Source organism: Pipra filicauda, unplaced genomic scaffold, assembly GCF_003945595.2.
Source record: "Pipra filicauda isolate LSUMZ 115617 unplaced genomic scaffold, ASM394559v2 scaffold29_size4552773_pilon, whole genome shotgun sequence".
Classification (NCBI taxonomy): domain Eukaryota; kingdom Metazoa; phylum Chordata; class Aves; order Passeriformes; family Pipridae; genus Pipra; species Pipra filicauda.
The window spans coordinates 797879-942057 of NW_024104420.1; the positions used below are offsets into that span (position 1 = coordinate 797879).

At 38.5% G+C, this 144179-nt stretch overlaps 2 protein-coding genes and 1 pseudogene across 3 annotated transcripts; 2 read left to right on the forward strand and 1 right to left on the reverse strand.

The window, feature by feature from the left end:
• Positions 1-3190: 3190 nt before the first annotated feature.
• Positions 3191-23209, forward strand: TNFAIP8 (TNF alpha induced protein 8). Of its 2 annotated transcripts, none has more exons than XM_027729632.2 (2): positions 3191-3297; positions 21308-23209. In XM_027729632.2, exons 1-2 carry the CDS (start codon positions 3267-3269, stop codon positions 21871-21873), a joined length of 597 nt encoding a protein of 198 aa, XP_027585433.1. In that variant the 5' UTR covers positions 3191-3266; the 3' UTR covers positions 21874-23209. The 2 variants fall into 2 exon arrangements, with proteins under 2 accessions (XP_027585433.1, XP_027585436.1); XM_027729635.2 differs by lacking the exon at positions 3191-3297 and adding an exon at positions 18419-18644.
• Positions 23210-34539: 11330 nt separating this feature from the next.
• HSD17B4 (hydroxysteroid 17-beta dehydrogenase 4) lies at positions 34540-95835 on the forward strand. The gene is made up of 24 exons (XM_027729627.2): positions 34540-34645; positions 37485-37538; positions 41675-41782; positions 42146-42205; positions 43209-43230; positions 43336-43382; positions 44049-44133; positions 44716-44903; positions 48834-48925; positions 49500-49524; positions 51110-51238; positions 57985-58091; positions 58781-59014; positions 59443-59494; positions 60807-60878; positions 62157-62260; positions 64548-64613; positions 74550-74619; positions 78519-78625; positions 78936-79022; positions 81391-81480; positions 84028-84166; positions 93646-93773; positions 95403-95835. Exons 1-24 carry the CDS (start codon positions 34585-34587, stop codon positions 95490-95492), a joined length of 2217 nt encoding a protein of 738 aa, XP_027585428.2. The 5' UTR covers positions 34540-34584; the 3' UTR covers positions 95493-95835.
• A 25171-nt stretch (positions 95836-121006) lies between these two features.
• On the reverse strand, positions 121007-123276 carry LOC113992397 (annotated as a pseudogene).
• Between the last annotated feature and the right edge of the window lie 20903 nt (positions 123277-144179).

Sequence of the window (144179 nt, forward strand, 5' to 3'; positions counted from 1 at the left end):
TTGCTACTAAAGTATTTATTATTTTTGTTATGTATTTATTTATAATAGGATTTGTCACCTCTATATCTAATAAGCAAATCCTGCTCTAAACAGAGCTGTCTCAGCATGCATCAAGACACAGAACATAGGCAGGGTTTTGAGCTGAACTGGTGACGTGCTGACACACAGCTACCCATCCCTTCACAATTCCCCATGTATTGCTGTAGTAAGCCAAGGCCTGGCTCTAGTCAGCTCTTTCTGTGGTAGCCCTCCCTCAGTCCCTAGGAGAAGTTAGGGCAATTTACAAATGATGAGTTAAAAACCAAGCCAACCAAAACCTGCTAAATATTTTTTTCAAAGTAAAACCAGAAGTTTTTTTCTTTCAGCAGAGAAGAGTGTAAAGGACCATACTGCTTGTCTTACCCAGCTTTGTAGCTTTTAGACTTCCAGCCACTGAAGTGTGTAAACCCATTTTTTTTGTATGTTACACACAAACAATATAATTTTCCTCTGGGAATTCTGGCCTTCCCTCCACGACAGTATCTGTCCAAATGTGTGGTGTGTTTTAAGCCCTTCATTTTAGGAAGTTACTTTTCTTTTCTGTAATAGAATCTGCTGTGTGAAATTTAGCTGTATCTACTGATTCTGTTTTTAGAGTTTTTGTCATTCTTTGTTTTGTCCTTCCTATTCCATATCACATGCACAATTTACAATTAAAGAGGGTTTTTTTGAACTTCCAGGCTTTTTACTCACCATGGGATCCAGAAATCAGTCTGGATGCTTTGATAAGTGCCACTTCCCTGCAGATGTGGTGTCATCCGTTACCTGAGCTCCAGTGTTGTCCACAGACTCTGTTTAATTTTACCAGCCTTATTCTATTACTTTTGCTAGCTCTCTAAGAAAAGTAATTAAAGTTGGCTGCAGACTCTGAAGAAGATGATGATGTCCTCAATATCAAATACCATTACAAGTCCCTGCTTAACCTAATATCAGAAAATTACATACGTAAACAGTCTTCAGTCAGGTTGGTGTCTTTTCAGCCAATGCGTGTGTTTTTAAAAAGCGTAACAACCAAAATGAAGCATAAAAAAAATTTCCTGAGTCTGAAATATATTTCCTCTGTATACAGGAGGAAAAGGACTGGGTGAGGAGATGTGATTTTGATTCTGTAGGGAAGAAACAAGGCAAAATCTTTGTGTTTTTGTTATCTGTCCAGTGAGGTACAAAGTTTCTGAGGGATTTGAGAAATCTTAATTTGTAGAACTTGCTGACGTTTAACCACAAGGCTCATTATCTCTCTGTGTCTGTCATCTAAAATAACAAAAGGCATCCATCTATTGTGTAAATCTGATCATGCAGGGATCTTCATACCGTCTTGTATTTTTATTTCTCTACAACGCTCCCTTTGATTAAAGGACCCTAGAGGCTATTGCAGTTCATCTGGACTAACCCTATACTTCTTCTTGTTCCTTCTCTATTCTGTGTGATGTTTTTTGAGTGGTTTCAGTCCCCTAAACAATAATTACTCCAAACCAGTACTTTAATTTTTTTTCCTAATGTGTTTTTTTTTTTTTTTTTAAACTTGAAAATGTAGCTTCATTAGCTGCTCCAGTGTTGTAATTAGGGTAATACTCACTTTCATTCCCTGTGCTTTGAAGGATGCAGCTTCTCTGCTTTATACCCTACCGGAGATGATAAGACCTTTAGAAAAGAGAAATGTCTTTAGGAACCCGTGGAATTGTGTGTATTGCAAACCAAAAGAATTTTCAGTGTTACCCAGAACCTTTAACTAAAATGAAATCTGTCTTTCCTAGGTATGGGAGGAGTACATGGCAAAGGACAGTCCTTATCATTAATAAAATAACTCATAATGGGATAAAAGTTGCTTACAGTCTGAAGTATTATTTACTGCCGTCCCCAGAGAAAGTTTGCTGTGGCTAAAGAATTCATACTGCCCTTTGTGACATTGTATCTTACTGTTACTTACAAGACCATCCTACCTATGTCTAGTCTTCCCGTAAGCTTTAATTAATATAGGTGAATGTTACAATGTGAAATGTTTATTTTTTTTCTCCTCTGTGCCCCAGTTTTGTGCAGTTAACAGCTTTGGCTCTTTGTGACTTTGTCTTGAAATACACTTATTTCTATTTGACTCCACTGGGACACTTGCTAACTGTTAATAGTTCTTAATAGTGTTACTTCCAGAAGACCCTCTCAGCCCTTCAGATGGAACATTTAACCCTGTGAGGGAGAGGCAGGTGGGAATTTGGAGAGACCATACCTCTCCTCTTGTCAGAACAGTCACATTTCCAGTGACATTTTGTCCTATTCACTGTGCTAAAAATCTGTTAAATTAGTAAGTAGGGAAAGATGGTTCCTTACGACAGTGGCTTTACTGAAGACTGTGCTAATTGAGAATAGACTTCCAAGTAATTCCCCCTAATTTTGCACTGAAGGCATATGTAACGCATGGCAAATTGGGGGGCAGCTGCAGAAGACCCCAGTTATCTTGCTGTGCTTTAAAACTATGTTGTGTAGTAGTTAAAATTAATAATCTGTTCTAGGATGGCGGGGGTGGGGGGGGGACTGCAGCACAAAGAAATCAGATAGTTTTTCCAGGAAGGAGAAGTGAATTGCTGCTCTCAGGGTAGATGGCACCATGCTCTGAGCACGAGTGAAAGAAGATTATTTAGCTTAAACTACCTGAAAGTAAGCTGCTGCTTCTCATCCTTGAAGTATGTATTTAGTCATCCAGTATTAGTCAGTGTAATTACGGAGGCTACAGAAGTAATTCCAGATAACAGCCAGTGTTGAAATGTACAATTTAGGCTTCAAAAAAATTGATTTAAAATAGATATTCCAGCAAGTTAAGAGAGGCCCAATCTGATTGTCAGTTACCACGATCAGACACTGCTCTGCACTCAGGGCTTTTTTGGTCTCTCCTGCTTGCTTTCTCATACCGCGTTGGCAAGCTGCAACAAGTGAAACTCCACCCTTCCTACAGACTGGGGAGAATAAGATTCATAAACGGCAACAGCTGGCGAGTAAAATCAAGGTTTCTCTGAAGGTGCTGGATTTCCAGACAGTTGCTGGTGTGCAGCTGAGAAAGGGGCGGGATCTTTTTCCCCTTAAAACCTCAACCCTCTCTGTCTCTCTCTCTCTTTTTTTTTTTTTTTTTTTTGGAGAGACTGAGAAAGGGAGGGAGAGGGAAAGAGAAGTTGACTTGCTGCTGCATCTCAGCACGCACGTCAGCTGTAATCTGGTCCCCAGCGCCGTGAGCTGACACCATGAGTTCAGAAGCCGATGATCCCAAGGAAGGTACGTTTTTTAACTGTTTTCACGGGAGAGGAAACATGCACACTTGTGTTGCCCATGCCGCTTTTCTGAGCATGGAGGAGAGTTTTTGCTCGTTTTAGCTTTTGGGTATTCAACGGGGAGGGGCAAAGGCCTTCGCAAAAGCAAAGTCCTGCCGATTTTGCTGGATGTGAAATGACCGAAGTGTTGGAACCCAGGGATATCTGTCTTGGCAATGCTAATTTACTTGCACGTGGGGTACCGATAAGTGGAAGAAACAGTGTTTCAGAACACTGGTAGTCACATAACGAAAGAGGAATATTTCTTTAATTTGGAAGCACTGTATTTTTCAGCAAATGAGGAAGTTGCATGGGGGAGAAGTGAAAGGTCATAATTTTTGGGACTAAGCTTGATGCTGTCCATATGAGTGTGCATGTGAGTGTGAGAGTGTGTGTGTATGTGTGTGTGTGTGTGTGTGTGTGTGTGTTTTCAAACAGAGTGTGCCAAAGCTACAGTGTGCTGCTTCTGGAGTGGAACATGTGGAGGAGCTGGAAGTGCTCCAACAAAAATGCAATTATTCCCTAGTGTTGATCGGGAGGGGGGTGTGAGCTGGAGTCGGACAGTGGGGAGCAAGTGGGGGAGGAGGAGGGCAATTTCCTGAAAGTGCCTATATACAAAAGAGCGTTTATACAGATGAGGGAACAGGGCAGTGCTGGAGTTGTGCACCGGATTCTTAGAACAGAATTGATGTTTCATGGCTATGCATAGTCCTTAGGGAGACTCAAATATACAGGGTCCAGTATGGCTGAGAAAAACAACTAAAATAACCACAGCAGATAAGCAAGCAGTAAGGCAGCCTAAGCATTTAGTATTTGGTGAAAACAAGAACTTTTCAGAATGTTTCAGATGGTATTCCCCTCACAGTCTGTACAACTTCCTCCAGTTGAAGAATAACATTACCAGGGACATCTGTCTGCTTACTTGCATAAAAGAGTATTTGGTTCATTTGCAAAAAAGTCAGCTTGCACTGAATCAAACATAATGCTAATAATGCTGGTAAAACCTGCGTAGTAATGAAGCCTGATAGCCTGTGTTTTGATAAGAATAATTCTTATCTTATTTTGCTTGTTGAACAAGCAGATGAACAAAAAGGCAGCTCTTCCTTTTTTTTTATTTTCCTAAATCTGTAGGACAGATTTATTGAAAAGCAGAACTCTAAAAAATATTTCTCTATAGAAACTGTTTGAAAAAGAGAATATGTGAACATTCTCCCTCAGTTTTACAGCAGCAGAGATCTGCTTGCATGGTATAGCAGGAAAGATCCTCTGGTTTCATACAGGAAGTTCCAGACAGTTTTACTAAGTTGACTATATTTGAAATGTAGATTTCATTGTTTAAAGAAATGTCTTGCCTTCTTAGATGACTCAGATTCTTAAAATCCTATTTTTGCCTTTCTATGCATTTCTTTAGAAACTATTTGAGGTGGCAGGATTTTCATGCTGAAAAAAAGGCATTTGAAGCAGGTGTCTGAGACAGAAGAGAAAGGGTAGCTTTTTGATTAGTTATTTTTAGCTTGGGAAATACTTGGATTTTGCTGTCCTGTGTTCTTAATGTGTTAGAATGGAAAACAAAACAGTTTGCCATTGTGAGAAGATGAGGTACAGATGTCTGAGGAGGTTTTTTAGTCTGTCTAAAATGTATTCCTGGTAATATATTCACATCTTTAAAAGAACAATTTAGAAAAGGCATGAGAAAAGGGGAATTTATGTGTATGTGAATAAAGACTGGAATTAACAGATGAATATGTAGATTTGCAGCTTTTATGCTGCTTTGCCTAGTCTGATTGAACATGGCATGAAAGATCACTGATTAAAATACTGAAAAATACAGTCAAATACCTGTGGATTTGTAATGGTTCAGTGTATGTAGCATAAAATAGTCAGAGTCTTTCAACTAATTAGCTTTGTTTCATGAAGAAATGGTGCTTTTTGCATAAAAAAAATCGATGCTTCACAAATTCAAACTAAATGTGGGGCTCAGGCTTTTGACATTGAGGATATATAATTTTTTAAGCATTTAACAAAGGGAAGGTGGTTGATTTTTCCTTTAGGTGCAAGACTGAATGTCACTCTAAAAAAGAAATTCTGATTTACTCACAGATTATAAGGTCCAGCCAGGGAATTAGTAGGTAAAAGTCTGTGACTGATTGTGAAAGGAGGATACACTTGGACAGTTACAAAATAGTTATTTTACTCTATTCTGTACATTCAATGCCAAAGCTAGTGATCAAGGCATAGTGGAGAAAGCTACAGGAAAAATGTTTTAATGATGTTTGTAAGCATAGGCAGAATTTTTCTGTTTTGCTTAAAACAGAGTGTCCAGGGAAGCATCACTGGCTATAGGAGAAGCTCTGAAATTCAGTTGCAGCTTCCAGATGTGACTCTGAGACCATGTGTTGGAAGATCAGGCTGAATGAAAAAGAGAGTTGATGGCAAAGTAATAGCATTGAACATTGTGTATATTCTGCCAGTGATCTGGTACTGAAGTGAGCAATACTTCGCTTTCACCAACCTTGTACAGGTGAATTGCAATATTTGGAGAACATTGGGATGTCTATAAAAGCAGATTTAATAGGTTGATATGGATTATTTTTAAAAATCTGCATAACAAGATCAAAGACCATAGGCTTTACTACTGTAAAAATAAACTCTACCCATTGTTACAATGAAACCCAAAATCACGGTCAATTTCAAATGGCAAACTTCTGAAGATCTTCTTTTTGTAATTATTCGAATAATGATAGAGCCTTTGACTTCAAGTAAAGTCAAATATTTTATCAGGAATAGAGAATTAAAAGACATTGCTAGAAGACAATCATGACTTCACTATATATTATACTAATTGGTAGATATAGGGTATGCAGCAGTGTATGTGGGCTTTTTACCTTTTGCCTTAGATCTCTTCATGGTCCATATTAGAATGGTAACATGAAACAGGTTTTTTTTCCTCCTATCATGCTGCTTAGTAACTTCAGAACAATCTTTGTGTTCATCTGTGTACCACAATGCTGTGGTAAATATGTGCATGTGTCTGTACGGCATCAATCTGTATTGCATTTACAGATTCCAGCTACTATCGTAATATAAATAACCCTGGCACATTTTCTTGTAGTTACTTTTGCCCTGGATGAAACAAATTGTGTGTTAAAGTCCAGAAGAAGACTACAGCATTTAGCTGCATGGCATAATTTCAGTCTGGTGTTGATTGGTGACATGTCATGCACCGTGGAAGGTACCAAATGGTTTCAGGATGTTATTTGACTTAATTCCATTCTGAACATTTCTGAAGGAAATGTTCTTAATGCTGTTGTGCTACAACTGGGTATCATTTTATATACATACATTTTAGTATAACTTTCAAAATACATGCCGATATCAATTAAAATTACTGTGATGTGAATATGTTTCTTCAATAGATGGAAATAGTAATTTATGTAAAGCTCCAGGGAACTTCACCTTCATTCTGTGGGTTTTATGTTGTATATTTAAAAACTAGCAGGAGACAAATCTGTCTCAAAGGAAAAGTAAAATAATAGATATCAGAGTGAATGTAATACATAGCCTATGAAACAATGGCTATTGAATTACATTGAGAGCCTGCATTGCACCTTTATCATACTTAGTTTTAAGTACCACATTTCATAGGAGAGAGAGATCACTGCATTCCTACAAGTGCTCAGAGATTTTTTTTTAGACATGATTAGCATTTTTTAATCCAAATGAGATTACTGAAGAATGAGCTCACCTGTTTTGTTCCTTTTAGAGCTGAGAAAAACACAGGATTATAAAATCACAGAGTACTCACTGTTTTGAGAATTCAGTACTCCCTCCTGTAAGTAGTCATGGATTTGTTTTGACATTTAGCAGTCACCTCTGACTGTGTGAATATTTTCCAGGGTAGAATTGTGTTCATTTAGATAACAAATAGTTTGCTCTTGTGCTCCTGCAGGCCACTGCAGTCCCATCCACAGCATTGATGGGACTCTATAATGTGTGATTCTCCATCCCACTAACTCCAAACATTTGTTAGAACCTTTTTTGCTTTTATGACAGTGAACAGGGAGATCCAAATTGTACAAGTAGAGCACACAATTAGTACTTGCCCACAGACTCACCTTCTGCTCTCACCATGAAGACTACAAAATGTGGGTTTCCTTTGTTTCACCTGCTCTTTGCCCTCCCTTGTCAAAATAATAATCTCCATAAAACATTAAGGCCGGTGAAACAGGGACCCTTTGTTGAAAGTGGTCTGAAAATTTCAGTTCAGGAGCAGGAAGAATCATCCAGCCCCAAAATGGATATGTTAGAATCTAGATTAGTCAATTTGAGGATTTTTTTTTTGTTCCATATGTAACTCTCTTATTGCTGATGAAGAGAATGAAAAGATTACTGTGGTTATGTACACAGTAGCAATGATAGTCAATTTGGCATTTTGTGTAATCCCTCCTATGGATAATTAGAATTCAAGATTAATAGCAGAAGGTGATGGCCTAAGAAGTATCATTTTAGTACAGGAAAGAAGGGAAAAAGGAAGTAAGCTTATGAGAGGTTAGAAAGAATTACTAACTAGATACTGTAATACTATATCACATATGCATGAAGAAAGCATTGCCAGAGGTACAAATAACGGAGTGAAAGTAAAATCAAGAAACTAAAGCCTTAATGAAGAAGGAGCAATGGGAAATTTGGAGGAAATAAGACTACAGTACAGAGGCAAGTCAGAACTGCTAGATTTTTTTAAATGTGGTTTGGGGGATAGTACATTTTGATGAAGCAAGATGTGGGATATGGAGAAAGGGCTCTGAGAACAGGAATACAACTGCCATGGTTTGTATCACAGCTGCTGCAGCTTCACTGAGATGTGGGCTCTTGAATCTCTTGGTAAGAGCACTGACTACAGGCTGTTAAGCTATAAGACTCTGTAAGCAGCTCTGTATCTCTCCCCTTAAAAACTGAAAGAATGGTAGTTTTTATTTTCCGTGCCAAATTAGGGTCATCTTTAGGATAAGCTATCTGTGAGTGGATTAGATGGTCACTCTCATTGCTTCTTCTCCAGACTCAGAATTGAATAAATTGAACTGGTATTTTTTATTCTATACTACATTTGGAAGTCCATATGGAGTAGTTGTCTTCTGCAGAACACTTTGTACCCCATGTATTTAGCAATCTGAGCATCTGGATCAGATGAGGAAGCTAATTTGAGCACAGACCACAGGATAAGCACTGGCTGTAGCTGGTAGGTTACTTCAGAGAATCACTGAAACTTAACAGGTTAATCATTTAGCTGCAATTGTTGGGTTGAATGCTAGATTGCTTTGAGAAAATTCCATTAATATAATTATACTTATGCAATCAAATCTTTTAATTCATAGTGAACTGTGACTCACATACTTAATTTCAAATAAGATACAGTCCTTTGAGCTATCTGGTTGATAAGAGAGAATTGTAGATTAACTGAAGCTGCAGGGAATTTCTGGAGGTCATGGGACATAACCTTCCACTGGAGACAGAGCCAGCTTTAAAGTTGGATCCAAGGTTGCTTAGGCTTTTTCCAGTCATGCTGATAGTGTCTTCGAGAGTGGTGGTTCCACAACTTCTCTAGCAACATATTCAGTATTTGACCACCCTTGCTATGAAAGTGGTCATTCCTAATGAGACTTCTCCTTTTGGCCTTGTGTCTTTTGCCCTCTGTTCTTTTGCTGTCTATCCTCAAAAAGAGCCTGGCTCTGTCTATGCTGGAACTATTCAGTAAAAAGTTGCATGTATCCATAAGGTCCAGTCCTGATCATACCTAGCACTCTCAGCTCATCTTCTGTATTGTGTGCTTCACCTCCCTAGCCATGTTGGCGTCTGTCTGCTGGACCTGCTTCAGTTTCTCAGCTCCTTTTTTTGAGAGATATTGGGGAGCCCAAAACAGTGCACAGTACTTGAAAAGAGAAGATAGTACTTTGGTTTCAAATTCTACCAAGACGTCTTCCAAAATTGATTGTTATACTGGAGATTCAGTTTCCCAGTCTTCCTTTCATTTGTCTGTTGGTGACAGCATTTGCTGTATCATAGTACTTACACCTTTTGGTTGTTTTCTTTGGGGACTTTGCAAACTGTGTGCTGTTATAAATGAGATGGAAGTTAGAGATCAGGGAGCAACAGCCAGTGAATCTCTAGAGCATCAAAAGAAGTATCTGGGTAAGGGAAGGCCTTGCATCTACATTTGGAAAAACAATGTTCTATACCAGTACTATTTCCAAGTGCATCATCAGGCTAAATGAATTACTTCTAAGAATAATGAGTATTTTGTAATACATGTGCCAGGAGTAACATAAGGAAAGTGTAACACTGAAACATTAATTGTAATTTGCAGGTTTTATTCAAAACCACATATCATTTGGTCAAATCTTCTGTAAAATGTGATAGTTCATAAGGGTCCTTAAGCACTGCTTTTTGGGAAGCAAAATACATCCCCTCCCCCCTGAGGCATTTAGAGTATCTATAGTAATAACTAAAGCAAACAAAAACTGTATTGCAGGTGTTATTTCAACCTTCTGGACTGTTTTTTGTTACAATAAGATTACAAAATGTGGTAAGAGGAGAGCATTTCATAAAGAAGTGTGAAAGATTTTTATGCTACTTCATGAAACAACTTCTGGTTTTCTTTATTTTATGGATGCATTTCTATCCTGACTACAGAACAGGACACACGTTGGTACTAGTGATACTAATGCAACTGCTGAAAACTTGGTTCTTTTAACCATAATGCCAGCAAAAGTACAAGCCTTAAGCCTGCTATCACCTGGGCACAGTCTCACTTTGAGCGAGGAGGAGAGGAACTGAGAGACTTGTACCTTGAAATATTGATTCTACATTCATAACTTTGTGATATTTTCTCATAAATTTTGTTCTTATCCTAAGATTCCCTGCCTGGATTGGGATGTGATTTGATTGTTTCATCAGCTGATTCCCTGTCACAAGTCTGGTTAATGGTTCTAGTGCTCAACTGGCTAACTGTGAGAAGTACAGAGCTTGGATCTCTGCATGGCATGTTGGATTCAGTCCAGGGATCTTGGGATCAGAAATTTTCCCCACAGAACTGTTTCAGCAGAAGCAATATAGAGGATTGGATACACACTGTATAAACGAATTTATTTTTCCCTACCTTTTGCAGAACTCGGTATTGATATTTGTAACTATACAGATTAGTAATGAAAGATCAAAGAGTCTGTTTTGCAGAGCAATATGGAAAACCTACATTTTAGTTTTAACATATAATATATAAACCTTGGGGTGTCTGCAGAGAGTCCTGTTCCTGCTGACAGTTTAAAGCAATGACAATAAATTTCAGTAAAGTGGGAATAAACACTTCATTTATTTGAGTGCATTTATCCTTGAAAGGTTTGTAACCTCAAATTCCAGGGACATATTTTGAGATGATTTTACGTATCTCTGAAGGTCAGTACTTGCAAGTTTCTTTGAGGAATTGCTAGCTGACCTGTGATTTCAGTGGCTCTCTAGGAATGTGATACCCTCAAGTCTCTATCCCAAGGTGTTTACAATTAATAAATTGGAATCAATAAAGCACTGAATTAGTACATGCACAGAGAAGCTTCTACTTAATTAACTGCACTGTGGTGTGTACGAAACTTTGACCTTGAAAAATGCAGAAATTACATTATTTTAAAACTTTCATGAGATCTGGTTTTGCCTTTGCTATGTCTGATTTACCAAACTGTTCTACAAAGATAATTTTATTGATAGAAGGAAGAAAATTTTGGTTTAATATTAAGAGAAGTAAGCAGGTGACACTGGTGAATATTTCAGCTACTGATTCCAAGGGCTGTTTTTCACTACTTGCAAATGAGACAATGAATGAATGTTTCTGTTCACTTAAAAACATTTGTATTAAAAACATTCACTGAGAAATAGTGATGTAGAGTTTTCTTCCAATTCACTTGAAACAGTGAATCATAAGTTTGAGCATCTTTGAACAGAAATGGTGGATACTTCAGGAAGACTAGAGTTTTACTCTGGTATCTTGTGATGTCTTCATCAAACTCACAGCCTTGTCCTCAATGGTGGAAATCAGAGATTTAAATTCTGTGATGCAAGACATTTGTGTCCTAGTCGTATGTTTGAACTCACTTTTCTTTGCAACAAGCAGTTGGTCTCAAAATCAATTGAAAGAGCTGCAACTTCTAGTTAGATGTTGATTTGTTTGTTGTGGCTTTCTGTGTAATGCCATGCAGTTTGGGAGGAGAGGATATGGTGAGAAAAAGAGAAACTGTTGACATTTTTTTTTTGGTGCAAAAATATAATCTCATTTGGAATTGACATTGACGGTGTTCCTGTTTACTACTTGAGTGCTTTCCTTCTCCAGGTTCAAGTATGGATTTCCTTCTTCTTACTATTTGGGTAATAACCTTGAAAATCTCAAGGTACAACAACCTTTCCTGGTGGTGTATATCCCCTCATAGCTGATGAGTGTTGTCTATTGCCTAGTTAAAAATGCTATTTGATGCCAGTGCAAAGTAAGGAAGGTAGAAGTTTAAATTCTATGGTAGTCAACAGCTGTAAAAACCAGTATAGTCAGTTTCATACTCTTTGCCTCAAGAAGTGAATTACAATAGATTCAGATTTTACAGAATCACAGGACAGTTGAGGCTGAAAGGGACCTTTGGAAACTGTCCAGTTTTAGTCAGTAAATATATCTGCCACATTTAAAAATAAATAGGATTGCTGGTGCTTTGTTGGATACCGAAGTTCTGTACCCAAATAATATTGCTTCCTGATGTAAAAGAAAATGACAGTGTTGCACACATGATATTTAACCAGAAGATTAAATTTTACAGAAAAATAAGTTGCTAACTGTATTGAAGACCTAATTTTTCTCTTATGTTTTATATTCCACCAGAACTTAATGACATTAGTGAAAACAAAACTTTTGAGATGATGGGAAGGTGGACTGGTGTTTTGACAGTCATAAGTTTGAGAGTTTTGGTGTTGTTAAGTCAAAGATTTTAAAGGTAGTTTGGATTTTTTTTTTCAGTAACTGTTATGTGTATAAGTACTTTGCATACTTTTTCAGCTGTTTTGAGCATTTTGAGTTGGAGGTGCCAGGAATGGAGTAATCCAAGTGGAAACAAAGAGGAGTCAAAGCAAAACCTTCAAAAGATAAACTGTGTGTTTCAGTCTTGAGGAGCCTGTTCTGAGCTGACAGAAAGGGAGTAGAATGAAGAAGAGAAAATACTCCCAACTCATGATTTCATGGCTGGATGTTTGGATGAAGGTCATGGAGTTACAGTATGGATACAGAAGGAACAGTCTGTGGCTACTAAATATGGGGGGAAAGTTAAAACTGAGGGGTTGATTTATTTTGCTCATTGTGGAAAGGGAAAGCAAGTGAAATCCTTGTTAACTGTGCAGAGAAAATGACCACTGCAGCCAGCAAGTGTAGTCCTTCATAATCACAGGTACTATGAATGATTAGTATGGAAGGGTAGACAAAGCATTTATTCTCTGTACAGCCATGCATTAAATGCCAGAAGATTTATCCTTCATGCTATAAAACAGGAAAATGGGTAGTGGAAAATTAAAAACTAATTAAAAAGAGATGCAGGATGTCACTAGTGTCCCAGGCCTAAAGAACAGCCAGTATCTTGATATCTTAGATGACATATTTTGTTGTGCTTTATAGTCTGCATTTCAGTGTTGATATTCAGACACCTCAGAGGGAGGTGTCTCAGACACCTGAGAACTGAGAGCCCTGGGAATCACTACCAGTTTTTTATGTAGCTGGCAGTCTTCAGTCTCAGAAGTTTCTTTGGAAAGGACAAGACTGAAATCAAATGTTATGTGTGTGTGTGTGCCTTGTTTAGTTTCTCAGGGCAACAAGTGGAGGATAAAAGAGTAATTTTTATATATATGTGTATGTGTGTGTATATATACACACACAAAGTGAACAGTAGCAATCCAGCCTAATTTCAACATTATAATGAATAACAGATACCAAGGGACTCCTGTCCTGTCTGTTAGAAACAGAGTGTGTAGTTTACAGATCGACATGAAGAAGAACAGAGAACCAAAACTAGGAATACAGGAAAAAACATTTTTAACTACTTTCAAAGCCATTGTGAGAAGACTCTGCTATGACTTTCTTTACATGCGATTCAACATATATGCCCTTTGCATTTTGACAGCCAGGTTGCTACCTTGTCCTTGGGACTGAGTTCCCTGTTCCTCTCAGGCCAGGTTGCTATCTTGTGTCGATATTCCAATTCGTTGTAATTTTGCAACATGTATCTTAATCTTAACTTCCACCCCTGCGCTGATGTCAAATTTGAAATTTCTCCAACGAATTCCAAGTTTCCCATGGCTGTGGGCCTCAAGAGCTTTTCCTTCTGTATTCAAGCCAGAAATTCTTCCATTATATATATAGGTTCTGTGCCTACAGCCTAGTTTTTTGGGGCTTTTTATGAGAAGACATTCTTTTTGCCAGGATGTTGTAAAAAAGATACCTCTTTTTTAAACTTTAACTTTTGGTAAGACATTCAACTGTAATGACCAGGTTATTTTATTGGAAGTTCCACTTGGGTCAGGGAGCTTGGCACCATTGCCTTCCTGCAGTCTGATATGTGTTTCTGAGGCTAGACAAAATATAGAGTACCTGCATTGCATTCGATTGATTGGAAGGAATGACATAAGATATAATGTATTTCCTCTAGAAAGATTTGTGCAGTATTACTCTTCACTGTGCATGGACACCTGGTAGATACTGAGGAACTTGATGCAGCCCTGAAATGGCCAACAGCTGAAATATACAGGCTGCATATTTAATACCACAGCAACAGTTGTTACATTCCAACAAGGATAACACATGGTGGCAGACGATTGAAATACCAAATTAAGTTCATGACCCTGTTCCTTTTGACTGTCATTTTCTCTGTTTAATATCCAACATATTCTGTAGTACTCTTCTGTGAGAGCAGTCATAAGAAGTTAATCTGATTTTTTTTCTTCTTTTTAAAGCTACACTGTTAATTAAAATACATGCAGAGGCTCTAGGAAAGAGGGTTTTTAGAAGGCTTTTTTAAATGTGTAAATCAGCTGCAGTATATGTATCATGTGATGCACAGGCTGGCTGTGGGAAGCAAAAGCATGTAAAACCAGAATAACTTGTTGGCACTGGCTGCTCCCATGGGACTGCAAAACTCTGCACATACTTTCTTGTTGGAAATAGCATCATTCCTTTCCACTCTACCCAGCCTTAACTTTCAGGTACATTTTTTAGCAATTCTTCTCACTTCTTGGTCAAAAAAGTATTTTTTTTTTCTGTTTTTTTTTAATGTTTCGGTTCTGTTTTTACAGCAAGAATGTTGGTCAAAGTGTTTTGTTGTTTGGTCAAATTTTGGACATTTTAGTATGCCAAGGTTAGAATTAAATAGCAAAACTCAGAAGCAATATCATATGCATTTTGCAAACATCTTGACATTGACTTATTCAACACTTTATTGAGGAAGAAAAGGTCTTCCAAATGATGTGTTTTGGCTTTTCTTTTATCTTTTCCATGTTTCTACAGCTGAATATATGTTCTATATACTCATACAGTATGCGTATATAGATTAGACATACTGTGTATTTCCAAAAATGCTTCATTAGCTGTATTTTTTTCCAAAATTCCTTGATTAACCGTTGCTTCAGAGTGACTTGCAGCCTCACAGCTGACTTCCAAATCCAGTAAGACTGCTCAGGCAGTATTTGCCATGCATTAGGCTTGGCTTCAGATGGAGCGCTTTTTCTTTTGAAGGTCTTCCATGTGAATGCTAAAATTAGTGCACGTTGCTTGATTAGTTAACATTCTCATAGTATGCTCAGTTGGTAACAATTATGGCAAGTGAGAATTTACTACAATTTAGTGTACCTATTAAGAGAACTGTAGGCAAATTGTACTTGTGAAAGAATGCTTTGTATGCATTGAAAATTTTAAACTGTTTTCCAGTTAAAATTGATATTCATATATAAATCCCCCTTTTTAAAAACAAGGTGCCAAGTAAAATATTTGATCTTCCAATAAGGAGCTTGTGTACATGAATCAAAAAGTATGTGAAAGAAGTAAGTACTGTACGGGGCCCCTGTTTGAGGTTGTTTTTTTTATTCTGCACTTGGCCATTTGTTCTCTGGGTTTTCTGCTGCCTGATGGTGCTTCCCCAGGCTATCTGGACTGTTGCTGTCTTTCTCTCAATAAATTCTGTGGCTGTCCTGGTCTCTTCTCTCTCCTGCCCTCAGCCAGCTTAGAAGTTGCAGTGCCAGTGTCTGAGGTTGACGAGTGAAAGCTGTCAGAGTGCTTCTGGTCTTGCATGTCAGGTACAAGCTTCAGTTTTCATCAACTTTTGAAAAGCCAACAAGTGAACAAACCCTTGTGAATGTGGAGACTGGCCAGTATGCTGAAGTGGCCGTCTGGGAACTGCTGTATTTTTGGAAGGATTCCTACATTTTAAGGACTTTAACATACCTTTCACCCAGGAAACTTTGAAGCACTTAGATAAGAATGAAAACATTGACTCTTCTATTTAAAAAGAAAAAAACAGCACCTAAAAACCTTTTTGAAACTGTGACTCACTCACTCAGATGGTTATTGAGAAGAAGCTATATATCATGGTGGCAGCTAGAAAAATGAGCTTACCTTATTCATATCTGAAGAGTTCATAGTGAGTGTCCTACCACTCATGTTTTTTAATAATTTTGTCATGTAATAAGTATATTGTGAAAATTACAACATTATAACAGGTTTATGACTATTTCTATCTGTTCTGTACATCAGGATTGTTCACTGATGCTAACTCTTGCAGTTTACAACCATTGGGGCTTTCCTTTACACAAATCCATATATTTATATGCCCTGTATCTATTTTTTTAATGTTTCTGGACTTTATCATTCCTGAAAACAAGGGTAGGCCTGTAAAGACCCAGAAAGCAGAAGGCACAAGAAAGAGTAAAAATTCAGTAATTTTTTTTATCCCTTCACATCTAGGCAATCTCATGATTTTGGAGGTGCATGACTCATGGTCACGTACACTCAGAGAGCAAAACACTGTCAATTCCACTTGATTTCAAGTTGTCTCCTTCCAGGGGAATCATGCTCTCTCACTCTAGGAGTCTGAACATCCAATTTGTGTGCCATGTGCAGACTTTTAGCTGTAGCTCTCCCACACAGTGTATAGAGAGGCAAACACATCCACACAGGATGCCTGGCAGGAAATTGATTGCTGTAGTTCTCAGCGCTATTGTGATAGTCTTTTAAATGCTGCCTGGAGCCCTCAGTCAGTGCTGTCCCTTTCCTCCCAGTCCCATGTCAGTGTTCTTTGTGCCTTGCCCAAAACCCGTTGTCATTTTTGGGCCTTGCACTCACCAGGTACTGGTGCGGCACGTGGTATTCCAGTCACAAAAATGAGAACTGAGTCTCACGCAGCAGTGTTGTTATTAATGGCTTCACAGTCACATTTTCTCTTCCGTTGGGACTGTTGTATCAACATAGTGAGTATCAGAAAGCTCAGCTCTTGATTTGACCACAGAATTTAACATGGTTCACTGTCAGTTTTTACTGGATGCCTCTTTTATGGTCTTCCTTTGTTATTAGAAGTTTAAAAATACTCAGTGACTCAATATTCATTGTCAGTGTACATGACATTGCATACACTCAACTGCAAGTGATGTCGAATGTACTGTAGACTGTTATCTTGTGGCAAAAAAGGTGGGTTTTTTCCCCAATACTACCTTTCTTTTCTTTTTTCCTTTTAATGTAAATATAGTTGAGACATGGGGTATATGGTAGTAGTCATTTGCCACAGTATGAAGGGAGGTGTACTAGCTTCCATAGCTTCCGTGTGAGGGAGAAATCAGCATCACAGCAGCAAGCATTAGCCTGCTTGTACTTTTATAGGAGTCTCCTGAGAGTTTACTAAGCACAACTTTAAATTTTCACTGAAAGTTTATACTTCCATCACAGTTGTAAGGAAAACCTCTGCATGGCAAAATATTTTGGGAAAATTCTACATGTCCAATATTTATTCACTTTAACACAAAAATACTGTGTTAAACACACACATACTGTGTGTTTGGTTGTTAAAATGAAGAAGTTTCATGATTTCTAAGTTCACAACATTCACAGGAGGCAATCTCTAGAACACTTCCTCCTCTAAATCATAAATTAGATTTTGCATTATCCCTATGATTGACCCTGTCAATTTCAGAGTAATGGAGGCAGGATTTCCTTTGAGGGCCTTTCCCCTTTGACTGCTTTCCTCTGTGGAGGAGTGGCTTTACTGAACATAATCATTCATATTTGTATAGGTTTTGCAGAAAATGACATCCCGTTGATTGCAAAGGAGTATTTTTTGATGATACACTTCTAAAAAGTAAAGTGTAAAACTGCATAGGAAATAAATAGGAGCTATAAAGAGCAGCTGGGAAGAAAAACAAGCTGTGAGATTCTTAAAATTAGTGGGAATACCTGCCCAAGTTCTGGGTCTACTGCAGGTCACCAGAGAAATGACAGTATTTCACTTTAAAGGGCAAGGATAGGACCTGTCAATACAAAAGATGTGATAAGATATTTATATATCCAGGCCAGCTACGGTAATCTCTTTCAAAAGGTGGCTGCATACAACAATCCCTAAGAAAATGAGGCTGCTTTAAGTAGTTGTCTAAATGTGCAGTTTCAGATGCTTGCGTCTGAAATTGCAGTCAGAGGTTTGGCAGGGGATGCTTGGCTGCCCTCACACTGAGAAGGCATGCAGCTGGTGGCTGCCCCTCCACCGGCACCCTGTGAATCAGGCATCTCTGATACATGCGAGTGTCTCCATCCACAGCTACCTGGTTAATGTTCTAACCTCTTCTTGACGTGTCACCTGTCCTCTCGAGTCACAGGACCTTTCTTCTCCCTCCCTTTCTGCAAACTGTTCCAGTTGGCAGTTGGCAGTAACAGCCATCAGTGTTGCATTGCTTGCTCAGCGGTGCAATTTCCTTTCAGCTCTCTCTTCGAGGAAGTGAAACCACTGTGATGTATTTTTACATCTTGAGGTGCCAGAGCAAAATGGAGCACTGCAGGCAGGAGAGAAAGGTAGCTGAGAAGAGCCGCTGTTACGGCGAAGGGGAAAAACCCATATTCACTCTGTGATAGCTTCTGACAGTGTTTCAAAGCACATGATAAAGCGTGCAGTGGATTTACTGGAATAAATAAGCCATAGGCAAGTCTTCACCTTGGGTATTTTGCTTCTCTTTCTGCTGTCAGCATTAACAACTGCAATTACTTTAGATGAACAAGTAAGTTATAATTTTACTATTATTTAAGGAAGTATGTGTTTTTGTTCTGAAGAAGCTCTACAATCTTACTGCTTAAACTCAGTTTTATTTAAGCTGTGAAATACATTTTAAGGTTTTTTTATCATTGGTAATGAGGAAAAATTCTGACTGTAAAATACGAACAATTAGGAAGTTCCTTTTTTGATTGGTTGAAATACTGAAGTTTGGAATATACATATTTAGCAATTAAATTAGAACCCATGTAACAGCCCAGGGAAAATGAAGCTGACCTCTGATGTTTTTGTGGCAAAGTAGATAAAAGGTAATTGGCCATGCTAAGTAGTCCCAAAACTTGGACAGATTTTAGAGAAATACCATTAAGAGTTTAACAGCTTTTGTAAGGGAGCAATTCCTGTTTTGATTACTAAAGGTAACTGCGTGTTGAGCTCCACTTTGTCAAATGTAAAATTATGCAATATAAGGGGTTTTCTTGTTGAAAAATTGTAAAACTTTAAGGAAACTGTCTAGTTTTCAGTTTCTTGAAATTGATACTTTGCAGGTTATTGTGCTAAAACCATACCTGAGTGTTTGTGTGACTTTCTTGGGGCAGGTTATGTAGATTTAGAACTATAGAATTGTTCAGGTTGGAATTACCATGGAGCATTCCATGTGATATAGTTAGAATTTTATAAGAATGCCTACAGCATCCTGGTAAAGAATGCTTAAAAATATGGATATTTTGTATATGTGGGATTTTCTCTGCAGATTTCTGGAAGATATATTGAAACAGTTACTGCTATTAGTGTGAACATCTGTATATTTGTGAAGAATGTGAGCAATTAATAAGTAAGAAGACTAGGTAATAAAAGTTATTATAAATAAATTAGTATTCGTGGTTTGGAAAGGGAAAAAAAAGTTATTAACCTGTAGATCTTTGTACAGCATTGGCTGTTGTGTTCTAGTATTTGACCACTCTTTGAGATACTTGGATTAGTTTTATTTTAATAGTAACAGTTGGAAGTTTTACATTTAAAAACACAAAAAATAAATAAAATATTTTCAGTTCAGAATAACTGCTTAGCATCTTCAATGTCTTCCTGTATGTTTGTGGTTGAGAAGTGTGTCTGTCTTGTGATCTTGAGTGTTTTGCCCAAGATAGTTAACAAGGGGTTCTTTGGTTTTTGAGTGTCCTTGTGTAGCAGAGATTTTAAAAAATGCTCTCAAACACTTCACGCTTCAAAACAAAATACTGACATGCACTGAAAGTCTTAGGAAACAAACCTGCTTGAAAGTTTCTGGTATGACAAAAAAGAAGCTAGTTATTAAGTTTCTCAAAGATACTGTTGAGTTAAAAATACAGATCTGTGTTTCATGTCCTGAAGGACAAGTTTCTTGTATTTGCTGAAACCCCTGAGGCACCCTGCGTCTGAACACACCCAGCTGCCCACATACCAACAGTTAAGAGGAAACCTTTTCCAAATTCAGGGACTTACTGTCTGACATCTGCAGAGTTGATGTTTTCATTAAAAAAAAAAAAAAAAGAAAGGAAATATTTCCAGTCCCTGTGTTTGCTAAGCAAACCTTCCATATGTATAGTAAATGTAAACAGATGAAGCTTTCCTTCAGCCTGTCTGAGACTCCAGGAAAGCTGCAGCACAACGGCAGCCATCTCCCAGGCTGTTCAAACTGGAAATGTGAACTCACATGCACCTTAGTGGAGAAGGTACTGCAAAGGGAGCATGCTGTAAATAATTGTTGCTGGCAACAGAACAAAGAATAACATTTCACAAGTCAAGTTTGTGAAGGAACGTTTGGGGTCTTTTAAGTATCTGAACAAAATTACTGACTGATCATTGGGTATATTGGTGCAAGCAAGCATAGTTTGGGAATTGGAAATCTGTTCTAGTATCTACTTCATTGGTCACCAAAAGATTTCTTTAAAAGGTTATGCTTGCAAGTGTTATGACAATCCCTAGACTGTTAAATTCTGGCTTTTACTGCATTAAGTATAGGACACAGAAATGTTAATCTGTACTTGCTTTCCTGAAAACTAACTTCTTCAAATTGCATCTAGAGAATCTCAGTATTGTTTGCTGACAGAGGATTTTTGTCTTTGTTTTATATTCCTGTATGTCTTGTCTATATAGATATCTACATATATATAAAATATATATAAACAATAATAATAGATGTGTGGGTTCTGAATTCACTGATCATGTAAAAGGCTAAGCAGGAAAAGGTTTACAGTGGTAGATTCACTGAATTACTATCTCTATTTGAGTAGTAGTGGTTAATTGTCATGACATTTGGGGTAGTCACGGTTTCAGATTTCATTATGAATGTGAGAATCAGATGAGACTTAACGTCGCATCTGATGAAATAGGGCAGATTTATTGCCTCTATTTGAAATTCCATCAATCCATGTATAGAGAGATCTTTTAAACGGTTTCTGAGCAAGTTTATTTGGTATTTTCTCAAAAATAAAGCAGTCTAAAAGAAAGTAAACCTAAACAGAGCAGAGTTTTAGGGATTTAAAAGATGGAGTTTTCTGCAACTACATTGCATTATTTTTGTGGCAGTTACTAAGTCTATCATGAATGGCTAAACATGGAAATGTTCCTTAACTTGCTGTCCAGAGAATGTCCATGTGGAAGTACTGACTGCATACTTTTTTTTACCCCTAGTGGCCACAGATGTCTTCAACTCCAAAAGTCTGGCCATTCAGGCCCAGAAGAAGATCCTTGGAAAAATGGTGTCCAAATCAATCGCAACTACTTTGATCGATGATACAAGCAGTGATGTTTTAGATGAGCTTTACAGAGTAACAAAGGAATATACACAAAATAAAAAGGAAGCAGAGAAGATCATCAAAAACCTCATTAAAATAGTCCTCAAATTGGCAATTCTCTACAGGAACAACCAATTTAATCAGGATGAAATAGCATTGATGGAGAAATTCAAGAAGAAGGTTCATCAGCTGGCTAAGACCGTGGTCAGTTTCCATCAGGTGGATTATACCTTTGACAGGAACTTTTTGTCCAAACTGTTAAATGATTGCAGAGAGCTACTTCATGAAATCATTCAGCGTCACCTAACTGCAAAGTCACACGGACGTGTCAACAACGTGTTTGATCACTTCTCTGATTGTGAATTTTTGGCTGCCTTGTACAATCCCTTTGGACCTTATAAACACCATTTGCAGAAGCTTTGTGATGGGGTCAACAAAATGCTAGATGAGGGGAACATATAAGTACTTGTATTAGAGGTGACTGCCCATGAATTATTTGTAGATGGAACACTGTTGATTTATGAAGGAATAAGGGAGCATGCAAAGAGGGTTTTTTTACATATTGACAAATATTTCCAAATGTCTTTATTAATTGATTTCTTATTACGAACTATGTGTTGCTATTCACAGTCCATCTGGAAGAAAGACTGTACAGGACTATTTTTACTATGCTTTGCCTATGGAAACAGCTTGATAAAGACAATCAAACAGAATGATCCAAGTAGAGTAAGAGTCTTGCAAGATAGATACACAAACCAAAACAATATGCTGTCAGACAATCAGCATCTTTCATAGATTTACAGAATTAATTCTAAACTATCAGAGTCCAGTAATGTTGGTAACAGACTATCCTGGTGATGGTACACTCTGTAATTTTTTTCACTTGTAAAATAGATATATTTGATTCATTTATAGTCTTTTGTGCTCTCTGCACAGATCACAGCTTCCTAGTATTGCCATTATGAAGCACTGAATTTAAATAATATCAATGATGCTGTCACATAGAGTCTTAACAGCAGGCTTGTGCATTGCCAGCTCAGAGATGAAAAATTCCTGTCTGGAAAGAAGGATCTGCCAAATATAGATCCTTATAGACCTGCACAGATGCTTGCTTACTTTGATTATATGGGGATTATTTGAGGAATAAGCTACAGTAAAGTAGCCGAACTGGGGAAGAGTATTCCCTAGAAACCACCTGCAGTACCTAATTTTAACTCTGCCTATGATAAGGTAAAACACAGTGACTTCTCTGTGCAATTCCTTGAGATATTTAGAATTCTGCTACTAGAATCATAGAATCAATCATTTGGGTTGGAAGGGTCACAATTCTTTTTGGAAAGGTGTGAGTCAGTATATTTTATATGCTAGTCTGATGTGTATGATGATGTGAATTGACTAAGGTTGATCATCTGAAAATAAATTCCAGCCAATTTGCTTTCTGTACAATGAAACTAGAAACAGAAATTAGTTTTATCATTGTGTTATATACTATTTAACTAATGGAAAAATGGAATTTTGAATAATTTTTTTTCTTCTTTTCTGACTTCCTACTTTTTATCCTTCTTCTTCTTCTCCTTCATCTTCTCTCTGCCTTGACATTGGGGATAAAAAAATGTGACTTTCTAGACACTGTAATGTACTTTAGAGCATGAAGTTAATACATTTCAAACAGCTGAAGACTTTTTGTTAGGAAGCATATACAGAATTTGCTGTTTATTTAATTGCCAGTGTTTTTGCTGTTTGCTGTGTCCTTTTGTTTTAATGAGTAAACCAAAGAATATTTGCACTCCAAAATTTTCTTGCCTTTTTTTTCCCCTTGTTTCCTTTTAAATTGTAAAGAACAGACTTGGCCTATGCCATCAACAGAAACATCACAGCCTCTGACATATGGTTTCAGCATTACTTGTAATTTTTAAGAGAGAAAATTAAGTTTTATTCATGTTTGGTTTGTCATTAGGTTCTGAATATTCCTAGAAATGTGACAGAGAAATGTGTTCAAAATGTGAACTCATTTTATAGAAGCCACTAGCGTCCAGCAGAGAGAGAAGATTTATGTACTACTGAGCTGGAACAACAGGATAGTACGCCAGAATTTGCCAAGAAATAGATTATTAGGTAGATATCTGAAGGAATATCATGTAAGATCCCTTCCGTTAGTTTTACTTAAACAGTAAATACATTATACTGGTGTCCATCAGAAGTCATGTATAGGGATGCAACATCATGAGGAAAATCGTACAAATTGTAGAGTTTAGTTTCTGATCTAATTATTTTATTTTCCCACCTAGAAAGAGAAAGCTATTTGTTTTCTTTACCAGATTTTCTCTCGGGGGTGAAAACAAAAAGGAGCTTGAGTTCTAGAAATTGAAACAGTTACAAATCCTATTTCTAAATCATGTTCTGATTCTCCCAAAATAGCACAATTTATAAAAAATTGTAAGAGTTACTGAAAGGAGAGGACCATATGTAATATATGCGTGTGCTGTGTAAACCACAGAAGATTTTCTTCAGCCATGACCCAGAATATTTTGATTGCTCAGATTTTTATTTTCTCTGGGATAAAATTTGCTGAAATGGTCTCTATAGATTGTTAATGAACACCTACTTACATGTATATGAGGCATGTATATTTTCAGTACGCAGTACCTTCTTACTTAGCTTTATTATCTGGCTATTTATTGTTAGAATAAGTGAAAATTGCTCATGAAGATTTGATTATAAGCATAAAAGCTTGATAACTAGGAGAACTTTTATTTAGCTCACAATTGAGTTACATTCTTCTGAGATCCTGTAACGATGGTTCTTGTCTGACATTAATTTTGAATTACAAAGAAGAGACTTCCGTAACGATGAAAGAAACCAATTGTGTTGGGTTTCCAGCATCTACCATTGTAAATAGAATGACCTAGCATTCAAGCTGTATGCTTTTTCAGTTACTTTATTTCTACAGCAGCATACATAATTTGTAGCCTTAATTATAAAACTTCAGAAATAAGTTGATGGCATTTTTCCCCGTAGTAAGGCATTGACCCTCCTGCAGAAACTTGACATAGTCAGAATTTTAAAAAAGGTTAGAATGGTGCTGTTTAATTAGAGGTAGCATAATGCCATTATTCTGTGCTGCAAAATTGATACAATACTGTGTTTTAATAGGGTAATAATGTATTAAAATCCAATTGTCATAGATACATTTTACAATAGGCTTTTAAATCTCAGTACCTTAGGTACTGAAATGTAATGTCCTTTCAGTGCTTAGTTAATATGTCATGTCTAATGCCATTAAAATACATGTTGGTCTGGAAGTTAATACTAATTTTATAGCCTTTTAGAGGCACTGAAAAAGTGCCAAGTCGGACCTTGGGTATGTTTTGCACGACATAAAGAAGTGTTATCTCAACCATACAATGAAAAGAAGATATAGGGAGGTTATCATGGCCATTTTGTGTGGACCACCTTAGAAGGGATTCAGTAGAGCTTTTGGCCACCTCTTAATTATGTTTGTATGCATAGACAAACAAAAAGACTCAAATGGGTTAGTTACAAGCCTTATTCTTGTCCTTGAGCTCTCTTGAGATTTATCTCCATTTAGAAGGTACAGAGATTATCAGGAATCTGGAAGCTTTAGGCAACTGATGTAGGGTGATATATGTGGGATTTTTTTTCCTAAAAGGAAAATACCAAGTCATGTGTCTTCTAAAAAAAGATTCAACCCACCCATTAAGCAAATTCCTGTAAAATAAAGGAGTGAGATGGCCAACTGCTTTCTCATATCTCTCCCTGAGGAAATAAGGAACTGATTCTGATGGCAGTTGGCTTCAGTCACTTTCCAGCCCCATGTAGCTACAACAGCTATAATGTGATTATTTAAAGGTAAACTGGACTTCTGCCTGTAAATTTCCAAGGGATCAGAGAATGCTTGTTTTCAGGGCCTAGCTGAGAGGAATCCACACCACATCACTGTCAGAGGAGAGTGTTAAGGATGGATAAGTTGTACACTGTATGGGCTTGGATGATTTCTCTATGGATCAGCATTGGCTATCTGGTGACCTGCTACCACGGCTTTCCTTTGGCCTTACGTGCCTCTTCTGCCCTGTTGAACACCTGAACTACTCTTAAGACAGGTCAACTCCTTCCCTACTGTTTTTACCACAGAATTATATTACATTGTGTATGCATCTAAGGGGAACAGTAGGTAGGCTACATTACCCACTTCCCTTGATGAAAAAAAAACCAGTGGTAAACACCAATTTCCTGGGGTTTTTTTGCAATGTAATTTGATCTCTGAATAATCTACATTTTGATTTAGTTGCTAATACTGTTTTGGCTATAATCTATACCCTCATCAATGTAGTAAGCATTTAGCTAGGATTTCAGTACATATACTTCTGAGCTTTTTTTTTTTAAGTGCTTTTGAATGCATTACAGAGGGAGTACTTCAGCATGGACATGAAATGAAAATTCCTGTTTGCATAACCATTTGGAGAGAAACTTTGTTACAACTGTTTTTTATTGAGATTTGGGCAGGTCAGCCAACATTCATGGTTAAGTGGCAAACATCTGTGCTCTGGATAAAACAACTGTCAAAGGAGATCATATTTGTCCAGAAAAGTTCTGTAGTATCTTATTTTTATGTTTTTCACATAAATTAAACTTCTTTTGGGAGAGGAAAGTGTCCTACTTATCTCAAAACCAAAATTGCTACTCAAAATGATACTATGACTATTACTCAGAAAGTTTAGACTAAGTAATGTAGTTATTTCCAGTTTGTTACAAACAAAACAAAACAAAAACCAAACAACCCTACTCAAAAAAACCCCAAAACAAACAAACAGAAAAGAAGTTCTGAAAAACTAATCCATTCTAAATTACCAATCTTTTCATGCTGAATTTTGCATCCTGCAATTGAAATTATATCACAAATTTGTAATTCATATCTGTAGCATTAAATATGTTGGGTTACCATGTGATTTATTTTCCGTGTATAAAAATAAAGGCTATGTTGAAGAGCTTTCTCAGTTACAGTAATGCTCAGTCTATATAGCAAATCAAGATTTCTTAGTGTTTCAACTACAAATTGCTGAAGTGACCTCTCTTTTCTTAGTACTCAGTTTTATTATTTAGAGTTCTGTTTTCCAATTTTAAATTTGATATTTATGAGCAAAACTCTCCTGAATCAATACCCACTTTGCCTTGAAAGCTTGGGAAATACAGGTGCTGATATATAACTTCTAACAATCTGTAAATTTCTACTTGCTAGCACAACACCAGTTTCTGGAGAAATATCCCTTGCGGCATTTCTTTCTATTAGGGAGCAAATTGAAAAGAGGCAGCTTATACCTTTGGGATGTACCATAATTACACAGTATCAGGCAAAGAAGCAGTCTATAATGATTAAGAATAATGTAATTAAGAAGGTACTTTACTTACCCAGCTTTCCCAAGCAATCAAAACTTATTTGTTATTTGTTGTTCTCCCCTGTGGGAAAGTTTTGGTGTGGTAGGTGGAGGACAAAGGTGGAGCTTCCTACAGTTACTGTGATTTAGATATAAATTACCATCACATGTAAGACGTTCCACTACTCTAAAAATTGTAACACTAGATTTTACAATCATATTTTCCATTGGCTTAATGATAAATTAATTCCTATTTCAGTTTGTATTAAATATTTGAGTTTAAAATATGCTTTTATTATGCACTTAAATATGAGCTGAAACAAATTAGAACCTGGCCTTGTGCATCATATTACACTTCCTTGGTTTTTTTCCATTAGTAAGTTTTTTGTGTGCTATAAAGAAGCTTCTTATTGGATATAATTCTGAAGGTTTTCATAAATTCAGGTTGTTCTATGAGAAAATTGTTGGCTTTCCACCCACTTGTTCTCCAGTTCCTGCTGGCACCTTTTCAGAGTGTCAACCTACTGGTCTTTAAACATGGCAACATAAAGTTTCTAATTGGCAAGACATTTGTGAAACATTTTGAATTACATTTTTCAGATTTCATTTATTGTTGGTTGTTCTAGCCAAGCCACAGATCATGGTGGGTGAAAAATATTGTTCGAGGTAAATTGTGTGAGGGTTTTCTAATGCAGGGAGTATGGTGGTGTAGATGGAATAAATCAGCTCAAGTAGGGCCCATACACCACCAACCCTGCTTTTCTTGTGTGGGAATACAAATGCACCAGTTATACTCCACCAGTTATACTCCATTACAGAATAGTTTTGAAAAACTATTTGGCTTTCTTGAGCAGGATTTAGACATCTTTTATTTTGGGAATCTGTTTCAGTAGCTGGGCTTGGCTTGGGTTCTGAGAAGAAAGTCCCATGGCTGTTGATAGCCTGATGTTAATTAAAGGTTCGTGTGACATGGCAGGACAGCCTTTCCCCGTTCCAGCAGCACTCAGCTGATGCTTTCAGCTTACTTCACTGACCGGACTTGAGATACTATGGTTTTTTGCTTTGTTTGGGGTTCAGTTTTGTTTTTGTAAAGAGTCATGACCTAGAATTGTGTATTATCTGCTAGGCCTGCTAAGAGATTGCAGAAATAAAAGAGACTGAGGCTATCTGGTTAATTATCCTTCGAGGCTTTGAGCCAGAGGGGAGTAAGTGCGTCAGTCCCAGGACATGACATGAGATCAGCTGTTAATTTCAAGAGAGCTGGTTCTGTATCTCAAGGATCTTGATAATTCAGCAAATTATCTCATCCTTGGAACTAAAGTGAGTCTCTTTACCTAACTAAAAAGCTGTCTCAGTGACAGGCTGCCTAACTTGATTTCAGTGGTATGGACACTCCCAAAGGTACATTTGCTGTGCCATCAAATGAGAAAGTCTTAGGGAAAAGTGGAAAGGAAAGCTCAGCACTTTTCTGGGAGGAAGGGCTGTGATCAGGCAAAGGTCTCATTAAGTTTGCTTTGCCATCCACACTGTGATAAGGACTACTGCCTAGTGTAAGCACAGACATTTGACTTTGGCTAAATAAGACATTACGTTTAAGCCTACAGTTTCAGTATCCTATGACACTGCAATCTACAGTTTACCCCAAATCTAGAACTGAGAAGCTTGTGCTACAAAATACGGAAACAGGGAAGGAGGCCCTTTATTCAATACTATCAAAGAAAATGAGTCTTTGCTACTGCTTGGAGCTGGGAGAACTTTGGCTGGGGAATTCCTACTTCCCACCTCATTTCTGATTAGCAAAGCAAGTGTTGGAGAGGAGCACAAGCACACTACAGGAAAAGGTGTTTATGTTGTTACTTCATTAACTGGCTGTTAATGAAGTCATCTTGTTCCTACATAGAGGGCTATTCCATACTTCATGTATTCTTGAGTAAAACTGCTCTTTTCTGCAGGCTAGGGAGGAATTCTCATCACAGAATATAGTCAATTTGAAACCATGTTGTTTGGCTTTCATTTGCATTTTTAAGATGGTTAGAGTGGATGCTGGCAGAATGGGTATTCCTGAGAGATAACTGGAACTCTACTGAAATGAATATATATGTACTTTTGTGCACAGAGAAAGCTTCTGTAACATTGGGAGTAAGAACTGTTGAATGTCCTTGGTAGCAGCTTGAGAGAAGAGGCCATTTTAGAAGGCACAAAAGTACCTTATATATATATAAAGTACCTTATTTGTGCTTAGATAAGCACAAAAGTAGCTTATCGTTTGTGCTCACTTTGTTGTCATTAAAGGAGCTGCCTGGATTTATTCTACAAGCAGAACATCATGGAATTTTTGGCTGTTCTAAAGCTCAACATGGCTGTTAATTCAGAAGCAACTCCACCAAATCAGTTTTCTCAAGAGGCATTTCAAGTCTTCCATCTATTCGGTTCATCTGTAGAGTCTGTTTACTTGTAACTTGGTAGTAGTGCCAATATGCATCTGATTTCCACAGAATGCAACATATGGTTATTTGCTAGTCTTTTTACCTCTTGTTTTAGTTTTTGTTTTACCTCTTGTTTTAGTTTTTGTTTTAGTCCGTGTGGGGTTCTATTCTCTCTCTTTTCTCTGCTTTTTTTTTTTTTTTTCCAAGGGGACCAATGTAATGGAGTTTTCATGAAGAATTGCTTAGAGTCAAATAGAGCAGTTGTGTTATGGGAGTAACACCATAACCTTTTGCTGGCACCTCCCTAATATCTCTCCACAGGATGCATTTTCAAAGCTGTAGATGTGCACACATAACTAGTTTCTGCTTCACGAGTTTGTTCTACTACTGTGTTACTACATACCTGCTCAGCAGTCCCCCAAGCCCTGACTGACCCAGGGCTTCGGTCTCCCTTAAATCCTAAGTCTCTGATGGAATGAAATGGAGAGCTTCCATAGTGCTCTGCTTGTGCCCCCTGCATGGATTTTCCACTTGATTGAGTGGTATGTGCAACAAATGCCAAAATAATGTTTCTTGCCAAAACAGGGATATGAGACCTCCTGTGATGTGGGTTGTTGACAACAGCTATAAAAATGTTTGCATTTACATTTGCAGTTGGTGCATAAGAATATGTGCACTGTTAACTACACAGTAGGCTGTCCGTCATCATCAGGAAAGCTGCTTTTCAAGTATTGAGGGTGAGAAACAGCAAAAAACATGTGTCTCCAAAACTCAGGGACTTCTACAAACATTAGGGCTGTGGGGAGGTACGATCTGTTGGAGGCCATGCTTTTGCAGTGTTCAGTGGAGGGTGCTATGGTTTTTAACATCGATTCAATATCTAGTTCTTGGTCATGGCAACAAACATCTGGTAGCCCCCTTCACTCATGTTTGTAAAGAAATCTTTTTTCCCAGTGAATAGGCCTTTGCTAATCTCCATGAGCAAAACCATTTAGAAAGCAAATAAAGTACTTGAAAAGGAGCCTTATGATCCAAACAGCTCTTTTACCAATATTAAAAAATACAGAGTAAAAGCAAGCCAGATAGTTCTTTTATTCCCCTTGAATAAAAGTTTCCAAGGTGCTCACCATCTCCACTAGCAGACAGTAGAACACATTGTCAATGGAATTAAGACTCCTGCAGTATCCAAAACACATGCAACCCCTAGTTTATAAAAGACTCAAAGTAAAAAAGCACAACTGAATTATCTAACCTAGTCAAAAGAATGACGTTAGGACATACACCAAATTTGTTTCAGTGCACAACATGAAAATTCACTGTTAATAAAAGAACTTACTGCTCTAGGCATTAAAGCATATCAGAAAAAAAAAAACATGATCTCATTCAGTATTACAGGGTACTGCATGGGGGTTTTGGCAATTTTTTCCTGGTGTAAAATGTCTCATATGTTGATAAGAATGTTAGTGACAAATATATGTTAGTTCACACTGCTCACTAAGAGATAAAGTAAATTTGGCCCTCCTTTTTGAACTCACTTATTTCATTACCAGTTTCAACCACTTTAAACCCTCTGGCTGAGTTTGGACTGTGGATATCCTGCTATTCACCTCCCACTCACTGAAAACTCGGTATGACACCTGCTATTGATTTGTGGCTTGACACCTACTCTGTTCATGTTTCCACCTGCCATCCCCCCACTTTGGTCACCAGCAGTACCCTCATACCTTGTTTCAGGCTGATGCAGTTATTTTCTGATAGCTGTATGACTTCTGGAACAAAGCACTACTGACTGTTAAAGGGAACTTTTAGGTTCAAAACCCTTTGTATTCTGAGTGGTTCTTTGTATTTTGGATCTTTTTAATACAGACAAGTTTCACTTTAAAAACATAAAATATAGAAGAGACATACTATTACTCTTCTGCACTTTCTTTTGTGTTTTACAGGTAAAAAAATCTGCAATCTATTGAGGAAACTCTTTTTTTTCTGTTTTGTTTCTAGTGCGAGCTCTTTGTTCATTCTAATCCCAGTCTATGCACAAAAATGAGGAAACTATGAAAGATCATGACTTGTTAACAAAGCCTGTTTATTAGGTATCTAAAGAACAAATTCTGCTATAGAAGTACCTCAGGGACTGATTTTACCACTAGCTTCCAGGCAAATTCAAGAATAAATCCTGTCCTATTATCTATAGAAAAAGGGTATGGATAGAAGGGTATGGAATGTGAAAGGCTAGAGCTGAAAAGGCTTGTTCAAGGTGATGTAAGATGCAGTGCTGGACAGAAACAGCACTGAAAATGAACCAATTTGTCTTAAGATTTGTTTATAGAAGTGCCCACAGGACTATGCTGCTTTAGACTGATATGATTATTAGGGGATTATGCAAGTAAAATTGGTACTGTAAGGATGACCACTCAGTCCCTGTGGGTATTTCCAGTCTGAAGTAGGTGCTGCTCTCACAGCAGCCAGCACCACTCTCGTCCTGGAGACTTCCCTTTCTTCTTCCAGGTGGGAGCCCAGTCTCTCACTGTAGCAACAATAAACAAAATATTAAGTGTTGAGGCTGAACCAAAGCTCACAGATGATTGTGAGCTCAATCTGTTATTTCCTCAGGAAGAGCAATTGCAAACTGACTCACAGCCCTGCCCATCAGGGAAACAGCTTCCTCCTACTGTCAAGCATCCTACAGACAAACCGCAATCAGTGATGTTCTCTCTACAATACACAGCCAACTGCACCGGGCCTCTCACTGCTGGGAAATTGCTCTTCTGTTGAGCTGCATTCAAATGAAATAGACAAACTTTAGAAGTTTAATTAGTTGTGAGGGTATTTTGTGCTGTGACAGAATAATACAGTGCAATGGGTTGTTTCTGCACACATTCAACGATATTTCCCACAGTTAAAGCTTGTGATTTATTGTAAACTACTCATCTGATCCATGTTCCCTTGCCTGCCTCCAGAAATTTTTTTGGTCGTTTCCAGTAGTTTCCCTGTGGGCGGTACCTGTGATATGTGGGTTACGTGGGGCAGTTTTACTGTAGCACGATCTCCCTCCAGTGCCCAAAGTGTAAGTTGCAGCTGGAGTATTCAAACCTACGCAGCTTCCTCCTTCAAGCCGAACTGTGTCATAAAAATCACAAGCAACACGTCTCTGTTCCTGCTATTTCTGAAGAGCGAATGCTACATTTGAGGTCAGAAATGACAGTTTATTCTATTTTGGAAGTCACCAAACAGCTATTTGTACTCAGATACCTATCGCCTCTCTTTAATGTAGACAGTAAAGCATTAACAGCCAAGAAGATAACCACACAGCAAAACCAGTTTTTCTTTTTGTTAGCTCCAGAAGTAATTTTTCTTTCTGTTAGCTCCAGAAGTATTCCAAACTTTACAAGAAAGGTTAATCATGAATTAAAGTTCATCTGAGCAGAGGGAGTATGTAGGCGATTTCTCCAACAACGTAATTCTGTGTGTTCCTTACACAATCCTCTGTTCCCCGGGCACCCCTTAGATTTAAGGCAGACAATGCAAAGAGCAGGGAGTTTACAGCTCCCACAGGCTCATGTTGCTCTCATGAGTAGTCAGCCAGGAGAGGGAAAGAGTAAGAATTAATAGCTCCATAAGATCCCTCTCCTTAGTTCAGATAAAGTTTGTCATCGTCTGAATTGGTGGATTTCCATGGCTACGCTTTGCGAACGAAGGTTTGGGAAGGGCTCTACCCACATTTGTTACTAGTGTGCTGGTGGCTAAAAAAGGCCAATATGAGATAGACAAGTCCGGTTACAAAAGGCACAGCAGAAGGACTCCTTAGGTGGTGTCGGCAAGACACGATTCTTTCTGCATTGTCTTTTCTCCTCGAGAGTGATCCTGCGTGCATTCTCAAAGGAAGCAGCAGCGTTATAGATGGGGTGTCTCCAGACCTCCCGATTGGAGGCCAGAGTAGACCAGTGATGAAGATCAATATGGCCAAGGCTGAGATGTTGTTTCAGGGAGTCCTTATATTTTCTCATTGGGGCTCCTCTCTTGCGGCAGCCAGTGGCAAGTTCAGCATAAAGCAAGATCTTAGGGAGGCGGTGGTCCTTCATCCTTGAGATGTGTCCTGCCCATCACAGCTGTATTCTCAGCAACATGGCCTCAATACTTGTAACTGCTGGAATTGGTGGGTAATACTGGAAAATCCTCACTAGATCTACTGCTAAGGTATAGAGCAGTGGCCCTATGAAACTCCAGTACAATGACATTCTGAATGTCACACTACACCACACCTGCAATAATTAAGTGTGTTCATTCTACTTAACCCACTATCTGGTTCGACAAAATACAATGCATTCTGCTACTCGTGTTCCTTTGCTTCACCATGGGGTCACTGCTACGGGCCAGAGTTCTCCATGAACTGCTCCAGCGTGGGTTCCTCCCACAGGGTGCATTCCTTCGGGAGGTGGGGTCACAAGTCCTGCCAGCAAACCTGCTCCAGCGTGGACCTGCATGGGCTGCAGAGGGACAGGTGCTCCTGCACCTGGACCACCTGCTCTCACTCCTCCTTTGCTGACCTGGAGGTTGGCAGGGCTGCTTCTTCCTCAGCGTTCTCTCTTCTCTCCCACAGAAGAGAGGGTGGGAGAGAAAGTGGGTTTTATACTTTCTTAAACGCGTTCCCGCATAGGCACCAGCACCCGAGGGTCTGAGCCGTGCCCGGCGGGGGTCCATGGGAGCCGGCGGGAATGCTGTGCCTGGCCCGGGGCAGCCCGGGCCTCTCCTCACGGGGCCACCCTGCAGCTCCCCCCAGACAGCCGGACAGCCGCACCCAGCACCGCCTCCCGCACACGGGTTGCCAAAATACGGGACGGGAAAGGGCGGCGTATTTCACACTAATGGTTCGAAACAGAGTGTTCCCACAGACAGTGATTTGGATTGGGAAATTGTAAATAGAGCAAAAAATAGTTACACAACACAAACCCTAAGATTAACATACAAGAAGTAACTATAGATTAACTCTAAACGGAGGCGTGATGTCTTACACCAGAGCACCAGGGTCTCGCAATCCACTCGGCCTGGCTGTGGCCCCTTCAGACACACGTGGATATGCCTGCCGGAGGAGCAGGACCGGCGGGATCCTTCTCCGCCTTTCACAAGCGCCGTGAGAAAGCAGGACCGGGCGGGGCTGGGCCCGGGCACCACCGCCCATGCACCGCGGCCGCGCTCTCCCTCCCCCGCTCTCCCTTCCGTCCATCCCACACTACACTTCCCAGCGGGCGATGGGAGCCGACGCACGCGCGGTCCCTCCCCTCCGTGTCTCTCCTCGTCCCGCCCGCAGACGGGGCCGGGCCGGGCCGGCAGCGCAGTCGGGCCGGGGCAGCGGAGCGATGGCGGCGGCGGGGTTGCGCTTCGACGGGCGGGTGGTGCTGGTGACCGGCGCCGGAGGAGGTGAGCGGCGGCCCGGGGGTCCCGCACCCGCGGGAGGGGCTGTCCGGGGGGGCCGGCGCTGCAGGCTCCGCGCAGCCAGCGCTGCCCGCGGCCCTCGCAGGTGTCCCCGGGGCGGCCAGTCGGGCTTGGCCGGGGACAGGCGGGTTGTTTCCCTTAGAAAAGAGAAGCGAGGCTGCGGGCGAGGCGCTGTCAGCGCCAGTCCCGGCCGTGCCAAGGCTGCACAGGGGTCACAGCTGTGGCTCCTGCTGCCCTCCGTTCGAGCTGAGCCCCGGCACCGCCGAAACTTGTCCCGCCGGTGCTGCGCCCGAGCGCGTGATTTCTGCTCTTTAAACACACGGGGGGAGCAGCGCCCCGTCGGTCATGGATGTCCTCGTATCCTGGTCCCTTCCAGTTGTGCTTTGGCCCCGGTGACTTGACGCGTGTGCCCCGCGTGGTTTGGCACTGCGCTGTTGCAGCGGCGCTTCGCGGGTGCCAGCGGTGCTGCGGAAAGCAGCCGCCCACCTGTTGTGCCTTCCCTGCCCTCGTTGCTCCCGGGAGCCGGCCTGGAGGCACATGGGAGAGGGCAGGAGAGAGGGGAGAGGGTGGGGAGAGCCATCTATCACCGGCAGGGCGGGCCTGCGCTGTTGGTGGTCTACAGGCCTGGCCTCTCCAGGGAAGTGGATTTGCAGTAGAATGCTTGGTTTTGCCAGCGAAATGTTTTTTTTTATTTGTTGTTGTGGTGTGGGGCTGTTTGTTTGGGGTTTTGTTGTTCATTTTTTCCCCTTTTACTATTATTTTTCCTTCTTTCTCTGCACGCATGCTTGACCTTTACCTGCTGTGAGACTTGAGTAAATATACGAGCTGTCGGTGTAGCCACTGGGCGAGAGGCGAAGTTTGTGTTTGTGATGAGCTGGTAAAGGAGCTTATTCTACGATCCTCTAAGAAGGTTCCACCCTTCCCCCAGCAAAGTTTTGCTCTCATTTTGTGGAGCTGCACATAGCCAGAGTTGTCATTTTGGGGGCCTAATTAGGTGATGTGAAGATGATGTTGTGGAAAGCACTGAGCAGTCCATGCACCTGAAGGTGACTAGCGTGAGCATAATTCAGGCCAGATGTTTATGGTGTTTTCACACTTTTACCAGACCTATATTTATGTGCTTCTCCCTGTATAGCAACTCTCACTGAAAAAAACAGGTTAAACCCTTTGATAATAGCAAAACAAAGCCACTTTGATAATAACAAAGCTTCTGAAAAGCACTGCATTGAGTAAAAATTGCTTGTCATAAGTGTGGGTGTGCTTACCCTTGTACTTCTAGTATTAGACTGCTTGAAAGTTGTTTGTTAAGAGAAAAAATTCATCCTGTATGTTTTATTTCATAATAGGTTTTTAATAGTGGTTATTTAAATTTAGGGAAGCCCTATTAAATTCAGATTAGTTCTTGTTTTGCTCTTATTTAGTTCACAACACTGTAGTTAGACTTTACTGCTAGTAACATTATTTTTCAACATTCATTTTTGGATTGGATGCTGGTGCACAGATCAGAGCTAGGAATTTATTTAAACATCTGGAGCACTAATTTGTTTTAAAGTGAGACCTGTTTTCACATACACAGGCATCTAAAATACAGTAGTTTCTTTTCACTGTGGGCAAATCCCTTGTGAATTACTGTTCCTGCCTGTCATGCAACATTGTCATTGTTCATGCAATTCAACCTTTTTTTTTTTTTTAAATTAGTTTTGGTTCTTAAACATTCAGTTCTTGCTGACCAGTTGAGAATGCCAGCGCATATAACATGGCCTGGGTTTTGTGCACTTCTCACAGTTGTGTGGCTTTTCAAAACAACGAAAAAAGTTTTCTTGGAATTGAGTTGCGTGAGGCAGTGGAAGTATATGCACCTCACATGTGTTACTCTCCACTGCAGAGGCTCAAGACAGTCTTAAAGGAAATTTTGATTTCTTAGTGTAAGATTAGTGTGTTTCAAAACAGTCTAAACAGTTCTGATTTTTTTCTCCCATTTTTTATTTTTAGAATTGGCTTTGAATGTTCGGGTGAGGGCCAAGTAGACACTGCACTCTGAAAAACTTGTTTCTGACTGATCGTCACTTTATCATTCAAATTTCTTTTTCTTTTGAAATTAATAAAAAAAGGATCAGTGTCATTGATCTCAATAAGTTTGACTGGTACAGATATAATCTAGAAATGATTTATTGTAACAAATAACTAACATCTAACACAACTAGAATCTAGGCCAGAGTAAAGGTGGAAGACCCTTGTTTTGTATGTAATGCAGAATTGACAGTCTTCTGTTACCATAGGCAAAATGTGTATGTGTCTGGTTAATTGAGGTATTAGGCATTCCTTTGTATCCAGATGATTTTGTCAATACATCTTGAATCAGAGTTAAATTTTGTTCAATTTCTTTTTCAAATCTTAACTTTAACCAGGGAAGTAGCTTATTCACTTAGAGTGTAATTAATTAACTTGAACCACCCATTCCTTCTTCACTGTTAAATCAAGACATTAAACGTTCTTCCTTTCAAATGTATTTTTCTGTCACAAGCACAAACTCGACATCAGCTTTCCCAGATGGTTCTGTTGAATGCAGTAACAAGGAGTAAGCATGGTTTGTTTTTTTTCCTCTTGACTGGAGGTTTTGTCTACAGTTTACCTGTTTGTATACTTGCAAGTTTTGTACTTATGAAAAACTTTGAACTCCTGGGGGAAATAATGTTTTACTTTGAATCTTGAAGGTGTTTGTGTTGAATTGGTGCATTTTTCTTGATGCAATTAATTTTTGTTTAGCTTTTGTCTGAATTGTAATCCAGAAAACACTTGTTTTTAACTTTTTTTTTTAACCTAGGTTTGGGGAGAGCCTATGCTCTGGCTTTTGCTGAAAGAGGAGCTTCAGTAGTTGGTAAGTTTTATGCTAGCTAACTTGATCTAGACAATAACCTTTGCCTTTTCACATAGCTTGCATTCAACTGTCAATGGCCTTTTTGATGGTAACCTTTGTTATTTAATGGTTTTCTGTCTTATCTTTTGCTGTTTAACTTTTGCTTCTAAGCCGTACTTTCTTATGAAACAAGCTGCCCAAGTTTCTCCATGGGCTTATCTTTGCTGGAAAGCCAGTTTGAGTCAGATCATTTCCCAGATTTGACTTTCACCTATGCATACCAGTCTTTACCATGATTTGTGGCCAGAGAGTGTTGTCTTAGGTGAATATTGCTTAGAGTCTTCCAATATGACCATTTGAGTAGGTGAATTTGTTATAGTATCTTCTCCCAAGAGAGAATTTACCGGAGTGTAACTCAGTATCAGTAGCATTGTTTCTTTCTGCAGCTCCTGGGACAGAAGAGCCATCTGGTCCTGGTGACAGTGCCAAATAGCTCTCAGTAAAAGGATTTCTGATGGGTTTGTAGTACCTTGGTTGAACCTTCTCAGGGCATCTTTAGTTCTGAAAAATGCTGCATCACGTGGTGATTCTGAAGGTTAAGTTATATTCTTGGGCACTTGCTGGCAGTCAGCATTGCCATTTTTAGTTTGGCTATTAAAAAGTTATTCACTGAAAGGGTTGTCAGGCACTGGAACAGGCTGCCCAGGGAGGTGGTCGAGTGACCACCCCTGGACATATTTAAAGGATGTGTGGATGTGGCACTTAAGGACAGAGTTTAGTGCTGAACTTGGCATTTTAGGTTAATGGCTGGACTTGATCTTAAAATACTTTTCCAACCTAAATGATTCTATGATTTTATGATTTGGCTGCCTGTGAATGAATTTGTACAGGTATTGTTGATAAGTTCAAGGTTAAATGTTTAAAGAGATCATGGACAAGGATTTGCTGACTAGTGTTTAGCTTTCTAATGAAAATTGCAATTTCGGTTTACAAAATTTCATAAAAATTGTTTTGTTTCGCTTCATTGGTTTAATATCATATATGCATGTATATCAATATATGTGCATAGACAACTTTAAAAAAATCTAGGTAATTTTTTTTTGTGGTAGTTGCCATCTTTAATGCTTGTCTTATTTACTAGAGATGTGAGTACTTCACCTTGAGTTCTCTTATGTCACTAAAGCAGCCCAAATGTTTTGATTGACTCTGTGTAGGTAAGTGTTCTGACTTACCAGAAGGATCTGAAAGAAAATGTGTTGTATTGCCTAACCACAGCTAATAATCCTGTATCTCTTGGCCTTATTGCATAATAGCTATATCAGTAAGTTAAGAATTGACTGTAAGGGCAACTTCTTGTTTCCTTTTGGAAACTGCATTGCACTTCACCTCTTCTCACAGTGTGCAATTACCTCTAAATGCTTGCATTTGTCTCTTTTGTTCTCTTATGATTCTGACTTCATAGAGTTGAGAAGTGATTTGTGTAAATGTGATTTTGTTAAACTCAAGCAGATGTGAGACTCATGCCATGTCTCTTTAAACAAGTTCCATGTTCTAAGTTCTGGAAATGAAGGTATGTTGTAAGAACAGTGATCAAATGCCCTGGAAGAACACGGCAGCTTTTCTGCCCAGTCCCACGTCTCATCTCTGAGTGACTTGCTGTTGATGTGGTTAGATTGACAAGAGCAACCCAGGTGGAAAAACTCCTTTTCTCATCACCTAAAGGCTGCCTGCTGCCACCTTTTTTTGTCATGCTTTGTCTCCTTCATGCCTCTCATCAGAAAAAGTTGGAAGAGGGAGGAAGGGATGCTTTGCTTCTGTCTTGCAATCTGTGTTATGCCCCGACCTGTGGTTTCATCCAGTCTATCTGAGGGCTCTTCTGTGTTGCTGTTTTAGTTTAGTTTAGAGTAATGCTTTTGAAGCATCTCCCCTGATATGTATCTTATTTGTATTTTTGTTCGCGTTTTGGAATGATATTTGGTTGCACGAGTGGAGTTCCGTTAAAAACCAGACTGGAAGATGCAACTTAGCAGCACATCTGCAGCGTTCCATGTGTGTGTTAGATTTATGACACCAGAATACAGCAAGAAATGAGCTGACTTGTTTTGCAAAAAAACCATGAACTGTAGATGTCAGGTCCTCAGCACCAACTGTTTCACACTTCTGCTGCTCACACTCATAGCCTTAGAGGAATTCTTCTCTGAGATTCAGACTATTACCAAGCTCTGTCACAACTGCTGTGGTCTCCAACTCTTTTCTACTGGATGTTTTCAACCGGAAATTACATGATGGAAAATTTGAGCTTAAAATACTGTTATTGGTCTGTTTCAAAGCGTAGAATAGCTCAGTTCTTTCTTTCATACTCATTTTTGCTTCAACTCTGTTGATGCCTGCGCTCAGCCGAAGGTACTTTACTGCCTCTGAAAATTTTCTGAAATATTTAATTAAGTTTTTGTCAGCAAACTGCTAATGAAGTGAAGGGTAAACATATATAAGTTTTGTCTTAGGTTTTAACGTCTTAATAAGGCCGAATGTTTTGTGTAAATGTTTACCACAGAATTGTCCACTGTTATTTCCCAGGAGAAATTAGAAATTCAAGTGCTGTTCCTGACTCACTTTCCTTTAATATCACGTTAAAGGCTTGTTATGTTGCAGACTGAGCAGCCTGCCTGTGTTGCCTACCCTAAAGCTTCACTACTCTTGGAAATTTTCCCTAATGCCTCACCTGAATTGTGCTAGCTGCACGCTTGGATGGTTAGATATTGATCTATTTAACTGGGAGATTCTGTCTCCTTTCTTTTTTGCATCAATATGTTATTGTACTTGACCATAGCATGGTGTTCTGCCTTAATTCTTCCTACTTCAGGCTAGGTGTGTTTTGGGTTTGGTTTGTTGTTAATTGGTTGGGGTTTTTTGTTGTCGTGTCCGTCCCCTCTACAAAGCCTCTCGCTTCTTCTGGGCTTTGGCATTTTCATTTACTCATATAAATTTTCTACAGTGTTTCTGCATTTCTCTTGTGCTGCAGACAAAGACGAAGACAGGATTTCATATGAGACTTTCTTTGTCTGCCTAATAGAGAATGATTTTGTCATGTGTCCTGCAAGCCATATTCCTGCTTATATGGAGAGTTAAAAAAAAAGGCAAAAAATGGATTTATTTCATTTTGTGATGATACAGCAGACTTAAAATTGCTGTTTATCATCAAAATTAGCAAGAATATCTTGCATATTTTGTGGATTTCACTGTGTCTGGCTTCTTGAGGACTTCTAAGAAGTTAGAAGGCACAAAGCTGGAGTTTGCCATAGTGAAAGACCGTTTAGCAAAATACCATTTTTGCATGTAAATTCAGTCAAGTCTGGCTTTCTTACAATTTCATTTTGCACCCGTTTAAACTTACTTCTTAACATTTTTTGAAATTCTTTGTTCAAATATAATGTTTGGGGTTTTGGGGAGTGTTTTTGTCCCCTGCTGAATTCTGTGAGTCGGTGAGAAGTGCAAATACAGCAACAGTGCAGCAACGAGTGGTGATGGTACATTACAACTACCACCATTAATGATGTGTGCCCCAGTACTGAGAACAGCCTGGAAACAAAGCATCTCTGTGTGTCAGGTGGCCCTCTTATCCCACAGGAGCAGGATCTGAAGATCCAGAGCAGGCACTTCTCGCTTTGTTCAGACTGCTTGATCTCTTCTATAGTGAAGCTGACTAGTAACAATTTAGCTACTCTATTAAACAGGAACAAAGTCTTCCCAGTTTTGCTTACAGTTCATGCAATAGTTAGAGCAGGGTGACAAAAAACCAGAATAAAGCACCTATGATTGGTATGTATTCTAGATATTCATCTCAGAACTACAACACAAGTACACAGGTAGCCTGGGCTGGGCAGACAAGTTGAATGTGTGGTGCAGGGGGGGGGAAAAAAGTGCTCTGTTTTCCGTGTTATTAAAAAAAAAAAGGGTTAATATATATTACACTAGTTTTTTAAAAAATAATCATGTGTCCTACTATTCTTTTCTAGTCATCTGAGATTTTCAGTAATATCCAGGTACAGCAGGCTTTATTAATACTCCTTATAACTTCTGGCATGATAATGAGGTAAGGACAGAGCATGAAGTCTTGAGTTTTAACAATGAAAAATTCATTTCTTTGTCATACGTAGTGAATGATCTTGGAGGTGATTTCAAGGGATATGGCAAGAGCTCCTCAGCTGCTGACAAAGTTGTCAACGAAATCAGAGCAAAAGGAGGGAAAGCAGTACCCAATTATGGTATGTTATTTCTCCAGACAAGTATAATGCCTTAATGAAAAGTTGGCACTGCTTAGTAAAGGATTACTTCTAGCTTGCCAGTAACATAATTTAAATAGATGTAATATGATGTGGGTTGGAGATGGATGATTTTTACTTGCTTTGCTTCATGTTTTTCTTGCAATGGCAAATGTTGTGCCATTTAGACTTACTGTGTGGGTTTTGCTGTAGGACACATGCAAATAGTGGCTGAATTTGAATTTAGTTTGTATTGGGGTTGTACACAATTGATTTTTCTTAGCTCCATGGAGTTAGTTGTTAATATCTTGGAAGTGCAGTATATCCAGTTAATTTTATTTGAAAATGTGTACCTTTTCCTTACAGATTCGGTGGAAGATGGTGAAAAGCTTGTGAAGACAGCCCTTGAAGCTTTTGGGAGGATAGGTACAATTGCTTAATTCATATTGAAACTTGTTTGCAAGGCAAAGCCATTATAAACAGTGCAGTTGGCAACAAGTATATGAAGCACAGGATGACAACAATAATACTCACCAACTCTTGATGCCCTTGGTCAGTGAAATCTAATTAAGGGGCTTTCAACTTTTAATCTAAATGGACAACTTTTCTGATTTTTTTTTTTTCCGGTGTGTTTTTAGCAGAAGTTTAAGGCTTAATATATGATACTTGTTTTCCTGCCCTTCAGAATTTTGGAACTTCAATAATGGTTAACAGTTTCTGTCTCAAAGCGCAGAGTCCATCAAGTGTTATAACAAGCTGCATAAAATTAGCATAAGCAACTGTCATGCTTTGAAAACTCTCCTGCTTATGTAAAGTCAAAATGCTTTAACAGAAATAAAAAAAAAAAAAAGCTTGAGGTATTTTACCTAATAATTAATTGTTTGTTTTTTAGCATGTGCTTGCCACTGTTTAATTGTGATTTTAACTCAGGGCTAAATGGTTTAAAGTACACACAATAAAACCCAAGAGGAACCTCATTAAATATTTGACAAAAAATTGTTGTGATCCAGGTTGCTTTATTGGCTTTGTGTCTCTGTAGTTCCTCTGGTTATCATTTGGGCTTACTGCAGCAAAGGTGGTGGCACAAACTGCATAATCAGGAGCACTCTGAATTCAAAGCAAGCTTCAAACTGTACAGGATGGTGCATCCTGCAGGTATTGGATTCCCAGGTAGCTGGCACTTCACAGCTATACATCTCTGTCAGGCTTTGTCCTGTTGGCAGACTGAGACTTAACTGTCCTGAATCGTTGTGTCTTAATTACTGTCCAATGGTAGGATACGCTATTAGAGACAAGGAGCTATAGAATTGTAGTATGATGTATATATGCAGTGTTCTTGTCTAGATACATTTTTAGAAGTGGGAGAAAAGTAGAAACAAACTTGTACTTTATAAGTGCATTCACTTGGTTTCCGTTTTTTTTCCCCCAGATATTGTTATAAACAATGCTGGGTGAGTATACCTGAGGGTTTTGTCCTGTTTGAGTGTGGACTATCACTCTTGTTTCAACGACTGTTCATCTTCTGTTTGTTTTGTTTTCCTAATGTTGCCTTTTAGGATCCTAAGAGACCGTTCATTTGTTCGGATAAGTGATGAAGACTGGGGTGAGTTGATTTTAAAATGACTTTAAAATGTGCTTTCTGTGTGAAAGATGAAAGGTACATTCCTCCCTTTGGAGCAAGGAGGAAGAGAAGTCAGGGAAGACTTACCTTTTGCCCTGAAAGCTTAGTGGTAAGCTGCTGGTGTTTAATTTGCAAAACAGATCTGTGCTGCAATGCGTGGTAGGTATATGTAGTTCCAAAGGGGAAGAAAGGCTGTACTTACCACTCCTAGTTGCTGAGTGGAATACAAAAAAAACATGTGAATTATACACAATAGTTTTTGTGAGCAGAACACATTCCCAGCACTAACACTGAGTGGCTGAATACTATACAGGCTTAAAAGACCCAGAACTAACTAGAGAGGAAAGCATTCTGATGTGCCAAGGGACAGAAGAAAAGGTGAAACCTTCAGTGAGATAGTATTGATGGTGTTGATAAGCCAGTGGAGAAGACTCTTGCAAAGATGGTCTGTCTGCTGTTAGTCTTTGTCTAATTCTGCCTATTTGCAGGAATTTTGAAGTAAAAAACAAAAAGAAGAGTGCACCAGTCTTTTATTACCAGTGTCAATGTGAAGAGAGTGTATTTTTTGTCATGAAGAAGAAACATGGTTTATTTCAAGTTGGGAGAAAAAACCCTGGAAATATTGAACTGATATTAATTTGTTCCTAGATATAATCCATAGAATTCACTTGAGGGGATCGTTCCTTGTCACCCGAGCTGCATGGAATCACATGAAAAACCAGAAATTTGGCAGGTAAAAATTTGTCTTCTGTTTTGTTTTTTCAGTAGGGAATAACAGACCGATGCATGGCAGTGAAGGAGTTTTGCAGCCTTTTCTTTCACTGTCCCAGGGGTGAAGCAAAATCAGTTAAAATGTTAAACCTGTTCAGTTCTGATCCCCCCTCTCCACCTCCCCAGCCAAATGTTTAAAGGGTTTTTTTCCATGTATTTAAATGTATTTTTGTGAATATTTAAGACAGGAGCTGTAGAACTGTGAAAGTACTGTTTCTTTTCATGGAGACTGGTTAGAAGTGTTTGTTACTTGGATGTTACTGTAAATCCACGGGATTCTGATCCTGCTTCTTTTTACTCAAATGATTGGTACATGCAGTTCTGCTTGTAGGTTGTGGGTTCTTTTTGTTTTGGCTGGGTTTTCATGGGGCTTTTTGGTTGGTTTGTTAGTTTGAACCTTTTGGACAAATGTACTTGTCTGAGAAGTTATAGGAGTGTTCTTAGTCTGTCTTGGTATGTATTACTGTTAGTGCAAAGAGTGCAGTGAAATCAGATTTCTTAGTTTTTTTCAATTTAATATTTTTTTCCTCTCCTCCCCCCTAAGAATAATTATGACATCCTCAGCTGCTGGAATATATGGAAACTTTGGTCAGGCAAACTACAGTGCTGCAAAGCTTGGCCTTTTGGGTCTTTCAAACACAATTGCAGTTGAAGGCCGAAAATACAACATCCACTGCAACACAATTGCTCCAACTGCTGGATCCAGGCTGACTCAGACCGTCATGCCACAAGGTGAATCATTTAAGGTCTACCTGTGCTGATATTTTTCGGTGAATTGAAGCACAGTAAATTTTCTTATCTCTCAGAAAATGCAAATCGTTCACACTTCACACTCTGATAAGTCATTGTTCCCACTACCTTTTTGTCTCTGAACTGTCAACTTACTTGCTTTGCCTGTTGTGAGGAATTCTTATTTTCTGCCACAAGATAGAAGCAAGTTTTCTAATTTACAAAAGTGATCTCGTGTGGCAAGGCTCTTTAATTATAATCTCTTCCAAGATCCTCCTACAGTAGTGGAAAGGCTTGTTTGTTTCATCAGATGTGCAATCAGGTATGGGCATAAGGTGTCTGCGCTTGTTACTATATTGTCTGATTGCAAAATACTGAGTTTTTGCACAGTGTGTCATGTCTGTACTTAGTTGTTTCATGATCAGCAGGAGATAATAGTGAACTGAGTTGCCTAATTTTTCCATATTGCACAGTTACTAGTCTTAGAATGTCTGAACAGGTTTTAACAGAGCACTGCATTGGGAAGTCAATATAAGCAACATTTTAGGAGACAGCTGTGTGTAAAGTGTAAATTTAGGATAAATAGACTGACTAATTACTTTGGCAAATGACCAGAAAAAAAAAATAATTTGGAAAAAAGGGGCTATAAAAGGAAATTGCTCTCAGATAGTCTTCAGGCTAATAGATTAGCCTATTTCATTTCCCTTCTGCCCTCCTTTTCCCTGATGATAGGCAGATTTCAAAGCCAAGGAAATAATGACATTTTTCAGACTGATATACAAGGTATTGGAGAATAGTATATTTTGTACATTATACATAGTTTAAATGCTTGATTTTGTTTGATTAAAGTATGCTGGTTTAGGTCTAAATAATCCAGGTAGTCATGAAATCTAGCAGTTCTACAGGTTGTAGTTTTCAGGGATTTATTGCAAATATTTACAGAAGAGCCAAATACATTAAGCTTGCAGCCATGAGTTCCTGAAGTGTAACATGGGGTACAGTACTTGGAATTTTCTGAAGATATTTAAGTTACAAAGGATGATTAAAAACACCTCATAATTTTCTTTCTTAGTAATTTTAAGAAAAGTGAGATCCTTTGGTCTCTCTATAAGATACTTGGAGCTCTGATAATTGATTTGTTATCTCACTCCCTTCCTCCCTGTTCAGATTTTCAAATACTCTCAAAATATTTGAACATCTCCACAACTTCAAAAATGTTTTCAAATCTCACATCAAATTATCCTTGTTATCTTAGTCAGTACTTTCCTATTTGTTTTCAGCTGTCTGCAAGCATGTATGATTTTTCATTGCCACACTTACGTATGTTCAGCTTGACCTACGTGGTGGTGTTCTTGCTAGAACTCTTAATATAGTTTGCATCTCTTGTGTGGTTTTTGTTTGTTTGGGTTTTTTTAAACTTCTACCATAGCACTCTAGGCCTAATTTTTGAGACTAAATTGTGTGTGGCATAAAGTGGAATACTTTGGAAAAGCCTAAGGATTTTGTTATGCACTAACAACGTGCCATATTAAATGGAATTCATCTTCTTTTGGTTTTGTGGAACTTCTGAAAATGAACTTCTGTTTGCTTCTGTTTTACTATTAAAGAAGTACTCATGATAAACTTTCCCAGCTCTTCATCTGGGAAAATCTTGCTATAATTGAAAATCACAGAACCATAGAATCATAGAATCAGCTGGGTTGGAAGGGACCTCAGACATCATCAAGTCCAACCCTTGATCCACTACCGCCATGGTTGCTAGACCATGGCACTAAGTGCCACATCCAGTCTCTTCTTAAAAACTTCCAGGGACAGAGAATCCACCACTTCCCTGGGCAGCCCATTCCAATGCCTGATTACCCTTTCTGTGAAGAATTTCTTCCTAATATCCAACCTAAACCTCCCCTGGCACAGCTTAAGACCGTACCCTCTTGACTTACTGATAGTTGCCTGGGAAAAGAGACCAACCCCCACCTGGCTACAACCTCCTTTCAGGGAGTTGTAGAGAGTGAGGAAGTCTCCCCTGAACCTCCTCTTCTCCAGGCTGAACAGCCCCAGCTCCCTCAGCCTCTCCTCATAGGACTTGTGTTCAGGTCCCTTCACCAGCCTGTTGCTCTTCTCTGGACCCGCTCCAGCACCTCAATATCCTTCCTGAACTGAGGGGCCCAGAACTGGACCCAGTACTCCAGGTGTGGCCTCACCAGTGCTGAGTACAGGAGCAGAATCACTTCCCTGGTCCTACTGGCCACACTGTTCCTGATCCAGGCCAGGATGCCCTTGGCCTTCTTGGCCACCTGGGCACACTGCTGGCTCATGTTCAGCTTCCTGTCAATCCAAACTCCCAGGTCCATCTCTGCCTGGCTGCTCTCCAGCCACTCTGTCCCAGCCTGTGGTGCTGCAGGGGGTTGTTGTGGCCAAAGTGCAGGACCCAGCACTTGGCCTTGTTGAACCTCATCCCGTTGGGATCAGCCCAACTCTCCAACCTATCCAGGTCCCTCTGCAGAGCCCTCCTGCCTTCCAGCTGATCGACACTCCCCCCCAACTTAGTGTCATCTGCAAATTTGCTGATGATGGACTCAATCCCCTCATCTAAATCATCAGTAAAGATATTAAACAGAACTGGCCCCAACACTGATCCCTGGGGGACACCACTAGTGACTGGCTGCCAACTGGATGCAGCCCCGTTCACCACCACTCTCTGGGCCCGGCCCTCCAGCCAGTTCCTAACCCAGCACAGAGTGCTCCTGTCCAAGCCGTGGGCTGCCAGCTTTTCTAGGAGAATGCTGTGGGAGAGAATGGCAAAGGCTTTACTGAAGTCCAGGTACACTACATCCACAGCCTTCCCCTCATCCACCAGGTGGGTCACCTGATCATAAAAGGAGATCAGGTTGGTCAAACAGGACCTTCCCCTCCTAAACCCGTGCTGGCTGGGTCTGATCCCTTGTCCATCCTGTAGGTGCTCTGTGATTGCACTTAGGATGATCTGCTCCATAACCTTGCCAGGCACTGAGGTCAGGCTGATGGACCTGTAGTTTCCTGGGTCCTCATTCCAGCCCTTTTTGTGGATTGGTGTGACATTTGCCAACTTCCAATCATGTGGGACCTCCCCAGTGAGCTAGGACTGTTGGTAGATGATGGAGAGTGGCTTGGTGAGCTCTTTCACCAGCTCCATCATGCTTGATGACCTTTAACTGAGGAACAGCTATGTATCTCTTGCTGTTGAAAGAATAATATTCTAAAAGCTGCAACAGGAAATTAAACAAAGTTATTATTCAAACAGTGGATAAAATAGGTGATAAGAGCTGCCTGGACAACCATAGTCTGCTCCATGACAGTGTCTCAATTTTGAGATGGTTTTCTATTGTGCCAGATGCTGGTAGAAATCCCAAAATACAATTGCTATATAAATTCAGCAGGGCTGATATTCCCTATCTCTCGTTTGGAAAAATCAGTGTTTCCAGATGTTTCTTGAACGTTCAACAGGTCCAATTATTTTCATAATGCCTTGCCTTTCTAACTGACTAGCAGACTAAAAGGAAAATTGCTCAGGTACATCTCCATCAGGATTATGTCTAGCTGGCTTGTCCTTGTTTCAGGCTGCTTGTCAGATGGAAATTTAGGAAGGTCTCTGGCTTTGCAGTCTGCATGTAATTGTGTTCCCAACATTTAAACAGACTTTCATCTTTCTCTCTGAGAAGCAATGTCATGGGGTTTGGCAGCATATGTGTGTCTCACGAGTTGTTCGTATTTAGGGGATCTTCAAAGTTTCATGTTGTTTGTCCTTTTTTTTTCATGACAAAACACTGTTGGTTAAATTCTGGCTCTCCTGTTCATCAGAAGGTGTTAAAGTAAGAATAATTTGATGAACATGTAGAGGTTTTTTTATTTCTACTTTCTTTGTATTTTATAATTCCCCTTTCCAATCTGCTCTAGATCTGGTCGATGCTTTCAAACCAGAGTACGTTGCTCCCTTAGTTGTTTGGCTTTGCCATGAGAGCTGTGCAGAGAATGGCAGTCTGTTTGAGGTAATTTTTTTATTTTCCCTTTCTTCCCTCTCTTTCCCTCCCTGTATCCCTTTCCCCCAAATCAGTAGTTTTTTTAGCCTATCCAGTCTTAAACTTTTTGGAAGAAATGTTGACCATGTTGTGCAGTATTTGACAAGTACTTCAGATAGTAACAGCCTGGTCAAATTCTGGTGTGTGCTCAAAATACCACCAACTTGTTACAATTCTAATTATTCTCTTTTAAGGTTGAAAAGATACTAAAGAAACTACTTCAAAAGATATTTGTTTTCTAAATCATTCAGATACAGAAAATAACTTGCAGAATTGCACGATAAATTACTTAATTATGATATTCATTATAGGTATTGTCATCAAACTGCTGGTTCATAAGTTGGATGGAAGCTGTTATCTTGTACTTAGAGTTTTATGTTGATGACATTCTGGTGCTTAACTGAACTGTTAAATGCAACCAGCAGTAGTTCAGAAATTTTTATTGTGTTTGTATTTGTTCTGGAGTGTAGTTTTGTTTCCCTATACTACCAAAGCTTTGCTTTGTGGCATGTGCAAATTTGATGATTTTCTTTTTTCTTGGCAGGTGGGAGCTGGATGGATTGGAAAACGTAAGTACTTTTGTTGCAGGATTGATCTTGTTTTTTGAATTGACATTAAAAGTATGCAGATCTTCTGATCAGTTAACCTTTGCTCAAGACATATTTTTTTAACGGGGAGAAGATTAACAAAAACTGAGGCTCTGAGGAAACTGCTTGTTTTAAGTAAAAGTCACAAATTTAACTTCACATGGAGGAAATTGGTAACTTAGGTGTCTGCATTGTTATGGTTTTGAGCTGACTGATAATGACTGAAAATCTGCCTAAGTAACCTTAGGTCTTGAATCCCAGATGTAATTTGATGTCAAGAAGAATCTCTGTTTTTGGTATACATTGCTGCCTTTTCTTGATAACTTCAGTTTTTCTGTGATATAAAAGTAGCACATGCTGGTAAACAGACAGCTTTTTAGTTGCTTTCCGCATTTATTTATACCTCTAAACATGTTGAGGCAATTAGTCTTCTTAATAATCAATAGGTATGCTAGCTGTATTTTCCTTGAGTAACTGCAGTAACTAACTTAAATACGAATGTAAAGAAAACTCACAGACAATATTAAGGACTTCGGAGAAGAAAAAATTGTGTGAAATGTCTGAACTTTTTTCCTAAATGTGTTTAACCTAATACCAGCATTACTAAAGGTTTAACTTCTTAGTCTACATGAATGTCACCAGTGGATTGAAGTAGGGCCATTAATTGAAGAATGCATTCCCCCTTCTTTTAAAACTTTTTTTTTGCCTACTTGATAACCATTTTGTACACTTCTAACTAACTGTAAATGTACTGATGGCACTGGAATAGCTTTTCCAAGAAGTGAAGTAAGCAGCTTAAAAGAAGCAGGACAGCAGCATAAAACATCTTGCTGCCTTCCACAAGGAGTTGAGTTTCAATACAGCTGGAAATCTCTCTGATCAAAAGTATCACTTTTCATCATTATAATGGCTGTTGTTGAAGTTATTGAAATGAAATCGTGTTGTTAATGAGGTATCATTATGGCCTTATTCATTGTCTGTTGCTAATTAAGAGCAAAACCAACATGACAGGTTAAGTATTAGTTGCAATTCGGGAAGTCTATATCCTTACAGAACTGATTTCACATTGGCCTTACCAGTTTCTCTCAGGTTACAGTACTGAAATAAAACTTCAAAGACCATTTGGAGATGCTGGCTACTGGTATTAATGTTCTTTCCTAGATAGCAAGTGGTTTTCACATTTTTCCTGTAGTTTTCCATGGCTTTCAGGAGATTCCTAAGCATTAGTTGTCAAAATCCTGACAGAAGAGAAAGTCTGTGGATACATATTAGCTACGTCTTTTCACTAGACAGAGTCCTAAAATTGATGTAATATTTTTGGAGGGCAGCCAGTTTCTCGTGGCTTCAATGAAATTTAAAAGCAATGCTATTCCCTTTCTAAATGCTAGTTAAAAGCGGTGAACCCTTTTAGTCCAGCTTGAAGTAGTACTGGTGAGTTACATCAGAGTACTTAGAACCTTTCCCTTGTTTCAGAATCTTGAAAATAGTGACCTCAATGAAAGTTATCTAAAGAACTGAAAAGTTTCTTTGTTTGTTACTGAACTCTTTGGCTCATGTTTCCCATTAGTGCGCTGGGAGCGATCCTTGGGTGCTATTGTCAGAGGAAAGAATCAGCCAATGACCCCTGAAGCAGTGAGAGATAAATGGGAGAAGGTGTGTGACTTTGAAAACGCCAGCAAGCCCAGAACCATCCAAGGTAAAGGAGACTTCGAGAGTTGGGGTTGTTCAGCCTGGAGAAGAGAACGTTCTGGGGAGACCTTATTGCAGCCTTCCAGTACTTAAAGGGGGCCTATAAGAAGGGACAAACTTTTTAGCAGGGCCTGTTGAGATAGGACAAGAGGTAATGCATTTAACTAGAAGAGGGTCAAATTACATTTGTTGTAAGAGAGAAGTTTTTTACAGTGAGGGTTGTGAAACACTGACACACGTTGCCCAGTGAGATGTTGGATGCCCCATCTCGGGAAACATTCAAGGTCTAGTTGGACAGGGTGCTGAGAAACATGATTTACTTGAAGATGTTGCTGCTCAGGGGAGTTGTAAGGAGGTTGGAGTAGCTGACATTTAAAGATCCCTTCCAAACCAAACTATTCTTTGATTCTGTGTGGATAGTTTGGGTAATCAAAGCTTAGAAGAAAATGCTTTCCTTTCAAACATTTGCTGAAACTTCACTTCAAAATCTTCAGAACCAGTGCCTTCTTTTGTAAATGTGTAACATTAATAATTTACCATTTCAGTATGGTCAGATCTTTCTAAAGAGTCTTTTGTGTTCTTGCCTATAGAATTAAGACATAATTTTATCTTTTTTTAAGAGAGGAGCAACATCAGTGTTATTGTAAGTATTACAGTCAGACTAATGATAGTGTTTTATTGATTGCACTTACACACAGGCAGTAACAGTCTAGTAGAGAGATTGTGTTTTACTTTTGGTCCTGGAATCTTGGTTTTTGGTGAACATTTCTCTACCAAAAAGCTCTCTGGTTAAGTCATGGGATACATCACAGCAAAGAAGTTCTTACTGTGCCTTGTATTCCTGGGTCACATCACCCACTTGGCTGGTGACCACGATGATTTTCAATGCTGTTTACTCTCCTTATTCCTTACCAGCATTTAAGTGTGTGGGGTAGGAGGGAAAGAGGCATGCTTATGTACAATGTCAGTTGAATTTCAAAGATACTTAGCTACACAGTAGATGTTTAAGGTGTTGGTTCTGAAATCCATTAGGACATTTTGTTAAAACCTTAGGGATATGTTTTTAGGTGCCTAAAGTAAAACTAGAATAGGATACACTTTGTCCTTTCCCTTATACGTTGTCAATGGAATGTAACCATCCATACAGTAGTTGTAGATCACCTAACTGGTCTTTGACTTACAGATGTCCTGTTTTCAAATGTATGTGAGTTTATACATGTCCTCTGTCCTGCTATGGAATGGTATTTATATCAATATAATTCCGGCTTTATAGCTTCTGATCTGTTCTGCAACCTGTCACATGTGCTGTGTTATTTTTATGGCTTGCTAGCAGAAAAGTGTTGCAGAGAAACAGTTGTACGTAGGAATTTCTTTCCAAAATTGCTTCAACATTGTGTATGATATTCCTCATCTACCACTTGATACTATCAGGAGAAAAAAAATTGGATAAGATTTTGAACTTCTGAAGTTAATATGCTTACAATACAGCATAGTAGGTTTCTACAGTCAGGTAGTTACATTGGCATGAGTCTTCCACGCCGTCTACATGCCTTAGCTTCTGTTTTGTTATGAACTTAGCCAAAATATGGCATCAAGCCACAGATACTACCAGGCTGAATAAAAACTCTTGCAATTATTTATTGTGAGAATCAGCAGAAAGGTTGAGGGAAATTCTGAAGAAGTTAGCTGATTTAGTACTAGTAAAAGTTTTTTCTACTACCAAAGTTTCCACTTTCTTGCTTGAAGCTATTTGACTGTTAAATAAGGGAAACTAATTAGAGTACTTGCATTAAAAATTGAAAGTTACAATACCTAATATCTACAAGTTAAAAATCTTCCTGAAGATTTCATTGATTTAAGTAATTTGATGTTGTGAAGAGCATTCATGTACTAAACATTATGTCTAATAAAAAACCCCACCAAAACCAAAAGAGGAATTAGAAAGATCAAATTAAGTGTGATACAGAAGCTTCTCAATATGTAGTGCACAGTGCACTAGGTTACAGTTGCAGATTGCACTGCATGTTGGTGTGTTTTCTCCTTGCCTCCACAGTGTACTACTTGCTCTTGTGTCATTGTCTGATTCTTCCTCTTGTGGAAAAGGAATCAGAGTGTATTGTGATATAGGCAGAAGACAACCATCCATGTCCTGCAGACTGTATACTGTATACAGCATTCCATAGTATTTATTGCACTAGTTAGTATGTTTACTTGTTTCGTTATGTAGGGAAACAGTTCATTGTGTCTGCTACACATATGAGGCACTCTGTCTCAATTTTTCTCCTCAACTGTGAAGATGTGAGCCAGTTTCAGCTAAATCTAATATTTTAGAGGCCCGTAATCAGCTCTTGGATTCATGTGCATTTTTGATTCTCTTAGAAGCTATCAATGTACAGAAAATAACTTGACTTCTGGCACATTTCAAAAGCTTATTTCTGGCCTAGAGCAAACTAATGTAGAACACGTAGCAGCTGTGTATATATGTGTGTATACTTTGTGTGTATATGAAGAAAAAGTTTCCATAAGAGGAAGAATTTCAATATCAGCTTTCTTCATATGTTTTTAAAAAGGGTTTAAACGCTGATGCTGTTTTCTCCTTTGTTAAGGGGTATGGTTCATATGCAATGTTTCCTAGTTGGAAAGTGAGAGGAATACTTTTGGAACAAGTCAGCCTTTGTCGTGATTATTTTCAACCTTTGCTCTACAGGTTACTCTTTTCCTGCACTCTGCTAATCATTTGCTGCATAGTAGCAGATCATCCTGGGGTGGTGGACATTTAAGGTTTTAGAGTTCAGTGTTAGTATAACAATGTAAAAAATGCCGCTATACCAATACTAAAATAATTATGTTAATTAAAAGGTTTCCTACTGGGTTTCTTTCTGCCAAAATTATACCCCTTGGTATAATTATATATTTCTTGGATCTTAAAAAGAACCTTCCTGAGCTTGTGGAGTATTACAAGTAAAAATTGTCATTGCTGAAACATTAATTTCAGACATCCTGTGTGTTTACTTGGCTAAACACTCATATCCCACTTTGTGCTTCCCTCTTCATCTTTTACTTGCACTACTCAAAATTATTGAAAAATAAAGACATCCTTATCAGTGTCCAAACTTCACTTATCAGTGATTTTTAATGTTTTATCTTTCTTTTTTGGTAATCTCACATTACATTGTTAACTTATAACAATGTATTTGATCATAACCTTTGTACCTCTTAATGCAGTAATATAATTTACTGTTTCTTTGAAGGTGTAACCCTGCATGAAAGATTCATATCTGCTAAAATATTACTGTAAATTCAACACCGTACTAGTCCAGTTTATTATGCCAGGCAGCAGAAGTGCAATGAAGACTGAAACAAATTAATATGTTGACTACTCATTTCAGTTGCATGCTGCTATACCAATGCCTGGAAGATGAAAGCAATATGTCAGCACTGGAGTTCTTAACTGGAAAAGTTATGTAACATAGTAATTCAGGGAGGGAAAAAAAAAAGAGTATTTTTTTCCCCTTATTAAAAAATAAAAACCAACAACAACGACGGAAAAAAACCAGCTTTGCTGCCTTCTATTTGATGATGTTCTAATAATTTGCTTAAATATTTTGAGGCAACCAAAAGGAGCAGCATCTTAAAAGTAGCTTTGATATCCAAGGCTGAAATCCACCTTGAAATATAAAGAATAACATTTAGTTTTTGCTGATACCTCTCAAAAAGTTTGGGCCTGGAACCACAGACATATCTCACACAGTTAATGTCTGTCATGGAGATAAAGAAATAAACCCAGGAGTTCCTGAATGTTTGAAAATCAGTAAATCTATTACTAAATGGTTCTGATACGATGCAGGTCAAGTGCTGTTGCTGATTACAAATGTAACAGTAGGCCAAGGATTGAAAAAAAACCAAAATGGGGCCTTTGACATCAAGAGTGAAAAACACCACATATACATTTCAAAAAAAGATAGGAAGGAGGGCCCTGGGAACTACTGACCTGTCAAACTGTGAAGAACATGGAGAACAGGGAGGTGATTTGAGACAGCCAGCATGTCTTCACCAAGGGCAAGTCCTGCCTGATCCACCTAGTGACCTTCTATTGATGGAGTGATTCCATCAGTGGACAAGTGAAGAGCTGTGAATGTAATCTGTCTGAAGTTCTGTAAGGCCTTTCCCACAGTCCCCCACAACATCCTTCTCTCTAAATTGGAGAGAGATGGATTTGATGGATGAACTGATCCATGGATGAGGAGTTGATTGGATGGTCACAGCCAAAGGGTAGTGGTCAGTGGCTCAATATCCATGTGGAGATCAGTGACAAGTGGTGTCTCTCAGGGACCTGTATAGTGAACAGTACTGTTTAATGTCTTCATCAAGGACAAGGATGGAGGGATCGAGTCACCCTCTGCCAACTTGCTGAGGGTACTCCAAGCTGAGTGATGCGGTTGACACACCAGAGGGATGGGATGCCATCCAGAGGCACCTGGACAAGCTTGAGGAATGAGCCTTTGGGAACCTCGTGAGCTTTTACAAGGCCAAGTGCAAAGTACAAGGTGCAAGGTACTGCACTCGGGCTGGTGGAACAAGCACCAATACAGGATGAAGGCATCAGAAACATCCCTGCTTGGGGATGAACTTGGAGATGCTGGAGGGTGAACAGTTGGACATAAGCTGGCAATGTGCACTCACAGCCCAGAAAGTCAGTTGTATCCTGAGGTGCCTCAAAAGGAACATGGCCAGTAGGTCAAGGGAGGCAATTCTGCCCCGGGAGGTCTCTTCTCCACCTGGAATATGATATCCAGCTCTGGAGTCCTTAGCACAGGAAAGACAGAGACCTGCTGGAACAAATCCAGAGGAAAGCCACAAAAATGATCAAAGGAATAAAACACCTCCCCTATAAGGAAAGGCTGAGGGAGTTGGGTTTGTTCAGCCTGGACAAAAGAAGGCTTCAGGGACACCTTATGGTTGCTCAGAACTTTCTGAAGGGCCTGTTGTCATAGGGCAAGGGGAATGACTTTAAACCAAGAGAGGGTTGATTTAGATTAAGTAGAAGGAAGAAGTTTTTTTACAATGGGGGCTGTAAAACTTTGGCATAGGTTGCCCAGAGATGTATTAGGTGCCCCAAACCTGGAAGCATTCAAGATCAGGTTGGACAGGGTTCTGATTTAGTTGAAGGTATCCCTGCTCATTGCAGGAGGGTTGGACTAGCTGACCTTTAAAGGTCCCCTCCAACCCAAAGTGTTCTATGATTCTGTGATCTCCTTAGTGTTCAACCAGAAACTAACCAGCTCAAAGTCACTGGACAATTTTATTGTCCTGTAATATCATACATTCTGGAACAAAGACTCCTTGAAAGGAGATTGTAGCATTCTGCACCATTATTAATTTACAGGTCAGCTTTATGGTGTTGGTCTTAGTGTGACATTTCATGTAAAATGCATGTTGTTAATCTTTGGATTTCACCACTTAGTATGATCATTAGTTCCTCCATAGAAATAGGTTGTGAACATGCTAAGTTGAGGAAACATTTAGGTTTACTTGGAGGTTAAACCTGTATTTTCCTGCGAAGGTTTTAAAGCAATATGAAACCTTCATTTGGTTCATGCAGAAAAGGTAGAAATAATCTGTTACTTCTGCTAGCAGCTCAGGTATTTCTCTTATTTCTCGGCCTTTCTTTTATTCATTTAATGGATGAACAAAGGTATAAAAGAGATTACCTTTTAAAGGGTTCTTAAAAATTACAAATCTCGTTTTGCACATTTTCATATTATGTAAATGTTATAACCTCGTGTCATATTGTGGCAGAGCCTGCATCCAAAGAGAAGACTTGTCTTTGGCAGGAGAGGTGACAGCATGTGTTTGTTTCTTGGATGTTCCTTTTTCTTCACAAGATTCAGGCCACAAATAAAACATGGTGATTCTGGCAGTGAGACTATTAAGCAAGAGATAGTTTAGAAAATCAGAATTCTACAAGAGGTCATGCAGTACCTTGCACAACGCCCTATTTAGGGTAGTGCATGATGAAGCAACACAGTGTTAGTCCAAGTAACAGTGCAAGTCAGGATAGGCACAGGGGTTTTGAAGGGGAGGGAAGTGACTCTGGGTTAAGGTCGTTCAATAATGATTTTGCACTCCTCTGATATAAACACATTTTTCTGTGCATGTTCTCCTCACATTCTGTTTGGTTCTTTCTAGCATTTAAAATTGATTTTAGCCATATTGAGCTTCAAAGAAGAAGCTGTTCTTCTTAACCATAACCAACTTCACCCATGCATTATCTCACTTGTAATCTTGTCATTGTTGAGGTCTCAGACTTACTTGATTATCTGTCTGTTTGTCTGTCTATCTGTCTGATCCAGAAAAGAGGGTAACAACCAGGAGATTAGACCTGCTACTTGTATTGGAAATAATTTTCAAGATAAGAAAAGCAGTAGTAATTTTCAGATGTTTGCTTCTCAGATGGTTGAAACATATAGTGCTCTTTATCTTCTCCTTAAGACCTTCAGATAGGTGTCATGATTGACTGGTGGGTACAGAACTGATGGAACTGGTGTAGAAATCACTTGTCCTCAACTTTTTTAGAGATACTTGTAAAATGCAGCACTATGCTCGATTTGCAGATATATATTTATCGTGTTTAAAAATTAATTGAGAAATACCAGGCTGTATCTCTCTTGCTGGTGTGTTTGTTGTGTGTCTAGCTGGAGTGTCTCGTTTAGGGATATTTATAAGTGTATTTTTTTCAATTCCTTTCTCTAGAGTCCATAAGTGTGTTGAGTGATGCTCTAAGTCAGATAGAGTCTCAAGGGAATGTTTCTATGAATTCCACAAGCTCTGGATCAGTGGCCTCTTCACCTGTTGACACGGTAAGTACATCTGTCTACCAGATGCATTCAAAGCTAGGTGAAAACCTCGAGCAGGGAATATTGCGTTGCTGATCAGCTTCTCCTCTTGCTTGCTGTCTACAAAAAGAAAGATGAGTTTTAAACAGTGAAGTGAGGAAGTAGAATAAGAAACATCTCCAGGTTCCACTCTTTATTTTTCTTAATGATGATTGGAAAACTTAACAGCTGCATAGACTGGATAATGCAGAATCTAAATGCTTATAAGTGCTTTTGAGCCTCTTTAATTATGATATTTTTCAGAAAAGGGAAAGGGCTTGGACATTGTTGGGCAGTGTCATTTTGAAGTACCTCCTTCTCTGTAGGTACTCTTTCCTCGTTTCAGTCTTACTACGGTGTTAATTATTTCATTTGTGGTTTGTTTTAAAAAAGGTCTTATGCACTTCTGGGAGTGCAGTTGTATGAAGTTATACTACTTACTCTTGAAGTAAATTGCTTTCAGCAAGGCATAATGCATTACACTTGGGTTGCTTGTATTGTAACAAATAAATTAATATTTTATGGTGCATTTAATAGTCATACTTTATGTATACATGTGATTATAAAGAAAATGTTTAAACATAAAGTTTGTTTGATATGAGAATTACAGAAAGAGTGCAAGTTCAATATCAACTATTTTAAATTTTTATTTTATACTGACTTTTAATTTCCAGGCAAGCATTGTTGGCCGTGAATTGGCTACCAACGTGTATAAATACACTCACTTAGAGCCTATTCTGTATGCCCTTGGTGTGGGAATGTCAACTAAGGATCCTGATCACCTAAAATTTCTCTTCGAAGGAAGTGAAGAGTTCTGCTGTTTACCTAGCTTTGGAGTAATTCCTGCTCAGTCTTCAATGTTTGATGGTGTTCCTTCTCTTCCAGGACTAAATATTGATCTCGCAAAGGTATGGAAGAGTTAAGTAGCTAATGTTGTTTGTCTCATATAACTAGATAGAAGGTGAGTTAAAGTACTATTTGTGTAATATTATTATGTTCCTTTTATTCTAGAAATAAAAATACAGTGTTTTTTATTCTTACCTCCTAAGAAATGATTCATTTACCTCACTTGAATAACATATGTCTTCCAAAGATAATACGGCTGATCCATTTTCTATTAAATTTTAGTTCGTTTTCACTATGCTTTTTCTAAACCACAGAAGTTTAAAACTTTCTTTGAATATATTTTGAGGATGAAGTTAGAAAAACCAAAGAAGAGCACTTTTTTTTTTTTTAATTTTCTTTGCTCTGAACACTTTCTGAAATAACTGTTTATTGACTTGAGGGAGACAACAATATATTGATTGATGTTAGAGCCCTGTCTTTCTTTACATAGATGCTACACGGTGAGCAATATCTGGAGCTGTATAAACCGTTACCAACCTCAGGTCAGTCCTTTTGTGATGCTGATTTGTTTTTCCCTATGACAACAGTTCCCGTAGCCATATTGTAAATGGTAAGAGGGAAGCTCTGTTTCAGACTGCATTATTGCATATTGTTTTTACAAGGAGTTTGGGAGACGGGAAGAAAGCTGTTGTATAATTGAAGGAATTCTAAAACTGTGTCCTTGGGATCATGTGTTGCTTTTCTATAGTATAGTTAGTAAAGTTTGCTTAATCTTTCATATAATAAGCAAATATACTACATGCCTATATTGTTCATATAATTTGATACTTTTCATTCTTTCATTAAGGTTGTAGCATAATACTTCTGGGATGTTTACCTAAAAATTCTTCAACACTGATTGCATCTGTGTGCTTGTAAGAGGATAAGATTTAAAGTACATATGTAAAGAACAAATTGACATCTCAACAAGGAGGCTAAAAAACAATTACTTTTCTTCCCCTCAAAATTCTTAAGGTATTAGTTACTGCAGTAGCAAGCTCTTTTCACACATGGCTTTGTTTTCCCAAATTACAGCACCCGAGAAATGCTCTTTAGGCTCATTGAAGATATGTATGTGTGTGTCTGGATTTCTTTGCTAGTAGTTTTTTAAAAATTAGATTTTCAAGTGTATAGAAGAATGAAATGTCACAAAATAAAAGTCACAAATTGATGGCAGAATTTCTTGTTGAAACAAAAAAGAGATCTGTGAAAGTTATATTAACTTCAGAGAAGTCTGATAATTAGTAATAGGTTGCCAGGACTTCATAAAGCTTTTTATTTTTCATTCTATAGGCTGGTTTATAAACAAATATGGTTATATGTGTGTCTAGAGCAATAACCTCTTCAGTGACAAACTTCATGAACCCCCAGGGCCAGGCTCTGAACTGAGCTTGTCTTCAACAGAACTGTGGTTGCCTTAGCCCTCTTGAAAGTTGGGGACAATCCTTAAGCAAATGGAACTATTTTTGGAGTTTGAGTCTGAAATGTGATTTGTGTTTAGCTCCAAATGCATGAACTATAGCAAAATTCTATTCAAAAAACTCCCCACACTTACAAAAAAAAACCAACCAAAAAAGCCCCACAAAAAACAACACAAAACCCCTTCACATCTGCAAACAAAGATTTGCAAAGATACCCAGACACTGGAATTATAATTGTGATGATCGTGATTACTATGATTATGATGATGATGATGATGATGATAATAAGGATAGGTAAGGAAGTCAGTAAGTAAGAAAGTGTAAAGAGGGATCTGTGAAGCTTTGTTCCTGAAGCAAGAACTTACAATGTGTGTGTGGTGTTCTTTTCTTACAGGGGAATTAACTTCAGTTTCAACTGTTGCTGATATTCTCGACAAAGGATCAGGAGCAGTCTTGCTAATAGATGGTAAAAAGGTTTATGATTTTTGAAGGGGATGCAGTAAAATTTATTAGCCTCCATTTTTAACTAGCTCTACTAATAACTGCCAGTCCTTCCACAGAAAAGACAGTTAGCTTATTAAATCTCAGTGAGATGTGACTGTGTAATTGTTCTTGGGCACTTAACATCCTGAAATAAGAACACTCTCTTCCTGTGTGGGTGGAATAAATAGTGCACTGTGAAAACTGATCAAAGTTCTTTAATAATAATAATAATAACACTTAGTCCTGCCTGAAGGCAGCCATTTTACATTCTACCAGCAAGGGTGTGTGTGTCTGCATGTTTGCATGCGTTTTGTGGAGTAGTTAAAGGAATGTCTCCAGAAGTTGATAACTTGTAGTTTTCATGATTTTGCTGTCTTTAGGTGTGATTATACCAAGGTCCTTTGCGAAATTAGGCAGAAAGAGTAGGTTAATAGGCAGTGAATCTCTAAACACTGTTGACCTTTAAGTTCTTCAGTGGACAGATAAAATTGTAAACAGGTTTTTACTGACCATTTTTTCCTCCTAGCTGTGTTTTGTTTTCATACTGGGCTAATACAAAGCCTGTCTGTTTCTGCAACATGCAAAAGTTATTTTTGTGAGCAAAGTCTCAGTGTTTTTGAAATTTCTTCCGGAACTGGAAATGAACGTTATTAACAAACTATACTATAAATTTCAGTCTTAAGTGTAGGGGAGTGGAATAGATATGAACTGGAAATAGGAAGCTGAATCTCAATTTAGTGTAAGGAGTCTACTTTGTTTGGAAGAGGGAACAGGTAACCTTAACCTCTGGAAGTCTTTTTATACAAGATACTAGTACCACTTTTTTATGAGTTCATAATCCGTTTTATTCACTGGGTATTCTTAATAGCTTCTAATATATCATATTTTATGGTACAAGTCTATCATAATTAAATAAATTGCTAATGTAGTGTGAGATGCTGAAATAAATCTATTTTCAGCACTCTGTTGTCAAATAATTTTAGCACCTTGAATGTTATCACCATTTCGATAGTTCATTTTTTAATTTTAATGCTTTCATATAGATAAAATTCATTATGTTATTTGACAGATCATTAGTCTTCCCTGGTCAGGAAGTGACTTGCAACAGTGCAACATGAAGGTGTGACCATTCCCCCTTCAACTGTTAAAATGAGCTTTGTCATGTTTGAATCTGAACTTGTCTCTTGTAAGAACACATGCAAGCTGTATGGAAAAGGAGATTGAAGGCAATATATGACCTTCCTCTTCCTTTGTCTTTCAGTGAATACCTATTGCGGAAAGGACCTAGTGTGCTATAATCAGTTCTCTTTGTTTTTTGTTGGAGCTGGGGGATTTGGTGGAAAACGAACATCAGAAAGGGCCAAGGTAAATTCTCACATATTCATATTTAAAAAAAAAAAAAAAAAAGTAAGAACTTATGTCAGCACTGCAAGAAAAATACTTGCTATACCAACCAGGAAGGATAAACTAACGTTTAGGTGGTGTGGAAGTATGAACTCAAATGGAATTTAAATAATTCTGTTCACTGGAGAGCCTGAGTGAAAAGGTACTATTCAGGGCTTGGGAAACCAGTGGATTTGTTTTGACAATTAGGGAGAAACATGAAGTAATAAATATACAATGGATTAGATATTCCTACATTCAAATATTTGTGATTACAGACGTGGAATATCTTAATGAAAAGCAGTGTTAGGTTTGAACTTGCAGTTTCTAGAAGATATCTCTAGGTGTAGCTCTTTCTAAATCTATGTGTTTGCGTGGAAGAGGTATAAAGAGGAAGAGAGAAGTAGCATTATAGTTTGGAGTTGAACTTCTCTGTTTTGAGAGGGAGAGAGCACGCATCAAGCAATATCACATGAACATGTAGTGTGTATGTCCAGATGCATCAAGCAGCTATTCAGCTACCTGACATATAACCTTTGTCTCCTTCAATACTGTGTTTGAGGGTAGTGTCAGCTGTGACTGCATGTGCTCATTGTGAACTAGAGCCCTGAGACGGTACAGTAATAAACAATTTAATAGAGTGTCTGTTAAGGCCAGTATTTTTTAAAATATATAATGAAATACCTAGGTTTATACATCTGAAATACTGTGGGTAATGTTCTTTGTGATTTTTGCATGTAAACTTACAGGTTTTCTTACTTAAATGTGTATCAATTATATAGAAGTTTTATCATATGTAACTCTACAAATCACATCCTGAAATGCCTGTTGCTTCAAAGAGAAGTGGGAAAAGCCTCTATGTAGTATAAAAAATTCACAGAATATTACTGCAGACAGTGGGGAGAGGTCTTTGAAGGAATCCTTATTTCTTCTGCAGTCAGATTTTATAATAGTGTGTGTTAAAAAATCCCAGTGGTTCTAAGGAAAGGTGACCAACCTATAGTGATGACGTCAATCAGTCTAGTGTAGTGCCTTGGCACTTTTTAGTTAAACATTTAGGCAACTGCACCTTCTTCGCCCTATTTAGTGAAGTATGAAAATGAAATTATCTTACATTTTAAAATATGAAGGATACCTGTTTCAGGCAGCAGTCCCTCCTGTGATAGAAAAAAACCCAAAATGTAGTCTCATTAAGACAATGCAGTGCTATAGCAATTTCAACAGAACCATCTGCATGCCAGAGGCTAGTTTCAAATGGTAAATTTTCATGCTTTTTCCTTGCAAACCTTCCCAGTTAAAAAGAGTTCCATGTCCCTCTGTGCCCAAAAGGAATCCCAGGCTGATCAGACATGTATTATAATATGTCTCTTTGTCAACTTACACTTTCATTGTATTTGCAAATTGTACTGCAAGTTAAGAGGAACAAATTTCCAAGTGAAATCTTTGATGAGCAACATATTATATAAGTCAGGACTCTCTCCTCAGCTGAGGTTTTCTTACCCTACTGGCAGAGAGCACACTGGCAGATTATTCATACAGTGGCTAGTTTTAATGACTCAGTAGGTCGGGTTGAGTTTCTTTAATCCAGCTGGAAATAGATTGGCAAGCCTTTCTTGTTTTGGAAGCATGTTTAAGTAATGTTCTTGTTATCAGGCTGATTAATATGTAAGTCCATTGTGGTTCTCTGAAGTGACAAAAGCAGGAGTGCTGTTACCCACTTCCACCCAAGGTGTTCTTCTACCCAAGGAGTGTCTTTGCTGTTAATAAACAGGAAAGAGCTTTTGCTTTTATTAAATATGAAACTACATAGAACTTGGTTTCTTTTGATTTCTTAAAGGTGCAAAATGATGAGTCCATGAGTGAGGTGGTATATAATTTTGTTAAAGTATTATTTTAAAGGCTTCATTTTAATATCTGTGTTCCAAAGCATTAATGTTCAATGAGACAACTATTTTTTCTGAGTGAATAATTCTTACTTGAGTTTTTTTGGGTAGTTTTGAAGAAATTTTACCAAACTCATCAGCTGTAACATGTAAGGCAAGATCTGATGCCTCAGGATCACTACCTATGTAAAGCTAAACTCGATGGCAGACTTTTTCTGGACTAACATCTTTTTTTTTATTTGTCTGTAAAAGTAGAAAGGGTAGGAGGAACCTTAACAGATTGGTGCTATTGTTTCTTTTTGTACATACTTGACATATTCTGGCATTGGGTATGAATAAAAGATTTTTGTTGTGAAATATTAATAATACTATTACTTTTTCTTTAGTTAACAGCAAATCCACCGAAGCGACTTCCTGATGCTGTAATTTCTGATGTGACAACATCTGATCAGGTAAAGCTTTGTATGCTTTAGGTGTGGAAATGTTTGTTTGGTTTGGAGAAAGGAGTCTTAAATGATGTTACTTATAGTTTGGGTTTTCTGATGTACCTCAGGTATTTGTATATATATGTTTATGTGTATATGGGTGCATGTGTATATATTTATACAGCTGAAGTTTCTCCTAGCTTATGACAGTGTGCTCAATGTATAAAACATTCAAGAATGTATAAAACATTCTTTTCTTAAGACTGATGAAATTTGTAGTGTTTTATTACAAATTTTACATAGTAGGAAATTAAAATTTGTATTCTGTTATACTTCAAAAAAAAAAAGGCTGAGACTTCCTGAAATTTACAGCCCATGGTGCAAACACATTGTGACAAAAAAAAGAAGTGCTTGTAGTTCACAGTTTTGAAAAAGTTAAATTTCTGTATTAGGAGGAGTCAGGGAAACCTGAAATACTGACAGGTACCTGTCCAGGTATGTTTCATCTGTCTGCATTCCCACTGGTTCACAGACATCTACTTTCCAGGGGAGAAACCTGAGTAAAGAAATGTAACCTCCACTCAAGGGAAACATAGGCAGATGTCAGACAAATAGGAAAGGAAAGTCTGGAGCTACCACTATTAAGACACTGAGTAGTATTTTCAAAAGCAACTTAGTCATGGCAGGATGCTATAGCTTTCAGAGATGGAATTAAAATGTTCAGCATTAGCTTAACTGTGGTGAGTGTGGTGTCTGCTTAGCCTCTCCCTGATTATATACAGAGTAATTAAGTCCATCTGGCTGATTCCTGTGCTCGAAGTCCAAGTTAGCCCTACCCATTTTATTAGATAAAATACCTCGTCTCTAATTGCCTGGTAGTTTTAAAAGTATTTACTTTGAATGTTGGAGGCCTAGTTCAGATTCTCCTGTGCATGATTATATTGTAATTGATTTCAGGCCCATCAATTTTCACAGGATATTTATGATCCCCTTTTTCTTACAGTAATCTTAGTGTCTAAACCTTAAGCTCTTATGTCTGGAATTGTTATTGTGCATAAAATGTTACGTTCATGAGATAAAAGAAAAGGGTAGTGAGCCTATAATGCAACAGTTGAAAAACTTGGCTACGGCAAAACTGATGTTTGGAAATAAAGAAAGTAGGTGAGATTAGCCACTACACTTTTAAGACCTACTCTGACATGTAGATATATAAAGAGAATTCCTCTCCAGTTAGAACTTACAGGAAACACAATCAATGGACTTTGATAATTGTCAGAAGGCTGATCTGCCAAATTATTCAGTAGCATCTATGCTTCAGTGATGATGACTGTATACAGGAGGGGGAATCTGTAGAACTCGGGAACTTTATGGGCAGGAGTACAGACTTTTGTGTGAAGGACAGCTTGCGAAAATGTTATCAAGATTTTACATTTATGTGTCTGTGGAATGACACATGACTGTCTAAAATCTTTAAAAAACGGAAGCTGGCACACAAATTGCATCAAAGGTTCTGAATTTCTTTTTCTTAGTGTTTAAATTAAAAATGTGTTGGCAGAAATGACTGTTGCCATTCAACTATTGAATTGGTACAGAGTATAAGACAGACTGGAAGAGTCAGTTTGCAGATGGCATTTGATTTAGTTCAAACTGTACTAATATCCAGTTTTTGTGTTACCACAGTTGTATGAATAAACTGCTCTTCATAATTACTGTTTTCCCCCTTAACTTTACATGGCGTGATCTTGTAGTAAAGCTTCTGATAAATAGACATTCCTGTCCCTTTTAGAAATACTTACAGCAATGGCACACCTGTCTTTCATTGAAGATAATGACTGTGGTTACCTTGAATGTTTTAGTCAGTTCTCACTTACTGCACTGTTTTGTTTTTTTTCCAAAAGGAGGAATATTTTAGACCAGATGAAGCACTGCCTAGGGAAGAAGATACTGGGAATAGAGGGCTAATAACTGGTTTTGCCCTTTACCGTGTGTTCAGCAGAAGAGAGGGTACAGGCACCTACAATTCCTTGAAAAATAATTGAGTTATGTCAATGACCATTGACAGAACAAAGTAATTCTTTTGGTTAGTGGTATCAAAAACTAATAGCAGGTGATATAATACGTGTTTGTCCCTTTCAAATCTGTACCCATTTCTGAGAAGTCCTTTAAACACCAGCCAGTGCTTATGAATGACTTGCAGTACCATGATATAAGCTGCTTAAAGGTGAAAATTGGTTAAGAAAAATTTACAAGTATCTGACCTTCAAAAATGCTTTAAGTCTTAAAATTTGCATTCTGATGAAGAAGAATAGAAAATATTTCCTCAGTGTTCAGGAATTTTTCCACAAAGAACTAGAACAATTTTTCCATATTGCCCAGTAGAGCTGTGCATGTGCAGTGATATTTTTCTAGCTCGTTCTCTCTCTATAACCTGAGCTATGCTTTACTAGATACACTGCCATAAATCTTTTGAATAAAATAGTTCTTTTGACAGAAGGTCAAGAAGTCTAGAGGGTGTTTGACTATTAGCCATTTAGCAAGGAATGAATCATTCAATTTCAACCCTGTAGGGAATGTTTAATGTAGTTACAGAGCTTTTGTCCTGCTGGTTTTTGAACCAGGAGCTTAGATTAATCAATCAAATGGATTTTGCTGAATGGTTCCTAATGCAATGAAAAATCACAGGCAGGGAGTTGACTGTATCTCTGGAGAGTTTTGTCTATGTAGAGCTTTCACTCTCTTCCTAAATGTGTTGATTTCTTGGGAATTCATTTTATGATGATACTCAAAATAAGCTTCAGTGGTTATTTAAAGTGGATGACATCTTAAGTAATGTTTCTGCTTTTGAGGAAGGAAACAAATAAAGAGTCTTGCATTCATTGGGGACTTTCTGTGGTTTGTTTGAGGAGTTATTTTCTTGTTTGCTCATGGAAAAATTCACAGCATTCTTGTACTCTGCAGGTTTCCTTCCAGAAAGCAAACTGTTCTCTGTCTTCAGATACTAGAAATAATATTCAGAATACACAGTGTTGTGGCAATGAATAAACATCATAACAATAGTCTATAGAATAGAATTTTTCAAGAAGTCATTTAAGTTTTACTATTCTGTTTCCTCCTGCTTTCTTCTGAAGGCTACTTGACTTGTTTGCTGTAGGGAAAAACTAAAGCTGTAGTATTTGGAGTTTGCAGGACTTCCAAGTTTTTGGTAAGGTCATTTAAGTAAATCATACAATAATTTTACAAAATATTTTTTAGTAGAAAAATTCTCTTTGCTTGCAACAGTGTCATATTTCACTAAAGCATTCTCCCACATTGAATTCAGACTCTTTGCATTTGTTATTTATATCAATAGGGAGAAATAGGCATGACTAAAAGGTAAATAAGACCATTTAGACAGATTTTGAAAAATATGGTGTCATGCTTTGAGACCAGTTGTGCAGCTTTGCCCCCTTTAAGTCTTTGCAATGCAGTGTCAGGCGAGCTATCCCACGTGAATTTCTGTCAGAGCTACTTTTCCATTACACTTGAGTATCTCAAGCACATGATTCTTCTACTCTGTGGTATCCAGGGTCAGGAGAACTGGCCAACCTTGCTTTCAAGAATTTTTAAATTCCTCTTTAAAGCTGATAAAACTGAGCCTGATACTGGTCTCTTGGACTAATAGCTTTCTGGTATCCTGTCATTTGTAAGTTATTTTTATTTGGAAAACTATGATAATGTTTTAAATGTTGCAGAGTCTCCAAAAAGATAAAAATTCTGAATAAAGGTTATGTTTTTTGCAGTCGTAATCTGCTTTATGTGCAATGCTTTAGGATATGGTTTTCAGTCATGCAGGCGTAAATGGTGTGTTTGGTTGCTCTTCTTCAAGAACTCCTTCCACATGCAAAGAGAGGGCACTAGGCATGAGCTGAGACAGTGTAGGAAGTCAATTTTAATATGTTACTTGTTGCAGTGATCTCATAGTGACTGGTTGGAACAGAAGTTGTTTGACAATGCATTTTCTTTGCTTTATTTTTATGGTCTGTGGGCAGCTGTTACCCAGATAGCTCAAAGTACTCAGACATGGGTGCTCCTTAATCAGTGACTGGTAGAAGAGGATTAGATGATGGAATTTGGAAGATGGAATTTGTAAGTCAGACTAGCAGGAGGGTGTCTGAGCATCACAGGCTGTAATTGAAATCTGTAGGAGCTGTGTTCTGAACTTGCCCACTCTACATCAAAAATGTGAGGTACTCTGAAAACTTAGGCCTTCAGATGTTACATTGGACAGCTGGAATTGGTTTGTGTTGCTGACTATTACAATCTTTTCTGCCATCTTGTAGTTTCCAGTCTGTAAAGTAAGGATGTTTAGGAACGTTTGAGGAATTTTAGTGGTACAGGGAGTATTTAAACAAGGGGTGTAAAGCATTGGATGGTGATTTTTGAGAATGTGATACAATGAGCAGCATAAAAAAGAGAGAGATATATACTACATATATGAGGGAATATAACAATTCTTTACTCACTGAGAAATTTTGAAAGAGATTCAGTAAATTCACACCTAGACTAATCTAAAGAAGCTATGTAAAGCCTTCTGTTCCAGGTATAAATCTAGCACTGACTGACACAGTGTGAAGAAATTACTGCTTTTTAGTGGCTTGTTTTTTTTTTTTCAAAAATACAGTTATTTTCTGTTTTCTCTGAAAGAGAAGAAAATAATTGACACCTGTCCTGTTTGAAGTAGTGTTATCAAGATCCTGTGACTAAGACTGCAGGAGTGACCTTCTCTTCCTGAGTCATTGACAGTCCTGCAGTCCTGCTCACACTGCTGTCCGCTAGCTACCTGAGTTTAGTTTCTCACTGTGTCAAGTCCAGTTAAAACTACAGTTCGTAACATAACAGGAAAGAATTGTGAAGACAATTATGCAAAAATCCAGTTTTTGTAAAAGAGTGCACTTTACTGTAAAAACTTATTAAAAAGATGTCTTGGAAAGCAATGGGAAGCATTTCACAGCATGATAAATTATTAAACTACAATCTGCTGTGAAATGTTTTATGCCTGTTGCCAACATGTACAGTATTACGAGGCTTTGCTTTACTTTGAGGATACCTTTAAAAGCTTCTGTGTAATTGGGATATTAATCCTTTCCTGTGGAAAGTCATCTTTTATTCTACACAGTTTTCATATGTGTCTTCATTCTAAGCATATGTAAATATTTGTATGTGTTTTTAGAAAATGTAGGGAACGATGGGGGAAGAAATAGGAAGACCAGACAGATCAATAGGTGGCTCTACGTCTGGTGTCACTGGCAGAATTGTGGGTTTTTTGGATCAGTTTACACAACAGCTGGCCTGCTGTCAACAGTTGGGGTACATCTGTTTCAAAGGGGTAAAGGATCTTTGCACAGGAGTTAGCAGTGCTCAAGGAAGGAGTTTTGAACTAGATTTGAAAGGGGGAGTGATAAAACTAGGCTCACTGGAGATACATATAGGGCAGCATGCCAGTGTTTGAGGAAAGTGTGCTAGTGAGGTCCTTCAGTCTGCTGCCTCAGTGGAGATGGAATCTACATGTCAGCAGAGACACAAGGATTACTGATGTGTTAAAAACCATGGAAGAGCCTGAGAACATAATGTAGGAATTAGAACGTAATGTAGGGTTCTCCCCCTCCAAAAAGGTGGTGGGATCAGTAGCCCAAGTGGAGTGCATCTACACCAGTGCACACAGCATGGGCAACAAACAGGAGGAACTGGAAACCAATTGTGTAACAGGAAAGCTATGACATAGCTGCCATCAAAATATGCAGGACAAATTCTAATTTATATCCTTTTCTGTAAAGACTGTAGTACAGCATTGCTTGAAAACATGTACATTTAAATGAACTTCAGACAATAGCACAAGAGAGCCTCCTGAGAGATTCCGGTGATTTTTTTTTCTACTTGTAGTATAAATAATTTGTTTCATGATAGAGAAAATGATGCATTGCAGAAGGTTCACAAATATTGAGAAAAAAATTGACAGAAAAAAAAGGAGGATACAAGCCAAACAAAGGGATGTGAAGCCTTTGCTAGGATTTGATAACCTTTTCCTTGTTTGTCTAGAGATTTCAAGTGTGCAGAGATGGTAGTCTCAGAACTGTTGTATAGTGAGTGAACATTTGTAATAGTAATTGCTTTAAAAGTTTGTTACATGTTATGATACTATGTAAAATTTATATGATCTCCTATCCTCCATCCTTATTCCTGTTGGGAAGATCAGAAGATAATTTTTGAATCAATTTGGAAAAATAGTTGAGGGCTTGGATTATGCTAGAATGTTGTGTGTTAAGATAATAAAAGAAGAAAAGATACTAGTCTGACAGTCAGTTTGTTTAAACAAGATAGTCTTCCTTACCAAGTTTGTTCCGTCCTCTTATCTATGTGTATCTTAGTAAAGGCTATAAAAATTGTTATTCCATTTGATGTTCCCCAAGCTGAAGTGATTTGGTTTTTTTTTTTTTAATTAAGAGAGGCATTGTTAAGGGAAAGGCTTCATGTACATTTGCCATGCTACTGAAAAATGACTAATGTCTGTGAAGCCTGTTTCAGAATAAGTAAGTTAATACTAAATTTGAAAAATATTTGGTATGGACAAACTGTAAATATGTAAATAGTGTGGAGTGGGGAAGTTTTATGTACAGTGCTAAATTTGAGCCCTTGAAGCATCAACACTGCCAGTTTGACTGGAAATATCCACTGTTCTTAATGTAAATGAGAGCTTATTGACAAGTGTAGGTGAGATTGTGGTGTTTTTTCTTCCTGAGATTGCTTGACTGCTTACTCTTAAATAGGCTGTTAGATAAAGTATGCCTACGTACATGTATACATATATATACATGTATACTTTGTAAGATAAGCTCTTGAGCAAAGCTTTTTTTCTGCCCAGTTAGAAGAGAAAATATATGGATAGTTAACTTCCTTTTTCATTAGCTTTACCACTGACCTTTATTGCAGTCTGCAGGAAGACTGAAAAATTGGCACAGAGAGGTTGGATATCGCCTTTTATTTTGTGGTCTGGCAGAATTCCTAAATTTAGGAAATGAGACTTGACAGTTTGTGTTATTAATTGGAGAACAATCTAACCATATCATGACTTCAATCTAATGCTGCACATCAATTGATTCTTGTCATCCTGCAAGGTTGCTTGTTTTGGGCTTTTGTTTGTTTGTGTGTTTGTTTTGGGGGTTTTTGTTGTTGCTTTTTTTCTGTTGCTGTGGAATGTAATTTATATAATGAAGTAATACCAAAGATTGTGGTAAATGAAGTTTGTTGGCAGACCTGATTTGGCTGCACTGAATCTGAAATAACCTACTGTGTAACTGTTGTATTCAGTTCAGCCTTTGTGTTTTTTAACTGTGACCAGTGCCACTGTAGTTATTGAAAATACAAGAAGACAAGTATCATTTCCCACATTCATATGTCAGATTTTTAGTTAAATACATTGGTCTCATTTAATTCTTTGAACCTAATAATTTCCTAAATGCTACATTTATTTTGTTAGCAAAGCACAAGTATTTTTTACTACAGTAGTTTTGAAAAGCCTTTGGTTACAAGTATTGTCTCCCAAGTAAATAAAAACCCTAAACAAATTGCTAGTTCTTATTACAGCTTTAGTAAGCAACATCTGCATAGCTAGATTTAAGTTGAGATTTGGTCTTAAAACAGAAATTTGTCTTTTTTTATGCCACATAAATTGAATTTTCTAGTGGTGCAACTAAATTTTAGAATTAAAATTTATTACAACTCCTTTGTGAAAATAGCCTCTTGACAGCTTTCATAAAAATTCAAATTAATGAAAGTGAAACCATAGAATTTTAATTTAGTTAAAAAGCCATTTAATTATTTAGTATGTGGCATTTTTTTTCTAGTTCTTGATGGCAATTTGCTTCAGATTTTAGATACTTTTGAAAGAAAACTTCGATAATGAAGGGGGATACCCTACTTCATAGAATTCTGTTGAGGAATTCTCTCTAAATTATCAATTTTAAAACTTCTTTTTTGAACAGAAAGTAAAGATCTGTCCCTCTCTTTTATGGTGTTACAACTTTGATATATTCATCAAATTATTTGCTCTCTTTTTTATCCTTTGCAGAACATCAAACTCAGACCCACCTGAACTTTAGTCTTACATTACTTAGGATCAATTAGAAGATAATTGCAAAAAAAAAAATTACAGTAAATACATGTTTTGGGCAAAGGTAGAATTACAGCTAGAAATTTCAGAGTCGTGATGTCATCGTACTGATACATCTTTGTTTTCAAAATGGAAAGTGTTTCGAAAAGAGTAAACAACTATGTAAACAGCCATTGAGAAGTATTAGCTTAGAATTTGTCTTTCTAAGATGTGCATGCTTAAGGCATGGTGCAATTTAGGATTTTCCTCTTGCTATTTTTAATGCATGTCTCCAACTCTCACAGAAAGCAGTGACAAGCTCTTCTACATTCCACTTTAACTGAGGCTCAAAACACTTGCTGTGTTGAGGAAGGTTACCACAACAAATAAGAGAAAGGTAGAGTTTAGTGTTTAAGCTGTAGATACTTGAAGAAATAGACTTGAATATTAACAGGTTAAAGAATAAAACAGATGGATTATGGATTAAAATGATAATATGAGTTCAGAACCTCTTCAGTTAAACTGTCTGCTTCAGATTTGATAGGAGAAACAGTGTTATGCATATATATTAGAAAATACGTCCTTTGGGGAATCTTTTTTTTTTTTCATCCTTCCCTTTGAGAAATCCACTAACTTCTTTCCTTCAAATGGAGTTTAGTTCAGTTTACTCTCATTTGGACAAAGGCATACGATTTTTTATAGTCCCAGTTCAAAATATAAGGGGTTCCAGAAGTCAATAATGTGCTTGATTAAAATAAAATCTGTTTCGGTTTAAGAGCTTTTTTCCATTATATCTGTGTTCAATTTGTTTATGTCATCTTATTATGCTGCTAAATTCTTGAAATCTTCATTAGTTAATGTGGCATACTGATTTTCTCTGTACTTGGGAAATTTGTACTAGAGAGTACTCCACAAGCATTTAGTCACTGGATTTCACTGGAATCTGTGACCAGGGAAAAATGGGTTTAGTCCAGAAAGATGCAGAGTGGCTTGTCATATCTCTCATAATATGGGCTGCTGGCTACTGAACACATACAGCAAATATAAGATTTGATAATAGAAATGCTAAGGCTACACAGGGACGGCAACCTCAAGTACAGTAGCCATATCCTTCATCATTTCTCAGGTTTATTCACATTCATGATATATAAAACACGCTAAATCTGTATTTTGCTTGTGAAAGAGAATATTTATTGTGAAGCATGAAGTCTTCTAGAAAGCCTGTAATGTTACTTTGGGGTTTTATTTGTTTTCGATGTTGGGATCAGCTACCCTTGAATCTGCTACGAGAGAAGTGTATCACAGTTAGTCAGTCGTGGTACTTTTAAAAGGGAAGAATAAGGATATTTCCGATCTCCATAAGATGAAACAATTGTTGGAAAAATATGGTAGTGTGTGCATGTTTTTAAAAAAATAAGTTTTCATATGTAATTTTTTTTACATTGTGGACAAAATTGTCAAGGAAAAGACTCTTTAAAATTAGACTTCAAGCTGAAGAACCTGTGAACAAAATTTTAGAAAATGCATTACTCCACTGTTGCCAAATTTTAGTGAAGCTGGATCTGTTTGTCAGCAGAGTAGGTCACTTCTTCCTCCCTCTAAGCACTTTTATCATTTTCTTATGTACCAAGACCACACATGGCTCTTATCACATTTTCCTGGAGCTTTGGCAGTTTGTCTGCACGGTAATAACTAATTTCTGTTTTGTCTGCTTTGTTGTAGAGTATGTTAACTAAGGACTAGTAACATAGATTGTGATAAGTTTATTAATCTGTCATGAATTTTTGGGTGACTCATGCTTGTTTCTGCCTCCCATTTTTCCTTCTCTGTTTCTGCAGGCTGCCTTGTATCGGCTGAGTGGTGATTGGAATCCTTTACATCTTGACCCAAGTTTTGCTGCTCTTGGAGGTGAGCTGAGGGATGCCATTGTATTAATATTTGGATGAAAGATGATGTAAATGTATTTTTAGTCTTTTTTTTTTTCAATCTGTCCGTACATCTTTGACAATCTGGAGAAAATAGTGCTTGTTTTATAGCTGTTCTTAAAATCACCATTACCTGTCTTCAAAGTTCTGCATGACACTTCACTTTGAAGTATTGGAGGGTGGTGCTTGGACTTTACCTACAATGGTAACATACCTCCTAACCTATTTTCCTTTAGAGTTTGTTTGTTGCCTGTTTTTACAATCTCTGTTTCATAAAGAGAAATAATTGACTATCAAAGCTTCAGAAGGAATTGCATAAATTCATTGATATGTAGTTCTTTCCATCTAAATAATTCTGAGATTATGATGGTGTTGGTGGAGGTTTTTGTTCTTTTGTGTAGTATTCTCAATCTCAATAAATCTAAGAGGGCAGGAGAGAGAGAGTTAACACTTCTTTCCTATGAAGTTACTTAACTGTACCTCTTGCTAGCACATTAGCTTATTTATTTACATACTTCTACATGTGAAAGTATCAGACCAGAGGCTGCATTTACTGAATCTGAAGAGATGTAATTACTGAAAAAGGGTCTGTTTGCTTAATATCCTTTGTAAAGTTATTTTTGAGTTCTCTTCAGTCCTTGCTAGTAGTATAGTTTACTTACATCAGTCAGACATCAATTTGATTTACTTATGAAATTTTCCTGAATATCCTGAATACGATGTATGTTATCGTCATAAACATTACATGAAAATGCTGATCTGTAATAATTGGTCAGCAGTTTTCTGATGAATTTCTTTTTAATATACAAGTATCGTTGTATGGTGTTCTTATCAATACAAGCAGAGCAGAGCTATACTTTCTTGTTCGGATCATGCTTCACATACTTTCACAAATGATCTTTCAAAATTTGATTAACTCAGTTTTGTATAGTTCTGTTAATAAATTACTGTTAATAAGTAATGCTAGTCACTAGAGTCCATAAAGAGATTTTCCCTGTTTGTGCATCTGGTGATTTTGGATAAATATTTCCTTGTGAAGATGCTGGAGGTGAAAAATAAATGTTTGGAACTGAAACCCCAGTGTTTGGAATAATTATGATAATCCTTCAAAAGAAGAGGAGTAGAAATCTTCTACCTGCTCATACAAAGAACACTGGCACTTAGACACAGTGAAAATGAAATTAACTATATAGATGAGGTACATAAAACTACTGCACTGGATTTTGGAACTGTGGCAGTACCCTACTCTAATACTTATACTAAATGTAAGTACAATCAAAGAAAAAAAATTACTGTAGGGATATTGCACAAATATTTTTTTCTAGTTCTGCAAAAACTTTTTTCTTTGGGCATATTCACACACCTTCTTGCCTTGTAACAGTCTCTGTGACTGTTCTTTTTAACTGGCTCTCATGGGATGCACTGGAAGGAAGCATTCAGCATAGTGCATTCAGATTGTTCAGGGGTTATTGTTAAGCCTTCCTGTGAGTAATATTTCAGAGGACATATATGACTTGAAAACACCTGTTTATATTCTTGTGCCTCTATTCCTGTGTTTTGTATTTCCAGGTCCTGGAAAGTGAAAGCAACATTTACTTTGGTTTTGTTTTAGTCTATATACAAAGTAACTTGATCACCTTACAGAATCACCTTTTTCTTTGAGTGGGCATTAGTTTTAAAAGAAAACCCTAGGGAAAATAGGATCGTATATTTTTGTCTGTTTCTGAGTTCCGAAAAGAGTGGTGGTTTCTGGTTCTTGCATTGTGAATTGAACTAAGTTTTTAAAGAGCTAAATGTGACTATTACATTCTGAATGAAAGATGCTGAATACTGATGATGTACTACTAATCTGTTTTAAAATTGACTGCATGGTGTCTGTGCTTTCAGAACAGTGCACATTTTACACAAAAGTGAGTGCTGTTAAAAGTGTTCATACTCAAATATTTTACAGGAAGGAAATGGCAGAATGATCAGGGTGTAATACACAGCGAGAAAACAGACTTACCGTCCTTTTAGCTTGTCTTTCTGTCACATCTTCTCTTCTAACCTAATGAATCTAAATTTCTCTTTCTCATGCTTGATCCTGGTAGCCTTATCTTTCCTTTGGGCCATTTCTTATAATTTCCATCTTCCCCAGCCTTGAGTTTGTCATGGTTTGACCTCAACCAGCAACTAATTACCACACAGCTGCTTGTGTATTCCTTCCCCTTTTCCTCCCTTCACGTTTCTCCACCACCTCTAGTCCCAGTGGGATGGGAAGGAGAGATGGAGAGAAAAAAATGTAAAACTTGTGGGTTGAGATAAGAACACTTTAATAACTGAAACAAAGCAAAATTAATACTGATGATGTTACTAGTAATAATAATGAAGAGGAGAGAGAAAATGAAAGCAAAAATCCTCAAGAGAAACAAGTGATGCACGACACAATAGCTCACCACCTGGACTGATGCCATGCCCATCCCTGGCTCCTGCCAGCTCCCCCCAGTTTATATACTGGGCGTGACATTCTGTGGGATGTAATATGCTCTTGGCTGTGTCAGCAGTCCTGGTTATACTTCCTCATAGCTTCTTGTGCACCTGCTCGCTGGCAGAGCATGAGACACTGAAAAGTCTCTGACTTAGGTTAGGCACTACTTAGGCAACAGCCAAAACATCAGTGTATTTTCAAATTATTCTCACACTAAAGTGAGAGCAAAGCACAGCACTGTACTACCTACTAGGGAAGAAAATAAATTATATCCCAGCCAAAACCAGTGGTGGCTTTTTTCTCTTTGTCTCAAAGGTGTTTTTTTCCTTCTACATCTTCCATTTGTCTGCAGGCTACACTTTCTCCTGTCTCCTCTTTTTGTTTGGTTTTGCTTTTGTTTTTTCTCCCAGCTATTGTCCCTTGGGGCATTTCATGCTGTGTAGATACTATCAGGAGTTGTTTAGAGCTGAGGAAAAACAGATTCTGGCAGACAAGAGTGGCAGATGAGTTCTGGGCAAAGCGAGTGGTTTCAGAGCCAAAGCTGGACAGATGTATCTGGATTCCACAGGCTGTTGCAAGTGTGGTCAATTACTGTTTACATGCCTTGTCAGGTCAGAGCAACCTGTTAAGGGATCAAAACATAAAAGCGGCATCTGCATAACTTAACTGTTGCACTTTAACAAAAGTGAGGCCAGTTCTTAAAGGGTTTTTTTGTCAGATTTTGACAGTACTGGAAAAAGATTCAACACTAATATAAAGCTTATCCTCTACCAAGGTTGAACGCCCACTCCAAAGCATAGAAGTGCAAGGAAACTTGCCAAAAAATGCCCAGATAGGAAAAACACTGCACTTTTTCCCCCGTTTTTGTTTGTTTGTTTGTTTGTTGCATGTGCTCAAAATTCCTGAAATCTTCTCAGGGTTTTTTCCACTTCTAAATAAAAGTTAATCCTGAAGTGTGCGCTGTATTAGCAACCATGAATAGGAATTCAAAACAGGAAGCATCAAATAATCTTAGTATTGTCACCTTTTAATAATTACAATACCTCCTACCCTCGATATGCATACTTCTGTGTAACTGTGTGTCTGGTGTGCCTATGCACATATACTAAAGTAGCTAATCTCCATATTTTTCATTTTGTCACTTCTACAGACAGGGACTAATCCTACTTGTGAGTCTCGCAGACCATAGGCAGTGTTGAAGTACCAGTTCTCAGCAAGCACTTTCCTTTGCCTAAAAGTAGAGGAAACAATAAATGGTAACAGATACTTTTTCAGTGAGATAAATTAGGTTAAAAAGAAAAAGGATTAAGAACAGTATTGAAGGAAAATACTATGAATAAAGTGTAGATATTCACTTTAGAAGCAGCATTGAGGTCCTAATTTTAAAAGTGTTAAAATGTTACTTCTTTAAATAGGATTTAAGAAGCCTATACTTCATGGACTATGCACCTTTGGGTTTGCTGCTAGGAACGTTTTGAAGCAGTTTGCTAATAATGATGTGAACAGATTCAAGGCAATCAAGGTCTGTGTGTTCATTCTTTGCAGTTAATCTTCTTGATTTTTCTGTTTTTAGTGACAAAAGAAATCTTTAAAATGGGGAAAAGGCTTTTACGCTGTCTTAACTTCCAGAATTGCTTTTACTTACTGCTGGGTGCATTTTAATGCCTCTGTCTTCTATGTTTACTTAAATATTTAGGCTTTCTACATTAATAGTTGATTAATTTTCCTCTTCACTCTATAATTTCAGTAGAGCCTGTGCTTTTAAGTGTTGCATGTACCTATGACAGATCTGTTCGCAGTCCCACTTTTTTTTTTTCTTGTTTTACTTTTAGGTTCGCTTTGCAAAACCAGTTTTTCCGGGGCAAACTTTGCAGACAGAAATGTGGAAGGAAGAAAATAGAATCCATTTTCAGACCAAGGTCAGAACAATCTCATCATTGTGGGCTTTAGAGAAAGATGTGTTGGTTAAAAGACTGGGGTTTGGGGGAAGCAAAAAAAAAAAAAAGCACACCAGTGATGAGGCTTTTGTAAAGCAATTAAGTAATAGAATGAAATATTCTTATTTCTAGGATTTCAATCAAAATACCATTATAGGACTTAATGCCTTCATATTAAATGAGAACTCATTTCATTGCATTGCATTTTCTGTGTTTGTCCACTGTGGAAGAGCAAAAAACAGTCGTACTCAGGTCATCATAGTTTGTACTTGTTTTCTGCAGTTACTCATAACCTCGCATATGCATCTTTTTTTTTTAGTATTTATTTGTCTTAAATCAACTCCTGACAGTTTTTGCAGGTAAACACGCTTCAAATTTAGCTTAAATTGAGTTAAACACAGAACAACTTACCTAAAAATGGAAATTTCATAGCAGTTGGACATAGTAAGTACAATAAAACAGAGTTTACACTTTTATAAATTTTGGTGTTGCATTATTCTGTTTTCTTTGACATTGCTAGTAACATTTTGTGTGGGTAACCTATAATACTGCCTACACAGCATAGGCTCCTTATTGGAAGCTAAGAGTAAAATGCTTCAAGTAAAGGGCAAAAAATAGACGTTCATCACTTCTGTTGTATTATTGTGTGACATTGTCACTTTCTTAAACTGTGATTTGATACTGGTATTTGTCAATTTGTGTTGGCTAATGCAGATAGAATTTACATTACTTTGGCTGGTCAAAATTCTGCAGCCCTATCTCTGTAAAAATGTAACCAGCTGTTGATTAGTGGGTAAGGCAGCAGGTACAGTTGCAGCTGCTGGGAGGATTGGCACACAAAATCAAATAAGGGGAGTCATCATAGGGACACATGATTGCTGTTTCCTCAGGAATAGGGCTTTGTGGTGTATATGTTGACTGAAGGAGATAAGTTCTGTTTGCAGACCTGATGAGTGTTAGCAGCTATAGAATTCCAGAATATTAACAATATAGAGAATGCTATATACACACTGTCCATATCTGATTAATAGTAGTAGCTCAGGTAGTTTGGTGCTTCCAATGAGCTTTGGAGATTACTGTAGCTATCTTTAAAAGATACTACCACCCAGTCCTGACAGAATTTCTAGAATTCAGGTATTTACTTTTGAAGATTTGTGTGTACAGTGTAAATCAACAGAGCTCATGATATGCTTCCAAACCCTTTGGAATTTGTAAAAAGGGTGAATTATTTTGCTCTGTTTAAAAGCTGAATTTGTAATTATGCTTGGTTTAATCATTGCTAATACATAGAGTTTTGCTGAATTATTCTACAGGTTTTTTTCCTTCCACAAGGAGTAGCTGATTTTAGAGAGAAACTACAAGGTTTAACAGGATAAAAGAAAGCTGCCTTGTTTGAACAGTTATGAGTTGAGCAGAATTCTGTTTCTTATTCCATTTTGGATTTATCTGAATTAAAAGCATCTTTGTGCTTGAAATAAACTCTGACTAAATCAAACTAAGAGTGGACATATAACTTTGATAAGCTGACTTGATTCCAGTTTTGACATTGTCTGAAGTGCAGTGGCAGTGGGTGACAAGCTGTCAGGCATGATTTGTGTAATTGTTGTAGTAGTGCAATAAACTAGACTGTGATACTGAATATTACTCTGTTTTGGTTATTTATTGATTCTCTATATGCATTGTCAGTGAATCAGTTTACCATCTTCTTTTAGCTGCCATAAGTCAGAATGGTTTGTTACACTCCTCAAAGAGACAATGCTAAAATGAAACACATTTTCTTCTTTGACTTAACTGTTTCAAAAAATTAAACCAGAAGGGAATTCAGGTATTTTTCATCATTCTCTTGTAGTCTTTCTTGTTTTAAAATGCTTTAAAAATTGTTTCTACTGCAAGTTGCAGTATAAGGCATGTGGACATATTGAAATTGCCTGAATGGACTTCTGACAACTGAATATCTACCTCAAGGAAAACCATTTTAGAACAATGTCTTTCTCAGAACTATTTATAAAGAAACATTGACAGTAACTTATGACAACGAAGGCAAATTTTCTGATTAATAAGATTTTTCTACTATTTTGTGGACAGAAAACCAGCAATATATTTTGGTACAATTTCTCAAGAGGCAAATAGTTATTCCATTTGAAGAGCTGTTTGAAAGATGTGGTATACTAACAACTTGCCTCAAGACTACAGCTCATTTATGAGGTGTTGTTTTCACTCTCTTAACTTTTTTGTTTTTTCTTCATCTCTAATTTTAAAATATAAGGAGAACTCCTTGGATGCCCTTCTGTTGTGACTTTTTGCAAGTAACATCACCTCCTTAATGTATTTTTCTCTCCTGCCCCCGCAGGTCAAGGAGACTGGAGAAGTTGCTATTGCAGGGGGCTATGTGGATATAGTACCAGCCTTGGATAAACCTACTGCTCGAGAGCCTCTGAAGGTAGGGGGAAGCAATAAAAATCTTAACTTGCAAAGCAGCTCAGTTAGGCTTTATTTTTGTGATATACACAGGAAGGATACTTACATCACACACTAGTCTTATTTGCAATACACAGATGAGTGTGTGAGTTAAAAAGAGTGAACACACATGTTGTTTAAGATACAAAGGTTAATTGATCTATTCGAGAAGAAAATTCCAGTTAAGACACACAGGATAGCTGGTGTAGTTTAATGTGCTTGATGCTAATTGAACTCTTAGAATAAACATTGTGCTGTATGTTACAAAACAAGTGGGGCATGTACCACTGAGGGCCACAGGTTTCGAGCACTTGCATAACTTAAAATTGGAATTACATCCTATATCTGTAGAACAAGGATTTTGTTTTTGTTTTGTAGATGTTAAAGATCAAAATCTGTGTAGGATGTAAAAGTGTGTGACCAACCTTTCTCAATTTTTTCGGAGATATGGAGAGAGTGGCAAGAAGGCATTAGAATAAGTGAAAATGAGATAATGTGCTCATAGAAAAGAACAGTTTTGTCATTGAATCATTTTGAGATAAGACTCTGAGAGCTATTGGTACATGTGGTTAGGCCTAACACCATATGCACATTATACTGTGTATATTTTAAAAAATCCTCTGCATGCATGCATGCCTTAAGCCTTGCATACTGGACTTGCCACAGGAGACAGAATTGTACATGCAGTGCTGAGGATGATTAAGAACCTGAGTTCTTAATGCGATCTGAAAGACATTGAAGACAGTGCACTACCTTATTAAACTGTATCTTTTTCCCCCTATGGATCCTTGCCTGTAAAGGGTGAAACTTTGTTGCATTGAAGTTTATGAAATGCTGAGGTAGTGATACTCATATGAAGCCTGTGATCACAGAATAGATAATATTGCGTGATACCTGGGCTGCATCCAGAGCAGCGTGGGCAGCATGTCAAGGGAGGTGATTCTATCCCCTTTCTCTGCTCTGATGAGGCTCCACCTGGAGTACTGCATCCAGCTCTGAGGTCCCCAATACAGGAAGGACACAGACCTGTTGGAAGGAGTCTAGAGGAGGGACACAAAGATGAATAGATGGATGGAACGCATCTCTGAGGAAAGGCTGAAATAATTAGAATTGTTCAGCTTGGAAAAGAGAAGGCTTCAGGGTGATCTGATTGTGGCTTCCCAGTTCCTAAAGGGAGCCTACAAGAGAAATGGAGAGGGACTTATTACAGAAGCACATAGTGACAGGACAGAGGGGATTGGCTTTCAACTGAAAGACAGTAAGTTTAGATTAGATATTAGTAAATAATTCTTTACTGGGAGGGTGGTGAGGCACTGAAACAGGTTCTCCAGAGAAGTTATGGTTGCCCCATCCCTGGAAGTGTTCAAGGCCAGGTTGGTTGCTCTGAGCAGCCTGGTCTAGTGAATGCTGTCCCTGTCCATGGCAGTGCAGTTGGAACTAGATGATCTCTAAGGTCCCTCTCAACCCAGGTCATTCTGTGATTCTCTGATACATTCCAAGAACCTGTTGCTTTTTGCTGCTTTTGTTTAATCTTCTGACATTCTGAACTGTTGTCTTATCTGCATTTGAAGTTCAAACACTAGAGCTTTTCAGAACTTTCCAGATTTTCTTTCTTCTTTTTTTTTTAAACTTGGGCAGAAAAGGTGTTTTTCTTTAAGTTTACTCTGAGAAATTAAGGTGCTTTAACAGACATTTACTGAGAGGGCCAGACGTTCACCAGGAGAAACTAACCTGACTGAGTGAAGATTGGCAAATTTAAATGCCATTAGGAACCCTGTTGTATAATGGAAAATATTGGGCATAAACAAAGAGGTGACAGGATAGCAGCCCGAGGATCACTGCATTCTGGTGTACAGGTGGGTACAGCAGAACAACTACAGCTATGAGAGCTTCTCTGCTCCAGTTCCAATTAGATGAGAAATGTCACTGGAGTAGCTTCTAAAGGTGTAGCCTTTTATCTAGCACAAATATTTGCTAAAGAAAGACAGTGAAAGGTTTGCGCAATAATGTGTTTGGAACAGTTGAAAATGTAAAAGTAGCTATTTGCACTCTTAAATTCTGTCCTCACTGCAGTTTTGACTGTGTTCATAGTTCAGTATGTTTTGAACAACTTCCATGTCAAGCTAAAGTAATATACTGGTAAAACCAATTTTTTGTTTTAAAAACTAACCTGCCATTCACTGGGGAAAAAGTGACAATGGTTATCCTCCAAAGGGAATAAAGGGCAATTTAGAAACTATTAGAGCACTAATTAAAAAGCCTGTCTTGTGATGATAAATGATAAAACTGCAAAAGCAAGATTTGAAATAATTTGAAATGAAAATTTAGAATAAAGCATTTTCTGCTTAAATGTATTCTTTAGTGCTCATGGCTGCTAGAGGTGATTATTTTGTGGTGGAAGAAATCTCAATTGCATTTGATAATTCTGCTATAGATACTTTTCCTGGACACAATGCATGAGCTAAGAGACATATTCAGTACCTTTTAGCAAAGTTTCGATTTTCAATTCTTCATACTCTCTTTTTTTTAGACTGTAGGACTGCAGAGTGACCTCGTGTTTGAAGAAATTGGTCGTCGTGTCAAAGAGCTTGGAAACGAGCTGGTAAAGAAAGTAAATGCTGTATTCCAATGGGACATCACTAAAGATGGAAAAACAGCAATGCAGTGGAGTAAGTTGTAGCTTTTATATAATAATACCCTGATGCATTTTTTTAATGAAGTGAGAATAATTATTTCTTTCTAATTAAACTGATGGCTTGAAAATAAGCATATGGTAGTAGATGAATATTCACTGGGACCTGAAAGTCTGAATGCATTCTGGATGCACAAGTGACAAGGGGGTCAGGTAAAGTTCTATACTGGCAGTTACTAACCTTTCTAGGAACATACTTCTGTAACTTGCCTATTTAGATGCAGGCATAGACAGATATCCTTTGGAACTGAAGCGCATTTCTCTTTACATTTTCCAGATGGGATTGCCACTACACTTAAGAAAGCATGCTAAATTAGCCTACTAGGAGCTCTGTGTTACAGTAATTAGTCTGCTGGTGATGTACATGCTAACTGATCTAAAACAAATAAGTAATTATTTCTACTGCATTGTTCTTGTCACTTCTGTGAAAATATAGCCCAATTTGTTTCCATTCAAATTTTCTGAGATCAAGGTTTAATGAAGCTACAATCATGATTTCTTATTGTTTAAGCATGGGTCTGGTTGATGAAAAGAGACTAAAGCCGGTAATAGCAATGGGTCAGAACTTTTTCTGGTAGAGTGGATTATAGAATTATGTGAAATGGTCTTAGGGAGGCAAAACTACTTCCTCAAAAAACTTTTCTTCTTAAATTCTATTGTGCTATCTTTCTAAGGATATGTATTTAAAAAGAAAAAAAATTAAAAACCGATTTATTGTCTTTCGAATTTATTTATTTTTTAGTTCATGTGTCTACTGGTCTGTTAGTGGAATGTAAAGTTTTTCCAAAAGGATGAAGCTTAGTCAGGTTGTAACTTTCAGGCCTTTGATATTTTGTGGAGAAATTAAAGTCTTTGGGTCAAGTCTGTTGCTTAGACTGCTTCACTTTCATTGGTCTCTGTGGTTGGATGTAGTCAGAAGGGTTTTGGGGGAGATGCAGATGAGTGAGCTGCCCTTTGACAGGCTGAGGGGAGAGACTGACAGTAGGTCAAGTCAGGTCTGTGTTGTGTTTCGTTCTGCACATTGTGATTTTTTAAAACTATTGTTAAGTCTTTACAATGTCTGTTCTCAAGAAATGGTTATTGTGTTTAAGAAACTGCTTGTCCTTTTACAGAACAATTTAGAAACCTATAGTTTCACCTTATCTTTGCCTAATGTGAACCAGCAGAGATTCTGAGTAGCAAGACTGTTGTTAAGTTTCAGGAAAAATATTATATGTAGATTGAATATACTTGTGTTCTACCTGTTTTGCCTTTTAAGCAGTTTTTAAGGAATAAGGGGTGACTTTCACTTGGATAGCAGTTAATCAATATGCTGAATATACATATGTAAATTATGCCAGCTTATTACCTATATATCAAAATGAGATGGGGGGAAATACTGAATAATCCACCTCAGATGTTCTGTCTTAAAATTCATTGCTGCTCTTAATCATTTCTCCTATCTGCAGTTTTCCATTTTTACACTCAGTAATTTAAATTATGGACATGCTTTGAACCTCAACAAAAGGCTTATGAAGTCTTTCTTATGTTCTTGCTTACATTTTTAGAAGATAATTAGAACTGCATAGGTTAAACTCCAAAATACTTAAAGTGAATACTTGTGTTTGTTGGGAGTCACTCTGTATACTACATCAGTCCTGCCTATTGTTTCATGTGTAACTAAATGTGATACAAGTGATGGTCATGTTTATAATAATAACCGGAAAACTATTTTAGGATGATTCATCATTGCCTTTAGCTTCAGAACTGCTTTTTTGGTCACCTATTAATGTGTGTGCAAAGAATAGAGGGACAAGACAATGGAGGAAAAATCTACTGAGGAATGTTCCAGATATGAATAAAGTTTCTCACTCGGGAAGGTCTGGAATTGCAAACTACTGAGTGCAGAACAAACACATTTATAGATTTAGGCTTGAGCAGTGGCCTTACCTGCCTCATGAGGCCAAGTTTTGTTAGAGGGGAAACAAGGAGATGTTTTGCCATTGTATCCAGAGCAAGAGAGTACTCCTGCTTCAAGTAAATCAGTAGTCAGCCTTTTCTGCTTTTCAAACAAAGCTTGTCCTCTCTTATGTTTCCTGCTGAAGCAGTAGGAGTAAAGTAGCCTTCTTCCAATGCATATTTCCCTAGCTAAAAGGGATTAAATAGACATAACTTTTGTTTGTCCTGTTCCCTATGCTTCTGTTGCAGTAAAAATTATTTGTACTTTTATATGAATTTGGAAAAAAACTTAAAACTCCCTGTGGGATGGAGGGTGGAGGAGGTAACCTAATATTTTAAACATTTCCTGTTGCCAACTACTCTTAAGAGCTGAAATGAAGCATTTCCAAAATCTTGGAAAAGTTACTGTGAATATTTATATAGTGTGGTAAGTACCTTTAAGCTTATGAGTTACTGTAGACTCTGTGGTGTATTAAATAATTTAAGTATTAAATTGTAATATTAAAATAGTTTTGAAAACTCACTAGCAGAGTGTTAGCTGGTATGACAACTATAGTGTTGACCCTCATAGTTTGTCCTTATTATGGATCATTAACCTACTACTATTGCAGTCTACATAACTCTAATGGTACGTTTCTAATAGCAAGGTATGTATGTGTCTGCATGATGGAAATTTTATTTTGTGAGTTTTTAAAAACAGTGGTCTTGTCATTAAAAAACACACCCAAACAAACACAAAGAGAAAAAAAAGAGATTTATAAGCAGTTGCCAACTTAATTCTTTTTGCATGTTTGCATATGTTATTTTATTATTCAGTATTCAAGAGCATCATCATGTACTGTCTCTTCTACCAGATGCTGATATAATTAATTTAGCATAGTGAATGTGGAAGAAGAGAGTAGTTTATGATTTTACATTCGAAGGAAGACAGCTTTCTTGCAGCTAAGATATTCTCAATAACTCAAAAGATTTCTGTCTTTATATGATCTTTATGAGAGCCTCATATATAGGTCACCAGTAAGACTTTTGTAATGCACATGAATGATGGTAGTCAGTTTAGAATACATAACACTGACAATGCCATTTGCCGACTTGAATGCTTGACTTTTTCGGTTGTTAATGTAATGGAAGCTTCTGTACATAATTAGAAATTTTAGCCTTTGGCAAATTGATTTTTTACTTTAAAAATTGAAGATGATAGTAAGATTGTAACCTTTGCCATAGCTCGAATTTAGTTATGTGTCACTATTTTGACTATTTTCAAACCTGCTTCAGATTTACAGAGTTACGCAACTATGTCAGTAGAATGGCACTTCTTTACACTTCGGTTTGACCTACTGATTATTAATTGATCTTCTGTTTACGGTAATTTTAAATCAGTTTTGTAAATGTAATGCTGTTAGAACAATTCTGTCTTTCTGTCTTTTCTAAGTAAAATTGCTGTTTGAAGGGTAGATCTTATGATCTACAAGAGAGCAAAGGGGAAAATATGACATTAAAATTAATTTAGATTTTGATTCATGTGGCTAAATACTACATACTATTTCAATGTATGGTCAAAATTCTTTGAACTGAAGTGAGAGGACGAATATTACTTGGGGGGGAGTTTTTTGTTTTGTTTTAAGCCATGAGTTGATGCCAATTTTTTCATTATCTCTCTTCTTTTTAGGTATCTCTTTTTGAGGGCCTCACAGGCCTTTAGAAACAGTGTTTCTGGTTCTCTTGAGCTACCTGCTAGGCCTCTTCCGCTTGTTAAATTTGTTACATAGTTGTCCTGCAGTGTGTTTCAATTTTTTGACTTGTCGCTTTTGCACAGCTTTGTGCTGTTGTGGTAATTGCAGCAGTTGACAATGCTGGAAACAATCTGGGCCCTGCAGCCCATTGCTGTCTTAGCCAGTGATTATAGCTCCAGCATCTTCTACTAGTGTCCTTCAACCTTCTAAGATCTGGGAGGGAAGCATATGAGAGAAGGCAGCAGTATTAAGGGCTGCTGTTGCAGCTACACGTCGAGTCCTGTGTCCAGTTCAGGGCCTCTCAGTTCAGGTGCTCGAGTTAGTCCAGAGAAAGGCAATGGACCTGATGAAGGGTCTGGACCACAGGTCTTATGAAGAGCAGCTGAGGGAGCTGGGGTTGTTTAGCCCAGAGTAGGCTCAGGGGAGACCTTACCACTCTCTACAACTGCCTGAAAGGAGGTTGTAGCCAGGTGGGGGTCAGCCTCTTCTGCCAGGTAGCAAGTGATGGGATGAGAGGAAATGGCCTCAAGCTGCAGCAGAGGAGGTTCATGTTGGACATCAGGAAGAATTTTTTCATGGAAAAAGTTGCTAAACATTGGAATGGACTGCCCATGGAGGTTGTGAAGTCACCATCACTGGAGGTGTCCAAGAAATGACTGGAGGTGGCACTTGGTGCCATGTCTACTTGTCAAGGTGATGATCAATCAAAGGTTGGACTTGATGATCTCAGAGGTCTGTTTCAACCTTAGTGATTCTGTGATCCATCTGAAATTTGTTCTCATGTATGCAGTCATTCTGGTCTTTTCCAAACTTTAGGGAACCAAAAGACTGTTTTTTTTTCATACTTACATTTATTTCTAGTGTTTTGTTTTGACTGCAGGTGTGACCTTTTGATCTCTACTCTCTGCAGGAAACCAAGATTTTTATTAGTTTAAATGAAATGTAATTTGTGAATTGAATTAGCTTTTGTTGTTACAGAGACAGTTCTTGATGGAGACACTGGTATTAGTAACACTAGTCTGTTTAACCAGCAATGACTTTTATGTAGCTGTCTGTGGATTGTGTGAAGCTGTGGAGAGGTGTAGAACAATTGACCTTGCACTCATGATGTGATATTTTGGACAGCTCATCTGCTGTCTAAACAATGTTGAACTGTAACCACTGATAACTGGCCCTAATTAATGGTATTTCTATACAAAATCAAGCTGTTCTAATTTAAGAGGATGCTGAAAACCCTCTTAAGAAGATAAAGATACAGATTTTGGCAGTATCAAAACCTAAGGAGTAAGTGTAGTGGTACTGGAGCTGTCTTTTGTTATTTTTTAACAAAATTCTTAGTTGACACCCACCCCAGCTTTGATTTTCCTAGTTTGCTTCACTACCTAAAGCATACTTTGCTCTCTCCTTTGTATTTATTACTGTATATCAGTTGCCTTTGTTTTCAACGGTTATAAAATATTAATCTTTTTTTTTAGAGTTAAGGTAGTTCATTTCAACTTCTCTTTCCAGATAAGAGAAAAGGCATTGCCACTGAGATTTGTTGGTTGATAGTTAACGGCTTTCTGGAACAGTACTCAGAAGAGTTTACCCATCTGTTGCTTTTCCTCATGCTGGTGAAGACACATCTGAAAGCAGGAGATATTTCTGTTCCTTTCCAGTTCTTGGAAGATTAAAACTTTGTTATGAGAACCAGGGAGAAATTGTTGCTTGTAGTTGCTTGTTAACAGCTGACAAATGAAGGTGAAACTGCTCAATAATTTTATGATGTAATATGACTTCAGGCAGTGAAGCATGGGTGACACTTTGTTTTATTTGCTTTAAGAAAAAGTTTTCTATTGCCATTACCCTTTTAAAGCAAAACAAATCCCAAACCAAAACAAACAAAAAATTAGTCTAATTGTTAATATTTCTCTCCTAGAAAAGGTAAGGCACTCCTCAAGGGCAAAGCAAATGTCTATCCTAAATCTTAGAATGTCAATGTCTAGTGTTTTAACTTCTATACATGTGATTTCCGCCCCATTTTTATTATGTCTCTGACAACACTATCTTGTGAACGATAATAATTCATACATATTTAATTACTTTAGTGTAAGTAACAATGGAAGATTCTTCATGTTTTTGTGGAAAAGACAGTTTTGTTGTCAGAGTGCTTTTCTTTTGTGGCTGCTGTGTAATTCCTTTTCATTTTTATTTCTTCATCAAAAATCTTGATGGTCTTTACAAAGAATACAGAGGAAGTGCAAATAATATTTTAATAACATACCATTACATTAGTCTGTTTTTGTTTGTTTGTTTTGTTTTGTTTTTTTAAATTTCCGGTAAGTTTTAATTTGAGGTAGGTTAAGGATTTGGTGTGGTCAGCCTGACCCAGCAAGGTTATGGAGCATATTATCTTGAGTGTGATCACGTGACATGCAGAACAACCAAGAGGTCAAGCCCATTCAGCAGGGGTTTAGGAGAAGGAGGTCCTGATCAAAGGCTCAGCAAAGCCTTTGATATGGTTTCCCATGACATTCTCCTGGAAAAGCACTCTTTGCTGGGTTAAAAACTAGCTGGATGGCTGGGCCAAGAGAGTGATGGTGAATGATGCTGCATCCACTTGGTGTCCGATCATGCCTGGTGTTCCCAATGGCTCAGTATTTGCCAGTACTGTTTAATCAGGCATTGGAATGGGCTGCCCAGAGAGGTGGTGGATTCACCGTCCCTGGAGATTTTTAAACGCAGATTGGACGTGGCACTGAGTGCCATGATCTAGTAAATGGACTGGATTTGGACCAAGGGTTGGACTCGATGATCTCGGAGGTTTTTTCCAACCCAATCGATTCTATGATTCTGTGATTCTATATCTTTAATTTCATCTTTGATTATCTAGACGAGGGCATCAAGTGTCCCCTCAGTCTGTTTGCAGATGACACTGAGTTGGGTGGAAGTATAGATCTGTTGGAGGGTGGGAAGGCTCTGCAGAGGGATTTGGACAGGCTGGATCAATGGACCACGGTCAGCTGGATGAGGTTCAACAAGGTGAAGTGCCAAGTCCTGCACTTGCATCTCAGCAACCCCCTGCAGCTCTACAGACTTGGGGAAGAGTGGCTGGAAAGTTGCCTGTTGGAAAAGGACCTGAGGGTGCTGGTCAACAGCTGTCTGAATGTGAGCCAGCAGTGTGCCCAGGGGGCCAGGAAGGCCAATGGCATCCTGACTTGTATCAAAAATAACATGGCCAGCAGGACCAGGGCACTGATTGTCCCTCTGTACTCGGCACTGGTGAGGCCACGTCTTGACTGCTGTTTCCAGTTCTGAGCCCCTCACTGCAAGAAAGGCATTGAGGTGCTGGAGCGTGTCCAGAGAAGGGCAACAGAGCTGGTGAAGGTTCTTGAGCACAAGTCCTATGAGGAGTGACTGAGGGAGCTGGGAGTGTTTAGCCTGGAGAAAAGGAGGCTCAGGGGCAACCTTATCGCTCTCTACAACTGCCTGAAAGGAGGTTGTAGCCAGGTGGGGATTGGCCTCTTCTCCCTGGCAGCTGGTGCCAGGACAACAGGAAGTGGCCTCATTCATGTTGGACATCAGGAGGAATTTCTTCACGGAAAGGGTGGAGTCACCATCCCTTTTGAGGTGTTTGAGAAACAACTGGACATGGCATTTAGCGCTATGGTTTGGTTGTCAAGGTAGTGATGAGTTAAAGGTTGGACTCGTTGATCTTAGAGGTCTTTTCCAACCCTAATGATTCTGTGATTTTGCGAGTCTGTAAACATAAAAGGTTTGTCTGTGGTACCATGATTATGCAACGTTTAAAGGCATGTTTGTGCTTTGAGAGCTTACAATTAATTGTAGATGTTGATTGGTAAACAGTGGTCCTGTGATTTGGCTAGGAAATGGAGAACAGGAGTGTAACAATGTTAAGTTACAACTGAATGTACAACAATTTAACAACTGTTAAGTATGTACTATATTCAAAATAAAACTTAGATATTGTTAGAAATTGCCTGACTCACTACACCTTTTTAATTCTGTTTGTATCAAAACTTTACACTGCTGAGACTGATGGATGAGTCTTACCAATAAGATATATCAAAATTGCTTTTCCAGTCAGTAGGTAATGAAGAGGTTGTGTCTTGGGAAACATTATGTCAGGCTTTCAGTATCTGTGTCCCTTCTGGAACAGTCCAGGGACTGTTCCAGAAAAAATTAAATGGATGCAAAATGAAGCATTAGAAGGGATTTCTAAGGTCTGGAAGTAATTCAAAACAAATAATTGAGAACTTTAAGTATCCTAGATACTATGTCTATTTTATGTCTACTGCTACTGTGTCAGCAAGTCTATTGGGCTTGCTGACCAATGCTGTTTGGCTCGAAGGGAGCTCAGTTTGGCTACATTGTTATGGTTTGTAACATTACTAGCATTTGAGTAGTGGTGTGTTTCGAAAGCGCATGGATAGTTAAGCTTAGTTAACTTAGTCTGGGGAGCTGGTATCCACTGTGAAGCTTGCATTTCATGATTCAGTAGATGATTTTTTGATCTTTTTTTTCCTCTAATAATAGTCTGTGCCTGTATAACCTACAGAAGAATGTTTAAAGGCTCACATATGATGTTAGACTATATAGTACCTGTTTTGGGTCAAAAGGATGTTACACAGCTCCTACCCACAAACAAAAAGTTATACATCATTCATCTGGTCCTCAGTCATTGTTTTCTTTCTTCTCATATTGTATCAAGCTATATGCATGAAAGTGATATGCATGAAATCTGCTTCAGAAATTATAATTTACTTTAAAATCAACTGGATATAATAGTTCACTATGTCACTTCTCACTGAGCAACTTAACTCCCCTTCTAGTTTTGTTATAACTGGATAAATTTCAGAAAATTAAAGACTTAGACAGACTGAAGCTACTCCCAGTCTTCATGGTTCCCCTTATCCTTTCAAAACATTGTTTCATGTAGAATGCACATAAGATAGTTTATGCAGATAAGTCTCCATAGTTTAGCAAATGCCTTAAAATTTGTCAGTGAACTGGCATCCATGATTCTGTGATTAGAGATGCCATGTCCTTCCTTATGAGAACATGCACTTGAATACTGTGTGGGGTCGGAGCATGATGGATCAAGAGGAAAAGGTGTAAAGGTAAGACAGGGAATCTGCAAAATCTGAGAATGATTTGGCAGAGCATATCCTGTCAAAATACTCTTCTAGCCAAATGACACAATACCTGATAGTGTTAGCTTTGTAATAGATTATTTTGGCAGGTCATTTGGTGTGGGAAAAGAACACTCTGAAGCTACAGACAGTTTGAGGAAGAGGAAGACAGATACTTGGCAAGGCTTTAAATGTTCTTTGCGTCAAGCAGAACGGGCTATATTGCTTGTGGGGCAGAACAAGGAAAATGCAGCAGTGTGTTTGAACGCCACCATGTCTGCCTTGTCTGACTATAGGATATTGTTTTCAAACATTAGAACTTCATTACTAACTTTAACATTTGCGCAGTGACTAACATTTGCGCACTAATTAATATCTTATGCATCTTTAATGTTGTTCAAAAACAGTTTTTACCATTGCTGCAAGAATTTTTTAAAGGCAGTCCCTGCTGCAAGTGCCCTCCCCCTTAGCACAGGAATAATTTTTTTATTTTCTTTCATTAAAGAAGAAGAATTAAACCGCATTCATTTTCTTAGTGGCTGATAGGTGATAGTTTAGACCGGATGCTTTATAATAATAGATAAGGAGAGTAGTGTTCTTTAACCTGAAGATTTTATCGTTAATTTGAAATTATCTTTGGTTTTCCTTCTTAGCAATTGACTTAAAAAATGGCTCTGGAGCAGTGTATCAAGGACCTGCCAGAAATTCTCCTGATACCACCTTCACTCTCTCAGATGAGGATTTCATGGATGTGGTACAACAAAAGACCAACCCACAAAAGGTAAAACCTGTGTGTCACAGACATACTCACTTGCATGGGGACATACTATATGCCTTAAATCAGTCTTCGATTCATGACTGTTTGCATCCCAAAATCTGCAACAAAGTTAGTAGTTTGTTTGTTTCCTGGTACTTCACAATATATGATCTGCAAGGTTTGTCACTCAGGCTGTTTTGATTGTCATATTGCAGCAAGTTGATATTTGTTGCAATGTTCTGGTTTACTGCTAATACTGCAATAGAGTGAAAGGTTGGACAGTGAATGCATGTAGATGCATTGAAACTGGTCAAAATTCACCCAAACTATGATGATTTTGTCAGGGAGAGAAAGATTTAAGAAAGGTCTGTAATCTGCGTCTGCACTTTCAGCTTCTTGGAGTAATCAACTGCTTAAAACTACTAATTTTACTAATAAAAATGGCTTGTGTAAAAGTAAATTAAACTGTCACAAATTTAATATGTCAGCTTACAGATTAAAGCTTGAGCAAATGAAAACTTTAATTGAGCTCATCATATATCAAACAATTCCTTTTCTTTGATCCCAAGCAGAAGTTGTTGGAGACTTTGATTATAAAATTGGAGACTAACGATCATGGTGAATGTTTGTTATAAATCCTACATACCACATGAATAAAATCCTTTGTGACCCTCTGTATATAGCAGGCATAAAGCATAAATGAACAAGATGTTGACATGTAATCATCAGAATGCTAAAGAACAGTGATTGAGATTCAGGAACATGATCTGTTCTTGGGCATTTGTATTTCCTTTGAGTTTCTGTGAAGTTTTTCATCTAAAGAAGCTCAAAGCATCTATTCAAATTCTTTTCTGCTGGCTCTCTCTATTCTTTATTTGAATGTATTTCAAGTTAATGGAACTATGCAAAAGCACATTCAAAGAACTTTCAAAGAGCTTTCAAACTGCAAAGCCACAGTGAAGCAAAACTAGTTTTAAAAAAATACGAACTGAATGTGAAACAGGGTATACAGCTCTTTGAAGTAGGGACAATAAAAATGTAATATACCAGCATTTCAATGAAAGTATGCTATGTATAAACCCGGAGCATTTCTTTGAAATATGCGTATACATACATTGTGCAAGTTTCTGGTTCATTTGGTATGAATTTGAGTGATACCTTACCTTTTCATTAGGCCTTTAGTTTTCATTAAATAACCTTTTCATTCTGTTTTTTCATTTCTTATAGGGATATATGGAAAAGTGTAGCATGGGGGGACGAGTCTGGGAGCTTTATTTTTGTACCCTGCTGAAATTTTGCCATCAACTTCTGTGAAGGCATTTGTCTTACAACAGGAGAAGTCCTCGGTGCTATACAAAGAAAAGAAATAGAGGTTGCTGAAGTTGCTTTGTATTTTCTTCTTTTCTCCTGAGTGATAGACTTGGCCTTGTCTGCATTACGGATGGAAAACTATTTCTGGATGGTATTAGAATGGAACTGGAATGGTTTTCATTAATAAACAATAACCATTAGACATCCTGCACCGAAGGCTTTCTCCTAAGTACTGAACAACCACACTTAACCTTTGGCTTCTTATTTGGTTCTAGCAACTCTTTGATTTGTGTGTAAACAACTGAATACACACTTTTTTTTCCTCTTGTCTGCTCTTTTTAGGCATTCTTCTCCGGTAAACTGAAAGTGAAGGGTAACATCATGCTGAGCCAGAAATTGGAAATGATCCTGAAAGATTACGCCAAGCTCTGAACTGCTTGATCATCTCCCACAGCAGTGAAGAACTTCGGAAAATAGAAACTTTAATTAGTTCGGAATCAATGACTGAAACATTTGCAGGCTATATAACATCAATGTATTGATTCATTATACTGCTAATACACAAGCTGATTTAATTGCTGTAGACAGAAGTTATGAAATGAACATAACTGTTACTATTGTCCCTTTTTAGTTTCTCAGCAATGGTAGAGAATCACACTTTTCTCATTGCACACCTTTATCTAAACAAAATTTATGTAGTTCTTACAAAGAAGCATATATTTCTATGTTAATTATGAAGAAAATTAAACCAATAGACATCTTTGATATCTCCTTATATGTGTCTGTCAGTCTTCATTCATACTGCCTTAGATAGACTGGTTTCTCCGAGTCTAGCTGGTTTATTATTAAAACTGACTTTTTTGTCTGAAGTTCTCATGATCCCATCAAAACAGCTGGAAGATGGAAATCAGTTCTGTTTATTTACATCTTGTCATTATGTGTTTTTTTTCTGTACAGGAAAAACTCTTGAACTTAGCTCCGCCCAGATTGATTAGTCATTTTCATATAAGCTACTCTTATAAATCACATGGAAGGTGGTTAGCGTTAGTTCTTTAGGGGAAACTTTTTCACCTGGGAGGCATTAATGCTGCCCCAAAGGCTGTGACTAGAGCTAGATTGTTCTTCATGTAGATTCATTCTCATGAGGGCCAGCATCATGGCAGCAGGGAACGATGGAAGTCAATTCCTCATTTTGAACCTACGGCCAGAACTGAGACAGCAGCTGTGGCTGTATATTTTCCTAAATAAGGTATGCTCTTAATTGCTAATAGCCATGTGAACACCTGGAAATTTGATTTCATCAGTTTGACCAACATTTTGTGTCCTCAGTAATGTTTTTTTTCTCCTCCAGACATGTTCTATGTTTATACCTCTCAAAGAATTCTGGCTATCTAAGACTTGTTTTTTCTGTCCCAAAACTTGGAGGTACTTAACTTCCCTTTTTGCGTAGACCATAGCCATTAAAGAACTTCGTGGGGCTGCACTTGAGTATGACAGTTTGAAGATAAATTCTGCATGTTGAAATACTAAGTCAAATACTCAAAAAATTTATTTCTTCGCAGCTATAGTATCAGCCATGCTTTGGTTCAGGCAGAGAAACATGAATCTTAAGTATGTCAACAAGTATCTCACAAAAATCACATCATGAATAGATGGGAAACAACAGTGTGATGTTTGGCATCTCAAAGAGGCTGTCAAATAGAAATGATCGAAAAATGATTTACCTTTTTCATGGCAGTCATTTTCATGTATGAGTAGGACCTAATAATACCCTCTACTACCCAACTTCTATTTTTCAAGCAGCTTTGTGTGAAATAGGTAAAGGTGTCTTCTGTTACTTTCTCTTAAAGAATCATAAGAGAAGGACAGATTGACTGCATCTTCTTCATTTTATGCATGTATGTGGTTGTAGCGGGTTTCTGTGGCTGGGTTGGTGGAGGGGGGGCCACAGAGGTGGCTTTTGTTAGAAGCTGTCAGAAGCTTCCCCTGTCCGGTGCAGCCAATGCCAGCCGGCTCCAGGATGGACTTCCTGCCACTGGCCAAGGCCAAGCCAGTCAGGAGTAACAGTAACACCTCTGTGATAACATATTTAAGAAAAGAAGGTTGTTGTGCAGAAAAGAATTCTAACCCGGGAAGAGCAGAGTGAGAACATGGGAACAACAAGGCAAACGCCAAGGTCAGTGCAGAAGGAGGGGCAGTAGGATCTCCAGGCACCGGAGCTGAGGCCCCTGTAACCCCTGGTTCAGACCATGGTGGAGCAGCTGTGCCCCTGCAGCCCATGGAGTAGCCCATGCTGGAGCAGGTGGATGCATGAAGGAGGCTGTGACCCTGTGGGAGGCCCAGGATAGAGCAGGGTCCTGCCGGAGACCTGCAGCCCATGGAGAGGGAAGCCCACGCTGGAGCAGGTTTTTCCCAGGTAGGACTTGTGGCCCCTGTGGGGGACCCACGCTGGTACAGCTCATTCATGAAGGACTGCACCCCATGGAGGAGTGACCCACAGGACAGCAGTTTGGGAAGAGCTGCTGCCCGAGGGATGGACTCATGCCGGAGGTCCATCAAGGATTGTCTCCCATTGGAGGGACCCCACAGGAGCAGGGGAAAGACTCCTCTCTCTGAGCAGCAGCAGAAACAACAACTGACCATAACCCCCATTCCCTGTCTCCCTGCACTGCTGGGGGGAGGAGGGAGAATGTGGAAGGAAGGAGGGGTGGGGGGAAGGTGTTTTTAAGATTGTTTTATCACTCTTTGGCTCTTGTCCTGTTAGTAATAAATTCAAGTAATATCCCCCACTTGGGGTCTGTTTTGCTCGTGAAGGTAATCAGTAACTGACGTCTCCCAGCTATTATCTCAACTCATGAATCCTTAGCTTTTCTTTTTTTTTTCTTCCTCTCCTCTGTCCAGTTGCAGAGGGAGAGTGAGAGAGTGGCTTTAGTTGGTACCTGGCATCCAGTCAGGGTCAACCCACTACAGTGGTACACCATAAACTCCCACTTTTCTACATGTATCTTTCGTGCCCATAAATCTGTATATATAATGCTAAAAAATATGTGTATTAAGAAAAAGGAACTGTGAAGAACTAACTTTGAGACTAGGGATCCTTACATCCTTACATCCTTAGGGATGTAAGGAGAGCCATCATTAAAACTTCTACTCTGGACTTCCGGAGGGCAGATTTTGGCCTATTCAAAAAACTAATTCAGGGCATACCCTGGGAAACAACCCTTAAAGGCAAGGGGGTCCAGGAGGGATGGACATGCTTCAAACAGGCAATTTTGAGCGCACAGGAACAGGCTATTCCAGTGTGCCGAAAGGCCAGCCGGAGGGGAAGACGGCCGGCTTGGTTAAATAGGGAGGTTCTGAAAGAAATCAGGGATAAAAAGAAAGTTTACAGACTGTGGAAAAAAGGGCTGGCTACTTATGAAGAATTTACGAAGAGAGCTAGGTCATGCAGGAAAAAAATTAGGGAAAGAAAAGTGGAATTTGAAGTTAATTTGGCTAATTCAGTTAGGGATAACAAAAAGTCCTTTTATAAATACATTAATAGCAAAAGGAGGGGCAAGGAAAACCTCAATTCTCTGTTGGACTTGGAGGGAAATATAGTTAACAAAGATAAGGAGAAGGCTGAGGTACTTAACACCTACTTTGCCTCAGTTTTTAGCAGTAAGACAGGTGGCCCTCAGAACAACTGGCCTCTAGAGCAGATAGACAGAGACAGAGAGATGAATAGCCCTCCTGTATTCCAGGAGGATGTAGTTAGCAACTTACTGAGCCAGCTGGATCCTAACAAGTCTATGGGACCAGACGGGATCCATCCCAGGGTGATGAGGGAGCTGGCAGAAGAGCTTGCCAAACCGCTCTCCATCATCTTCCAACAGTCCTGGCTCTCTGGGAAGGTCCCAGATGATTGGAGGTTGGCGAATGTCACCCCAATCCACAAAAAAGGCTGCAAGCAGGACCCTGGCAACTACAGGCCTGTCAGCCTGACCTCGGTGCCTGGCAGGGTTATGGAGCAGATCATCCTGAGTGCAATCACACAGCACCTTCAGGATGGACAAGGGATTAGACCCAGCCAGCATGGGTTTAGGAGGGGCAGGTCCTGTCTGACCAACCTGATCTCTTTTTACGATCAGGTGACCCACCTGGTGGATGAGGGGAAGGCTGTGGATGTGGTCTATCTAGACTTCAGCAAGGCCTTTGACACTGTCTCCCATAATATACTCCTGGAAAAGCTGGTAGCCCATGGCTTGGACAAGTGTACCCTCTCCTGGATTAGGAGCTGGCTGGAGGGTCGGGCCCAGAGAGTGCTGGTGAATGGAGCTGCATCCAGCTGGCAGCCGGTCACCAGTGGTGTTCCCCAGGGGTCTGTGTTGGGTCCAGTCCTGTTTAATATCTTTACTGATGATTTAGATGAGGGGATTGAGTCCATCATCAGCAAATTTGCTGATGACACCAAACTGGGAGGGAGTGTCGACCTGCTGGAAGGCAGGAGGGCTCTGCAGAGGGATCTGGATAGACTTGAGAGATGGGCTGATTCCAATGGGATGAAGTTCAATAAAGCCAAGTGCCGGGTCCTGCACTTTGGCCACAACAACCCCCTGCAGCGCTACAGGCTGGGCACAGAGTGGCTGGAAAGCAGCCAGGCAGAAAGGGACCTGGGGGTACTAATTGACAGGAAGCTCAACATGAGCCAACAGTGTGCCCAGGTGGCCAAGAAGGCCAATGGGATCTTGTCCTGTATCAAAAATAGCGTGGCCAGCAGGAGCAGGGAAGTGATCCTTCCCCTGTACTCTGCGTTGGTGAGGCCACACCTTGAGTATTGTGTTCAGTTCTGGGCCCCTCAGTTCAGAAAGGATATTGAGGTGCTGGAGCGGGTCCAGAGAAGAGCAACAAGGCTGGTGAAGGGACTGGAGCATAAGTCCTATGGGGAGAGGCTGAGGGAGCTGGGGTTGTTTAGCCTGGAGAAGAGGAGGCTCAGAGGTGACCTCATCACCGTCTATAACTACCTGAAGGGAAGTTCTAGCCAGGTGGGGGGTGGTCTCTTCTCTCAGGCACTCAGCAATAGGACAAGGGGGCACGGGCTTAAGCTCCGCCAGGGGAAATTTAAGTTGGATATCAGGAGAAAATTCTTTACAGAGAGAGTAATCAGGCATTGGAATGGGCTGCCCAGAGAGGTGGTGGATTCACCGTCCCTGGAGATTTTTAAACGCAGATTGGACGTGGCACTGAGTGCCATGATCTAGTAAATGGACTGGATTTGGACCAAGGGTTGGACTCGATGATCTCGGAGGTCTTTTCCAACCCAATCGATTCTATGATTCTATGATTCTATGATACCAATACAACCATTTAAGAATGGCATATTTGTTGTAGGTTACATGGTCTTGATACTTTGCAACAGATGATTTTCTCAGCCCCATAGATAATCTGAAATCTGAAAATACTGCTCCACCAGGAGGGAACAGAGTACTGATAAGATTTTTTTTTTCCCCTCCTATATTTAAGTGAGAACCAAAAATACTCAGGCAGGGAAAACTGGTAATATTGAAACCTGTTGCGATTTAACAGGTTGGAGATTATTCAAGAACATCATTTTACTAAGTGCCTTTACAAACCCAGCCTCTGATTGGATGACACAGTGGGACCCCACCCCAGAGCCCCAGAGTGGCCTTTAAACTTTTGCCAAGATCTCTTATTCCCTAAAGTTTACCATTAAAGTATCCCCTGAGAAAATGTGCGCAGAGTTTCTCCTTTGCACTCTCTCTTAAGGTATTGAAAGAACCGAAGGCTCTTCTAATAAGTCCAGAGAGCAGATAATGTAGAGGAGCCTTGTATATTTTTAAAGTAAAACTCTCTTGGTGAGCTCATACTTTGAGACCTGGAGTCTTACATAGTGTTTTACATCTGTACATCCAAGACTTTACTCTGATGTTGACTTTTTCCTGCACCGCGTACTGGTCATAGATACTAATCTTGAGTGGAACAGAAAGTCCTCTCTACTTTACTGCAAAAAGCTCTTCCTTTTGCTCTTGGTACCTAGGCTAACTGAACATGCCTCTCAGTATTGTGGCAGACTGCTTTGTAGGAGCATAATTCAGGTGTTTAATTCTTTCATCTGCTTTGTGGCCCGAATAGCTGTTATTGATGATTTTGGCATGTTGATTTTATTTCTACTCCAATGTATTTACCTTAAGAATATTCTAGTTAGTTGATGCCAACTAGTAACAACCTGTTTTCTTTTGAAGGTACAGTTTGCTGTATTGAATATACACATGAATTCGTTTGGAGGTTTTAGGTTTTGTTTTCTTCCTGCTACTTGGAAACCTTCTGTTCATGATTGCTAGCTTTTAGGAGTAGTATTCTCAGAAATGAGTAATAAACCTATGTCTTTACAAGAATCCATGCAAAGGAATGTTAGCCAGCTTGGAAGGTGGTTGGTTGGTTCTGAAGGATTCTCACGTGCTTTCATCTAGAACAGTCTCTGTTTTGGAATATTGTGTTTCAAACCCGTCCACATCTCTTTTATCTGGAGTATTTTGGGGACCTTTCTTGTCATGCAACAGCAACAATACCAGTACAGTGGCAGGACCTACAGACTGACAATAGCAACACACTACATCCTTTTTTTTTCAGGGTAGCTGCTGTTTTGAATGTTTTTTCTTTGCCACGGATAAGTGCCCTTATCTTGGATTGCAAAGCCACACCTGTTTACCAAACATCTCAGATAGCTCTTTAGTGATATTGATAAATTTAGTAGAAAATAAGGAGGCTTTTGCAAGCATCTTAGCACTGCATATACTCTATTTAACCTAGAGGAGAGGAAAATTGTCCTTTATTGAAATATGTGCTTTGTAGTGTTTAGATTAATTCTGTATACATGTAAATAAGGTGCTGTCTGGACTCCAGATTTTGTACCATTGGACTTACGAATTCAGTTGTTTGCCCTTCTGGAATAACTGAGTTACTGCTAAACATGGTAAATTGGTAAACATTGTAAATTGCTGTGATTTTTAATCATGGCACAATATTATTTTATATCTCATTTTCCTTCTCCTTACATTCCTTACAGTCTTCCTGCTGGCTTGCAATTATGTCCATCCTTTAAAAAGTAAATTGCAGGTCCACTGACATATGTCCTCTTCGGTCATTTATGGGTTCTCTGATTAAAGGAGGAGAGCAGCAATAACGGATGAGAAAAGTTACATAAGCTTCCTATCTACTAGTATCGGCTTCAGAGAAGCCTGTGCTGAATTTTATGTTTTCTAGTCACTGGAATTGTTCTTAATTAGTTTATTTGAGAGGAGTTCAATACACCTTCCAGCTGTCATCAATAATTACAGTTAACAGCTCTTTAGATGTTGACAAGTGCATTCATAATCAGAGAATATTAAATGAGTAAAAAGGGGGAGGAGCAGAAGCATGAGAGAGTGGTAAACTTGAGAAACTTCAGACAGAGGAACTCAGATGCTGTCTCCTCTAAGGCTTATTCTCACCTCCCTACAAGGACCTCAATTCTAATAGTTATTTGTATTCTAGTTTGTTGTCAGTGCTACTTGTAGCACTTGTGCTGGGGAGTACTCATAGCCCAAGAGTCACCTTGATAAATTAAAATGCTTTGTAAAATGGAAGGAGTCAGTGGTATTACAAATAAAGTATTCCAAGTTGGATAAATAAGCATTTTTAAATTGTTTAATGTACTTTTATTTTTAATAAGGTTCTCCAGTATAATGCGATATACCCTGATAGAGATTTATGTCACTGAAAATGTGTCTTCTATTTCGTTCCACAAGCCTTGGGGGCAGAGCGGCATTCAGAAGATGATGACTGTTTTTATATAACATTGCCTCCATCTAACATGAATGAAGATCTGTGTAAAGAAAGGATGTCTCATTGCAGTGTTTTCTTTATGGTCATAATCATGAAAGAGTAAAAAGAGAAAAGGAAATATTTATATCTCCTAATTTCCACAATGTTTTTTTCTTCTGCTTTAGTTGGTGAAGATATCTTTCTACCTGCGTGAGAACGACTTCTCCATGATAATTCATCTGCAGAAAGAAATTTTGTCCTTTAGGCCACCGGCTGTGTCTCCAGCAGACTGACCTAGAAAGCATCGGACATCAGTAGATGTGAAGTCAATTAGGAAAAATAAAGTAGACTATGAATGTAATTGCATTTTTATGACTTCTATATTACCCTCATGATACAATTCAAATGTTTAGTCTTTCTAAAAATCAGTTCACTGAAGTGGCGTGTTAGGATCTTAGATGAGTGGGTAGGCTGACCTCTGTAAGAGGTGGATGTCTTTGTGGGTCTCAGTGAGTACTATAAAAGTTCCCTTAGTCTGCTAAGTTAAATCACATATTGAAAGCTCACTGTGTCTCAAAGATAGAACCAAGAAAGGTACAGTAATATCTAAAGTTGTACAAATTATGTGGTGTGGGGGTGTATGCATCTTGCTAAGAGCCATTTTAGAACATTAATCCTTTTACGTTTCCCTGTAGTACAAATGCCCTGATCATGTCAAGTGCCTATTTTCACTGGAATTAATACTATTTCAATAAAAAATGGGCATCACGTAATCTGGAAGAAAAACTGAGAGCACTCACATTTAAATAAATATTTAGGTTAAGAAAAATGTTTTAAAATTTCTAATTATAAAAGCATATAATCTTATACAATCATAAAATACTTTTTGAAAAGTTTCAGCATATCAGTATACTAAATATGTCATCTTTTTTAAAAAATACTTCCTCTTTTCCCTTCACTGCCTCTGCCCTCTTGCATTTTGCCAGTTCTCTTGTTAAGACATGTCAGAAGGAGCACAAGCATAGGTTATCGTAGCAGTCAGTGGTTTATGAAGACTTGGATTTGAAATGGGAAAGCAGAGTCTATTGTGGTAACCTAGATTTCGTCTGGATCTCACTCAATTTTGAGTCATAACAAGTGAAGCTACCATAAAGTCTCGCAGTTAGGATTCCAGGACTACTGTGAACTAAGTAAAAAATGGAATAAATTGATATAGCTTCGTGTTTCTATCTGCAGCCCACTCAAAAAAAGAGTATGTTACTATACATGCTAAAAACACAATCACAGTGAATTGTTGAGGTTTCATTGCATCCTCTAACTTTACCCAAATAGTTTCCTGTTCCGCACATTTAGGAAGGAAAAGAAAGGAATACATTAATGTCATACTAGAGTCAGAGTCTACAATCTTAGTGTTTCTAAAATTATTAGGACAGCAAGTACGTACAGAAAATAGAAATTGAGTTGCTACCTTTATCAATCAAGGTGCCTAGGCAAGATTTCAAAGCAGTATACAAGTATTTTGCATTAATTTTCATGTACTGTTCTTTACTCGTGCTGGTCTCTCCATTGAGATGAAGCACATGAGACTTGTGAAGCTGCCTGACCTTTTCATGAAGCTGCTTGACCCTTTTGTTCCCTGCTCCCCAACATCCGCTTCATTTCTGGTCAGAACTGGTCTGTGCTCTGCACAGTTCAGCCTTCTACTGTGTGAATCTTAGTCTGATTTTCATGAACAATGGGCAGTGCAGTTCCAGATATCTGCTGTAACCTTATCTGAGCTCATGATAGCTTTGGTGCTGAGAACATTGTAATCCTGTTACGGAATGATAATAAAGGTAGTAGAGTTTCTGACTGAATGTAATACATTTTTTAGGTGTTTCTTTTTTTCATGAAGATAAAATAAGTCCACCTGAGGACTATATCAGGGAAATACAACCTTCCTAGCTCAAAACACACTTTAAAGAAATTTTTGATTATTTGGTTCTTCAGTGCTATTTTTTACATATGTGACCAAGCATAACAAACTATTAATGTAGAAAAGAAGGTAAAAACAACAACCAACCAAACTTCTCTTGTTTGTTATTTTTCCTTTTCTGAGGAAAAAAAAGAAAAGTTTTGAATGAGGAGATATGTGCCTCATGTGACCACACTGATTCAGGTGGCTTAAACAAATGCCCAGAAGTCATGTATGTCTGAGACTGGCAATGGTCAAAACTAAGGTCCAGTTTGGCTTTACAAAATTCTTCTTATGGATGACTGTATTCATGTTGGAAGGAAAATCAAACGTTTGATCACTATCACTTGTGGTCATTCATAGTTGAATGTGGCATTTCGTGTGAATTCATGTGAATTGTGGTGTTTTGGGGGTTTTTGTTTTGTTTCCAAACAAGATGTGTTTATATGCGTGCCTTTTGCAACTTGGAGTGTGGTGATTAATTCCAGGCCACTTAATGAGCCTGCAGTTTCAGTAGTTTTCATTGTCGAAATCTGAGGCCAATTTTGCCTGTTATCAAAATACCATACTTTACAAGGACATACCAATTTACAGCCAGAATGGCATGCTTTTATTTAATTTTTCAGTATTTCAAAAAGAACTGCTGAAACCACTCACCAGAGGTCAAGTGCTTTGTTAATCAAGTCCCTGCTTGATGGTGTGAGATCATGTGATGGCCTCTTGCTACCTTCTAGCAGGACTGTGATTAGTGAAGAAATTTTCATTTATTTATGGCAGTTCTTGTAAACACAGTAGACACTCTTACTAAGTTAGACTTGAGAGTCTGCAGCACACAGGGAAACTTTCTAGTGAAGGCCAAGGAGACCTAAGAAAATTTTTTTTCCAGTGGTTTAGACACCAGAGGCTGTAATATATCTGATATTACATAGCTCTCATATAATAGAGCCATAAGGTAGCATTGGACTTAGAAGACTGTAATAAAATATATCTAACTGTGTTTCAACTCTAAGCTCCAATAGTAACCGTATTGCTACATCCAGTTAGTATTTTTTGTTGAATGTCTTCTCAATGTCAGAAGTCTTTAAGAAGCTTTCGTGGTTTCTGAGATTTTGTAGCTAGGGGAAAAATTACATAAGTTATTGGGTTTGGGGGCTGATAAAATACTATTTGTAAGTAGACCAAAATGGAGACATTAACTCATAATGAGCTGTGAAGAACAGCGCTCCCACACAGTTCACTCTTACCAAACCATTCCCCTCAGAAGAGGCCAAAAACGAAAGCTGTAGTGGGGTCCTGGGTTTTGAAACACTGCTGGGTGGTAGGTGCAAAATCTGTTCTTTATATATAAATTTGCTGTCATGAAAAAAAGGCTGTAAACATCTTTGCTATTCTCTGTACTCCAAGAGTTTTAACATGTATATTTAATGGAGCACTCTATCACTCTGTTGCTAGGTGATTGACAGAGACAACCAGAAAATATGCTTCATTATGGGTTTTTTCACTTATTTTTAAGCAATTTTGGAAAGAATCAGGCTGTACTTTAATGGCTTAGTCCCTGGTTTGATTGCCTTAGAGTTGTACGAAAGGAAACTAAAAGCAGACCACAAAATATAACGACTCTAATGAATTTGCACAGGACTGATAATGGACTGAAGAAACATTTCTCTTCAAACCTTCTCTGGGGTTCCTGGCCCCTTACTTCTGCTCCCCCAGAAGACCTTGGGCAGGCAGTACTTTTCATATCCCCTCTTGGGAGTGCAGAGCCTGACTCTAGCCAGACTGGAGTATCCAGACCTGGATACTGAAATTAAAGACTTAATAAAAGCATTGGTTTGGTAATACATTGAGATGTCCCTCATCATATAGCTCAAACAACTCCTCGGTGATCTGCAGGTAGTAATTACTTGTGTCTTTCCCTCCCACCAGAGATAATGATTTACATATTTTTTACTAGCACCACTTTATGCTCCGGTTGTGCCAATCACCATTCTTTTTCAAGTGCTCTAATTATCACGGTTCCATTAACTCAGAATAATTATTCATGTTCTGCATTTATCTTGAAATTACTGCTGGTTTGTATATGAGGTAACAAAATACACTTGGACGAATTTCTGGCTTTTACTACAGATACTGGTTGGCTAATGTAACATTCCTAGTAACCTTAGTTGTCAAATGATGGTTAATTTCCTATTTCAATCCTTTACATTTATTTCTTTCAGCATAGATGGACTTGTGGAATTATTGCACTGTTTTGCTTACTGAAATTCTTTTTCAGAAGGAGTAGTGTCCTATGTTACATGCAACAAATAATATCTTATTGTTATGGAAAACTCATCTATGAATTTTAGCAATTATAACTACCTTTTGCAACAGACCTTCAATAAAGATTGAAAGCTCTTCTGGGAAATAAAATGATGCTATCCATACACTGTGTCAACACAGTTGTTTCAGTAGTCCCCTCTGTTCCTGGCTGTGAATTGGTGTTTGAAGCCCATACTGTGTTTCCAGACATGCTGTGCATGCATTTCAGCCTCCGTGTCTCCCTGTCAGTAGCTGTCTTTCTAAGAGCAGCTTTGCTATGCCACTCTTTCCTGCTTGTAATCAGTGATTTTAGCGGATACGGAAGTTGTTCTGTTTGGTTTCTTCTTCATAATAGTAGTATGAAACTTCTAATGCTTCTTGATTGGATTTTTAGCATTTAAGTGTGTTTTTTTAAGGTTATTTTGGAGCAAGATAAACATTGTGCCAGGAGCTGAAGTCACTGTGGCAGTACAAAACACACTTTGAGAAACATCAATTTAGAACTTCTCAGTTGACAATTCTGTAATGTAATTAGCAGTTAGCTTAATTTTGCTGATATAAAGATGGGCATAGATGTCATCAGTAATTAATAAACTCACTGCTGTAAATAATGCTTGGCTTGCTCATCACAAACACTGTATCATCACTCATTAACTCCAAGCAACAATATTCAACACCTTTGAACAGTCTATTTTTTGCTTTTTTTTTGTTGGCCATGAAGGAATACGCACATATATACACAGTTCGAAATTCTAATTTGATTAACTAGTAACAAGCATTGTTATGTAGACTGGAATTAATTAAACAGCACATTAACTTTGTGTACATCCTGCATCTTGAAATCGCTGATTCCTTCTTTAATGCTTCTAATATGAAGAAGTGGCTTTCAAATATATATAAAGAGTCATCATAATCTCAGATGGCAATTTCTAGGTTGCCAATTAAAACTCATTCTGGTTCATCTGCTCAAGGCATGGGGAAGGAGTAGGAGAGGAGGAGGGTGAGAGGAGGAGGCTCTACCAAAAATTGAGGCTGAAGTTTAGTTATTTCAGGCAGAGATCTATTGTCTACATGAAATTAAGTGCCTCTGCTGTGGTCCTCTCACAGTTTCGTGATGTATGGAAAGCATCAAATACATTGCTTAAACTTTTGAGATCCATGTGGTAAAAACCACCATAAAGGTAGACATAGATCTTTCAAATGAACACACATCTCAGTGCCTTCTGTGTAACCACTTCTTCACATTTAAATGAAGATGGAAAATATGTTGCTTGTGCAGAAATGTTGTTTATGTCTTATGTAATTGGAATATCAATATTGCTTTCATGGTATTCTTTATGGCCAATAATGACCACAATATTCAGACCTACAGACACAATACTACCTGTTGTTACCTACCAAAAACCTGTGAAGGCAATGCTCTGTAATCCAAAATGAGGGAAAAGCCAGACACTCTAGATAGCCTGTCTAATTAGTGCAGTAAGTGGTTAAGCACAGTAGGACTGGTCAGCAGTATAAATCTTTAGTATAGATGGAAGGGTTTAGCAATATCATTTAGATACAGGCACAACTGAAGTTTTAAAGGATCATCAAATCCTGTGTGTCTCTCTGTAGTCTGAGTGTAATTGGTTTCATTGATTGCCAGTACTATTACAAAATAAGTGGAGGGATGCTAATCAATTGTTTCACAGAACCAGAAGAATAGGCTCTGATAGTAAGTTCTTTGGAAGTTTTTGTTTAATTAAAAATTCAGTGAGATTGGAAGGAGAAAGAAATCATCATCAGTGCTGTAGGGTGCTTCTTACAAATCCATAGGTGATGATTAACTCCATTCTGGCAATACAGCCGCATGGAAAGCTTTCCTTGGGAGGCTCAAATGTTAGTATGTTCCTCCAGCACACCTCTATGTGATGATGATAATTTAATTGATGATGATAAAATTTAATTTTCATTCATACACTGCAAGATGAAAGTTCAAAAATAAAAAAGTGGCAGATGCATACCTCTTAACTTGAAGTGATTAAACCCACAATATTATTTTTCTAGGCTAAAGTTACTGCTGGTTAGAGCAGCTATTTTAGACCCCGAATTTTCTGCAGTATTTGGTTTCAGAAGATCTTAAAAAGGAGCAATGTCTAGGGGGTTTTTTAGTGATTCTTTTTAAAAAGCTCTTGCATGGGGATTCCGGTTTCGATTACGTACTAATACTTTCCTTGGACAGTACTTGCCAAGTACTTATCTTCCTTCTGGTATTGTTTATGTAACATCCATTTTCTCAACTTTTATACTCATCAGAGTAATGGACAAATTCGGTACATGGAAGCTACCTGACTTGCTCATAGCCATGTAACCGATGAGTGGAACAGGTTCTTAAACTAAGTTTACAAAATTCTGCTCTACTGTGCAAAGAACTGGGAGTTTGTTTTCTCTTTCGATTTCCCATTTCCTCATGAGAGTTAGTCTAATGATACTGAAACCAGAATTGTGTAAGAATTCCAGTCTTTTTAAGACTAAAAGTATGTAATAACTTCTATAAAACTGGGTCTAGAATATCTGAAAATATCAGGAATTCTTGGACCGGAATTTTTTTCTAATAATGGAAAAATAAGCTTTGGTTCCAATGCTGTATTTCTTCATTCATTACTCTGGTGTTCTTGCTACATTAGTAATAATCTCTTGAATATTTAAAATATTTCCCCAATATGCTGATGACAGTGCCCTGTATAAATGTCTCTTTAAAGTCGCAAATAGATATCTGTCGCAGAAGAACTAATTTACAAAAGAATCTTTGGCAGCAGAATGAGTGAAATCTGAGGGAAAGAGCTACAAATCATTAATAACACAAGTATGTCCAATCTCCTCTAAGAGCTTAAATGGAAGTTCTCTTGTTAGGCAAGAATGTAGTGTTTATTTAGCAAAGGAAAAGATGATATCTACCTTGCTGGAAAGACTAATTTTTTAACAATTCAAGAGTAATTTAAATAATAGATCGACATGCAAAAATCTACATGTATTAGTGAAGGTGACTGTTTTGTCTTAGTGATAAAGAGCTGCAAGATTTCTTCCTCATGCATATATAATTTTTGGATTCTGCTCTCTCAAGTGGTATCATAGGTGCCATGTGTGGATGATAAGGAAAATTTTGTTGGTTTATCACTGAAGCAGTCATTATTATTATTATTATTCAATTTTACAACAGTTAAAATGGTGCACTGAGATGTGCACTTTATGCAAATTTTACCAGGATTTTAGCAAGTCCTTCTATATACCAGCAGAAAATTCAGTATGTCTCACTCTTCCTTGGACTTCAGTGAACAGTAGTAGTGCACTGACACCATATGCATTCACCCAAAGCAAATAAAATTTAGGTAATCTGATCAAACTGGAGCTGGCATATTGATGAACTCAGAAAAATTTCCTGTTAGATCTAGGTGAAATTTGAGTTGCCACAGGTTACATGCTTTGTGATCAGAGGGAAGATTTTTACTTTTATGGTGTTCTTTACAAAGGCTGTGACATTTCTGTTTTGTCTTCTCAGGCATCTGTTTTTTTCTATTTGAGTGCGTGTATGAGAGAAGTCTGCTGACCAGTCTGTAATTTTATTACACTAAGCTGAGAACAGTAGAAACTGCACTGGGGAATGAGTAATCTTGCCCTGAAAACAAACAAACAAACGTGTAACCTTATGCTTTTCCAAATACCTTTTGTTAACAGCAGCACTCCTTTCTGTTGCAGAATTAAGATTGTCTTACTAAACCCATGATGTATGAAAAACCACAGCGTCTTAATCTCCAGAATGGGCCTGGGTTTTTGCTTCCCTTTTATGTCCTAACTAGGAGAACTTGAGATATGCCCCTGTTATTCCTAGGGTGAACACTGTAAATCATGTGATCAGGTGCTTTACCTGTCCCAAGGTTTCCCAATAAGTTCTGAAGGTATCTTACCAACATTTTGTAGTGATATTTATTCCTTGCGATAAGGGAGAATAATGATGCACTTTTTGTCCTGCTGAGATGTCTCCAGAGTAAAATCCAGGTTGGAGATTCTCAGACTTATAAAACTGCAAGGAACCTTTTAAATCATCGCTTTTCTCATTGATGTATTTTGATAGAAGGCTTCTCTCATCATGATAAAAGTCAATGATTAAGAAATATGTTGATGACTTTAAAGTCACTGGAAGTTCATGGCTGTCAGAGGACTATATCAAGACATTATTTTACATTAAGAAGGAGAGAAAGATCTAAATTTGAATTAAATTACAAAACCCCAAGAGTAAACTAGAAGAGGATATAACAATGTGAGCTGTTGTGAGATGGTATTTAGTTGCTAGCTGCAGCCACATCAAGTTGATGTTATCTGTACAGTGCTGTTCTTCTAACATGACAATTATTAATATTCCCTGATTCCAGTAACAACAATTTAATTGACTTATGTATTGAGCAAATGGAAACAATAAAATTGAAACTGTTGTGAGGCTTTATAGAAGCAAAATCTGTGCTATTATCATCCTGTTTTTCTATACTCCCATTTACTAAAAGCACTACTGTTCCCTTAGCTGACCATATCAGAGGATAGAGAAACAGTTACATTCTGTCATATCTTTGATTCAAAGTGAAGTATAGAATATTACTTTTATGTTAACTGTTAAATTGCTTGAATCATCATTGCTTGAAAGAAAAGGTACTTATCTGAAGGAGTAAGAAACCATGAAATTTATGTGCTCTCTCAAAATGCTTTTCTCCTTCATATTTGAAATATTTCCATTAGAGTATTGTATTTTTCATCTGAAGTATTGCTCAACCTGAACCTGGCTGGTCAGGATGAACTTTTCTGTAGTAGACGTGGTCAGATTTGTCCTACTGTGTGTCACAGACCGGGTGGTATGATTGAATTATACCTGTCAGAGCTCCTAAGAGCTAAGGGAAAAATCTCCTGGTTTTGATTTTGGAAAATGTATATGATTCATAACTGCTGTGAAAATCAAGAAGCCATGAAGGCGGCCTTGAAGTCTTTAGATGACAGGCGTATTTTTATTGCAGTATTATGCATGCTTCTCTACTCTATCATTTAAAACCCTTTGTGTAATAGATTTTCTATATTCAATGCAGGATTTTTTAAAAACATGAGGTTGTATAAAATAGTGATCTTTATGAATGAATCATATTCAAATGCAGAGAGGTGTTCCCAGTGTTTCTGCATTAGTTTGGTTAAAAATTCTGAAGCCACTAGAAATATTTTTTTAACATATTGATCTGGATTATCAATAAATTTTTAGTGACTCTTTTTCAGCATTTATTAATGTTTTTGAATATTTTTAATATGAATAAAATCATACAGTAATTTAGGTTGGAGGAGAACTTTTAAATCAGCAAGTTCAGCTGTACACCTACAACTGCCAAGTGCACTAGAATTTGCCTTTAAGTGACACATCTACACAACTTTTAAATACCTCCAGGGATGATGGCTCAACCACTTCCCTGGGCAGCCTGTTCCAGGGCTTGACAGTGCTTTCGGTGAAGAAGTTTTCCCAAATAGCCAATCTAAACCTTCCCTGGTGACACTTGAGGAAGTTTCCTCTTGCAATATCACTTGTTACCTGGGAGAAGAGTTGTAACAACCTCATTACAACTTCCTTTGAGATAGTTGTATAGAGAGTGCAGGGAGACTTGTGCTACAGACCCTTCACCAGCTCTGCTGCTTTTCTCTAGACACACTCCAGTACCTCAAAGTCTTTCTTGTGGTGAGGGGCCCATGCAGGATTCAAAAATATAATATCTGCAGAGAGGGATTTGAGCAGTCTCTGCAAAAAGCCATGAACTATGAAAGCTGGGGAAAAGTCCTTTTCAATGACCTCATCACTGTAGATTCTTCCTGTCTTCTCCAGCAGGATGGAAGAGACTCCTTGCATGATGTTATCACATGTCCTGCCTGAGCCACAGAATCCACATCCTAATCTCATTAGACCTCTGCATAAAACCCATTGTGTTCCCCTCTTGCATGTCTATACTCTGTAACTCTTTGCATATGTATATCCAATACCCAATTCCCCCTGTAAATCCCCCCAGATAAAGTGGGTTTTCCCCTGTGATGTAAGTGCTAAGACCCAAAGTTTGTAATTTAGGATTTCCCTTTTACCTCATCCCTGGAGTTGTAATAGTATGAATACACAAACCCCCTGTTGAATATGCAAACCCCCTGTTGAATATGTAGATCCTAAACCCTTTATATATGAAGTTGTGAGTCCAATAAAGTATTCCAGTTTCTTGCCTCCAAACTGGGATTGTGATGGCTTTATTGACCTCCGAAGGCCCAGAACTGAATACACAATTCCAGGTGTGGCCTCACAAGTGGCAAGTACAGAGGGACAATCACCTCCCTAATTCTGCTGGCCACACTATTTCTAGCACAAACAAGGATGCCATTGGCCTTCCTGGCCAACCCTAAGCACACGGCTGGCTCATGTTCAGCCACTTGTCGACTAAAACTCCCAGGTCCTTTTCCTGCAGGGAGCTTTCCAGCTGCTCTTCCCCCAGCCTGTAGTGCTACATGGGGTGGTTATGACCCAATGCAGATTCTGGCATTTCACCTTGTTGAACCTCATCCAATTGGCCTTGACCCATCAATCCAGCCAGTCCAGATCCCTCTGCAGACCCTTCAACAGATGAATTCTTCTGTCTGTGTCATCTGAAAACTTCCTCAGGGGGCACTCAATTCTTTGTCCAGATCATTGATAAAGATATTAAACAGGACTAGCCCCAACAATAAGCCCTGGAGAACATCACTTATGACCATCTGCAAATTGGATGTAATTCCATTCACCAGCACTGTCTGGGCCCAGCCTTCCTGTTGTTTCTAACCCAGTGAAGAGTACATGTGTCCACACCATGGGAAGCCAGTTTCTCCAGGAGAATTCTGTGGAAAATGGTTTCTAAGTCTTTACTAAAGTCTAGGTACACTACATCCACAACCTTTCCTTCACCCACTAAGTGGGTCAGTCTGTCATAGGAAGAGATTAGATTGGTCAATTCGCCAGACAGGAGGAGACTGAAATTTGAGTTAGGGAATTTGTAGAAAACATCTTTGAAATTTTAATGCAATTTGATACTGGGAGGGAGCCTTAGTAAGATTGGTGTTAGCTGCCCCAGACTTCCTTATGTCTTTTAATATCTTTCATTCAAAGCAACCTTTTCTTCTGCATTTTCTGTTTGAACTACTAGGAATGTGGGAAGCCAAATTCAGTCTCAGTGAGTAAAGCTTTGCAGACACTCCCGCAGGCACAGATCAGCTTGGCAGAGGGATGTCCAGGGACTTCAGAGTGGCATGTGGGAGTTCATGGGAAGCAGAGCTCAGAGTAGGCTGTGCAGCTTCTGCTGACCTCTATACTTCTGCTAGCACCTGTGGCAGCTCAGTTAAAGCTAACCTGGTGTCTGTTTGCCAAACCGTGGTCACTACACTGGCTATGGTGGAGGCTTGTTCTCAAAACACAATGAAGCTTTTCTCTCTGGAGACAATGAGATTTACATGCATTAGCTGTGTGGTTTGTCTCTGCTCTCCCACTTGACTGTGGAAACTGCTGTTTTATCCATTCAGCATTAATGCGTCTGGATCTGAAATACTAGCCATGTGTCTGTGAACTAACAACACAAGGCTTTAACTTGATAACTGGGCTGTACTTGCTGCTTGGAGGACAGAATAGTGAATATGGCATCTGGCAGTTGGGGATTTGTTCAGAGACCTGAAAACGGTGAAAAAATGGCTCAGTTTTTATTATGCTATTTGTATTATTTTTCATAGCATTTTAACTATCCAAATTTTTTCTTAGTTATTTCCTTCATGTTAACCATTAAGGAAGAAGCCTTTGGTAGGACCATTCTACTGGGGGAAAATTCTTTCTGCTGGCCTCATAAATGTAAAGGTCTCTTTTGGTCTTCTGATCTTCAAACAGTGGAGAGGAAAATGTCACTTTTTTGGGGGAGCAGTAGGTGTAAAACATTCCAGCAGCGCTGCTGCTGCTGTAAGTTGTAGAAACCTTGAACAGTATCAAGACAAATGGTTAATTATGACAATGTACTCTAGGAGATGCTGATATAATTGTCAAAACATTTGAGGTATGCCCAACAGACATAATGACTAGTTCACACTGGTCACATTGGTCTTTGAATATTGCTCAGACTAATGCAGTTTGGTGGAAATTTGTTTCCTCTAAATTAAAGAAATGATAGCATGTTGAGTTCAGTGTAATTCTAGGTTGGAGGTACTTCATAATAACAAATAGAATGTACTACTGTTGCTTTCTTGTAAGCCTAGATAACATCTTTTGATTTAAAAACAATTAGAAATATTTCCAATTGTGGCGACAGTGACAACAATATACAGAATATTTTCTAGTTGTTAATTGAATGCATTATCATCAAACTGCACTTACTCAGATAGCCAAAGATAGTTTAAGCAGCCTCTAAATTTATGACCAGATTGCTGCCCTGAGAATAAATACTGCTTGAAAACCTTGGCCCCTTTCACCTTAGTGAAGCAGAGCAGAGTGCTGGCAGCTGTAGTTAGTGCCACCCATGTTCTCGTCAGGACTGTCAGCTCCTCTGGACTTGCTTTTCCTGGATCAGTTTGCTGCCTATGCCTTTGTGATCTCACCTTGCTGCTTCCAGCTTAGTGCAGCTAAACCTCATGACTAAATAATAGGTGTGGTTATACTATTAGGTCTTTCCCATGTGTGTCCTGTTGCTTTTGGTCTCAGGCTTGTAATGCTTGGATCCGAACATTCATGGTTATAGCAACAGCTACCCATATCTGGCGATTGTGTGAAACCCAACATAAACCAAAATGAATGATATTAGTGGCATCTCTTGTTTTCATGTTGAAATTTTTGATATGGTTGTTTACTTTTTCTTTCTGTCCTCCAAAATAGTTTTATCTCAAACTGTGTCTTCTTTGTTTGTTTGGGAGCAGGAGGTGTAGATACTTTAGAGTTCAGACCTTTGCTCTTGAAATCAAATGCACATCATAAAAATTATTTAAATTAATTTGTGAAATTTCAAGTGTTGTGAATTATCTACATTTATTTGAGCAGTCCTGTGCAACAGTTTATGTCATGAAATTAAGTAAAACATGCAGCAGTTTTGTCAATAGTATTTGTAGAACAACATAAATAACTTCTAAGAAAGGAAGTGAGAATAATTGTCTTTTATCGACTATATTTAACTAAAATTAAATGCATTTATTGAGGGATTGTAATTTAATATTTATCTATATTGTGCCTACCATAGTGAGGTCATACTTTTTGACAGTGTAAACTTTAAACAGCAGTTAAACACAGGTTCTTGGTTATAAAGGGTCTGTAAAAGCATGTAGGTAGACACAGTCATTTTGCTGCTCTGACTGACAAAAATACTCAACAATTACCTGGACTGTGGTAATTGTTTACAAAACAAAAGCACGTGTTAAGCACTTGAAGATTACAAAACACTTTAACAAGGAATCTGAAGTGATATATGGGATAAACTAGCATTTAAATGTTTCTAGATAATGAGATTTGCTCAACAACAATTTAAGTGCTTGGGGAAAAATGAGCAGGAATCCTTTAAATTTCTTAAAAATTTGCTTTTTACAATGGGATAGCAGTTTTTATACTTGTAGTTTTCTCTGTATTTTTTTTAATGAGTTGCATTTCAGTAGCCAATGATTTACATACAGTGTGATAGATGAAGTATAGTGATACGAAGAATGTGCAGGTACTCTAATCAGTTTGTGGAGGAAAGTCTGCCTACAGCCTGCATGGCAGGTTTTACTTTATTTACAGCAGAGAGGTGGTGGTGCTTGTTTAGTTCTGTGCCGTTCATATCTTGCTCAATTTGTTCAGCCAAGCAGCAAAGCAGCATGTTTCAACCTGGAGGAAGGATCTGAGTGCAGAGGTGGAAACCAGATCCTTTCCTGATCCACCATTGTACCTTTTTGGTATATGGAATGACTCGTACAAGGTTCAGATAATACATCTTCTGCAAAAGCTTGGGGTTGCACACCTCTCCCTGAGCACTCTTACACAGTTGCAGAGGCTGTAGAAGGCATTCTGTGGCAGATGGCAACTGGGCCAGCTGCTGCATTTACTGCTGTTTCCACTGCACGTCTACTTCGGATGAAAGCCACTCTTATTTTTGCTGCCTTTTCACTAGTCATCCTCCAAAATATTTGTGGATGGTTAGGGTTGATTTTGTATACAAATAGAGTAATCCATAATTCCTGTCTTACTTGGGTGCATTGGAACATGCAGTCATCCTTTCCTTTGCAAGACAACCCAGGCAAAAAAGGTGAGAGGGGCTGTGGTGTATAGCCAGAGCCAGCAGTCCTCTGCTTTACTTGTCTCTAAACTCAGTGCCAGACAGCCAAACTGCATAAAAGAAGTTGGATAGAATAGGACATTAGCCAAATATTAGGCAACAAGGTGATGCTGCTGTATAAAGGTAACAGGGAACCCCGAACGGAGAAGCAGTAGTGTCAGACCGTGTACATCTTGACTCCTGTAAAGCCTCAGTAAGAGTGGTGTGTAGGTTTGTGCTGACTGTAGGATTACTGTGATAGCTGTGGCATTAGTTTTGTTAACTCCTCAGAATCACAGAATCGCAGAATACTCTGAGTTGGAAGGGACCTACAAGGATCATCGAGTCCACCTCTGAAGTGGATCCCCTACAGGGATTGAACCCACAACCTGGGCATTATCAGCACCAGGCTCCAAACAACTGAACCAATTCTCAAACAGAATGGACAATATTTTAATGAAAAGCTTAGCAAAGTGATTATATATTGGACAATATTTGCAACAGATGCATTAATCATAAAATACTACTTTGAGGAGAAAAATGTATTGGTAGGTTACTTTTAATATTGACACACTACCTGAAGGCCAAGAACAATGAGTATGTTTGGGGGAAGATATTTTTTCTTGGCAGAGTTAGTTTGTTTTAACCTCTATATTATTCTTCATGTCTTCTGCTTTTCTCTCTTGCCTGAAGCATTTTTTCCATCTATTTTCTCTTACTTCCTCCAGCCTTGACGGTGCTATGATTTTGTTCCTTGTATGCATTTGGTGAAATGCTATTTGGATTATTTTTTTTTAATTTGAACAGACCTGATCACCAGTTCTGAGGGACTTAGCACTATTAGTACTTACCTAAGTTGTTGAGGTCCATAATCAGATTTCAGACTTTTTTTTCCATCTGTCACACCTGCAAAAAGATCCTGCGAAGGTTTTATTAGATGTGCTTAAGGAAGATTAGATGTGCTTATGGAAATCTTTCTTTCAATATAGGTCCAGCTGCAGACCTATATACCCTTTTCAATGATAACTTTGTGTTCCTCTACAACCATTGCAGAAGCGTATGGATGACTCTATTATGTTCTTTCAGTGTCTTTTTTTCCTTGTGCTTTAGTTATTTCTGAGAGATTACATAAAATGAGATTTTTGTTATCTACAGTAAAATGTAAATGTAATCAATTCTGAGTGAAGAACATTTTAAACTGACTTTCTTCTGAATCCTGTTCAGTAAGTCCAGTTCTTGCAGCATGGTACTATTCTCTCTGCTGATCTGAAAAATATTCAAGACAGCTGGCCTGTCGCTGTGAATATTATTTCTTGGAAAGGAGAGAGTAGTGAAAGGACACAGATCATTTACTCTTAAATCTGTGTTCAAGCAGAAGCAAGAAGTTAGTCCCTCTGGATTTCTATTGGTGCAAGGGGAGGAAAGAGACTGCTAACCTGAGACACAGTCATTGAAGGAGATGATTCACAAGTAAAGAGAGGCTCAACATTTCTAGAAGGCTGTCTCGGATTGAGACAATTTGGAGGTGCAGAGACCTCGAATAGAAGTCTCCTTCCTCTGATTCAATACCCCTGCTTCTCTCCAATACAGAGAGAGAGAAAGAGAGATATCAAATATGCCCAGATGTAAGTGAAAAAACCCCACAAAACTCTTTATCAAGAAGAATGCTAAACAATACTGATAAGACTGGATCGAGCTAACCAGAAAAATTCCCAAGCTCCCGCCCACCAGACCAAAATGAGATGGCAGCTGGCCTCCCCCCCCATTAAAACCTGGCAGGAATGGTTTGGAGGGTCAGTGCTGGAGTGAGACTGCAGTGCTGGCACAGGCAATTGGAGAAGGGCTGCGACTGGAAGGACCCACAAGACACTCGCTGGGTCCAGTGATGAGACCTGGTCACTGTAACTCTGATGGTGGTTGTACTCCTGATCCACTGAGGTGGTGCTGGCGGTGGTAGGGGCCTGGCTGGTACAAGTCCCGTGGAGTGAGGGGAGGAGACCCTTGACCAACTGAGTGAAGTCCAAGTGTGGTCTTTTACTGGGCTCAGGATAGGCGGGAACACCTCTGGTACCTCCCCTGGGTCAAGGAGTTCTTCACTGGATGATTAATGCTGGATCACAGGACATTTCAAGAGTCTTTGACACCTTCTAAGCACAGATGGATCCATTATGGCCATCAGCAGAGACGAATATCTTCAGGCCATGTGAGTTGTCCTGATGTGTCCCTAGGGGAGCACCCAGCTCATAGCCTGAGGTGGCAGGTGTGCACGCTCTCTGAGTGGACCTCTGAGTCATCAGCCTTCCAGTCTTTTCACACTGGTGGATACATCCTTCTCCTAGGAGAGTACTACCCTTATCTTAAGTCCCTTTCCACAGTCTAAATTAGTAGGCGTATTTGGAGAAAAGAGAAAAGAAAAGGTGGATACCAGAGTCTTTGTGCAGCCCAGGACAGAGAGAGAGGCAAATGCAGATGGACATAGGGTGGTTTGAGTGGGGCATGCAACACAAGCAGTAACAAGACAATAGTCCAAAGAGCAGTAAGCGTGTCTCCATTCTCTGGGTCATTCTCCACCATCCTAAAGAAGCTGTTTTGTTTCTTGAAGGTAAATGTGGCAGTGAATATAAACGAGACCCTCCTGGGATGATGGAAAATGGAGAATCCTTTATTAATGGCTGAACAAGTTCTTGCATTTGAAAAAGGCACAGTAACAAAACATGGGGGGGCCAGCACAGTCCTGTCCAATCACTTTAAAACTTCTTCCCAGGACACTTCTAATTGGTCATCTTTTCACGGGCTTCCATCAGAACTTCAACTCCCAGCGTACACCGCGACCATTACGCAACAAGCATCCCACATTAACTCACTCGTAACCCCACGCATCCACTGTTTTTATTAATTAAAACAAAACTGAAACCATACAAAACAATACAACTTAGCACTTAAACTTTAAAACAGCCTTATTATGAGCACTTACTAAACCAAGAACTTGTCTTTAAAATCTTTATTAAGACTACCTCTCCTCATAAAAAACCAAGGGTTATAATGTTAAATTTGAGGAAACCAAGATTTATAATATTAGATCTAAGGAAACCAGAATTTGTAAATTTGCTTTAAATCTAAGGGTTATGTATATAACTAAAATTGAGTACGTTAAGCCTTTAAGAAAATAAAATAATGTAATTGCATCTTAAAATACATAAATAAGTTTAAAAATTCACATTCTTACTAACTCAAACATACACACGCACATCTGCACACACCTGGTGGCCTCCCATTCAAACCATCACACACACGACCTCAAAAACCCTATCCTTATGCATTTTAACCATAAAGCAGAGATTTAACAGCAACTTAGTTTCCTAATTCTTTGGTCTCCAGCATGTCAATTGGCATGTCTAAAAAATATCTCACCTGACTTGGCAAAGAGGTGATCTCTAGTATATCAATTGATATGTCTGTGTGGCCTGATAATGAGACAATGTAAGGCCTCAGACACTGAGAGCGAACCCACTGGGTAGCTGTGGACACAGATGCATACCCCCTTGCTGCAGTGGTTATCTCCATCAGGCAGTAGTGACAATAGAGAACAACTCTTGCACAACAGGACAATTTCTTCCAGATTTGTAGAGGAAAAGGCCGCCCCAGGACCTCCTGCATTCAGCTGATGAAGTCTTCCATCTTCACCTGAATGTCCAGGTTAGTGATGTTGTCACCCTCCTGGAGTCTGGGCTTGGCTTTCTGAACAATCAAGTCCATCCAGTCACTGAGGGAGCTCTGCAGGTGGCTCCTGTGTTACGCATTGGTAACTCATCCGCAGGAAACTCAAGTACTGCAGCATCTTATCCCATCTTTGCCATATTGCTGTTTCATCCTCGAAATGCAGTAGCACAGAGCAGTAGTCAGGAAATACAGGATCGTCTCCAGAGACATGGATGAGGTTGAGGACACATCAGAACTGTGCTGGAACAACAGCTCTAGCAGTCTGCAATGCAGGAGCTGACTCTCCTGTTTAATAAAGTATCCCTTTGGCTCCTCAGGGGGATATTCAGTATAAACGGGAATATCTCATCTGCAGTCTTACGGGAGCTCCAGGTGGGAGATCTGTCCACTTCTACTGTGATGGACAACATTCACTGGAGCAGGAGCATCACCTTTTGGACAAAGAAAGCTGTCGGACCTTGTATACTGGCCAGACTTGGTGCAGATGAGCTGTGTTCAGCCCTGGCTTCTGCTGAAGAGGAGGGAGTTTCTTGCGGCTACTCCTGGGACTGGCAGAACCCGACTCCCGTAATAGCTGCAACCAACCATTTGACCACTTCCTTAACATTGTTGAAGCACATGTCACACAAAAGCAGTTTCTTGGCAATCGACTTCTGCAGCAGGTGCAACCTCAGATTCTTCTGCAAGTCATCCTCCAGGGTCTGCACCACGTACTGCAGGAAGAGGAGCTGGCCGAGGGGCTTTTCCCTGTTCTGCATGATGAATTTCAGCAGCATCCAGTCTCATCCCACTGTGGCAGTGTTGGCTGGATGGAGCATTTGGATCTTCAGCAGCAGCATGTAGGTGTCCTTCAAGATCTCCTCTTCATGGGCATTCAACAGGACCTGTCTGATCAGGTGGGACATGATGTCTTTGGGGGGACAGTGCTGGCAGGAGATGAACCCATTCAGGAGATGCAAGGTGTCCTCCAGGAAGTTCTCCTCCATGGTGGTGCACACTATACTCAGCTTCCCTCTGAGGATGAGCTCAGGTTTCTGCTGTGTTTCCCTATTGGATGCTATGCCTTGGAAGAAGATGTCCTGGACTCCACTCCTCCTGAAACTGTGCAGTTGGTCCAGCCAGGCCTTGCTGTCAGCATCGCTCCTGGATGGGGTCACTTGCTAGGTTGGTTCATGTGGTAGTAAGTCACTTGTTTCCAGCAAAGACCCTTCCCTGGGCTTGTGGGAAGGGTTGGGGCAGGGCTCAGCCTTGGGGGGAGGTCCCTTTCCTGGTAGAGGTGGGGAGGCTCTTCCTCTTGGCCATCATCTTTGCAGCTGCTGTTACTGCCCAGGCTGGGGGGCACTGAGTCCTGCTGCATGCTGGGCAGGGAACCCAGGTCACTGTTAAAGCTGGTAGTGCTGCATTCCTGCTCCGAGCTGCAGGAGCTGTGGCAGCTGGAGGCAGGAGAGAGGCAGCTCCTGTTCTCCACTTCTAATTGGTCATCTTTTCCCGGGCTTCCATCAGAACTTCAACTCCCGGCGTACACCGTGACCATTATGCAACAAGCATCCTGTATGAACTCGCTCGTAACCCCACAGCAAAGACAAAGGTTATTTTGGTGAGCAAGGTGGGATGATAGAGACTGTTTCACACCTGAGACGCCCTCAGGGTATTACTTATGGTCACACATGGGTCACAACCAACCCATGAAGGTTGACTGGCTGTGTGTGTACCTCCATGTTCAGCTGTGCACATTTGGATCTCATCTGTGGTCTGAGTTACACTGTCTTCCACTATGCAAACTGTGTTTTCTGTGATTCTGTTACACAAATAAATTGTTCTGACACCTTGAAAGAGTGGTGAGCTATTTTCCTGTCCTTGATTATCTCTGCAGGAGGAAAGTAGAAAGCCAGAACACTCCAATTACATCAATTTTACAGCATCTCGACATGTCCGAGTTACTAGTTACTGTTTTAACTCCCTTGCAGGATGTGTATACTGTATTCTGAGTTTTCAAACTCACAGGCTTATGATGTTTCTGTCCCTAACAGAAGCATCATTATTCTTACCCCACTTCGGTGAAACTTTGTACTTACTTGCATATACGCCAGGTAAGCACATTAATAGCAGCCATCTCTGCAGTGCTCACTGGTAAAACCTTTGAATTCTAGCTTCATTGGCTGTAGACAGCACTGGCAGTCAGAGCTCCTCAGGAACTTTTTGACTTTCCTAGCCCTTTAATTAGTAATTTATTTTTCTCCTTATTCATATCCATTATTTTTTCTAGGCAGTATTATTTTGGTTTAAGATTAATTTGAAAGGTGTGATTTAGCTGAAAACAATTGTGAGAAAGGAGGGCATGACTCCAAAAACTACTTGTGTCACCAAGTGCAGTGTTTATTTTGGCTTTCTTTGCTTACTAATTATCAATTTGATGATGGATCTCAGAACTTTTTGTTATGTTTCATTCTTCCTTTTTATCACAGTTTACAAGCCAAAGTAGGTGACAGGATGTTTGCCTTTTCTTTACAAAGTTTCATCTTTTTTAAAGCAGTTACATTTAATTAAAAAAAAAAGTCAATGTGTTCTGACTTAAAGCTGTACTCATAAGCGAGAGTTTGGTTAAAACTATCAAATTATCTAGCTGTTGATATGAAAAATGTCTAGCTCCTGTTTAGAGGTGAAAAAAAATATTTCCTTTAACTGTATTTTAAACATTATAAATAGCTGTGGTACAACTTTGTGAAAGCAGAAGTGAGTAATCTTGTCTGTTTCTGCTCTCTCCCTCCTCTACAGTTTTTGGAAAACTGCATTAGGATGGGATTTTGGGTCTTCAGAAGACAGGAAATAATACCAATAAAAAAAAAATAGCAATAGGAACAACACACTTTCTGGACTCTACGCTGCCTGTTCCATAAATATCTGACTTTCTAGATGGCTGGCAAAACAGCCTGTGATGTCTTCCAAGTTAGTTAAGAGAAATCTCAGTTGTAACTCTGCAAACCCATTCAGCATTTCAGACCCAGTATTGCTCTTCTTTAACGTGGTATCAGGCAAGAGATCTTCTTGTGATAGGGTGTGATCAATCCACTCACAGAAATTTAGTACTCTGCTTGAAAATATTAGGATATTTGTTTTCTCACATTCCAGAGGGAAACATAGACCTATATCTGATGTTGTTCTCAACATCTGTTTCAAATATTTTTTGAGAGAGTTCTCTCTATTTTTATGGTAGCTTGTAATGATTAACATTTCATGCATGGATACTTTTATGACAGTAAACGAAGGGATAATATGGCTATATAAGACTATGTCAGCTGCTGTTAAAAGCTGCAGCTTGGGGTGTGAGGTGTTTTTCCAAAGCTGCTGTCTGACCTTGATTTGTGGTCATAGATGAAGTGTTTAATTTCCCTAAACTTCATGACCCCTCAGTCATTCAGCATTAGGCAATACTTTGTAGCACTGAAACATTTTCATGTAATCCTCTAGGTTTAATTTATTAATTTTCTTCCTTCCACTTAGAAGAATATTGATCAATGGCATTTATTTACCAGCAGGATAGACACATCTAGATTTCTGAAGATTTACAAATGCTGTAATTGTTCCCATTTCTAGGGCATTCAGTGTTGCCATCGATCAGTAACACTAATGCCTTTTTCAATGTAGTCATTTTTATATGATAAACCTCACTGGAGCCTCTCAAGAGTGGAAAGGTATTTTTCATATTGCTCTGCATCCAACTTGCGTTGAAAGCAGAGGATGATACTGCCTGCAGAAACTCCAAATGTTTCACAGAGAATAAGAAGTATCTTTCATTTTAAGTTGAAGAAACTGAATGAAAGAAGTCCAGTATGGAGACCAACCATAGGAGGAAAGTCCACAGTCTTGACACACCTGTGTAATTTCCAACCATCACTTCTAATGTTAACTTACTCTTTTTTGTTAACCACCACAGAGAGAAACAATGTCTGTCCTAATTTTTCCTTGCTAGACTTTAGATTCACTATTTAATTTCCCCTCTACTAGAGATTTTTATAAATATTCTTCTGTAAGGAGATAGTGATTTAATTTATATTTGTTTGGTCAAATTTATTTTCTAGGTAGTCTGAACTTGTAGCAGCTGCTAGTGTTTAGTGAAATTAGAGCCGAGTCTTTTTCAACAGAAATTTTTCTTTTACCATATGTACAATTTCAACGATGTTGTTTTGGTCAATAAAACCTCCAAACAATTCTTTAAAATAATAAACATCTTTATCAGTGAAGAATTTTAATATTTTAAAGTTTTTGTTTTGAAATTACTTTAAACAGTTGGAGCATAACTTATTTCACGTATCTAAAGGGAATTTTTAGCATATAAGAATACATTTGTTTGCAAATCTCTTCTTGTTACCACAAGATGTCTCTGTCCTTGCATTCCCTATAAATAATCATGCTATGTTATTAAGTCACATATGTAAGAGAGGAAATTCAGTGGAATTTGAAAGATATTGTAAAACAAACAATCTTCAGGTTTTAATTTTCTCTCAATCATTTCTGAGCTATAAATTAGGAGATATTCAGAGTGTTACTCCCTGAAATTATTATCTAACTGTCTGGGAACCTTAAACATAGTCTCTCCTTAGATTTAGAAGGTAGTAGATTGGTTTTGTTTTAGTCTGCACTTTTATAAGGGGTATTTCTAGATCTATAGTGCAATGACAGTCTTTTATTCGAATAAACTGAAATAAAGTAATTGGAATGAGTAAATAGGAAACAATATTGAAGACATTACAGACAAAAAAGTGTTTTAAACAATAGCAAAAACCAGTGGGGCAAAGAGAGAAAAACTGCTAAATTGCATGATCAAATTCTGAGGAGCACTTTGGAGAAAAAGTATGATTGCTTTAGTTATCTCATAACATGAACTCTGTCTCTCTCCTATAGCAAAGCCTTAAAATTCATGGACACAGTATCCATTTGTTTTCTTTCTCTTTTACCTTCCCTCTCAATCATCATTTTTCATGACATGCTCCTTCTCTGTCAGCTGGAACAAATACACTGTAATTAATGCTCACTGTGGGGCTGTGCTTGGAAGAATATAACTTGGAGTGAAGGGGAAGGTACAGGAGCTCCCACCATCCACACTTAGGGAAGGCAACTTTGCATCACTGCCTGTTTCCTATTGACTGCTATTCCTGGGCATAATGTATTTACAATTCAATGACTTTAGTTTTATGAGGCTTAGTTTAACAATACTATATAACAATTTGTGAAGTTTAAGAGATCTGTGTATTGAAAGCTCTCTTTAAGTGGATCAAATATGCTTCCTGAGCTACATAAAACAGCTTTACAGCCACTGAAGAAAAATAAAGGTAAGTGTCTGACTATAGTTTTTTTGAATGCCAATGCCGTTGGAAAAAAACCCTGACCTTTCTACTGCCTACATCTGTCAGGAGAACTACCTAAAGCCACATGAAAGAAAAGAAGTGTCTTCCAACTTTACCTTTGGTTCCATTCCAAGTCTTAGATTTGACACTCAAGTCCCAGGGTGAGAAGTGCTTTTCAACATCTGGCCTTTTAGACTTCTGTGCAGAGGGGGAAGGATGCAGCTCTGAGCTTAAATGCTGCAGCAATCAGGTTTCCTTTGTATAATGCGTGAGGCCTGGAATATGTTAAGAGTGTTCAAGAGTTCAGAATATGGGTTTTCCTCTCTATGCTAATCAGACATTCAGAAAAAAAAAAAGCCATTTTGTCAGAATTTGATACTCACAACTGTTTAAAACCTTAGCAAATACCATGGTATGTGTATGCTCCAAATGTCAGCCATTTTTTTTTCTGAGGAGATTGGATTTTTGCAGGAGAGAGCGAAGAATATCAATCAACTGTAGCCTAGTGACCCTTAACTCATTGAGCTTAGTAGCGGATGTGTGTGTAGCTTTGAATCAATGGTTTTGGGAAGAACAGCTTTGAACCATGGCAAGTATTTTAGGGGAGCAAAGCCTCCATCATTTTGCTTTTTTAAATTTGGTTTCATTGACTTCTAAATGAAACTTGATCTCCTGCCAGATATTTTTTTGTGGGTGTTTATTGGTTCTTGGGGGACTTAAAAATTTTCTGCAATCAGTTTCTTGTAAAGGATTGAAGCTTTCTTTAGTTTTCACCTTTTGTTTACCTTCTCTATCTCTAATCTCTACCACTGTCTGGTTTGTCTTTAAAAATCATATCCTTGGCCAAACTGAGCAATCTTTCTATATTGATTCTCTACCTTCTCTTGCCAGTAGTGCTTCTCAGTATTCTCACTCATTTAAATAGCTTCATCAACTTTGATTTACTAGTTTTAGTGGTATTATGAGGGTTGCTCCCAGATGATATCCCATCAACTAAGAAGCCAGGAAAAAATCTGTTTATGCTGTGCTGCTCATCAAAATATTGTCCTCTAAAGCCCTAGAAGAGCTTTGAAGACCCTCTATCTAAGCAACTGCAAGCGGGCAGGTGGTGGCTGAAGCTGGACAGAAGAGATCTGACTCATAACTACTTCTTTTCTACCAGATTTCTCTTTTCAACTCCTGAGACCTAGCAGTGCCCGATGTATTTGTATGTGAACTTTCACTGAGGGAGAGCTGGTTTAAGCTGTCTTTTCACTTAATTGCTTGACCAACACCAGATGCCTGTAATAATTCTCTTGCACTCCAAGCTTATGATGCAAATTTAAACCCATTTAAAAGCATATAAAAGGAACCATTATTCTGTCAAACTTTCTCTAAGAATCAATGAAGATATGTACCGGGAAGGAAAGACTCGTTCACGCTTTGTTTGAATCTGGAAATGCATGTTGTTAAATGGCTGTTCTTTTCATTTGAACTCCATGTGTTTTATCTGCTTTCAGTATTTTGGTCAATTTGCTGATGCCAGATTCTGTCCAACCAGAGCAGCAGAAAGGTGTGCCAAGCAGAATATTAGCAGCCTCAGGAGTTTCAGTCACCTCTACTCCTTCTTACATCCTATCAGAGAAGCCTGCAACCAGCACATTTTCCCCTCATTTCAAAGTCTTTGCTCACTGCATCTTGCCAGTCTAGAAACCATCACCTTCAAGTGCTCACTCTGACTGTTCTTCCTTACAGGGGTTCATAACCATAGAAGGGAAAATAAAGAAACAAAGAAAAAAAAAAGAGAGTACAATATGTCACATTGAAATTTTAATGACTCTCTTTCTAGAGGCAAAATCTTTGGAGTTTGTGCTTTAAGATGAGCAAGAACTGCAGATAGAATGAAAGATATTTATTATGTGAAAACCTGTATTGTTGAGTTTGTCTGTAAGAAAATCTAAGTGGGAGATGTATCTTATCAGGTCTGCATGTAACATCCTTGAGAAAAGCTTATGTGAAACTGTCTTGAAATAAATAGGTGTTTTCTTAGCATATTCTTCCACTTTTTGGGGGATCCTAAATGTTAGCATATTGAAAACTCAAAGCTACCCACACTGACACATGGTTAATTTTGTAAATTTACAGCCTGTAAGGCCTCGGAAAATGTGATCATCTAGTCTAAACAGTAGTAGACTAACATAATTTTCTGAATTAGAAATTAAATATTAGGGGAAAAGACATGATCCTAAGTTAAAATATGGCCAATCAGGGAGGTTCTATTATGATCTGTAACACAGTTTTGCATGGTGTGATCTGACTTTAAACAGCTTCAGCTTCCATTCCCTTGATAATGTTATGTTTATGTTACTTATGTTATGTGGAGAGCATGTAAGTTTTTTTAGGTACTTACAATGTTTCACCGCTCTGTTTGAGAAGTAAAGGAGACTGAAATGCTGTGATTTCTCATAAAACCTGCTTTACAACTTAATTATTTTTGGTGGATTTTTCAATTTCCCTTTGATTTACCAACTTTCACCCAAAGTATCGACACCAACTTTGAATGAAATTATAGAGTGCTTGTGATGGGTGATTGAAGCCCTCAGGATCTCTCTGTTTATCTAATCAGGAAGACCATTTGTCCTCTTGACCTAAGAACTGGTGCTCAGCTTTTTACTAACTGTGATTCCTAAGTCCTATTTGGAGTTGCAACTTCCCAGCACGGTGCCCCGTTGTGTAAATATTTACTGTACTCTCATATTACTTCAGTTTGGTCCAACGTAAAATACAGACTGTAGCTGCTCTGTGGCAGCAAAAAAACAGTCTGTGATTTCATACAATCCAAAGTGAAGCATTCCTACAGGATGGTATTTTCTCTGTAATGTTACGAGCTGTTATTAATTCTTTCATCTTTTTAATTTCTGTTATTGTATTTTGTAGCCTTCTAGTTTTTAATTTGTATTTTTTTGGTGTTATGTTCAGTATTATAATCAGTATTATTATGTTCAGTATTATAATCAGACTATATAGGTGTGATTATAGTACATTGATTACTTTGTGGTAGGTTGACCTTGACTGGCTGTCAGTGCCCACCAAGCCACTCTGTCACTCCCCCCTCATCAACAGCATAAGGGAGAAAAATATGACAAAAAGCTCATGGGTTGAGATGGGAACAGGGAGGTCACTTACCAATTACTGTCACAGTCAAAACAGACTCAACTTGGGGAAATTAATCTATTACCAGTCAAAATCAGAATAGAATAATGGTCAAATCTAAAAACCACCTTGACTGCCACTCACCCTCCCCTTCCAAATCTTCTACCTCCTCCCCCACTGAGCAGTACTGAGGGGTGGGGAATGGGGCTTACAGTCATTTCATCACTCATCACTCATTTCATCACTCATGCAGTCTCAGCTGCTCCTTCCTACTGGTGTTCTTCCACTGCTCCAATGGGAGTGGAGGCCTTTAGGAACCTGCTGTTCCAACATGGGTCCCACATGGGGTCACAGGTCTTTGCACCACAACTGCTCCTGCATGGACTACTCTCTTTACAGGTCCACAGATGCTACCAGGACCCTGCTCCAGCGTGGGACTCCATGGGCTGCAGGGGGACAGCTTGCCTCACCATGGTCTTCACCGGGGCTGCAGGGGAATCTCTACTCCGGTGCCTGAAGCACTTCCTGCCCCTCTTTCTTTACTGACCTTGGTGTCTGCAGATCTGTTTCTCATAATTGTTTTTCTCACTCTTCTCTCCCAGCTCCTGCTGTGTAGGTATTTTTACCCTGTTCTTAAATATGTTACTACACATATGCTTCCACTATTGCTAATGGGCTCAGCTTTAACCAGTGGCAGCAGCTTCTGGCATGTTCCCATGGAAGCCACCTTTGCAGCCTCCTGTTATGGAAACCTTGCAACATAAACCCAATACAGACCTATTATATACTTATTGCTGGTGGATGAGAGGCTGGACATGAGCTGGCAATGTGCACTTGCAGGCCAGAAAGCCAAACGTGTCCTTATCTGCATCAAAAGCAGTGTGGCCAGCAGGGCAAGAGACGGGATTCTCCCCCTCTACTCCCTTCTGATGAGACCCCACCTGGAGTACTGCACCCAGCTCTGGGATCCTCAGCATAAGAAGGATATGGACCTACTGGAATGAGTCCATAGGAGGGCCATCAAGATAATTAAGGGGATGGAGCACCTCTCGTGTGAGGAAGGGCTGAGAGAATTGGGTTTGTTGAGCTTGGAATAAAGAAGGCTTCAGGGTAACCTAATTGTGGCATTCTAGTACCTGAGGGGAACCTACAGGAAAGATGGAGAACATGTGGTGACAGGACAAGGGGGAATGGATTAAAACTAAAAGAGTAGATTTAGATTCATTATTAGGAAGAAGTTCTTTGCTTTGAGCATGGTGAGGCCCTGGAACTACTTGCCCAGAGAAGCTGTGGATGCCCCATCCCTGGAAGTGTTCAAGGCTTATGGGGCAATCAAGCGTATGGGACTCTAAGCAACCTGGTCTAGCGAGAGGTGGCCCTAGGGGTTGGAACTAGATAATCTTTAATGTCCTTTCCGACCCAAACCATTCTATGATTCTAAGATTACATCAGTTGTACATGTAATATTATAAGACAAGATGTGTTTGTAGTTGTAGGGGTTTTTTTTTTGCCCTTTGATTAAATAATGCCTAGGTTAGTGAATCCATTATTTTGAGTTCGGTGACACTTCTCAGTGTGCCTTCAGACTTTTAGAAGTACAGCTATATCCAGAACATTTGAGTCCCTACAATGGGAGACAAAAAAAGACAATGTCATATTTTTGAAATTTTTCCTCCTCTCTTAGTTTCAGAGATACTTGGCAGCCAAAGTTTCTTAAGCTGTTTTACTGTCGTTTTTGCATCTTCAGTCACAGATGCTTTGAATTATCACACTATCATTTTTACAGCCCTCCATTTTCCACACTATTTTATCTGGGCCCTGTGAAGGATGCTCAAACCACTATGATCGATTTGTACCAAGGGCACAGAAAGCTATAATACTGTAACAGGGCTAGCCCTTAATGGGATACTGTTTGCATCTGTTTGAAAGAGTAATTTGTTCCTTTTGCTCCCTGTTAACAGTATACTGTGAATTCCTTTGATCATTTTCTGCTTTCACTTTGGAATCCATTTCCATTTTCTAAATATGGCTTTTACTATCAGCCCATTTTCCTAACTCTCTTTCAAGAGATATTTAATGCTATATTTAGTGTACAAAATCAAAGTAGAATTTCATCTTTAGGTGTTGTGTCTTTCACCTTCGTTGGAACTTGTTTCTGGTGGACTTTAATTATTGCATGATGTTTATGGTATAATGTTCATTGTATGATGACATGGGAAAACATTAGAAATATATGTTCTATACAAAAGTACTAATAAAACCTATACACAGTTCCAAGAAATGGTTGTGGGTTTCTTCTTGCTGATATTTCAATATTGGCCTTACAACAGCTATAAATTAGAGAAGTAACAACATTGACTTGTATTGTTGCAGAACTGTTCTGAGTTTAGTTTAATGGCACAGTCAGTTCCTTTTACTAATTTAGTTCAGTTTTGATTGGGTTGCAATGCACAACAGTGTGCAAAACTTTGTCACTGCATTTTGGTATAAGGGTGCTACAGGCTACAATTCTATGCTTATCAATACTACGTTTGTGCATTAGTAAATCATCTTATTTCACTATTGGGTTTATATCAGCCCTAAACCCATGACAGCATTCCTGTAAGTTATGCAAAAATGCAAGTAACATCATGATGCTTGTGGGAGAGGCAATATGTGCTGGAAGAAAGTACTTGTCAAGCAATCATTTTGTCAAAACTCTTTCAAAATGTTCTGAACAAGCTTGAATAAAGTGAGATCATACTGATTGAGTGGGACTTAATTTGGTCTACTTAGGTCAGTGGTTTAAGTCTTTTTTTTCTGCAATAACAGACTTGTTAAAACATGCCAACATGATCACAAGGGATCATCTGCTCTAGTTTTAGACATGGGCATAGCTTGTAGAAAATGAAACTGACATTTCTATGGCTATTTTTTTCATATAGTGAAGAGCTAACTTAGGCTTCTTTGGGCCTTTTAACAGGACTAATCAGCAGTTTTTTTCAAAGGAGGACGTACTGACCAGGAGGAGGCTGTTTATATCATATCACTGTCATTTTCTGGAAAAGTATATGCTGTTTTGGGGGAGAAAGATGGTTGGAAATCAACAGCAGGGTGTAGGAGTTCCCAGCAAAGAAAAGACACTGGCAAGAGGGAGAGAAAAAGTAAAGGAGTCATTTTGGGGCTTACTGGAGCAATGACTGTGTGTTGAAAAGGTAGGCTAACAAAAAATGACTTTGTTGAGAAGTTGGAGGGGACTTGAGCAAGGAGTCTGGCAGGAGAGATTAGAAATAGACCACAAAGACCAAGTGACACAGGGTAAATTGGCTGCAGTTTATGGAGTTCAGATTAAGCTGTATTGCCTGTGAATGTCCACGCTCTTTTTCCCATTAGAAATGCTGGGCACAGAAAGTCACGGTAAGGAAGGACAAAAGTACACAAAACAACCCTACTCTTTTGTTGAGGAGTAAGATGTATTGGACTTTGCAGGAGAAAAAAAATGGAAATTAAGTATGTCAGTGCATTTGTTTACTTGGCAGTAATTCTTTGTATCATGGCAGAAATGCAATTTGCAGAATGTTTTGAAATTTCTAGTAACAAAATGCAACCCATTGATGTAATGTTTTGTACTGCAATATACTTATGTAAGGAAAGCCTGACTTAAATCTTGAATTGCTCTGAACACTTGAAAATTTGCAAAATATTTTCCAAAGGGTATGTCAAATTCCTAAAAGATTCTGCATCAGAGTTATAGTGTCATTCCCTGTGATACCCCAGCTTGATTTTTTTTCCCCACTTTTACTTTGTTTGGGTACCATTGCACTCTTTTCTGTAATGGAATAATTCAATACTTTGAATCTGTGGAAACGTGAAAACTCACATCCTGTTATTTCTGCTTTGTCAGTTCCGGACATCTCTTGCAGACTGTCACTGCTCTCTGAAGAGGTTGCCCTTTCTTCATTGGCACTTCAGTCTGTGTTCTTCACACCATTACTTCTGGTTTATGGACATTAAGGAGTTAGGAAAGTGCTTGGCAGCTGCTGCTTTCTGTGACTTGACCTTCATTTTGTTCCAGAGAGGGTCTTAAAAGTGATGAGGAGAGGAAGCTTTTTAAAATCTGATCTGACACACAGCCTGGAATATGTGGTCAAATATGTTACTGGCTAAGAGAAATTGGTGATGTACTCAGGTAAGAAAAGCAACCCTACTCATTTAAAAAATGAATACAGTTGAATGCCTCTAAACAGGTAGGAATTAAACAGTTAGTTAATAGCTCAATTTTTCTCATAGTTCAATGTTTTAAGTTAGCCAGTATTCAGCACCAGAACCCTTTCCTGACTTTCCTCAGTTACTCCACCTGTCTATTTTGACATGTCTTGCGCTTTATTCTTTCCTTACTGAATCTTATGTAGTTTCTCCACACATGTGCACAAATGTGAAAACTCCAAGTCAGTCCTCCCACTTTGGCATTTAACATTGCCACAAGCTTGTGGTCTGTGTGATGGCTTTTATTTTTTACCATCCAAAGGGACATTTTGCTATTCTCTTTGGCTTCAGATGAAAGATGTTTCAGTTTATCAGTTTCAGTCTGGTTTCTCCCAAGCTATAATTGCACTCCTATTTTCCATAGTTTATAAAACTGAAGATAGAGAATTGAATTGTCCATGCTGGTTATACAGATATTGTGGGAAGAACAAAGTTAGGAAATGTATGTGCAAGGGTTTTAAAAGTGGAGAAGGAATTCTTGGGTAAAGCACTTAAATCCTTTTGGCTTTCCCAAACCTCAGAGCAATAAACCAAGGAGTAAGAAACACAGAATGACAGAATATGCTGAGTTGGAAGGGACCCACAAGGATCATTGAGTCCAACTCCTGACCCTGTATCCATTCCCAAGAGTCACACCATGTGCCTGAGAGTATAATTCAAATGCTTCTTGAACTCTGTCAGGCTTGGTGCTGTGACCACTTCTCTGGGAAGCCTGTTCCCATGCCCAGCCACCCTCTGGGTGAGGAACCTTTTTCTAATATCCAACCTAAACCTCTCCTGACACAACTTCAGGCCATTCCCTCGGGTCCTGTCACTGGTCACCACAAAGAAGAGATCAGTGCCTGCCCCTCCTCTTCCCCTCACCAGGGAGCTGTAAACTGCAGTGAGGTCTCCCCTCAGTCTCCTCTTCTCCAGGCTGAACAGACCACGTGACCTCAGCCGCTCCTCATACACTTTCCCTCAAGGCCCTTCACCATCTTCATTGCCCTCCTTCGGATGGTCTCTAAGAGCTTAATATCTTTCCTATACTGTGGTGCCCAAAGCTGTCAATATTTAAGGTGCAGAGCAGAGTGAGACAATCCCCTCCCTCGACCAGCTGCCGATGCTTTGCCTGATGCCTCTCAGGACACGGCTGTCCCTCCTGGCTGCCAGGGCACTGCTGACTCATATTCAACTTGCTGTTGACCAGGATCCCCAGGTCCCTTTCTATGGCACTGCTTTTCAGCATGTCATTGCCCAGTCTGTACCAGAGTTGCCCCATCCCAGGTGCAGAATCCAGCACTTCTCCTTGTTGAACTTCACATGGTTGGTGATTGCCCAGCCCTCTAATTTGTCGAGGTCTCTCTGCAGGGCCTCCCTGCCTTTGAAGTAGTCAACAGCTCCTCCCAGTTTTGTGTAATTTGCAAACTTGCTTAATATCCCTTCCAGTGCTGCGTCCAAGTTACTTATGAAGATGTTGAAGAGCACGGGGCCCACGAACTCCACTAGTGATAAGAACTTTTTTTGTTTGGTAGGAAAACTATAAAGACTTAACTAATAGTTCTAGAATAAAATTTGATGGATTAAAATTAATGTTTTACAGAAGTAAGAATGAAATTCAAACTACAGAAAGAAGTTTAGCTCTCAAATGAGCTGAGCTGCCACATTCTTTGAAAAAAATTTTCTTGTAAAGTCCATATATGCACTTAATATTGTTGATACTATATGATGGTTCTGCACAACTCAAGTTCTAATTATGCTGTATTATTTTCTTACATATAATGTAGGAGAATTTATATTAGATCACGTTCACCCAATAACACCTAGTATTCTATGTTTTTACTGAACAATCAAACAGCAATCATAACAGAGTAGGTGAGAAATAATTTTTACTTCACCCTGGAAGAATTTGTGTAAAGTGTATTGCTGAAAATAATTCTGAAAAAATTGGGTAACTGTAGGTTACTTTGCTCTGCCCTTGCATAATGCACCCATTGCATATTGCTGTGTTTAAGCAGGATTAACAGAGACTGCACACTAGCCACAATACTTTATCCTTATTAACAGAAAAATGCAACTGGGATAGCCTTACAAACACTAATTCCCTTACTTTTAAAAGTCCAGGCAGTATGGTGTGAAGAATACAGTGTCTTGGAGGGCCGTCAAAGTTTGTAGAAAACCTCAGAAACCTGCGTAATTGCGTATTTTTGCTGTTATCAATATTTCTTCTATTACTCTAATCAAGATTCTATTAAGACAAACATTTTACTGTCCCTTAAAACCCTAACGAAATTACTTAAAAAAAAGTCACTAAAATGTCAAGCTGACATTAATTTTCTTTATTGTCCAAGAACTTAAATTAGTCAACATAATGTGCTACTTTAATCTGTTGCCTCATTCTCTTTTATATTTGCTTCAGTACTCATTAATAACAACAAATAGGAATAAAAAATCTTTTATTACTGTTTTATTCCTATTGTTCCTTAGTTGGTAATGGAAAGTCTAATTTTATTATGCAAATTACAGCTTTCTGCTATATGCGCAAAATATGGGAAACAACTCTCAAAGATGAAAATATATATAAAATGAAACCATGAAGGCAGAATGATTAATGGAGGAATTTATTCTTCTTATATGTTTGTCACCACTAGTGAGCAGATGTGCTTGAGAAGACCCTTCTAGCCTGCTGTGTCATGCTGGAATGGGAGGCTGGTTGTCACTTAGGTTTTCTGGAGCCAGGAGCAGATTCATTCCCTCATATGGTACTTTGAGGCCATGGTACTACACCCTGGAGGAAGTCTGAGCTTGTAAACCGCATGAGGGAGAGAACTGAGAGCTGTTTCTCCTGAATAAGCAGGCTGAATAATGGGAAAAACACTAGTTATAAGAAAAGACTGATAAAGAGGCAAGCATGGTGGTGGAGAGTGATGGGTGCAGTTGACAGCCAAGAGAGGTCGACTGCCCAAGGTGGGGATGGACTTCTAGTCCTCTGTGTCCAGGCCAGGAGGGTTACCACTGGCAGGCTGTTACTACCTGCCTTTCTGCCTACAGTCTCCTAAGCGCTTGGAACAAACAATAATTTTGTCTCGGCTCTAAGTTGCAGAGCATACAAAAGTGCCTCAGAATCTGCTTGTGGCACTGTGGCAGCACTGCCTGGGGAAGTCTCAATAAATGCATGTGACTCATGAAAGAGCTGTACAGGAGGTCAAGCAGAAAATACTGAGTGCATGATTAATTCAGATATTTTGCTCAGCTTGGGACCTAGACTAACACATCTGTATCCTGCCATGACATGAAGCTCTTTTGGGTGACATGAAGTATGACTGCTTGAACTCCATCATGTGGCTTGCTGCATTTACAATTTACAATTAAAATTCTGTAAACTGCTATAGTTGTCTAAGATCTCATAAGACTGTTCCAGGTTGCTTATAATTCACTTATCTGCCTCAGCAAAACTAAGGTTTTTTATGACAGATGAGTGTTTTGGCTCCTTTTTTTCTCATAACCCCAAATGACTGAACTGTTTCTGATCATGAGAATAGGGAAAAATACTGCTTGCTACTCTATGTCAAAAAATAAATGTGTGGGTTTTTTTGGAAATGCTACTACGCCTCCAGGCTTTGGGCTGGAGCCTGAACTCTGTCAGTGTGGCTTTGTCGGTTGTATGACATTTGCCATAACTGCAAAAATCTGTCCAGATTTGTCTTCTTAAGTGCCACAAATGGTATTTTCCAGAGAGACTTGACAACTTTGTTCATTGGAGGTTTTTCCTAGCTCTGAGTATTTTCCAGAAAGCCCCTGTAGTGTTATCACACAGTGACTGAGTATGACTAAGATGATTTTCTTTCAAATGGCTATTAAAGTGAAGAGAATTTGGCAACTTAACCAAGACCCTTTTCCTACTGTATGGACTGGTACTGTGTTCAACATCCAGGCTCAAGAAGAGCAAAGAAAAGGGAAAAGAATTTAGGAAAAAATTAGAGCAAAGCAAAAATTAGTTAGGACAAAAAAATCTAGTGAGATGTCAAGTGGTGTGTGAGGGAAAGAAAAAGCTTGCTCTAAGTTAAAGTGTTCTTGGAACGATTAGGAAGAAGACCAGTCTGGGGTTGTTTGGGAACAACTTCCCCCACTTTGATGGCAGAAAAGGCTGGGACTGTTTGACTGAATGGTAGGATCTCAGATGGAGGAAAATCTAAGCCTGGTAAACTGCAAGTTTGTGATGGAGCAAGTTTGTATCTCACCAACAATGCAGATGGATCCTGGCAATAGTATGATGAAATGGAGGACTAGATTACCACTGTGTTTTTGATGGGATCTGAAAGCCAGGATAAATTGCTCTGGGCAGGTGTCCAAGCTGAGTCCAAATGTATGGTACTTGGACTAGGTTACTGAAAGCTGAGGCTGGTAAATCAACAGATGGTTAGGACTTGTCAAACCACTAAAATATATTTGGTGCTAGAACTGGTTTTGAATTACCCAAACTTGACTGCCTTGCATAGTACATGATTATGTATGTTTTGTTATACTCATGTCCAATGGGCCATGAGGCTTTTGTAGAAAGGGAAATTTTATCTTAGAGGTTCTCTATAGCCTAGTTGTCCTTTATTAATGGGATGCTACAGCTGGAGTGCTCTTCTCAGTATGATATAATGCCTTGGCCTCCAGAAGGAGACAATTTCTCACACAAATAAGATCAAATTTCTCTCTAGAAGTAGGTTTCTTTCACAGGAAAAAGATCTGAGATGATAGACATGTTTTAGTAGACATCTAAAGATTTATAGGTTTGCTTAATGAATCTGCAAATTGCTGTAAGTTTTCATTATTAACAGGTGACTTAATTTCAAAATCTGGGATTCATTCTGAAGTTTGGAAAGGTTTATTTACTTTTCCTAATTGCAGTGATCCATATACAGAATTTCTCTTCCTGAATTTTGTTGTGAATTTTGTTACCATAAACAAACCAAGCAGACTGACTTAGCTATGCATTCAAAAATACAACACAGTTGATGTCACTTGACTCAGTTTTGTCCTTAATTTGTCTGAGATATTTCCTCTGCTTCCATCCTTGATTTTGAAAGAGAATCAGATATTGATAGATTCCATAATCTAATACGTTTTTGTATATTGGCATGCAAACCCCTTGAAGTAGGACAGGAAGACGAAAATGAATTTAGAGTTATTTTTACATATTATTCTTTGAAATTCTTTACTTCAAAATATTGTTTTGCATAAGAATTAAGGAGTTTACTGTTTGTGTTTTTTCTTTTCTTTTCTTTTTTTTTAAATGTATTTATCAGCATAGTAGATCTTTCGGCTTTTTTTTTTCGTAGCACATAAAAAATATTTTGCTTCATTGAATGAGTGGCCAATAAGTTTATGAGGTTAGAAAACTTCTCCTTGACAGATAGTTTATCTCTTAACAGTTTTTGGAGAAATTAAAAATCCAGTTACAATTGTTTTTAGCAGCTCGGAGAACTGGAGGAGGAGCAGAAAGTACAGTACACAGGAAGAGCTGGCACCCTAGCATTGACTGAGAGGACCTTCCTGACTTGTTTTTAGGATGATGTGAAGGAGCTAAACATCTGCAACAACATTACCATATATTGCAATTCAATTATTTAAAGGACTCTGCCATAGCTGGCTACACGTGTCTATGTTGTCTAGGTGCCATGTCTAAGGAGGAAAAAAACCTCTGCAAATTTTGATATTAAAAGATGTAGGAGCAGCTTGAGAGCATTTCAAATGGAGGACTTTGCTGATCTGAGCATGGCACTGTACAGGCACTGTATGCTACTGTGCCTTTTGAATTAGTACTTGGCCCCAGGGAATATGCATTCTTTTACCAGAAAGAGGTTTTAAACTAGTGAAAGAATTTGTCAAAGCCAGCCCAGTTTTCTAGCCCTAAGTTTTGCTCTTGAGAAACTGCAGAAAACCATAGATATAGCTGGGTCACTTTCATGTCTTTCAATGAAAATTTTAGTGTTTTGTTTAAAAGGAGTTAGCTAATTTGCATTATAAAAAGCCTCATAATCTTATTATGCTGATAGATACAGCTACTTATGCTTAATTGATAGATTTAAGTAATTATATTGCTATTTTATGTCAGAAGTGCCTAGATGAAAAATCTGTGTACTGCAGTATGCTAGCTCGTATTTTTGAAGCACTGAAGAGCTTAGTCTAGTTAAAAGGCACTTGCTAGAAGAAAACTTTCATTTAATATTTCTGAGTTTAAAAACTAGCCCAGAAAAACAAGAAATGTATTAACATCCATGCAATGACACATACCTCAGTTTATGGCAATTCATCTGAGATTGACTTTACATGAATTTAAGAAATTAATATCTGTAGCCTGTTACTTGGATCTGAAATTGTTCATCGTTTTGTGAGCAAAGATCAAATATACAGCCACCAGGCAATTAAAAGGTTAGTTATTATGGCAAAGGTACTTACTGTGCTATACAATCTATATGTAATTGGATTTTGCTCTACTATTCCTAAAATGAGGATGTGATATATGTGCTCCAGGATGTGGCCTAGAATTTCTCACCTGTGATTACACTGCATTTCCCTACTGAAATTGGATTTTTTTTCTGGCAGATAATAACTGAATTCAAGAAGGCAGCTTGAGTATGAACATTCTGGGCAGTTCAGACCACCTTCATCATGTCTGAAAACATCAATAAATCTTCAACCTCTCCCATAGAGCCTGAGAAAATAATTGGCATGCTCATTACCTTTTCTTCATACCAAGAGCTGAGTGAAATTTAACCTTATGTACTATATGAAAAGGGTGGGTGAATGGCTTTTCTTGACCTTGCTATGTCCTTGCAGAAATATTTGGTGTGTTGTTTCTTTGCAAATTTTTCCTTGTTGCTGTTGAAAACAAAATAAACAAACAACCCAACAAAAAAAGATTTGATTTGGCTGCTTTGAGTTATAAATGCCACGTTATATAAAGAAAGCATCTCACAACTGAAATACAGTATTTGAACCCGTCTAAACAATTATTCTGTTAATCATATTTAATATTTTTAAACTCCAATTACTAACATTTGTTTGCTGCCATTCTTATGGCATTGTTATTTCTAGCCCTGGGAAATTGTTTCCTTATACTCCACAGTGGGTTTTTTTTTTATATTGACAAAATAAAACAGAGCCTGTAGTAGACAATTTCACAAACAGTTCAGATTTAGGAATATGAAGGTATGGCTAGCTACTTTCTCTCATTATGTGTCATTCTTAACTACACTGAATATAAGAATTTCAATATTTTTGTATATACTAAGATTAAAAAAAAGCCCAAACCAAAATAAATCTGTGAAAATAGTCTGTTGGATACTACCAGTGTGATTTTCAGAGTATCTAAATATTTAACAATAGACATACCATGTGTTGTTGAATTATAATAATTAAAACTGGAGGTTTTGATGCTTATTGATGAGACATTTGGAAAAAGCATGAACCTAAGAGAGACATGGTTGAAAGAAATATGACTGAATTTATGACTTCGAAAAATGAATGACATGTATACTTGAATTTCTTTGGCAGAAGTTCTCTTTGTATACTGTCATAATTGTAGGCTCTTCCTTAACCAGATTGAGAATGGGACAAGCTGCAGCATGTGTGGACCCAAGAAGGTCAGAAGAAACTTTTTACAACAATATATGCATCAAATAACTCTTGAAGGAAAACCTGAAGAGTTAGCTTTTCAATGAAGTGTAAAAGTGAGCTTTTCCCTTTGCTGGTGAAACAAAAAGAAAGGTGGAAAATGTACTGAAATGAGCATTTTTATAGAAGAAGGGAAACAAAAAGAAAATAAAGGAAAAATGTTGGTGATATTATTAAACATAAGTGAAAAGAAGCACTGTATTTCTTGTGACAAAAATGTTTCACTTCCATTTATGGAGTTTCAACAAGTCAGATTTATGTAAACCTGTGACTGGTTGCTTTTAGAACAACAGAATTTGTTTTCTTCCTTAGAATCTTTCAGGACATGAAGTTACCAAATGATTCTGTCTTATTTCTTAATACTAGTTGAATGTGTGTTCCTCGAAAGAATCATTTTCCTCCCTTGTTTAACATGCTCTTAAATTTACTGAAAAAAAGCAAATTTGTTCACTTTTTCATTTATCACTTTTATATTGTACTATCAGTCTCCCCATGCTCATAATATATTACATTTTGAAAGCATTTTATGAAGAAATAGGAAGTTTAAACAGAATTACTTCTTGCATTGTAATTTCTCATATATATATGTATATATATATTACATATATATATGTATATTACATATACATATATACACACACATATATATTACGATCTTGTGCTATGAGCAGTAATCAGATTTACTGAAGAAGTCCTCATTACTATTAGTGTAGTAAAGAAATTATACATAAACCACGAGACAAAATCCTGGCTGTGGTCATTGTCTGCAAGCCATATGGCAAGGCTCTGGTTCCAATCCCTAATGGATGTCTTCTTTGACTTCAATAAGACTGCAGGGTGATGCAGCCTACACTCCCTGCAGGTCATTTATTATCTAGCTTTGTGCCCTAAGAGTATCAGCCTCATTCCTACTCTTTCTTTTGCATAAGAGGATGGACTGAATAGTTTTGTTGCTGTCCTCAAGGCACCCCATATTAGCTTAAAGCTTATGTACTGTTAATGTTCTGAAGTAAATGAATTCTCTGCTGTTTTGTGGTTTGATAACACAATGATGACTGTATAGAGAGAGAATTCACAGCTGAATTGTGTAAGTTAGGCAGTACTGAACCTTAAATCTCTTTATGGCATGTTTGCCTCCTTCCCCTTTTCTTTCAGTGGAAATTTAATTCAAAAACATGTGACTTTGTTCTTTGCACATAAAGTACTGAGGACTTAATATTTTTCTTAGTAATTTTCTCTTTGTTCATCCTGATCTGACAATTCTATAAAAGGCAGTTTCTTTGCAGGTCTGAATTTTATCATTCATAAAGAACAAACAAGCCCAGAATAAAACAAACCCATTTTGGCTTCTGAAGTATAAAGCCAGGTTAACCTCTCATTATTGCTCAGAGAAACAGGCAAATAAATATAAGGACACATGGAAAAATAAAAATTCTTTCTTCTGACTTCTGAGAAATCCACATCACACTTTGATATTTATCCTCTGTTTCTGTAATTTTGAGAATAGTTCAGGCTAAGATGAGAACATACTGCTGTTGGTGGGGCAGGCAGGCATTTTGACCCTCTTGTCTCTGACACCTTTCCTTAATTTCAAACTGCCTTTGTAAAAACATCCTGAACTAACTGTAACTCTAACAAACACCCTTAAATCTCTTCATCAGCCAGAAGAGTGCTCTTTGGCAACCTTTCCATGTCTTTATCAAGTGGGTTGGCTTGTCTGCTGAGACTTGTTTAAAGCTGTCAAGTGCTTTTCTTCCACTTTCATTAGTGAGGCAGTTTGAAGCAGTTCTCCCCAGCGTAGACTTGACTGCAGCTAGCCACATCTTTGTTGCTGTTAAACTAGAAAATTGCTGTATCCTGGAAAATGCTCAAGCACACTTTTGTTAGTGCAGGATCAAAGCAGAAGGATTCTGTCAGCTGATGATTTATAAAATCCAGCCAGCTCAGCTGGTGCTCATAAAGAAGAACAAGAGCATAAAAGAAGCTCACGTTATCCCAGGTGATATCCTTGCTCATGTTATCCCAGGTGATATCCCAGAAACAGATAGAGAGCAAAAATGATTTTACACCCCTGAAACTTCCACAGGCATAGCAAATACCATTTCCTGTCTTTGTAAGATCTATGTTGACTTGATAGCTGTGTCATAGAGAAGTCCTTTAATTCTTCAGATACAGGAAAATACATCAACGTCTAGATACTTATTTGCTTGCTCATGTTTCTGAAATAATTAAAAATACTGTGGTACCTATATGTAGGTGTATTTCTAATCTTTGCCTTTTTATCTAGCCATGGCTTCCATGAAATCAAGTCCGGACAAACTTCCTTGCTCCAGTAACTCTTCATTTTGTCTTGGGTAGAGTAGTTTTGGGATATTCTTGCTTTAAAGGTAGGCAGAATATACAGGATCATGTCTCACTTGATTTCCTTGTAACATGCTAAAATGTTCGTTTTTCATTTTAAGCTTCCTCAAACAGGGTTTTGTTTGTTTGTTTGTTTTGTTGGTTTTCTTTTTTAGTTAAAAAACTCTGGTTTTGTTAGGAATTATACAAGTGGACCTATGTGAAATTCTTCTTATCTAATTAATAAAGTAAAAATAATGCATGCCATGTCATGAAAAAATGTATATATATTGCTTATTTTAAGTTT

Coding starts and splice junctions, on each gene's coding strand:
- TNFAIP8 (XM_027729632.2), top strand. CDS start 3,267: ATGAGTTCAGAAGCCGATGATCCCAAGGAAG. Junction 3,298..21,307: donor AGCCGATGATCCCAAGGAAG/GTACGTTTTTTA, acceptor TTTTACCCCTAG/TGGCCACAGATGTCTTCAAC.
- HSD17B4 (XM_027729627.2), top strand. CDS start 34,585: ATGGCGGCGGCGGGGTTGCGCTTCGACGGGCGGGTGGTGCTGGTGACC. Junction 48,926..49,499: donor AGAATGGCAGTCTGTTTGAG/GTAATTTTTTTA, acceptor TTTTCTTGGCAG/GTGGGAGCTGGATGGATTGG. Junction 93,774..95,402: donor AAAAGACCAACCCACAAAAG/GTAAAACCTGTG, acceptor TGCTCTTTTTAG/GCATTCTTCTCCGGTAAACT.